We start from the raw sequence: 131,328 nt of genomic DNA, 5'->3' as shown, positions 1-131,328 counted from the left end.
TCCTGCAATGGGAAGGAACATAACAGTAAGGCCTTCAAGTCCATTGTCATCTGGACAGTAGTTATTAGCAGAGTCCTGTCACAGTGTGTGCTGGGAACCTTGTTTTTCAGCGTATAATGTTCCTGGAAAAGCAGCGGACAGTACAAAGAAGCTCAGAAAAGCTGGCTAGGAAAAGTTACAAGGGGCCTTCACGATAACTGATCAAAAGGCCAGATTTGAGGCCATAAAGGCAATGCAAAAATCAGGAGAGTACAAGTTTGTCCATAATTAGCAATGATGGGATCTAAATTAGTTATGACCATTTGGGATCACAGAAGCAGAAGGCCTGTAGTGCTCTCCCTGAACCCAAGCTTGGTGCTTTGCTTGCCCTTTCAAGCACCAACCAAAAAGACATCACACAAGACTATCTGTGTGTAAGTCCATGGTCGTTGCTATAAAGCTGAATTCCACACTACCTGCTGTGGGCTCAGCCACGCGCCTTCGACGTTTTGAATCACTTTTGGAAGCTGGAGGCCTGCGACAGTTGGCTGCCATTTTGATGTCTTCCCTCTTCATTTTGACATTCTGCCCCAGGGTTTGGAGACAGTGAGCACCATCTGGTGCCATTTCTGACCAAGAGGAAACCAGCTTGCCTTTTCCCTGTCCTCTTGCTAGCAGCAGCATCTCTGCGGGTACAAAACACAAGCAAGGGCCCCTCCTGGCCGGCTCTAGCAGGAGGGGGAGTGTTTGCTACCTGGGTTCATCCCCCTTTCCAGAGGTTCACCGTTCTCCACAGCGCGAGCCGCGTGCAGACTGTGATGCCTTGAGGATGCAGCCCGCGCGTATAAAGTGGAGATGTAAGAAGGTAGCGCAGCGGCACTGCCTTGGTCTGCAGGCAGCTAGCGAGGGCAGCCGTGCCCGGCCTGTCGAAGGCTGCGGTGGGAAGGGAGCGAGAAGGTGCGAGAGCAGAACTGCCCCGTCCCCTATGCCCTCGGAGGGCTCTGTAGTTCTCTACTTCAGACACTAAGGGGGGCCCCTCGCAAGCACTGGCGGCTGCAGCTTGCCTTGGCTCTTGGGTTAAAAATTAGAGAGAGGCTAAAAAAAGATACACAAGTGAAAGTCATCTACCATTTTTCATGGTTTTCGGTTCTGATGAGCTCTGTAGTCAACAGCTGCGTGAAATAACTTTCGTGGCTCCTCTGCTTTCCTGACTGCCTCCTCGCCAGGTGCTGGGGCTCAGCAAAAGCAGCAAGGAGCATGACTCCATGCTGGTGTCTCAAGTGCCTGGCTTTGGGGTAGGCACCAAGCATTTTAGGACAACTTTATATGGTGTATGCTCGTGCAGTCTGTGTTGCAGAAGGGCCCAAAGCCAACTGAAGGTCCTGAGCCCTGCAATGCTGTGACATGCTTTGCAACACAAAGCTGGATCTGTCTGGAGGTGTCTCCCATGGTGGTGAAAGCACCTGTGGGCTTTTCTAAAATGGTCTCTGGCTTGTGGCATCTGTTGGTGAAAGCTCCGGTGCTTCCCACCCTTCCTCTGGGCCTTCTGCAGTGTGAAGATATCAACAGGACTTGTTTAATTTATAGCTGCTCAACTATTCTGATTAACAAGAGGCGCCCAGAAGGACAGCAACTGCTCTATGGGTATTTTCAGGCAGCACACGGCTTTTCCTCCAAAGGATGCAGAGAACGGCTGGCCCAGGAACACGCAAACCAATATTGCAACCAAATGTCCCTTACCTACATGTAGGTCCTTTGAGCCATCCAGCCGCTGAATCCTTGTGGATTTAGCAGAGTCACTCCTGTGTTTTGCACAGTGTGACCTGTAAGGCCATGTCCTGCCAGGCTGCAATAGAGCCTCACAACAGGACAAGCTTCCCTGTCGTTGGCAATATTCACTTGCTACCAGTGAGTTACCTGCAGCATAACTGCAACATCAGCCTCCCACACATTCTGTATCTGTTCAGGCTGGAGTCCTCCAGGCGCTCTCTATCGCGCCCTACTCTGCAAGGCAGACGTGCCTTTCATCTGCCTGCAGGTGTGTGTGCACTGGGAGCGCTGGGCCAGCGCGCCCGCCATGCCCTCATCCCGCGTCCCGCTGCCTTGCCTTGCCTTCGTGACCGAGGGCCTGGCAACTGCGCTCTCTTTTAGGCAGTGTTTTCCAGCCCAGTGAAGCCTAACACAATTATAAAATTACTGTAGGGATCGTGCCATTCCTTGAATTGCCTGGAGGAAAATCCAAACAGTGAGCAGATGACTGGTTCCTTTGGTATCAAGTGGAGCGTGGAGCCATTTGGGGAAGCAGCCGCTCAAAAGACTCTTCCCGCAGAAGCAGCTCGTTGCCTGGTGTGGGTGAAGCCACACAGTCCCCAGCCCCAAAAGCCCTTGGCCCCTCTCGCATCAGGCATGGTTCACTGCTAGGAAGCTTCACTGGTCCCTGCCTAAGCCCAAGGTGCTGACAGGGCTGCGCATTAACAGTGCGCCAGCCGAAATGTGCTAGCGGCGCTTCTGACGTGCTGGACCTGGCGCTCTGCTATGAAACAGTGCTATGGAGCTGCAATAAAACGTGATTTGATAAACCATTCACATCCCTTTGGGGCTTGCTGGAGCCAGGAGCGCCATGTTTTGTACGCTGCGTCCCGTAAAACCAGCACGGCCCAGACAAGGTCTCTGCATCCCAGGGAGCATCATGGTGGAGTGGGAGGCCCAGCCGAAGTGGTGCTGGGAGGAGACACTCCGCGCGACAGCAGCAAGGACAACTCAGCCTTTCAGAAATGCAGGAAACTCTTCTGCAGATACATATGGCAAGTTTCTCGGTTTGGAAACAGAGCCAAAAGGGCTGAACTGTTATGGAGAAATGCTCACCAGGAAGGGGCCTGCTTGCTGTTACAGGCCGAAGAACAGGCAAGGCGAGGGAGAAGCAGCACTCGGTGTGAGCTGCTGCTTGGGCTCCAGTCCCCAAGAATGAGAGCGGAGAGGAGAAACCCTGGCAGGACTCAGCCCATCTTCCCTCCCTCTCAGTCCTCAAGAGCCTGAGGGCTCCTTGAAGCGCTTGCAGGGGACCAAGGCTGGGCGAGCGCTGCTTTGGCTGCGCACCACAGGGACCTCATGGAGAGCCTGGCCTGGGCCTAGAGAGGCGGTGGCCATGAGGCTACACAGACATTGTTGCGCATGGGGCATGGCGACACGTGGTGCCCACTGATGGCCTGGGCCAGGTTATGGGGCTGCTTGAACTCGGACTTTAGCAAAGCTTGAAGATACGTGAGCACTCCTATGCACCAGACATACAACACAAGAGGGAGGGATTTTGCCTTCTGTGGATATTTTGTCACTTTTTATGGTGTCTTTATGAAGTAATGATTAACTCCTATTCCTCAACCAGTGTTTTCACTGCAAAGTTACGGTGACTCTGTTTTTTCCAGAAGAAGCCAGCAGACTTCCAACTCATGACCAGTTTGTGAAGCTTTAGCTTTGCCTCTTCAGCTTTTGAACGGCCAGGGCATCCTGCAGGATCTCACCCCACAAATGGTTTCTGGCTCTGACACATGGGGCAATCAACTTTAACCAGGAGGCTTAGTCTCCAGGAAGAAATTTTAATGTCCCCTGTCAGGCGAGCTGAACTGATGGCAGCCACAGTGGGAATTGTTTCCTATCAAGCCTCAGCGCAGACAAGGCCTCATTGTCTGCCCTTGACAGGGAAAATGTCCAGTTTCACAAACTTTGCTGAGCAAGGAAGAAAATAATTATATTGTAGATCGACTTACAAGGGGCACATTCATATTTGAAAGAAAAGTTGATTTTCATAGGGTGGAGAAGCGAGGCACAACTGCCAAAGGGGAAAGCCAACAGCTTCGGTGACCTACTAAAGCTGCCTCCAGTCAGGAGTTATTCCTGGCTGCTGGTGGCTCCCAAGATGCTGGAGCCTTGGCTCCGGCTGGGACACATGCATTGCAAATGGACAGTGTGCAGAAACCCGAAGTGCTTCTCGCACCCGGAGCCGCTCCGGGCAGCGGGTGCCCTGCGGACGTGAAGCGGCGCTGGCAGCGGAGCCTTGGCCAAGCCCTTCACGCTCGTGATCCCGCGCTGGCCGTGGGCTACACAGCGCTGCTTGTAGTGTGGGCGAAATCGCTCCCCAGAAGCGCTGCTTGTTAGAATTTGCCTGTTTTCAGCTCCCAGTTACCGCGGCCTTATTTATAATGTTCGAGCAAAGCGTTGACAACATTTTGCTTCATGTGTTTTTACTTAGAAGAATGACAGGGTGAATATTTAGGGAATATGTTTTACAGCACTGGGCTGGCTGTGATAAGCCACATGCAGTTGGTCCTGGCTGCTCACTGGCTGCCTGTCCCCCGGAGCTGGGAATATTAGCAGAAGCCATTTTGGTCGTCTCCCCAAGGTGGGAGATGTAATTATCTTCTTTTTTGCAAGATTGCATGTAATTTCCACCCCCTATCTTAAAGAAATTAAAACAGAAGCAGAAATGAGTAGTGTGACGAATGGGTAACCTATTAATTTTTTTCATCATCTTGAAAGCAAAGCTCAGGCAAGTCTGGTTTTATAGTCCACTTCAATAAATCTGGCTGGTTTTCGTGAACATTTTCCTCAGGAAGTTGTTCACCCTGCAAGAAGCCGGGGCAACCAGCATAAACCCGACTGGATTGTCACAGCAATTTCTGTAGTTGCTAAATGGTAGGCAGTCATGGGATCACAGGAAAATTCAGACTGGAAGGGACTGTAGGGATCTAGTTCAGCCTCCTGCCCCCAGCGGTGTTAGCTGTGAGATTGGACCTGGGTGTTCAGGGCTTCATCCAGGCTCCAGAGATGGAGACTGCACAACCACTCTGGGCATCTTTTCAAGGCTGTTACATCCAACCTTCTAGCCTTTCTGGGAGAATAACCTTATTCCCTGTCATTCTGGGAATAATAATTTAGGCTTCCTATGCTTTTGACATTTATTCAATGTGCTCTCCATTTGTCATAAGCACTTTGTGTCTATCCTTAAGAGGAATTTCCCCTCCATTTCTATTTCTTTCTCTGTCTGCAGGGTTGCTATGCCTTGCTTCATTGCTCAGGGACATACTAGTCACTCTGCTATGTTGAATTTTCTTCTTTCTGCTGAGATTTTTAAACCATGCTCATCACCAAGACATCTCAAGAATATCTCCAGTGAGCTTAGGATCTGGCTACACTTTCCCGTTTCCCTCTCCTTTGCTAGATGACTAATTGGCTGTGTTTTCTTGTGTTTGATATTTGTTTTGTGCCCACATTGTCCCTGCTTCAGGAAAGCCCCCCTAGTCAGAACAATCTCAGCGTGTAAGTCGTGGGAACAAGCACATACACATGAGTTAAAATGTGTGGTTGAGTTCTCCTCAGACAGACTTGTAAGCGTGCCCGTGTTGCCATTAATCCTAGCCCTCCCTAGCTGTCATGATCTATATAAGGTGTGCGGTCCTAAAGCAAGGAGAGAGCATGTGTGTTGGTGTGTGCCCTTGTCCTGAAGGGCACTGACTTGCCAGCTCTCTTTTGACAGGATTGTGGCACAAGTTTTGTGTTTCACTCTCCCCTCGCTTGTATCATATTTATATAGCATGTCCTGAAGGCAACTGCTATCCAAAGTTTGTCCCGTTTGATTGAACTATAGCTGCCATGGGTAACGGAATAGCTCAAGTTTCATTCTGCATAGTGAATTTTGCAGGTCAATGTTTGTGACAGAGGGAGGGACGAATGTGGGTCTCAAAGTCCCTGTCAAGGAGTCAGAGGTTGAAGTGACTGTGATTTTCAAAGGAGCTTGTGGTAATTTGCTGCTCTGTTTCACAAGGAAATGCAATCAATGGAGGTACAGTGAGCAGCTGTGAAAACTGATGTGGAAGGGTGGAATTCATAGCGTGCAATATAGCTCTTCAACATCACTCATCATCAAAGGGACTCTTCTTTTTGCTTGCTTGCTCACAGTTTTGCTGTGGTTATTTAATTTTGTTGATGCTTGGTAGCAATGAGACGTGTGTGGAGGTCAGTCGGCTGTGCGGCACAGTGACGCTGTAAGGTCTGCCTTGCTGTCATCTTCTCGGGGCAAACCCCAGCGCTTGCTGAGCTCTGCTCTGCACCATCAACTTGCTGGGGATCACCAAAGCCAGACTAACTCTAGCCAGGACACTGCCTAGTTTGGGCTTGCAGAAGATATTTGTGCTTTGTTGTTCTCCGTAATTACTGCTCCTTGGAAATGCTAAGCATGGGAAATGAAACAAACAGGCTTATTTAGGTCAATTACAAAAGCATGAGCTAATTGCGAACGAAGTGGTAAAGCATGAGCAGACGGGGCTCAGAGGAGAGCAATGTCATCAGTGACCTACATATGTCAGGGAGAGCGGGGGGTGGCTGGAGAGCAGCGGGGAGAGGGTGAGAGAATTCGCTCGCCTCCCTCCTTCAGGCCCTGCATGCGAAGGACCAGCCATGTCATCCACACGGATCTGGCCTAAATGCACAACACCACCCGTCGAGACATCGACCTCAAGGTCTCGTCCCCACGCAACGCCTCGTGCCTCAGCAAGCTGCAAGTCCTCTCCTTGGGCCTCAGGGCAGACCTGGAAAACAGCAGGATTTCCTTTTCCATGCAGGACAGCTCTGGAGGGAAAAGCGTAGTTTATATGATCCGCTTATCCTGCCCAGAGGAGGACAGGTGAGGGACAGTCAGTCTCTTGGACATGTGCAGGAAAACGTATCTTGTGATGCCATACTGTTCTATAACCATAAGGAGCTTCCCTAACCCGACCTGCCCTGCCCTCTTCCAGGAAACTGATGCTTGGCTGCCCTTGGAGCAGGGAGGCAGTGGCTGTCACCGGCTGCTCGTCTTGTGCACTTTTAGGATGCCTGTGAAACGTCCGAGCTAACAACGCTCTAAAAACGTCAAACTTAGAGCTCCACTCGTGGGCCTTTCAGCCTGTCAAACACTTTGCTGTTGTGCGTGAATCCAGACAGACCTGTAAGCCCAATTCCCAGGGTTGCCCTGCAACCATCCTCCTGGGGTTAAATCACCTGGCCCAGATACTTTTTCTACCACATGTTTTACCTCACGGCAAGCTCTAAGGCGCACCTTGCTCCATCCCGGATATCCACACGCCTCGGGCACCATGTGAGTCAGAGCAGGTGCCTGGTCTGTGCAGACGTGGGCGGGAGGGAGGCATCGGGGGCTGCTTCACCTCCTACGACAGCACAGTGAGAACTTAGGCCGATTTGGATTTTTTTTTTCTTCAGTTTAGGGCACATTCTTCTAATTCATAAGAAAATAAATCAGTGTAGCAGTGCTTGGAAATTCCATTGGGTAAAAACATCTATGTGCTGAATGTCTTATTACTCCAATTATTCATCCTTGGTGTTACAAGCCTTTTCCAAGCAGCATCCTCTGGACTTTCTGTACTACTGATTTTGTTCTTACGCCCCTCGGTCTCTCTGTATCAGCCCGATTTCCTGGCAGTCAGCTCAGTGGCATTCATGCATGTATATTTTTTCTGTTTTTAATGCTAAGCTGGGATCTGCAATATAAGCATTTCTCTCTGGATACATTATGAAACCATGACTTTTCCATGGCAACACGAAGAAAAAAAGATCCTGTTTAACTGCTGTCTGGGATTTAAACATTTCAAGATAGGTACCTGGAGTCTGATAGAGAGGGCCATGAGTGGATTGGAAATAACTTCTAGAAAGGTATTTTGCTTATCCCTTGTAGCTGTGGCAATAAAGGAGAGAGCAGAAAGCGATGTGAGACAACACAGCAACAAAAACAGATACTGCAGGCTGCGGTTCATGGCCTGCCATGTTGTACATTGGGCTCAGGAACCTTCCAAATGTCCTGCACAGGATCCCCCATGCATTTCACCAGGCCAAACTCAGAGCTAGATGAGAGATGAATAACTAAGTTGCAGTCATTTTCATAGTTCGAGAAAAAAATATATATACTAATCTGTTGCTGTTTTTCTTCTCTTGCTCTCTTCTATTTTTTTCTTCTGTTTTTTTTCTTTATCTTCTATATTTATACTGACTAGACCAAAGCTGTTTACCTTTCCTCCTCCCTGTGAGCGCCTGCTGTTTGCTCTTCTAATGAAAGGCTTTACAATTCTGCTGAACCAACATCCTGAGAGGACACAACCAGCAGTGCCGTGGTCCTTGGGGGGTGGAAGGGTCGACACCTCTCACAAAAGAAGAGAGAATTTTTTTCCTCCTGGGGGCTTCAAAGTCTGTGGGAAAAACACGTTCTTGTCTGGTCCCGTGGCCTTCCCTAAACCAGCCTGAAAACTGCTTCGGAAAGTGGCAACGAGGGTGTGAAGCAAAACGTCCCGTCTCCCCGTGTTTCGCAGACACACCAGCAGGCTCAGCCCATGCAGACACCAGATCTGCACGAGGGTGATGCTGGTCCTGGACTCCTGGTTGGAGCTGCCCTGAGTTACATGAGAGCAGGTCACGCTTCGGGGTGTCTACAGCTGGAGCAGGAAACCCTCTCGCGTATGTTTCTCTGACTAAGCCATTAAAAATAATATTTTAAAAAAGAGGCTAATCAAGCTGATCAGGCAGCTGAGGGTCCAGGCTGCCGGGCTAGCAGCTCCGGCGAGGGGACTCGAGCGCCCTGGGGGCATCGGCAGGGCCGGGTGGAGAGTCATTGCCCGCTCCCTGCCTGTCTCCTCAGGGCAAGGAGAGGTTTGTGTGGAAGAGGAACAAGCACAAGAAAACATTTTAATGCAGCCCTGAGAGGAGTCACGTAGAGCGTCTGGGCTGTGGTGCTGTGTTTCCCTTCACATGCTCTTTCATTTAATCAAGATTTTTTTTTTCAGTAGGAAAAACTTTCTGATTAAATTCTCTCACAAAATGTTTCTCTCGGTTTGAGCCTTACGGTAGGCTTTTGGGTTTGCTTGCAGGATGCTATTTCTTAGAAAAAAAAACAGAATTTCTGCAACAGAGGGAACCATTTGTGCATACTTAATTACCTAATGCTTAAAAAATAGGGCATTTCATTTACAAGGCATCTGTTCTCTCTCATTATTTATGGCACCCCTCAGAAGATTAATTTTAAAACACTTCGTTCCAGAGTAAATATCAAAAAACCCACAACCCTATGTGATTTATTCACAGCAGATTGTCTTTTCAGGAAAGCGAGAATTCATGACTTCTGGAGTTATCATTAACTGATCCCAGTCTAAGTGCTGGTCTTCAGAGACAGGCCCTACATAAATATACTTTAAAAGACAAGCCCTGTCCTGTAGTAAAGGGAATATAAAATAATAATAACAAAAAAAGGCGCGCAGTAGCCGGAAGATGGCTGAGCACCGGGAGGAAGAGCTGTGGCTGCTGAGGGGAGTGAGCACCATGACCATAAAAACACACACGCGCCGTCAGCGGCGAGACGTGTCACATCGCGCAGGAAGCGGCCGAGGAGTGGCCAGCAGGTTCCTGGCCTGATTGCCCTTGCGGGATGGCTATGAGCGGCACCGCGCGGCCCTGCTTCGCCCGGGCTCGGGCTCCAGCAGCCGAGGAGCCAGGGCGCAGGCTCCGCGCCGACCTATCGCTCCTTCCGTACGGCGCGGGAATCGGAAAGCCGGGCCCTTCCGATGATGGAGTGGGTGCGAAACCAGACCTGCGCTGCAGTGCCTGGGGGAGGCTGGTCGTTCCTGCTGCTTCTCCTTTAGTATTAACAAGATCGAAGTAGAAATTAGCAAGTATTTGTCTGTACAGTAATAAAACTGTGGAAGATTTCTTTCAAAATCATTGGCAAGTTTCTTCTCTTTCAGATGGACTGATGAAACTGTATGAAATTTCATGGTCTTTTATATAATAATTGGAAAAGCTGCATATTTTAGTCGATACCAGGAATGTCAGGCCCCTCTGCCAGCTGCTTTTCACCGAACTTAAAAGCCCCTGATGGGCCAGAGGACGTCCGTCCCTTCAGCCAGCTCACAGCCAGGGAAGAAACCAGATCACAAATCCCATTATGCCGTGATCAGCTTTCAAAGGGAAGGACAACGCTAACCATGGGTAAACAGATCCTCCCAACCTCGGCTGTCCCTTGTTTTCAAAGACATCCCTCAATGTTTGCACACTTCTCCCGAGTGTGATGACTCTGATCTTTTAGTGTCAAACAGCAGAAGTTCACGTCCCACCAAACAGGACATTTTTCCCCCATGGGGTGTCATGTTCCCAGCCCTGCATCAGCTGGCACCTGAATATGACTCCATGTCCAATGCCATTTACTAGGATTTATCCCAGTCTGGATAAAACTAAGTACACATGTAGATTTTCATAGTGGAAGGATTTTATCTTTTATATGCAGCTCTGATTTTAGCCTTTGTGAACCTCTCCTCTTCCTTTGCAACAGGGTGCTGCTGTTTAGCCATCTGAAGAGGCATGGGAAGCAGGAAGGGACACATTCACACTCACATCTCATTCATGAATCCTCTTTTTTATGCATCCCCCTGCTCGCATACCACATCTGGGGCTGGAAGCTAAGGTATTCATATTCCTACCTCCCACAGACTTCAATTATGTTTTATTTTAAGAAGCACTGCCAAGCCATGCAATTTTATTGTCAGTCTCTCAGAGTTTGGAGCATTTCTCCAGGCCTTGGTTCCTGGAACATTGCGACTTCTTGATGCATGGCCGCAAGGGCAGGTTCCTGCACCTCCCGCGCGTATCCGAACCGAGATCTTCATGAAACCCTGAACTTATCTCCCACCGGTCCCCGTGGCATCACCGGAGCTTGCGGCACCTGGAGATGGGCAAGTCCTGCTCCCCCGCACGGCCCCGGCACTGCGAGCACCCTGCCCTGGGCTGCGTGCGGGGGCACGGAGGGGGCCGCCGGCCCGTGCCCGTTTGCTGGGGGATCCTGGCGGGCAACGCGGGGCCATGAGCGGGGGCCGGTGACCCCGGGGGCGGCCGAGGGCGCCGAGGGCCCGCGGCGCCTTCCCGCCGCTAGGGGCGCGCGCCGCCCGCGCTGCCTCCCCCGCGCCGCCGCGTGAGCCGCGCGGGCCGCCGTAGCCCGGCCGGGCGGCCAGCGGGCCCAGGGCGGCCGGACGCGGGGGCGGCGGCGCCGAGCGGGGCCGGGCGCTGCCCGCGGGGCTCCCGGGGCCGGGCGGGCCGCGCGCCGACACCGGGCGCTGCGCAACGGCCGCCGCGCAACGGCCGCCGGCGCCGCGCGAGGCAGCGGCCGCCCCGCCCCGCCGGGGGCGGCCCGCTCCGCCCCGCCGCGCTCCGCCCCGCCGCGGAGGCCGCCTGCATGGGCAGCGCTGCGGGCTCGGCGCCCGCGGCCCCGCCGCAACGCGCCGCCGCGCAGGTAGGGCCGCCGCGCGGGGCCGGGAGCGCCGCTGGTCGGGCGGCTGCGCGGTTGGTCGGGGCGAGCTCGGCCCGCTGGGCTGCGGGGCTGCTGCCGCCCGCCCCCGCGGAGCCCCGTCCCCGAGCGCGGCTGAGCGCGGGGGCTCCGCGCTGCCCCGCGGCTCCCGCCGCCCCGGCGCAGCGCCCTGCGGCCCGGGCGCTGTGCTGCGAGGCTGCCCGCCTCCCTGTCCGGCATGAAAACCGGCGTGGGCGGAGAACACCGCAGTTGCAGAGCTGTAAATGCTTCTTAATTGGTACTAAAATAACGACTTTTTTTTTTTTTTTTTTTTGTGTGTGTGTGAAAGCTTGTGAGAATAAGCGGTGCTGCGCCGGTCCCTATCGCTAACCCCCGCGCTTGACATTCCTTGCGGAGAATGAGCCTGAAATCTACAGCCAATCTCCCATTGACCCACGGCTGTGTCTTTCAGTTTAGATTACTGCTGATTTGACCACCTGGAATCTGCCCAAGGAAACTCTGCCGGCCTCCGTGAGTAGCTTTGTGGTGCAGCCCGTGTGGAGGGAGGCCCCGCGAGGATTGCCAAGAGATGTGAACAAGCTCGAGTGAGGCTGAGTACGTTGGCACCTGGGCTCCTTCTTCAGGGACGGTTTGTGTCGCGCGTAAAACCTTTTTGGACCTGGAGATGGTGTCGGTTGAAGGGTCTACGATAACAAGTCGGATCAAAAACCTGCTTCGCTCCCCTTCCATCAAGCTGAGAAGAAGCAAGCCTGGGAACAAGCGTGAGGACATAGGCAACAAGGTGGGTGCTATGTGCTGCTGGCTTTAAGGTTATTGCCTAAGGTTTCATCAGGACTAAAAATACTGCTTTAGAGGACCTGGTTTACTGTCACGTCCTGCAGAGCAACTGATACTGTAGCCATAGCCTGTCTTTCAACTGGTATCTTAGCTGTGCTGCCAATTCCTGCTAAAGCCTAGGTCTCCTTTTCGAGAGGTGCTATGTTTGCTTGTGTTGTGTGTGACTGAAGCTACTTAGTGTCAAGTTATTACACAGGCAAGCTTTGGGGGAGAATAATGAACTGTTTCATCAGTTTTCCACCTTCTGGTGTATGCAGCTTTTCGGGTTGACTGGCAGCAGTAACATAATGCTGCCTCTTCCTCCATATTTCCAACCGCTGACCTGTGTTATGGGCAACTAACAGTGCACAAATGCCTGCTCTTCCACATAAACGGTCGCTGTCAGCCCTTACAAAGGAATATTCTGTGAGCCTACAGGGAAGGGTAGGATGATCTGAAGCATGGGAAGTGCAGACGTGTTTCTGCAGTGTCTGTTCAGATGGGGTCTGTGTTCCAGCATCCTGACTGAGCTCTTCTCAGTGTGCCTTCTATGGGTGCCTAAAGTACCGCTTCTCCTGGGATTATCTTGCCTGGGATATAATTGCTTCTACCTCTGTAATTCATCACCCTTGGTATCCCAGAGAATTCCTGGCAGTCAGTCATTCCCTGGGAATTGACTGATGTCATGAGGTGAGGAGGATGACTTAAGCTCCTCTGCGAGGAGAGCAGAAGCTGGCGACATGGCCTTGTGCTTGCAGCGGGAGCCTTTGACTCAGGGAGCTCCTTCTCTCTATCTCTGATTCACTTGTAAGCTTGGGCAGATCACTCAGCCTTTACATTTTTTCTATTTCTCCATAAATAGTAAGGTTAAGCCTTTCCCCTCATGAGGACTGACTAGTAAATGAGAAAATGCTTGTAATTCATGAATGCTAAATGCATTTGTTTGTCTAAAAACAGTAGTTTTTCTGCAGTGTAGCTGCTGGAGTGAAGACAGTGTGCTAAACTGCAGGGAAAATAAATGACGCTTTCTTTAAATGGTCTGTCCTTGGTGTGAAATTCTGCTCTCAAGGCTCTGGTTTAGGTGGGAGGTTCCCAGAGATAGCTGCTTAATACCAAGGAGCACAATTTTAATTTCTCTCTTCTCTCTTGCCAAGCAAGAGAAAAACCTGCTCAGCTTCCTCAGAGCGTGTAGAGGAGAGTTCTTAGTGCTTGTCTGTGACCTCAGTGTAAGCGTGTGCTGCCTTCAGTGTGACCTGCTTTGTGCTTCAGTGAAACGTGCTTTGTGTTTGTTACTGAGGAGTTTTTGATCGGTGTTGCAGAGAGACCTTTGTTAAAACAGCCAAAAGCTACCTGTGCCAAAGGGTAGAAGGGGTATTAAGTTCTGACTCTGGAAAGTGGAGCTGAGCGCTGCCCACTCCTCTTCAGACCTGAGATCTCCTGGTATAGCCCCCACACTCTGTGGTAACTGTTTCGATAATTTTTTTTTCCTCCTTATATGTGTCTTTTGGAAAAGCTCCACTGTATCCCCGTGGCATCTCCCAGTGTGCAGTCAGGGCTCTCTGGTCCCCTAGGGACATTGTTCATTCTACACAATCAAATTAGCATTTTTGTATCTTATTAGAAAGAGCAGTTAACTGGCAAGAGGCAAGGAAAGAGCAGTGTGATGTAGTAAGGCTGACTTTTAGGGTCCTTTCCCTGATAGCTTTTTTTTCTGAGGATGGTGCTGCTGGAAGCAATTTGCCCTCATGGGATCCCATGTGTTGGGTGCTAGGGGTGGTTTCCCAAAGCAGACTGCTCTCCGAGTCTTCCTTGACTGCTCACGCGCACTGTCCTACTGAAGCAGGCCCCAAGGCAAATAGGAGCAGCCCTCCTGCTACAGGTTCCGCAGCAGAACTTCCCTGCTTGATATCTGTGGAAATACTCCCTCTGCTATATGTGTGCTCCTCTACCTCCGAAGGTAAAGCAGTTCCATGCTTCTAAAATACCAGGAAACAGATCTTCTCTCTTTGCTAATTGATGTGAGTGTAAATCCCTGGGGACTGAAATGAAGCCTAATATACACGCGTCCTGAAGGATTTTTGCTGACCTGCTGTAGGTAAGAAGGGATTTTTCTGATCATCTTCAATGATGTCTCTTGGACTGCCTGAGAATTGCCGGCTCAGAGGTGTATGAGACTCTTGCCTCATTGATCAGGCAGCCTTGGAGGTATGGAAGGGCCCGCAGACTCTATATCCTTGGCCACTCTGCTGAATACTGCTTGGCTACCTTGGATGGAGCAGCCGTGTTGCTCTAGATACGAGCCTGAAAGGTGAGACCGTGTGCTGTATGTGCAGCTGTAGGTGAAGTGGGAGCCCTCTACACCTCTGCGGTTTGCAACGAGCAGCTCCGTTTAAGATGCACGAGAACCTGCGGTTTCACGGGCTGTGGCGTGTTTTCCTCTGCCAGTGGAAAGCATTCCTGCTTCTTCCTAAACATCCCTGGGGCCGTGAGAGCCCTGTGAGGCTGCCACAGCGGGCAGAGGCCGAGCCTGGGGCAGGCTGTCACGCTGTGGGGACTTCGTGAGGCAGCCCTGCGGTGCCGGGCTGCAGTGCGCAGCGGTGGGAGGCCGGCTCCGCTGGGGCCTGTTTGCGCTGTGCTCCGCGGTGTGGGGGAGTGTGGGCATGTGCAGGTGGTTTGCATGAGGGTGAGCAGGACTTGCACTGTGTTGCGTGGGAACCGTACAAGAGAAAACTTGTTTTGTGTCTCAATTTTTATTAGCCCTTATTCTTTGCCTATAACTAATGCATGATTCCACTCTGCTGCCCCAAGAAGATGTCTACAGGAGTAAGACTAAGAAACCAGTAACTAATTTTGGATATTAAAAAACATACATGGGAGAAAGAACAGGAGGTCTTTAAGCTAAGCTTATTGACAAATTGGAGGTAATGTTTGGTTTTGTTGCTGCTTTTTAAACAAAATTCAAATAAACTTTTGTTTTGTTAGAGTCTTGACTTTTGTTGTTGTTGGGTGACTAGCTCTGTGTTCAGGCTTTTCCCATGTTTTGTCTGATGTATTAATCCATCTTTTTCCTTTTTCCTTTTTTTTTTTTTTTTTTAAATTTAACCAATGCAGACCTAGAACACAGTGATTTAACTCCAGGCATGTTGATTTTGGGGATTGTAATATGTCAAAGTGGAGGCTGAAAGCTAAAATTTCCCCAGACAAGCTGGTTTCCCTGAGCTCGATTTCTAGATGATTACAGGGCCTGCCAGAAACGCAGCTGTGCACCTGGTCACTCCAGGCTCATGCTCCAAAGGGTTAAAAGCTGGGAACCAAATGAGCCTGCATTGATTGCCCTGTGCCAGGGGCAGTGGCAGGGCAGTGGGGAAAGTCATGGTTAGAAACATGTCACTTTACAGGGAGGCAGCTGGGGCAGCCCTGCTGCCGCCTGCTTGTGGGGCTGACCTGCAGGGTGGCTCCACAGAGCTGCCTGCCCTCAGAGTGATGGTACCTGAGCAGGATGGTTCCTACCGGGGTTGCTGGTGCTGCTCTAGCTCAGCCCCTGGGCCTGTTCAGGGGCTTTTTAAAAGAAGCAGCTGTGCCTGTGATGGGGGGAGGGCCATCAATCAAACCAGATTATGAATGTCAGTGTAGAAACAAATTGCTACAAAATTGTATGCAGGCTTTACCATACAAGCGTAAGCCAAAAAGTCAAAGAAAAACATTTGGAATTTGCTGCTTGTTTAGTTGATCTGCCTTTTTTTTTTTTCCCCTGAGCCAGAAATATTTCAAGTTGCCAGTTTAGTTCGGTGGTTTGACTAAAACCTGACATTCCCCAGCAGGAATGCATGTAGCACAGGGAGTCCTATGTTGCGGTCTCATCAAATGTCTTGCAAGTGGTGCAGCTGGGTGCTTGCTCCAGCTCCATGATGCTGGGCTGGGCTTGGGTGGCTTTGCAAAAGCTTCCTTGAGAGGAGCTGTTTGGAAAATGAGCTCTGACTAAACTGCTTCTAGAAGGACAAGGTTTCCTTGTGAGGAGCTATGTGTTCTCACCGCCAGCCTGTGGGTTCCCATCCGCCTGATGGCAGCTGCCCAGCTCTGGAGCAGAAACACGGATGTGCCCCTGTGTCCTGCCTGCAAGCACATGTGCACATAGGCACAGATTTGTGAGGGCAGATGATCTGTGGAAGCTCGAGACCCATCGTGCCTTCCCATGCCCTTGCATTCCCAACACGGTTCTTCAGCTCCTCGGTCCCACATCAGCATTAGCTGCAGGACTCGGCTAGGACTGTGAAATGGCCCAGGCATGGAGTATGTGGGCTAATGTTCTGGCTGCCTGCAGCACAGAGGCCTTTCTGTTTAAAAATACTGTAGCTTCCAACATGAACCAGTTTAAACTGCTCCTGGTCTGCACTGAACTAACTGAGAATTGTTGAACCTGAATGGGAATAGAGCCAAAAAATACATGAGTTTAATTCACTGTTATCAATGCTTCAAAAATCATCACCTCTTAATAAAATAGTTTAAGGTGCAGCTCAGGCTTGTTGCAGAGCAGGGTTTTTTCAAACCCTGCAGGGAAGCGTTGCAAGTCTGCTGTGGGGGGCAGCCTGGAAGTGTAGGTGATGCAGAGGGGATCCTGTGTGATGCTGACACAAGCTCTTTTGGCAGAATTTGGACAGGCCTTTCAGAAAATGGATATGTTTGGGAGCTGTTCTGCGTGATGTTGCCCCTCTCCGCTCCTCTAGAGTTTGAGCAGTGCTCGGCCTGCTGGCTGTGGGACCAGCACAGCCACAGCAGCCTGTGGCCTGGCTGAGAGGAGCCCCTAGTGCAGCCCCGGCCTGCCCTGCGTGCCCGTGCTGCTTTCAGGCTGCTGCCTGGGGACGTGGCCTGGCTGCAGGTGCTAGCCAGGCATCTCCTGCCCCTCCGTATCGCTGAGCCTCGGCACCGGTTGATTCAGCAGCTTAGGGCTGCTGGCCAGAGGCGCAAGGGATTTCATGTCTGTCTATGGCCAGGCTTATAACACTGCCTCCCAGTGCAGAGGACAAAGGCTGATCAGTGTTATTTCTGCTTCTCTGTGGATGGCGAGAACTGGATTTCAATGACATGTCTGTACCTGGGGATAGAGCCAGTGGAACAACTGAGCCTGGCATAGCTCTGGGGCTGGTCATTTCCTTCCAGGCTGCTCTGGTCTCTTCCACTTCATCCTTAAATAGGTGGTGCTCACAACTGAACCCTTGTTTCTTAACAGTTTCATGTACGTATTCCCCTCCCTCCATTCTTCCCTCTGTGCAAGTTATGTCTTGTCTTGAAATTCTGGGTCATTTGGGCTTGGTTGCCTGGCCTGAGTTGGAGGCCAATGTGGGCATTAGGTGGGACTTATAGTCACAAGGATTTATAGTCATCAAACTGAAGTCTTTCTGCTGGTGGACTGAGGTCCAGTTGCTTCTGGTTCCTGAAGCAGGGTGGATATAAAGGCTTGTTTGTTTTTATAGCCTGCAGTTGTGTCCATGAAGCATCATGACCTATGTTGCCAATCTTGAGACAAGACTTCAGGGACAATAAGATGGGTCAAGACCATTCCAAGGTGCTGCCAGGGATGACCCCTTTGCTGCCTGCTGGTCAGAGCTGTTCTTTGCCTGGTGCAGTGGGTGCTCGTGAGGAAACCAGCACCGGCCCTGCTTGGTGGCGGTGCCATCTGCTTCACGGGCTATGCACTTGGCACTAGGTGCCCTCCATCACCTGATGGGTTTCTGGAGGCCAGAACTGCTGAAATTGTGATTGAGGCCCAGGCCAGTTTTGGACTTTTGTTTATCAAGGGTCTGCAGATGCCTGTGGAGTGACTTGTGTTTTTGACTTGCTCTCCCCCCATATCTGGTGAAAAACAGAAGTGCTTTTCCTCTGTTTCCCAGTGAGAAGGTCAGGGCTGTGCTGGCCAGGCAAAGCGGAGCAGGCAGTTTTTTCTTCCTGTTGATCAAGACTTGAGGAGGAGTCGGCCGTTTGTCTCTGTGAGAATGAAGGCAAATACCCTGTGCTAGCTAGTGCTTGGCTTTTTAAAATACAGTTTGTTGTCTTCACGTTTGGGGCAGGGAGTGGCTCTTACATGGTGCTCAGACATGGTGCTTGGTAGAACGGAGCCCTGATATTAGTGCGGAGAGATCCTGGCTGAGCTCTGAATAATTAACTACCACCACGCTCAGTTTCAGCCGTTTCAGGCTTCTGTTTGTTGCCGCTCTCCCTACCTTTGTGCAACTGGAAGTTTCCGAGAGCTCCCGTACACGCACGGCAGAGCTGCAGCGCCTTTTCCACTCTGGACTGCGTTTCCAGGTGTGGGCTCTTCCCTGCTCCTGAAACCCTGCGGGCTCTGCTGAGGTGACTACAGCAATTCAGAAACCTCCCAATATTTCCTGTCGCTGTGGTGCTACTTACTCGTGCCCTGAGCATCTGTATCTTGTGCAAGGAAAACCTAAGTGAGGCCTGGGGCTGCTGTAACCAGCAGTGGAGCTGAGCCGTGTGATCCGTCTTCAAAAGCATTAGTGCAAAGGTGCATTGCTCTTAGTGTTTGTAGATGCAGTGCTTCCTACCTGTGCTTCAATGAGCTATGGACTGGCATATGATAAGAGTTCACCCATCCCAAAGGAGCTTTAGGCTGAAAAGAGGAGGGTGTTTTTCTTATATGGACTATAGCTCCAAAGTGCCCCAGGAAATCGGAGGCAGAACTAGAAACTGAATCTGAATCTTCCAAGGCATAGTCTTAGGCATAGCTGTGCGGCCAAGCCCAGCAGATTGCGAGGGATGTTCTTCACTTCTCCCACCTGAGAGCTGCATCTTCATTTAGGATTGTTGTTGTTGTGAACGCAGACTTGGCTCTGTTGTCACTAGTAATTGCAGTAGCTCTGATGGTGATGACTTTCCAGCAGGCTCAGGCAGATTAGGCACCATATGAATTAGAGCTGTGGAAAGCCCAGTAAGCCTTGTAATTTCCTAATGTCCCAGGAGAGCAGCGAACTGTTATTAGTTACTGTGAGGAAACTCTGATTGCAAGTAGTGCTACAGAAAAGTCTATGAATTGCCGGTATATTTAGTGTTTCGAAGCCAGTAACAGTAAAAGCCAGTTCTACTTGTTCTCCCAAATACAGTATTAAAATTCACAGTTGGTCAAGAAGGCCAATATGACAGCTAATGAACAGCTAATGTTGTATTTCTTACCTGAATTTGAAAAATGAAATTTCTCATTACTGGTGCAAATCTTACAGTGTGTTTTTTATTTTTTTTTAATTTTTGTATCTCTTAAGTATTTTGCATAATTATGTTGAAACGTCCCCAATCATGGAGCCAGAAAGACTTTCCTCTGGAAGAGAGAAGACTGTGGTGAGACGTATGGGTTGTACCATGTTGGAGAGTCAGGCATTGACAAATGCCTAGAGCAGCTGGTGTTTCAAGTGGCAGTGCTGAAGTGCTGCCTTTCTAAGTCTCCTGTGCTCTGCAGCTCTAGCCCCTGAGCCCTTCAAAAGCTTTGAACTTGGTGACTCACCTTTCAGTAGAGCATAAGGGGCGCTTGTGTCTGAAGCCGTGCTTGCACTAGGGATGCTTTATTTAGCACAGGAAAAAAAAAAAAAAAAGGCTACAGTGATCAAAATGGCACCGTTGCTCAGCCTGAGGCTATTCTCCCAAGAAGCTCGAGCTGGCAGGCTCTGCTGGGGTTGCAGAAACAAGAGTGAGGGTGAAAGGAGTGTGTCTGACCTGCGCTGTGTTTGCTGACTGGTTTTTGTGCTCAGTGTCAGGTTTACTCAGCCCTTGGCTGTGCTCCGTTTCTGCAGCCTTTGTGTCCTGGACCAGGAGGGGGCAGGGAACGTGTTGGGATGTTCCTAGTATGGGCACAAGTGTGAGAGGTTGCTGGCCAAGGCCTTGCCTGTACAGGGGAAAAATTGCAAGTTGAGCTTCTATGACAAACTGTCCTAATGTTGACGCAGCGTCAGAAGAGTCTGCTGAATGATCCTGTCCCTCAAAGAACCTGGCTGTGCCAGGAAGGGACTCACTCCTGCCGACTGAGCTGCATGAGTGCTGCTGTCTTGGCCACAGCGGCCTTGTCACAGGTGAGAGCGATGGCTTTCCCACTCCTAACCAGCGTGTCTGCGCTGCGGAGACGTGGAACGGTAGGTGAACCTCGTGAACAGAGGTGTATTTTGAAACACGATTAATGGCTGTGGATCCACTGTCTCTGCCTCTTTCCCCCTCCACGTGCAGCAGGTGGATACTTACCCCCTTAGCATAGCACAGCGCAGCGCCTGGGCTCAGAGCAGCTGCATAAGCTCCTCGTGCCTGGCTCACGGCCCAGCTCTGGGCTCCCTGCAGTGGTCCCAAGAGCCAGGCTGTCATCGGAGTGTCGTCCTCTTGAACAGCTGAGCCCAAAGGTGCGGTTGATGGGGGACAGGAATGGAGAAGTTTGGGGTTTGCCTCATCCCGGCCCTCGTGTTGGCTCATGGCTTCGCTGGGGCTGCCAGGGGGGTGTGACCCCGTGGCCTCCTTGTGAGCCTGGGCTGGGGCGCGGGGACAAGGTGACGTGCAGTGCTGCTACTCAAGTGTCTTGGTGGGTCCTTCTGTGGGTGTGCGCTGTGCACTGTGCGTGCTTCTGAAGTCCCGAGCTGCCTTGGAGCCGGGAGGGGGGGCTGCCCCTACTCCTGGTGCTGGCGGGAGGGTCTCCCTCCTGGTGACCTGTGCTCTGCCCCACATCCCGTCCCGTTAACCCTCGCGCCGCCTTCCGGGCCCTTTGCTCCCCGGACACGAGGCTCTAACTGCCGAGGGCGGGGAGCAACAGGTAGGGCCGAGTGAAGGGCTTAGAAGCCAAATCCATTACAAAACATCAGAGTGGGCGACTTCCCCGGCTGCGAGGGGCCGTCGCCCCTGGGAGGCAGGAGAAGGGCTGCCTGCAGCATGGGGACATCCCTGTGGAAGAGAGATGTGCCTGGGGCCCGGCCTCCCGCTCCCCAGCGCGTTCCAGTGTAGATACCTTTGCTCAGAGCCCTGGAAAGGAAAGCCCTGCAGGCGGCTGCCAAGCAGGACGCAGCGTCATGGAGGACGTTTAACTGCCGGGGCCTGGTTGGGTGATGCGATAAGTGTTTCTATTTTTCTGCGGGTGTGTTTAATAACTTAATAGGAAGAACATACTCTGTTCTAGCTGAGTGTGTGTTACTTTTCTTAGTGTGCTTGTTAGTACAGTAAATTACAGCCTTCCGCCCTGCCAGCTTACAGTGTGACCCTGGTGTTGTGTAACATCTGTAACTGCACCAGCCTCTGTGCTGCTTTCTTACTGCGATGATGACCCTGGAGGGCTTAAGCCAGAGCTGGATGGCAGTGGAGCAAGTCTGGCACCGTTCTGGCAAGTACTTAAGCATGAACTTAATTTCATGTGAGGTAGTATCAGCATGAGTAGCTCATTTCGCTCAGCGACTGTACAGATAACTGCCTCTGTGGTCACTTGCAGGATCAGCCTATGTAGGATTCATTTCAAGCACATAACTTTGTGTGTGTGTGTGTCTATCGTCTCTATTTTTATATTGTACATTACATATATACACAAATTACATATATAAAAACACCTACACACACATGTATTTCTATATGTAAAAATAACACTTCCTCTTCCTTCCCCAGCTGGAGTCCTGCTGGCACTGACCTGACATGTTTGGGAAGGGCAATTTCATCCCTGGAGTAATAAACAGGTTTGTGGCAAGGATAGAGATAGGTTATCTGCACCCCTGCATGAGAGAGGTGCTCCACCCCCTGGGGAGGCCCTACATGTCGATCCTTGGCTTTTCCGCATCACATAAAGATGGAGTGTCTTTTTAGATACTTCTAAAGGGTTGATTATGCTTTGATCCTCATTAGTCTAATACAAGAGGATTCATGGGAGAGGAAAAAAAATTCCCAACACCTTATTTTTTTTCCGTGAAGTACTTGCTGTCACAGGGAAAACATGGTGTAAAAGTTGTTTCGCTATATGCTGGGAAGACTGGCAGACAGTCTTTGCCACATGAAAGAGGGATGGCCGTGTCCTGGTGAAAGCCGCGCTCGGTGCCACCTGCGGAGTGTGCCTGGTAGATGAACTGTCCTCTCTCAGAAGCGAGAGTCCAGGAGACATTGTGTCCCTTGTGGGCTGCTGCCCGGCACGTGGCTGTGCTGGGCTGCGTTGGGTCGTGGTAGGATCCAGCACTGGGATTTGCATCCTGCTGGTGTGCGGTGGGCATGTCCCTCAGCAACACGTCTTTGGGATCTCTGTGCCCAGCTCCAGGTGAGGTGGATCTGAGATGCGGGTCAGTGGCCCCACACTTGGCTGCTTGTTGCTTTTCAGCACATGGGCCTATGGGTGATGTAGCAACATCAGCCTCATCAAAGCTGATGTTTTTGTACGACCAGGATTTGCAGAGAGCTGTGCAGAGCTGGCTATCTTCTATCTGTCTGGCTTTTAAGTTCATAAGGTTCCTTTAAATTGCAAGTGGCTACTGGCAGGCACTCTGTATTGCATGCCTGCCCTTATGCTGTCACGCACTCTGGCCACATCTACTTGGCAGTTGGACATTGTATTTTGATATGACAAGAACTGGCTGTTAATTTACAGCTATAAATCTGTTGGGGCCAAAGTGAAAGTCTGTCAGTACTGTGCAGGTGACAAGTGCCTTGCTTATTTTTTTGGTGCCTGAATTTTTCTACTTTAGTTTTATTTTGCTAACACAGCTTGTATTTCTGCAAGGGTAGAATCTGTGGTAGTCAGAATGGAACAGCAGAGTAATAGCATTTATGGGACATTCTTTCCAACTGCTATGGTCTAAACATATGTACACCAGCATTGAGTTACTTCTGCCTGGAAATAAGCCATAGAGCTATATATATAATATACATTTGAACTGTTGCAGTAGTGTTGTTGGTATAAATAGGAGGAAGAGGTAGCACCAGGGCTTCCCTTCCTTACAGCTGGCTCAAGAGGACTTCCCTGTGCTCCAGCTTCAGTGGCAAAAAAAAAAAAAAAAAAAAAAAAAGATGGGGAAAGTGCCTGAAGGCAACACAATAAAATGTCATGCGAATGGACTTCAAGGAGGAGGATAGAGTCAGGGACTTGAGTCTGGAGCATTTCTTCTGGTCTTTTCTCCCTGTGCTGGAAGCTTTGTCAAAAGTCTTTCAGGGCTTGTTCTGTAGTGACCTGATCCCCTAGGGCCTTGGGGTTTCTTCTGCAAAGTATCTTGGGTCCTGATGACTCCAAAACTACTGCTGAATTTTCTTGAATCCTTTGAGAGATGTTTCCCTGCTCTGGCTCATTAGAGAAATAGTGCGGGTCCAGGGAAAGCTTCTGTTTGCCTTGGTCATGGTGCTGTGACCCGGAGGAGGCAGTATTTTGAAGAGACCGTGTTGTGTGCTGGTGCATCGTAGAGCTCCCTGCCCAGTCAGCTTGGCTGCTGCAGCAGATTGTGCCAATTTCTGTGGTCTTGTCTGTCATGGATAGATTTTTATCTCACCAAGCAAAACGTGGGAAGTGACCTCTATAAAGATAGCAGAAAGTGCCAATAAGCCCTGAATGGCCAGTTTTAGTCTTTGCTTCTGACTGGTGCTAATTCCCTCTTTAAACTGGACGAGCTTGCTCATCTCTGGATAATTTGTAAATGGATACTCCCAGGATGTGAGTGCGTGTAACTGCCTTATTGCAGGTATGAAACAGGTGAAGGTTTCAGCATATATGAAGGACGGGGTTTGCAAGTATAAGTAATGTCTTTTCTTAAACTAACTGATGGAGTAGAAGGAAAGAAGCAAGATTGCTGACATACGGGTACACTTTCAGAGTTCAGTGGTCTGTGAACAATTCTTCCTGAATAATGCGTTCTGCAGTGTTGCAATATTAAAAAGAAAAATCAGAACCGTTGGTCGCATTCCTGTAGCTCTACCAGACCATCAGCTATGCTTCATCCAGCACCTCTTCTCCGGCCGGTGACGGGAATTCCCACCTGGCTTCGCACAGGGATGCGCGGCCGCTGTGGAGCAGTGCGAGCAAAGCTTGTGTGTGGCTGCTGCGTGCACCGCAGCAAGGAGCGGAGCCGCCTTGTAGGCAACTTCTTACTGCAGAACATGGAAAAAAAATGCAATTTGAGTAGGGTTTGCATAGGTGGCATGGCTCAGTGCTAAGGGCGGGCGGTAAGTGGGGATGGCCCAGCTCCTAGCATTGCTTTGCTGCCCGGTCTTACTGCTTGTCCTGCAAGTGTGTGCTGCTTCTCATTTTCCTATATGTAAGCTGAAAAATCATGCCTAGGGCCAGTAGCTCAGGTATTTCTGAACTACCTCTTCTTCAAAATTGTTTCTGAGAAAGACAGGTTCTGATAAGTGAATGTATCCAAAACCATCAACTGGAAAACCATTAGTTAGAAATATTGCTTTATTAATTCTTTGCTAAGAGCAGAGTTAAAATCTTTGCTGAGAACTAAACATAAAAATAGAAATACCTTGTGAAGTGTAAAAAAAAACAAACAAAAAACAACTGTGTGTGTTGTCTGCACTTTTGGGGCTTCCTGAAGTCCTAAAATAGGGCTGAAAAGATGTCATAGTAGTTGTGATACTTTTTTTTTTTCTTTAACTGTGGCAGAGGCTACGTGGTAACAAAAACAAAGGAGTCTTTAAGCCTGTGAATAAAAATTGCTTCCTGTGTGTGTCGTTTAACTGATAATTCTACCAGTTCTCCATGCTCCTGAGCCTCAGTAGGGCCAAGGATACCTACTTTTCCAGTGTCATTTCCGTTGTTTCAAGGCTTTCAGTCACTTTGGTGGCAGCCACCTCAGTTTTCCTTTTTTTAAGTCACCTCAAACTCTTAAAATGAGTCATCTTGTGTAGGCTGTGGTGCCTTGCAGATTTTCTTTTATTCAGGAAAAGAAAAGATGCCTGGGAAAAAAATCCCGGGAAGAATTGATTTAAGGCAAACTATGAGGAAAAGGCCAAGTGGAATAAGTAAATGATTTAATGGGTTTGTTCGACATTGCTTGTGGATATCTCCCTAATCTTTTCTCTGCGGTTTATTGCCTGGTGGTATTTTCCTCTGTGCGCACGTGTGTCTGTGAGAACGGGAGAGTCCCCGGGCGTTTCTTGCTGCCGAGCTGGGACGCGATGTCGCTGCTGAGGTGCTTCCCAGCTGCACCCCAGAGGGAACACATTCCTGAGGCGACGATGGACGTGGGGGCTTGTGCTGCTCTTGAAGCTCGTTGAACCTTTGGCCTATGTTCATTGGCATCTTTCCTCCTGGAGGTTGCCGTCTCCTTTCTGGCTGACAAAAGAAATCTCTTGGGTGCTGAGTGTGTATGGTGATCGACAGATGTGAGGAGCTCTTTAATTCTTGGATGCATAAAGGGCAGATGATGATAAAGGCTCTTCTGTAAGGAGCTTATTGCTCAGGGCGGAGGGCAGGCTACGCAGGAGGGGATTGGGAGAGCTTGGCGGGCCGGGCTGCGCGGAGGTGGCGGGGGGGCCTAGGCGGCTCCTTCTGCGTATCCTGCTTGATTTTTATTTGTTAATATTTTTTGACCACAGCCATAGCCTTTTACCTCTGTGTTTCTGAGTTTTGCCATGCAGTCCCCTCTATCTGTTGAGATCACCAGTTGTATGCGAGAGCATGTTGCTGCTTGCTGTGTGCACAGGAGAGGAGGCCTTCGTGCTCCTCAGGACTTCCTGGAATTACTGTGGGACAAATAATAAATACTGACCATCCCGGCAGCCTTTCTGGAAGGGCTGGACCGCTAATCTCTTTGCCCCCTTCTGTAGGGGTGACGTCTGTGTGGTAAATGCTGTGTACTCTGTCCTTGATCTTGCATTTATTCCAACTTGAGCATCTTTAAGCTGCTGATTAATTGCTTTTTACATAATTTAAATCAGCTTACAGCAAAACCATTTTCTGCTCCCCCAAGGAAGGGGATACTTGCTTCTCCCCATAGAATCCCAGCAGATTCTGCCAGGATCCCAGTTTGGAGAGGTGCATGCGTGGAGGACGAGACTGGAGTTTTTGGGGCTTGTGAGAGATGAACCCTCTGACCACCCACAGAGGGAGCAGGTATCTCCACTGCCCAAGGCATTTGGCTTTTACGTACAAACAATCTGTTAAAATCTTTGCCAGGGGCTTAAATACGATACTTGGAGCCATCCCCTTCTTCGACAGACCCGTGAGGTTGCGTTGGGGGTGGAGGAGGGATAGAGACAAGACCTACAGGGGCAACTTAGCACATGGCATGTGGTAACTTTTAGATACAACTGCAGTATAAAATGATGATGAATAAAAACAAATTGATTTGGCATAGGGTGTTAATACATGAGTAAGGAAATTGCAGATGATTTGCACTTGTCTTCTCAGCCAAGTACTTATTAAAACCCCTTTCTTCACCCTTTTCTTCACCCTGTGTAGAGCTGGTTTCTGTGTTCCTGCTTTGTTGTTTGTTCTCAAGGTGCCCCCTCGAGTCCCTCCAGAGAGTGCCTTGGACAGGTAATACTTCTGTCTGTGCCGAAAATAAACCACCAGAACTGGGGAAGGCATCCTTGTCTTTCTTCTGTAAAAGGCTGAGATGCAACTCCTCTGGTTTCCCTCTGCAGGGTTAACTAGGGAAGGCTCTCTGAGCCCTCTGTTGCAGCGTATCTTCCCTGTGTCCATGTTTAGTTTGAATGTATGGGTTGTTTATAGAGTTCAGTGTGAGGTGATTTAGGATGGAGCCGCTCACCCTGGTGGTATCAGTAGTGGTAACACTGCACTGAGGCCTGTGTGTTTAATCTCTCGGGAGTCAGGAGTTATGCAAAGTTGCCACAGTTTCCTTGGAGCGGGTGCCGTGACTTTAGCTCTTGGCGTTTGAGTTTAGGAGTGGGTCCAGCTCGGGGCTCGGGCTTTGGCAGGGCCGTGCTGGGAGGGACGAATCCTGCCAGCGCCTGCCTGTGTCCCTCTTTGGCTCTCTTCCCTCGTCGTGTCTCGCTTCTCCGGAGTGCTAAGGCCCATGCAAAACGGAGGGGGAAAATGAGCCTGGAGAGAGCTTTCCTATCTGGGAAGCGATGATTAACGGTGATAAACAGTGACCCTCGCGCTTAGAGAACCGTTTGTTCCTGCTCGTTTTCAAACCTTATATGAGTAACTGAAACGCTGCCCCAGGGAATTGTATTTACTTTTTTTTTTTTTTTTTTTCCCTCCAACTTCTTCCTCTCACCAAAGCATATTCCTTGCCTCTCTTCAGGCCCTGCGCGGGCGTTTGCAGGAGGCCGACACGCAGCAGCGTGAGCTGCCCACTGCCAGAAAGCCAGAAGTTGCTTCCTTTGATCTCCATTGCCGGGACAGATTGATGGGGCAGCATTGCAAGCCCTTACTTGTACCTAATCCTCTTATGGATAATTCTGGGTGCTGGGGGGAAGGTTCAATGGGTTCCTCTGGAGCAAGAATCGCAGGACAAATGTCTATGTGGGAGGGCAAAGGCATCCCTTACCTAAAGTCTGATATCCAGCGTGCTGTCTTTTTTTTTTTTTTTTTTTTTTTTAAAGTAAAGGCGTGTGCGCAAATTGGAGAAATCTGTTCCTTGTAAAGAAGTGATGCTGCACAAGTCTTGGTCCCAAGAACTCCAGGAATGGCTTCTTTGAAGCCTGCCCACACAGGATGCATCTTTTCCCTGTTGTTTCCCATAGGGTTTGCCTGCCTGTGGAGCTGGTCTGATTGACTCCATGTGCAGATGCTCAGTCTGGAATAAATCAGGCTTGACTCTTTATGTGCCAGCAAACCTGTAGCCTGTTTGATGTTACTTAATGTTTTTTTTTTCTCCCCTCTGTCTCCCTTCTTGATACCTCTGAAGGCCCTGGGATCCCCAGAAATTGCGAGTTAGGGGCTGCAGGGTGAGGGTGGCAGCTGAGTGGGGACTGGAGGAGAGGCTGCTGCTGGTGGTGTCTCCAGCCAGGGTTGATAAGGTTACATGAGCCTTTCCTCATCCCTGCAGGATTGTGGAAGAAATAGGACCTTGATGTGGGCATGGGGGTGGGGAAGGGAAGATTGCAGGACTGGGCTGGTGTTAAGCGGAGAAACAGAAGGTAATGATTTAATGGTAGCTAGCTCACACTGCAAAAGCTGGTAGAAAATTAACCCCCTCTATATCCCCTTCTGCAGGGCACAGAACAACTGCCGATGCACGTTGCTGTCTGTTTCGAGCTCGCTCCTTGTGGTCTCTGGTGAAGGTGCTGTTAATAGTCATCCACCCACTCCCCAGGGCTGCAAGTGTGTTTATGGCCTTCGTGGGCCTGCCCCACTCCAGGTGCATGGAAAAAGGAAGAGTGCAGATTCAGCACGTAGCCCCAGACAGCTGGGGAGCTGGGTCAGGAATTTGGGCCCGACAGCTGGAGCTGGCCTGGGAGCAGCAGCGCAGGGGGAGGCCGGGAGGGGAGCGCGGGGAGGCGGCACGTGCGGAGAAGCGGCCTGCGGAGCCCCAGCTTCCTCGTGTGCCCCTTCTCCCACCTGCCTGTGTTCCGTGCCCTGGATGGTTTCTGGTGAGCGTGCGCGCACACCCCCACACAGCCTTGCAGCTCGTGCTGAAGCTTCCCTGGCGTTTCCATGAGGATCCGCCCCGTCCTGCCTTGGTGTTTCTGCAGGGCGCAGGGCCTGACGCCTCACCCAGCTGATTCCCAGCCTTGAGGCAAGTCAGTACCTACCCTCGCCGCCCCCGTGCCGAGGTGTCAGTCATCACTTAGGTTGCACAAGATCTTTGTGGTTATTCTGCTATCAAGCTCGCCTGAAAATGGCAGTTGCTTGTTGTGGAAGATGTTCTGGTTACTTTTTTTTCTGAACTGAGGGCTTGCTCTGTTGGTCAGACATTGCTCTGAATCCTTTCACCCTTTGTGTGCTTCTCCAATCCGTGTGATAGATTGCATGAAAGCGTCTTGGGCTTGGAGTTGCTCCTAGAGGGTCAGTTAGGCAATTTCTGTGAGCTGCAGCAGCTATGGTGACCGGGCCTTGTTGCAGGGTCTGCGAAGGCAGAGATGCCCCGAACTGGTTGTGTGCTGGAGCGTGTTCCTGCGCAGGTGGAAAGCCTTCGGTCTCCAGGCTTGTCCAGACTGTTGCTAGTGCTGGATGCCAAGGGACAGAAAAGTCAGGCTGGATATGAGGAAGAAGACAGAAAAGAAAAACTTCATTTATTTTATTTTTTTAAGAATGTGTGCATATTCTGTATGTGGAGACAGACCAAAAGGAGGGGAGGCTTTGGGTAAGTGAGGGACAGAAACCAACTGTGGAGCTGAGTGGTTTTGCTGTTTGAGCGCTCTGTAAGCGCAGCGTTGCCTGCAGTTAATTCCATCCACACGTCTTCAGGCTCTTCTCCCCTCCCTGACCAAAACCAAAACCCTCAACGTCCAAAAAAACAAACAGGCAGCATAACCTGGGCCAAAGCCAGACCTTTGCATGTGAAGCTCAAGTGCCTAGTGAGTATTTCACAGCTGTGTTACAAACCCCCCGAAATAAAGGCTGTGCAGGGAAAGGCTGACAGTGTCTGAAGCAGAGCAGGGCGCTGTAATTAGCGCTCTGCACTTCGCGTGCCAAGCGAAGCCCGGCGAAGCTAAATATGTGAAGCGAAACTTGGAGCCTTTGTTTTTTTGCAGCAGTAACAGGAGATCAGACAGCGTGTTCAGACAGTAGATTAGAGGCCGCAAGGTATGTGCTGGTCCCTGGGGGTTAAACGTGCTTTTTCTGCAGCGGGGCTCCCAGCGGCAGGAGAGATGTACAAGCAGGGCCAGCTGTGAAATTTGGCACTTTGTATCAGATTTCACTTATGTAAGAAATAGCTGTCTAATTCTTAAATGCTGACACTGACAATGTACAGCTACAGAGCGTGCTCGTGCGCTGCGCCTCTGAGTACGTGGCTCGGGCTTCACTGCGTTGGAGCACACAGAGTAGCGCTGCACATCCTGGGAGCGGCATATGGGGAAACCGGCATGGAAATGGCATTGCTCTTGTGAACCCTGGGCTGGGTTTTGGAGCTGTGTGTCAGTGTATGGCCAGCACTGGAGCATATTGGGGTCTCAGGTCTAGCCCTAAAAGCACTTTTTTCTGAGGCAGAAGCACAGATGGTTACATAGCTGTGCCTCAGACAAGATGGTAGCTGTTGGTTTGACTACTGTGGTGGGCTCGGGAGGCCTTTCCACAGGGTTTCTTATGCCTGTGGGATTTCTGTAGCTGTTGCTTTCTCAGGAACGTGTGTCCCTGCACATACCTTGTTCATGTGCCCACATGCAGGCAGCAGGCGGGTGAGGCCAGGCACGTTATACAGTGGATGATAGACACACACTGATAGATATCTCGTCTTTCCTTACTGACTTGATGGTGTCAGTTAATTAAATGGATTCAGATGGTAACCATGTTATACTCTGGCCCATGAGAGGGCTTTTAAAATACCTCTTGTTTCCACATGGGCATTGACTGGAGTAGCCCTTCTGGAGTGGGGGCAGAGCTGCAGTACTACAAGGCCTCCTTCTGAGGATGCTGCTGTTCATAAATAAATGCTCACATAGCAAGAGCAAAAAGCAAAGCAAATGCTAACAAAACATGGAAAGGGAAGGGAGGGAGTTGAAATCAACCTGATGATTCAAGAACAGGATTTCTTCTTCTGCAGGAGAGCAGGGAGAGTACAACCGGGGATCAATTTCGAAGCACAAAGCAGCCAGAGCTGTTAACCATGACTTTGTTGAGTGGGGTGAGCTTTGGCCTCCTGTCTGTGGATGATCAAAAAGGTGGATAAGTGTAAGGAATTAATAGGAAAAAGAATGGAGAGCAAAGTAGAAAACAATATTGTTTTGCTGTATATGTAATTGTGACACCCAGATCTTGAAAGCAATATGTAGCCCTGGTATTTCTTCTTGTTCCTCTCAAAAAGGATAGAGCAGACACAGAAAGAGGTTCACCAAATGGCATCAAGGCTGATGCAAGATAAGAAATACTGATACTGTCCTTCCTGACTGTTCCTCTCCACTTAGGACTGTGGATGGAAACAAGATCCTGAGCTAGATCGTGGTACCTGCTCCAGGTTGGCTGGTCTCACGGAGCCCGGAGTGGCCGTGGCTGCTCGCTGCGGCCTGTTTGCCTTGGTGCAGCCTCGTGCCTCTTGCTGCCGGTGTTTGGACATTCACACTGGCAGCCCTGAGCACTGCTGTCGCTTGGCTCTCCTGGGAGGTGGTTGTGCGCACCAGAGTTCACGTATCCCTTCGGGTGCTTTGGTACTGCATTTCTGTGCTTAAATCGGTTGTATTTGTAGAGGATGTTGAGCTTTGGGGCTGAGAAGAGAACACGGGTAGAGTTGGAGGGATTTGGGGGCCCTCCTGCTCGTTTCTAAAGAAGCGCTGCCTATACGTACAAGACCCTGGTGATGCCCCGTCCCTGTTGTGCGGCTCCCCAATGCAGACAGGTCCAAGGGATGTGAATGAGGGGCAAGAGGAGAGTGTTTGCAGGCAGGTGAAGAGCAGGATGAGGGCATTGAGATGATCCCTAGAAGATTTCTGTGTTTCCTTTTCTTAGCATGTGGAAACAATTGCTTGTGGTTCATCTTTCAGCCGTCCCTAAATAGCAGAGAACTTGAACAAGCAAAAAGCTGCCCCTGGGAGCTGGGAGCAGCTGGTCACACGTCTTGCTGCTTGAAATGGCACACGGAGTTGGCAGGGGGCTCTTCAGGGCGGCCTTTCGGCAAGGATTAGCTGTTCTCGGGCGGCAGGGCAGAGGGCCCGCGCGGCGCGCAGGTGCGGGCCGCGGCAGTGCCGGGAGGGCAGCGCGGCGCCCACCGGCCGCGCAGGCCCGAGGGGCCGCCTGGCGCGCGCCCGGAGCCAGGGAGGCTGCAGAGCTGCCCTTGGGAACTAAGGGGCCTTTTTCCAGAAAGTTAATTATTGTCTCTGGGCACAGGTGTCTGTTTTGGCAGCACTGCATCTAGCAATGCTGGCAGGATGACTCTGGTGCTTGCTGTCTTTTTCTAATGATCTCTGGAGGATACTGGTAGTATAGCAATAGGACATAAAGATGGGGTTACTCATTGTGTGCTGACCACCACAGGAAAGAGGTAGACCCTCTGCATTCTGGTATCAGCATGAATACAGTCTTTTGGCAGAGAGGTGGCTGGCAGTGCCCTCACCAGTGAGCTGGTGCTCCTGTTCAGTTTTCTTCCCTCTTAAAAGCTACTCAATGAGGGGACCTTTCCATAAGGCCAAGGAGAAGATGAGTTTAGGAGGCACAGCAGGACTGATCTAGTTGCCAGTGGAAGAGGCCATTTTTATTTTCCCTGGCTCCTTGCTTCCTGTGCCTTCCCTGGCTATTCCCCAGGCTTGTAAGCAGAAAACAAAAGTCACCAAATGGTTTTCTGCCTGCTTGGCTTTGTGAGGGGGGGGCAGCTGCCAGCACGATGCTGGTGTGCGGGAAGCAGAAGCAATATTCCCAGGATGGGAAGGAGCCGTCCCTTTGGGAGGAGGTGGCTGCTGGTCGCTGGCTGCACGCTGAGGGCCAGGGGGGATGTCCTTGCTGGGGGAATTCCCATCTGCTGCGCAAGCAGCTGGCTGAATTGCCACCAAGCACTCTCAGGTGCATGGCCACGGCCAGGCAGGGCCTTTCAGGACAGTTAGAGTTGCGGGCAGCCCGGGCTCAGGCCTGGGCTGGGCAGGCTGAGCACGGCGTCACTGAACGTGTTTGCTGCCAGGATCGAGTAATTGGTGTCTTATCTAGATGGGAGCACCTGAGTGGCACGTGTGTCTCCTGCTTTCTCCTGCACTGTGGGGAGCATCGTTTCTGTAGGACTTGAACCTCCCTTAGTTTGGTTTGGGAACTGTGTTCTGCAGTTTAAGCTCTGCAGTGCAAGCACTGGGTTCTCTTTTATCCATGTGTATGGGTATAAATGTGTTCTGAAACTTTGGATCAAACATGGAAAAGTAGATAGCCTCCTAGTCTCCCCTGTTACTGCCACTGTCTGCGTGTTGTGGCTGTTTGTTTTTAGGAATATTGAGTTGAAACAAAGCTATTTCCTTGCTTTGCTGGTAGATTTGTAGATGCATTTTAATAGCATGTTCTTACAGTAAAGGAAAATCCAGGGGAAGTTTTGTAAAACCCATGTTTCTGGAGAGGTACTCATTTTGCAAGGGAAGGGGACAATTTTGTGTTCTCTCTCATGGTCTCAAAACATCTGGTCACTTTACTGCAAGAGAAAAGAAGAATGGGGGCTGAGCTGCTCAGAGACTGGGGTGTAAAAGATTTTACTTTCCGTGCTGGTGATTTTAAGCCAGTCGGGGCTGGCAGTGGAAGCTCGGCTGGGTGCCCGGCCATGAGCTGGTGGCGCCCGAGCCCCGTTCTGCCCGTCGGGCTGCACCGGCTCTGTGCAGTGTCGCCTCTGTCGTCTTCTCTAGTAACCTGTGTGCTGAGCCCGGGGAGACCTCCTTTTTTTCACCCTATGGTTGGTTTCTTCAGGCCTGGCATAAACCGCGCAGTCCAGGTCACCATGTGCCATTTTGATATAAATATGAGATGTTGGTCTTCAGGGTAGCTATTAACAATAATAGTAATTACTACAATAGTAACTACTTGTGCCATGTCCATGTTGTCAGGCCTTAACTAAGTATAACTTAGATGATAATTAAACCCAGAAGATTGTGATCCAGTAAAATCCATGAATTTGGCAGGAACGCCAGTACTGAAGAGGAATGAATGTATAAAATATACAGTAAATAAAATCAAGCTGTGGAAAGAGTAAAGAGAATAAATTTGTGTCAGGCAGAACAACAACAGGGCTGAGAACAGAGTTTTTGGAGGTTGAGTCCTGCCATGTCATGGACTGGATTTGGTGCAGGGTAATTCCACAGCAACCTCTTGCTCTGGGGAAATTGCCGAATTCTCTTGCTTTATCTGCCTGACAGTGCTCCCCAAAATGTCCCCTTCTCTTGCCATCCCCGCGTCAGCTTTTCCCAGCTTCTTGCAGGCCTGGCTGTGAATTTCTTTATCTGCCAAACAGCATTTCACAACTGTGCTTATTTTCTTTCCTGGAATATGTGAGGTCCTTGCTCAGGGGGAGGAAGCAAGGATATTTTGGGTTCCCATCTCTTTAATGGGCCACTGGTATGTGGGCTTGTGAACCCAGTTAGGTGACTGCTTCCTGTCTTGGCATCCCTGGGGAGGGTTGCACTCATCTGCTGGATGTGGCTCCCAATTCAAGAACTCCAGAGGAAAAACTGGCTAGTCAGTTTCTAGGAGTGAGGGACAGAGACCAGACTGGACCATCTACCACAGGAGGGAAAAGGTAGAGAACAGGTCAACCTGGAAAAGACTTCCAGGGAAGCACTGTGGAGAAAATGATGTGCTGCTCTTGCCGGGAGAATGGGAATTGCAGGGCAGGGAACATATACCTCAGCTTCTCACTCGGTACTAGTTGTTCCCTGTGATGCTCTCCCTTTGCAGTGCTTGACAGTTCTCACAGATGAAGTAGTCAGGTGAGCGCTGCCTCTTTTGCTCTACCTCAGCAGGGTGGTAACAACGGTCAGCGTCGCTGGGGTTACTGGCTGCTTGTAGGTGATTTCTGAGACCTGGGTCTTCGTGGAGTCATCAGCATCTGTGTGTGGGCCCATCTGAATGGCGCTTGTCTCTCATGATACTTGCTGTTTTCTTTTTAGGTGACCTTGGAAAAAGTGTTGGGGATAACCGTGTCAGGAGGCAGAGGATTAGCCTGCGACCCCAGGACCGGCCTTGTTGCTTATCCAGCAGGGTAAGTCACTAATTGCAAAGCTTAAGATAAACCAAGACTGATGCATCAACATAAAGATTCAGAGTGTTTTCAATATGGCCTGTGATAGGGAGACTGTTAACCTTTCCTTAGTCCCTCAGCACGGGAGAACAATGAAGCTCAGTAATGTTAGCTTAATTGGCATGGAGGAGAGGTTGCCTTTTGCCTGTCAAGTTTTAATCAAATCCCTCTTAGCTCTCTCCTCTCTTGGTCTAAGCTAGGTGTTAAATACATTCTGGCCTTTTTAACGGGCTAATGACACTTACGGATTCTGTATTTTTTGCTGAAATAAGAGATGGGGTTGGTAAAGCTGGCTAGAATTTTTTTGCCTTTCCCTAGTTCTAAAAAAATAGGTAACATCAGCACTTTAATCTGAGATCTGTGAGTAGAAATGCACTTTGCATAGCAGCTACGAACAGATCATTATGATTGAAGTCTGTGCCAAAAAACAAACAGGGTAGAGATGCAGTCTCAGCTGGGTAAGATCCATCTGATCAAAGAAGCCTCAAGGTTGTGATCACTACAGGCTGCCTTGGCTGCTCTGTTGCCTTCTGCCCAGTTCATGCCCTGTTCTGTGAGGAACCCCAGGGAGCAAGGTTTTTGTGCTTCATTAGCACTCGTTTGCTATGGTGTGGAGCCATGCAGCCTTTGGAGCTGAGTCAACCCTAAAGGAAAAGAACTTTCATAGGGACCTCAGAGCACCCTGAAGGACAACGCTGCTGAGCAGACCTCAGTGTGTCTGCCTTCTTACAGGGTTTCTGCAGTGTGCTGGGATGGACTTGTCCAGCTGAGCCTTACAGGGCTGTTCTCTCCTTTTGTTACTGTTTTTTAAGGTTTTTTTTTTTTTTTTTTAGTGTTAAATTGAAGACAGTTTGATATCTATGTCTGTACTTGGCCACATCCTTTATACTTGAACCCTTTGAAGGCCGGCTCATACATTTCCATGTGTGCTGTCTTTTCCTCTGCATCTCTTCTGGCAGTATATTTGCTCTTGAAGAGGGCAAGGAGAGAAAGAAGAAAGCAAGAGCAATAAGCTGAGGTGCTTGGGGCTCTTGAACAACTAAAGATAAAATAGCCTAATTAATAGCAATCTCATCTGATGAGCCTGTATGCACCAAACATCAATGTAATCAAGCAAGAGGACACCTGGGCATCCTTTGGGGGTAATTACAAGGTTATGTAGGTCCTTAGGGCTGCACAGAGGATTTCTTGTTCTTACTTGTTGGTAGCATCACAGCGTCTGCCTAGGAGACCTATGGAATATGCCAGGTGTGTGTTCAACAACTTAATGTTTCATCTGACTTACTGCTTTCGTGCCACAGTTAGTCTGCTTTATGATGGTGATAGGGTTTGTTCATGTGATTTGTTGCAGTCAGGTCAATCTTTTTGTGCCTGTTTGACCTAATATTTGTTAAGGAGTCAGAGCAGGGGACTGGTGCTGATCTTATTAAACTGCAAGTTCATTTGTTTTATTGTTTGTTTCTTTTTTTTTTTTTTTTTTTTTTTTTTGCCTTTCTCCCCTCTGTTCTTTTCAGTGAATTTCTCATCTGTGTGATTTGCAAGAATAGTGGTATTACTGTTTCCTTGGCTTTATTGCTTTTAATTATTATTTTTGTTCCTGTTTGTTTCAATTTACTGTACACTGACATCTCTCAAATGAGACTGATGTAGGAAGCGGAGCCTGGCACACGCACGCTTGGTTCGTGACCTGTGCATGCAACTTGGTCGTCTACCGGTGGCTTCCAGGTGCTCCAGGGAGCGTTAGAAGCTCAAGGGCTCTTCAAGCAGAATCTTCTTCTGGCTTCTGGTTTGCTTAAATTATTATTACTGTCTTTTAATACCATTGCTTTTCTGGGTTTTCTTTTTTGTGGTGTCCCTGAGTCTCCTGAAAGAAGCTGTTCTCAGTGCAACCCTCCCTGACAAGAGAAACAAACCTGAAGTTCCTTAAGTTGGTGTCTGTCAGGGTGGTGTATCATGCAGAGCATAGCAAAGCAGGCTTTGTGGGGAAAGCGGAGAGAGGCTTTTTTTTGCTTCTTGTGGCAGACCTGATGCTCCGTCCTCTAATTTGTTTCCCCTTGTTTTTCCCTGCCTCTCTTTCCTCTTGGTTTATTCTTTTTTTTTTTCTTTTCTCTTTCTTTCTTTTTTTTTTTCTTCTTCTTTTTTTTTTCCTTCCAGTAGCTGGTTGAGGTTCTGTCTCCTAGAAACAAGAAGGAAAACAAAGCTAAGAAAATCCTCTAAGGTTACTGATGGCTAGCATTAAAAAAAAAAATGTTTTAAGGGGGAAGAAGAAATATGCCTATCCGCTTAGATTCCAGACCAGCTGCTCTGGTGGCCTGAGTCAGCTCATTTTGTGTGTGCGTGTGCGCGTGCGGCGGTGGCTTTCTTTTGTTTTGTTTTTTGTTTTAAGCCTGTAGGCCTGTGTGAGCGACAGTCTTAGGTTGTTTCTCTTTCCTGCTCTCCCCTTCGGCTCGCAGCTGGTCCTGGTAGTTGGCCGAGAAGCTCCCCTGCTTGTGAGGTGCCTTCCCGCTTCGGGGAACAGCCGGCCCTTTTGCCCTCTGTGGGAGAAGTCGTCAATGCTTTGTACCCTTCAACAGGCAGTGTGTTTTAAACGCTGTTCTGTTACGTTCTGACCGGCTTAAGCCCCTCTCCAGCTCTGCTCATCAATCCCCAGCTAATCTGAGGGAAGTCGGGAATTTTTCACATTAGTGGCCCTTGCATGGAAATTGATATTCAGTACCTACCATTAGTGTGTGTGTGTAACGAGTTGACTGGTCCTAAGCAGCATATTCTTCCCCCACCTCACCCCCGTCTTTTTCCCTGCTCTCTCCATCATAGCTTTCTACACATAGCAACTTCTGCATGAGACCAATGTGGGTGAATCTTCCCAGGCACAGTGAAAGGAGTTTCCTCAAGGGTTTTCCTCAGAATTGGCAGTAGCCATCACAGCCACAGCCCTCGGCTCGCTCCGTGCGCAGGCAGTGCTTCTGCTGGGCAAATGATGTGGAAACCTCCATATTCTGTACCATTTCGGAACAAATTGCCTGTGTTGCAGAGGGGTTGAATAAACAGAGCCATGTGATCAAACTTAAGATAAAAGAAATATTGAGTCTTTTCTCCTACTGCATTTTTGCCAGAAGATCTTGTCTAAGCTAAACCTGTTCTTGCTTCAGCTTTATCACCTTGAGCCTATCTGGGATAGGACTGTTTAGTATTTAGAAGTGAGCGTTGGTACTTTGTGCTTAAAACTGGAAAACTGCACAGCTGCCTGGGTGGAACTGTGTTTTACCAGCCGTGTGCTCCGCCGGCGGGACCCCGGCGCAGCTCCGGAGCAGCGAGCTGCCCACGTCGCCTCGTCTCCTTCCCTCTCCTTCCCGCGGCTGATCCGCAGTCCTGCACGAGCCTCCTGAACTGAGTCAGCCCTCTGAGTCACAGCCTCCACTTAGTGGCTCCCCTCCACTAATCCAGGGGAGGAAGTGTCGGGTCCCGCAGCAGGAGCCGTGACAGCAGCCTGCGTCACAGCGGAGGGATGTAGCGAGGAGCGCGGCAGGAAATGAGTGAGTGGAGTTTAATCCAGCCAGGAGTCTGCTCAGCACGTGTGGAGCTGTCGCGCATAATTGAGTGGTAAATCCTGCTGGAAGCTGGAAGACTGAGGGTTTTTTTCTTCCAGAAGTGATTATTGGTTTGCTCCCAAATACCTCTTTAGAGTTCCAATAGTCAGACTGTAAGGCTAAGCAGTTTCCAGCTATCCACATGTGGAATCTCTGGGAGTGTTTTAATCGGAATTTTCTATCATTATATAATTTATTATGTTGCGTCAACTTAACAGCTTAAAATGACTTCCCTTTACCTTAAGCTGCATATAACTCACAATGGAAGAATAATATCATTAAGGATTAGTGTTGCATAACTTTGCCAGGCGTAACAGGCATGACAACAGAAAAGGCTTGCCTTTTTTTTTTTTTCTTCTGTTTAAAGGGAAGGGTCTGGATGCTAGGATATTGGCCTGAATTGTAGTAGAGATGGATTCAGTTGATGACTGCTGGCAGCGTAGGAAAATTCACCCTATTTTGTTCTGAACTTGAATCTGGCGCTGTAGAGTTCTGACCATAATGGTCAGGTTAGAAGTGGTTGCTCAGTGGGTGATAAAATCCTCATTTGCAAGGCAACAGATTTTTGTGCCTACCTTTCTTTGTAGCATTTTTAACTAATTAATCTCTTTTCTTAGACACCACAGTGGTTGCCTTTAGAAAGCTGTATGTCTATAGAAGAAATACACTTGTTCACAAGCCCTGTGTGTCCCCTGGTCCATGTGCAGTTTGTGCAAAGTTCTACTGCTCTGGGTAGACACAGGCGTTTTCACTCATCTTGCCCTAGTGTAAAGGGTAAAGGCACTGGGCCCAGTCCCAGCTGCAGCCTGAGTGGGTGTGAGGACACTGCTGCTGAGGTGCCAGTAGAGAGATCTTCTTCTGCTGGTGCTGGCTCCTTCAGTTTTCCTTTGCTCAGACTTATGAGGGAGAATTTCTGAGCCTTCTTTGTACGTTCATTTCTAAAGGCGAATCACGTGGCCCTGTAAAGACCATAGAAGCCTATCATAAAATGAAGAGTTTTCATCTCCTGTTTGAAGTAAATTTCAGCATCTCGGGGCCCAGCAGAGACAGTTGCTTTCTCCCTTTAAAAATGGGACCATCTCCTTTCAAGGGCTTGACCTCTTTCCCCTCCCCTGCCTCCCAGGAATCTGGAGTGCTGTTAATGCATTCCTTGTGTGAGAAGACTGCTCATACATGCCATGTGGGGACATTTTCCAGCTGGCACAACTGTGGTGGACCCAGAGAGGAAGATAAGAAAGTCCCCTTCATTTAGGTTGTGAAATACAATTTGCCTTAGAGCTATGACTGTAGCTGGGGCTGGGCCGGGCCATTATAGCAAAGCAAAACAAGAAAGTGAGAAAGTGAACAACATGAAGTTGCAAGGTCTTAAAAGTGGCCAAAAATGCTGAAAAGTGTCCAAACTCTTCCCTCCCTTTTCTTCCCCCAGGGTAGCAGATCTCTCGGAATGAAGTAGGGATGCTTTGTTTTTCTCTTAGGTCTCCCTGTATTAATTACTGGCTGGAGGGAAAGGAGCATTTCCACACAGTGAAGCACGACAACCTCAAGTGCAAAATATTTACTTTAGCTCTCTGCTTTTGTTAGTGTAGATGCGTTAGGAAGGGTGGGCTGAGGAAGGCTAATGCAGTCCAGCCTTTTGGCAGCTGAGCCCTCTTTGCACATGGGGATGGAGATCCCTGTGCAGCAGCACTTTATCATCAGCCCAGAGAATTAGTGACTTTGATATATAAAATTGCAGAGGCGAATTTAAGGGGACTGTGGCCTTTGCCTTCCCCTACTGCTGGGGCCTGTGAGATTCGCAGGGGCAGTCGCACAGTCCTGGTATCTAGGGCAACTCAGTCTGGTCCTGAATCCCCATCACTGCACACATAGGCCAGGGCCAGAATTTCTACATTGATGTTTTTGCTTGATTCACATTTCTGTGCTTCCAGAGACTCTTCCAAATTGAGGCCAGGTGTCAGCAATAAAGTGGCACCTAAAAGGTAGGGTTGTTTGCTGAGCTGTTGTAAATTGATCCAGTTGAGCTATTATCTCGTTTGATTTGGCAGAAGAGATAGAGATGCAGAAGCAAGCAATAGGAGTAACCACCTAGAGATGCTGGCATCGCTCCATGGGTTTAAGACTGTAGCAGAATGGAGTCAAGTCTGTCAAATTGGCTTTGGGGAAGGGGCCTTTTGATGTCACATCTAATTAGTTTAAAATCCTTCCCTGGGATAAGCAACCGAGCATGTAACATTTGGTAGAATTTTGTTAAGTAATGTGATAGTCATGAAGCAGGTCTGTGGCAACAGAAAAGGAAGAGAAGTAAAACAGCACTTCAAAAGAACAATTCAGGTTTTATAGTTTTAATTAGATTGGAGGAAAGGTTATGGCTTGATCTTGAAGGAGACTCTGTTAAGTCTCTGTCCAGAGCACTGTGCGCTCTGCAGCTGGGGCTGGCTGGAGGAAATGTTTAATACCAGCTTCACCAGCAGTGGAGCAGGCTGAAACTCTTGGGGTGGAGAGCAGCAGTCTTGTGGGACAGACTTGGCTTCAGACCTGTGTGGCTTTGTGCTTTACACTGGGTGATGCAGAACCAGTTGGGGCAGTGCTGCTGCCTGGGGTTGCAGTTCCCTGCCCGCTTTGTGCTCCCGCCGCAAGGCTGCCGGGCAGTAATCCGGTCTCTGAGTTATACAGGTGGATCCGTGTGGCCTGCACGGAGAAGCAGCTGTCGGAGCCTCAGGACAGATACAAATGAAACAAACGAAATACAGCACCTAGCCCCACAGTTTTTAGTTCCCCACAGGTGCCGGCCTGCCCCTCTGCTGCCCGTCTGCAGCTGACGGGTGGCATGAGCCCTTCCTCCCAACGTGCTCATGCTGCCCGCTGGCTGCGCCCCCAGCTTACCTGGCTTCAGCCTGCATTTCTCTCCAGATACTATTTGTATGCTTTTATATATATATATATATATATATATATTTTAATATCCTTCCTCCTTTCTGTTGGGAATGTGGAAAGGGCAGCTCAGTGTCTAGCTGAGCTCAGCATATGAGCTCAGGGTGTCACTATAGAAACCTCCAATCCATGTTTCCTCTGGGAGAGTTTCTGGCAGGAGGGACCGCCAGTGGACGGGCAGCGCCCGCACTCCTAGGCCCAGGGAGTGAATCAGAACCAAGTCTCCTGATCCCCGGTGGTAGTGGGTGCTGCCGTCTAAAGAGAGTTAAATAAATCCAGTCAGATCCCTCCGAAACCCTAACAAAAACAACCAACCAGCAGTAACCATGCACCTGTTTAGGTTGCCAGAAGGTTTTTGACATTTAGAGTGAATTGAGAATTTTTCAAGTGAATGGTCCAGTTGTAATGAAGCACCTTGGGGAATTTTTCACTAATTCATTTACCAAGAATCCTCTGGCGAGAGGGAGAAGGAGTGAATGAGCGTGAACAACTCCCGGCACCCAGAGAAGCTGCTTGAGAGCAGCTCAGCTCTCCTGGCATGTGAGCAGCCTTGCTTTGAGTTAACCAGAAGACTGGATTCAGTTTAGACGGGAACTGTTAATTCTTTATTTGGTGCTCTCCAGCCACAAAATTAGAGGGTGGAGGCAGCTAGAAGGTGTTTTGTATTTCCGGAGATGATGAGAGCTTCTTTGAAGGACAGGAGGGTATTTTCCTTCATGCTTTCAGCCAGTGGTGTATGAAGCATGTGTGCATCACAGAATGGTTAAGGTTGGAAGGGACCTCTAGAGATCATCTAATCCAAGGTTTCCTTCAGGAACCTTCTGAGAGGGTCTGTGATGGGCAATGGGCAATGCGTTAAACAGGACTTGGGAGAATCGGGAATTCTTTTTTTGTTTGTTTGGACTGTTTTTGGTCTTCCACGGAGTTGGGTGGTGGGGCAATTCTTTGCTCTTCTCCAGCTTGCACCCCCTTCTAAAAATAAGGGAAATAGTCTTAGCTGAGCCCTGAGGAAAGTTTATGTTAGAATGCGTGTTCTTGTCGCTGCCAAAAACGTCAGCGCTGAAGAAAGCAAGAGGAGGGGAATGGGAACGCTCTTATCTTTGCAGGACTGCAGGGAAAATTCCTGTGACAAGGAAAAGCCCTTAGCTGCCCTTGGGGCCCTCCTGGGCCCAATCCCAAGGGCTGGGGGCAAGGGTGGCCTTGTGGAGGGTTCCTCTTAAGTGGCGTAGTTATGCAGAACAACTATAGAACTCTTGCTACTTTCATCTTGATATTAGCGTAAATATTCCACTTCCCTCAATGCAAGTGTTGTCTTGTCAGAATAGCTGTAACACTGCTGTCCTTTCAGTGACCCTACTGGTCATGCCTGACATTAACCTGTCTGTTAACTAAAATGCTGCTGTTCTGCCTCTCACCTTACCCAGCTGCATTTTATTATAAACGGGGAGGCTGGCTGAAAGTAATCCTGTGGAGATGGACAGTTTGCTTCTCAGGCTTTGCCTTGATTAGCCAGTGTGTGGACACGTCATGTAAAGTAAGAAAGAGCCTGGCCTGAGAAAGGAGGGGGATGGAGAGGGCGGGAGGCCTCACGCCTGCAGGTAGCGACCTGCCTGGTCCCCACATGGCCTCCCAGCAACGGGCGCCGTGTGCTGCAACATGGCCCATTCCCGAGCCAAGTCCCGGCCTTGCATAAGAGCTGGGGGGAGGACCGCGGAATAACCGAGTCTGGGACGAAACCGAGATACCGGTGGCCCCAGCTGGGCTCCACCCCGGCCAAGAATCTGCAAACAAGGCCCGTGTCTCCTGGCAACCTTTACACAAATTGTGGAGTTTAGCTTGAAAGAAGCGCATACGGTCTGAAGTGTGTGTCACTGCACAGGTGTGAACAACACAGCCCTTCACCTCTTCCTGGGGGATCTAGCACTTTAGATGGCCTTGGGTTTCGCTTGCTGTCAGAAGGGAAGTTAAAGGTGAGGGAGAACCTGTTACACCGCTCCTTAGCCCTCCTGTTTGTTTTGGTTCCTGGAAGCGTGTGCAACCAGGCACAGGAGCCGCAGGAGCCGTGTCCCGCTACGCGTGTAGCCGTGCGCTGGCCGGCCCTGCGCAAGGGGCTGCATCCTCGGCTTCAACCTGGCCACGTTCTCTGTCATGAGAGCAAGTTGTTAGAAAGTAAAACCTTGGGTTTTATGATGATTGCTTCTCCTTCCAGGAAAATTGTCTTTCCAGGTCTTGTGACAGCTGATGCTCATTAGCTGTGCTGAAGAGAAATCTGTGTTCTTTTAATCCTCTATTTTAGGATAAGGCAATGGCAAAGCAGAGGTGTACGTCCCCCTTCCATTGCAGTCATAGCTGTCACAAGCCTCCTAAAGAGATAACATGGTTGAAATTGAATTTTGCTGGGAATAAGCCTGAGCTGTTCCTGCTTTGAGAAGTGCTGGAGCTTGGACCGAGAGCCAGAACGAGCCCCAAAGGCTTGATCCTTGGAGCCATCGGCGACGTTGCCTGGGTGGTGGCATTGACAGCAAGTGCTGGGAGAGGCAGGTGAGCCCCGAGCCGAGGTTGGGAACCCCAGGATCCGGAGCAGGCCAGGCTGGCTGCGGCTCGTGACTGCTGTGCTGTTCCCGGCCGTCTCCTGCCTTGGGCAGCCTCTGGCTAAACCAGCTGTCTCTTTGGAGCGGCGAGTCTTCAACCCTGTGCGCACAAAGCAGCGGGTTCGCTGGGCCTGCGCCCTGCAGGAGCCCTGCTCGCCGCTGCGTTCGGCGGGAAGCGCTGCCCCAGTGTGGGGCTGCCGGGAGCCCAGCGGGGTCCTGCGTGCCCACGGGGGCTGCCGCAGCGCGTCACCCGCGTGAGGTGAGCGTCTCCCCGCGCGGCGCGGCGTGGAGGGGCTGCCACCCCCTCGGCTGCCACCCCTGTCAGCTGCTCTCCAAAGCGCAATGAGATGAGAAAAGGGAGCGCGCTGCATTGTGTTGCTTTTGGTATTGCTCTTTTGATTAATGCACCTTTAATATTGACCGTGTTGATTGCCAGTGGAAGTGCAGTTAAAGCCCTTAGGCACCTGCCATGAGCTGTCCTGTTCTTCAGCCCTGGATGATTAGTTTGAGGAATAAATCTTTCTCTCTGGTGTCTGTGAATTGCTAAGGCCCAACGAGGGAGTTGGCTGCGCTTGCTGTTGGAAACGCAGAGGTGTTGGCCAATTGCTTGTAAGTGGGGTATGTTTTCCTCTGGGACTGAATTTCAAAGGAAGAAGCTGCTTCAGCTTACAGGGCTCTGCAGCACGATAGGATCAGCCCTTGCTGGGAGCCACTGCAGACCTGGAGCCAGATGTTCCTGTGCAAGCACAGCTGGGCCTGTGCGTCCTTCCAGAGAGCTGCCTGCTCTCTGCAGGGCTCCCGGCCTTTCTCAGGCTGGAGAGCTGAACTGCATCAGCACTGGATGGCAGAAAAAGCTTGTTTACGGGCAAAGCTGAAGCACACCTTATGTATGTGTGTATGTATAAGTGTATATAAATATGTGTGTATATGTCGATGTAAAAGGAATTTATTGTTAGTATAATTGAACACTTAACACACTAATTCAAAATTCATTATTAATCTTGAACTCATTATTCCTGAAAAAGAAAGAATAATAATGCTTTAGAAAACATCTATACAGAAGAAAGTCTCAATAATAGTACTAATGCAACTAAAACGGTGATGCAGACAAATTTTTTCATTTCTGTTCCTTCTCCCTGGTGTTACACTTACCCTTCCATTGCTCTTCTGAGTCTTAAAGTCAACAGTTTTGGACTGATAGACATGGTGAGAGCATAAAACCTCAGCCTCTGGGAGTCCTTCGTGGAAAGGAGTGTGATGTTGGTGTTGATTTCTCCTTCCTTGCTATAGGATTCACTTGGGATCACTCCTAAAAGTTTGCTAATATCCTTTTACATCTTACTCTTTCTTCACTTGTTTGCAGCTCTGTTACATGCAAATTCACAGTGCCATTTCTGCATGTTAGATACATTTTTTTTTGTTGTTGTTCTATTTTTTATCCCTAAAACCAACTTTGTCCAGCTCCAAGCCTGTGTTTCTTCAGTTGACCACTGAGCTATTCATGGCTATAGGGTCTTCTGTGCCCCCTTTCCTATGCTTCCATACCTGCACTCATTTATGTTGCAACTTTTCAAGGCCTCTGCTGTCATACCTGGTCTGTATTTCTGCATGTAACACGTCATGTTTGTAAACACCTCATTCTGTGTAGATTTTACTGCTGTTGTTGCTGTCTAAACTATGCTTGTACCACACAAAGATAAAAGAGAAACAGATAAGGCATAAAGACCCAGTTAGAGAAACTGCTGTCACAGCTAAATCAAGTAAAACAAAGCTCCAGGCAGGTCAAGAAGAGTTTAGACAGAACAAGTCTGATAAGCCTCAGCCCAGAGACCTTGCAGACTGTGCACAAGCTTATGGGCTGTATTAACACTGTCATAATACAGTATTAAAGAGCTAAATCACTACAACTTCTTGCCCTTCATCTCGGTTTTGCTGATTATTCACTTGCTGCTTTGTGCACTGGAAGACAGACGTGGGGCTGGCAGCCAGACGCTGCCCGCAGAGGGACCGGCCGGCTGCGCGCGGAGCACCGGAGCGCAGCGGGAGGGTGGAGCGGCCCGGGAGCGGGAGATCCCGGAGCAGTTGTCTTGGCCGGTCTGTAAAGCCCGAGACTTGTTCTTTTCTACTCGTTACGTGTCTGTGACAGCTGTAACTTTGGGAGAAGTCCTCAGCATGTGGAGGCAAGTCCTTTCTGAGGAATTTGCCAGCACACAATATGCTCCAGTTGCGTAGTATTCATTCTGGAGAAAGCTGTATTCACCTCCTTGATGCATATCCTAGCTATTTGTTCTTGGTAGCATCTGGGATTAGCAAGGTTCTGCTCAGGGATGCCTTTTCTATTGCTTTGCTGTTGCTCCTGCCTAACTGTTGAACAGTTTCTTCTTGTGAGCTGTCCAAGTAGACCTTTTACTCCTTCAGCTTTCCTGTCTTGCTTGCCTGTTGCTCTAGCTCCCAGGGCTGCTCTGTGGTCAGTGGGCATTTGCCAGTTGTGCAGAAATAAAACACTGTTGCTTCTGGTCTTGATGATTTAAAACTTGCTGTAAGTTGTTTATCTGACATTCCCTGCCCCTAGGGAAGTGTTTTTTCTGAGGGAAGGAGGAAAGTGAGCAGTAGTGGGCTGTGTGCATGTGGTTTTTCATCAGTGCCTTATGCTCTTTGGGACCCGTCAGACCTGCAGGCTGATGCGCAAAGCTTTGTGTGCTCATGTAGCTCGCGCTTCGCTCGTGTAGCTCATGCTTTGGATGCTTTGGCCGCTCCATCTAGCTGTGTTGCGGCTTGGAGGAACAGGTGAGGTGTTGTCCAAGACAGAATAGCCAGTCTCCAGGCCCATTAGGGCATGGCTTTATCTAAGCTTATAAGCAACGTGTCTTGCCCGTAAGTTGTGCAGTTCTTTTTTTTTTTCCCTCGTTCTTCCTTTCCTGACTTTGCAGTGTGGTGGGAATGAAGAGATTTAGAAGGTGGAGCTCCTGCTGAATCACTAGTGACTGAGCAGCCATAAGCCATTTCAATTATTTGAAATTGTTTTAATCTTCCTTGCGTTCGTAATGATTCCCAGCTGGTAAGCTGATCTAAATTTGATGTCTTTTCTTCAAAGCCCTTTCCTCACCTCTCTTTTCTGCAGACACGTTTCTTGATTCATGGTCTTTCGCAATTGCCATCCTGGCGTAGCTGCGGGCCTCCCGAGAAGGTGCCTCCTCACCGTGGTGCCCCGTGAGAAGCCACCCCTTTCCCTAGGGCTGCTGCTGTGTGTCCCTGGCTCCAGCATGGCTGCTGTGGGTTGCATGCGACTTACCCAGCAGGAGACGTGACCTGGATTTCTTCTTGTCCCTGAACCCACTTTCTGTGAATTGCAGAACCTGAATTTGTTTACCTGAATCATCTTCCTGCACTTGTTTGTCCAGGGTTGCTGGTTTTGACTGCCCTGTCCCTCTAGAAAAAGACCTTGAAATGACCTAGCTTGGCGTTTTCCTGTGCCCAGCAGTATGAGTGTGATGGAGCCTAGGGGACCAGGAAATGCTGAAGTAAGATCTGCTTAGAAATAATTATGCCTGACATTATGGGCAGGCTGTACCCTCTCTGTGATACAAGGCAGTCAGATTCAGTCCTCCGAGTTTTTCCTTTGTGAACAGGAGTTTTAGCTGAAGCTTCAGTAATGTCTATTTATGTGCTAGAGTAGAATCCTGGATTGATATGCACTCACCATCTCTGCTGCATGTTAGAGTTTTTTTCATCCCTTTATGTCTTGGGGATTTTTATGCCTCATTTTGAAGTATTTTGGGTGCCTTTCAAATCTGTGGATCTGTCCTCTGCCATGTGCAGCTCAAGGTCAGATACATGGCTGGTTGCTCTTAAAGCAATAACCTGGTAAATAGAAAGGGGCACTGCTTGAAAGCTGCCAGTGGTAGCTCCGGATGGTAAGGAGAAGAGCTGCCTGGTTGTCTGGGTGTCATTAGATCATATAGGCTTTACAAGGCCATATATCTGGGGACAGAGCAGTTCTCTTGCATGGTTTGTTCTTCTGCCTCAGTGTGGATGGATGAAGGAAAATGAGCCAGTCACTGGTGTTACCCTACCCCAAATGGGAAGAGTGATCAGAGTGATCAGTCTTGTCCTGCAAAACAAATGGCACTGGACAGAGACTGAGAAGAGAGAGGCTTGTTCTAGGTTCCTTCATCTTGTGTTTCCTCATACCAACCTTATCTGGCCCATCAGTAACGATGTGTATGGATTTAGGAGAGACTGAAGTGGTAGGGGAGCAGAGGTGCCCTTTGTCCTTGTGAGGATTATCCCTGCAAATCCTGCTTGTCATGTCTGCCTTGCTTTCCTCTAGACTAGATTTACTGTGTTGCTTCCCCTCTTCTTGAATATTGGGACAACCAGCTTTCCCACTGTCACTGCCTATGGAAGAACTGCAGTAAGAAATGCCCGGAGATAGCGATGAGGAAAGGGGAAGAAACAGGGGTTATTGCTGCCCAAATCCTTGAGAGGTGGTGGTTGGAGGTTGGGAAGGAGAGCAAGAACTTCTGGCTGGGGACTATGAGAAGAGGCACTGTCTTAAAAATGCATTAAAACCTGCCACTGCCTGCTTGGTAGGGGATCCACGTTTTGCATGTAGATGCATGCACTCACAGGCCCTATGAGGAGCCTGTCCCCAAGCTGCCTTCAGCTCTGCCCGCTGTGCACCATGAGTGCCAGATTAAACCATGTAAATCCAAAACATTTGAGTAAAAGCATTCCTTCCTCCTACTCCCCAAATGATCAAGAGCAGAGGCAAATGAGCAATTTTAAACCTGCTGTTTGTTACTCTTGGCAAGGAGGAGTTTTTCCCATCCCTGCCCTTGTCACCTGGTCTGGGTAGCAGAGCTGTGTCTTAACACAGATGGCTTCGGGTGTTGCTCCACAGGATTCCCCTGTGATCTCCCCTTTTGTCTAAGGGATTATGAAGAAGGGGAGCCTGAAGGCATCCAGCTCTAGATTTCTACCCACAGGTATAAGCGTGTAAGACTCTAGCAGGCGTGGGAGCTAGCTGATTAAAACTCAAATATGGATGAGTGTAGCATGATGCTGGAATATGGGGCAAATAACAGGAGTCTTTTCTCCCACCATCTTACGAAATCTCAAAGACACATTTCAGGAGGCTGGGAAGGTAGTCTGGGAAACTATCTCTAAAATGTGGCCAGTTTTTCCCCAGGCCTGTACTATTAACCACTATTGGAGGCAAGGTACTGGGTTACAGCTGGTGTGGCTGTTCTTGTGTGCTTTGGGGCAGAGTCTGTACCATGGTGTGTCCTACAGATTTGGGGAGCCAAAAAAAACCCTTTTAAACAGAATAAATTCCGCTGAAAATCAGACCACAACATACTACTGTTCAACAACCTTAAATTCCTCAAATATTAGCCTAGTGACACTCAAAATACTTGGGGCATCCAATTATTTGAAATTTGAATTATTTAACCACTTTTTATAGTGGGTTTCTTATTCAGCAGCCATGGCCTTTTATGTTAGCCTGTGTGGGCTTCTGGAGAGTGAATTTAACTGCGTCTCTGAGACTTCCACTCTTCCAGGTCATGGAGCAGTGAGCTCCAAAGGCTGCCGTGCTCAGGCAGTGACACCTAAGTCTTAACCTCTCAACAGATAACGCCTTTCTTCCCAAAATGCATTTAATAGAACTTGCATGGAAATGCCTCTTCAGTTACATATTCAGTCTGCACATCTTGTCCCACAGTGTATAGACACTGTTAGCCCACGGTGTCTATAAAAGTTCATGTTAATTTTCTATTTCACACTGATCAGGCCTCTCTTGGCAGTGCAAAAAAGGGTGTATTCTTATCTGCCTCTCTTTTTTTTCTTCTCTCTCTTTTTCTCTCTCTAAGTATGCATTTAATGCATAGGAAGCTATTGCACTCTTGCTTGAATAGCTTTGGGTCTTGGGCAGAGAGCAGAGTATGAATTGAGAAATGACCCAGTATGGGAGGGATGGCACTGTTTGCTCTTTTCACTTATTCTTGCAGCAGCATGAAAAGAGGATATTGTAGCAAAAAGGAAACTTGTTTCCATTTATGAATGGAGTTTTCTTTCCTCCATGCAGCATCCTCTTTATCACCTAGACTAGGCGCGCTTACGTGATCAGGAAGGACTTGACTCGTGGACTCCAGTCCGCGTGTCCCACGAGATATGGCCAGGCTGAGTTATGGATAACTTGGGAGAAGGTTGCCATCACTGCCTTGAGTTTTCTCAAGCCCCTGGCGAGGCGCTGGCCACCAGATCAAGGAAGGAGGAAAACTGGTGCTGGCAGAAATCTGCTTTCTGTTAGCTCTCTGAGAAGGAGTGAGGGAGCAGGCGGGTGGGGAGGAAGCAGTGGAGACTGCAGGGCCGTTGGGAAACGGGAGGAGGATGACAGGAAGGGACAGTACCTTGCAGAGACACTAGGTCTTGGGGGAGAGCAGGAGTGGAGCTGGGAGGAGGAAAGGCAGGGCAAGGGGTGGCCAGGGGCTTGCAGTGACCTCATGCTGCTGACCTGGAGAGTCAGATCGTTCGTGTGAATGAGAGATAGATGTCTGATTCCTCTTCATTCCTGCTCCTATATTTAGCTTAGGGAAATTGCTGCATTTGTATGTTTTGTTTCTCTTTCCTTTTGCTGGAGGGAGTGGAAACTCTTGCAAATCCCCCTTGAAGGAATACCAGCTTTCTATCTGCATATGTGCATGTATAAGATAGGGCTGTGCCTGCTTAGACGTTTGGCAAACTCTCAAAGGAACCTTTTGCTGCATCCTTCTTGGCTGTCTCAAAAGGGCTTCCTGACGAAGAATGTTCAGGTCATCTGCAAGACCATCTGACAGTGCTGAGAACCGATTCTGTCCTTTGTAGGTGTTTCCCTAAGGGTACCTGACTGCCTCACAAGAAAGACGGGCCCTGGGAGAGGGCCCAGAGCCAAATGCCAAGTTGTTTTTAAAGGCTGCTTGTATGGGCAAGGTGCACTTGAAGGTTGGGGATGACATCACAGACCTAGAAATAAGACTTCAAAATATGTCTGCAGTTGCCAATGGCCTCTGCAGGAACCAGTGTGCAAAGAAACTGGACACCTGATCTCCACTGGCTAGGACAGGGCTTGTACAGCAGTAATCCGCACAGCAGTGAATGGTTTCTATAAATGTCTTGGAAATCAATAGAATCATGGAGCAGAACATGTGGTCTTTAAGCTCTGTCCATAGCTGCAGAGAAGACACAGGTTTGTGCCAAAGCAAGGTTGCTAACAGTGCTCACCTTGTGAAGAGCCAGTGAGCAGCAGGCTCAGTGCTTCTCTGTGCGGGTCCTGCGCAAAGCTCTTCTGGAGCTAGTGCTGGTATTCGTGGTGCCTACAACATGTATAAATGGTAGTTAGAAATGAGAAGATCAGTGCTGTCTTTTTGTGTTCCTTCCGCCTCTTTGCCTATAAAATCATAGCCTTATGAAGAAGCAGACACACTGGTGGATGGATAGAGGGGTGTGTGTTTTGCATGTAACTGATTTTCTGTGGTAAATATTTTATTATTTTAATAGTGTAATATTAAAGCCAATGTAAAAAGAAATGAATAGATGCTTTGAATGTCCTGAGAGCTTGGTAGCTTCACTTGCCTTGCAGGGGAAACTGCGTCAGTTTCTGCTCTAAAGTGACTTGCTGGCTCTGGGAGGTTTGGGGCTGCTGCAGAGCTGAGCTGCAAGTGCCTGAGCAGGCGTCAAGGCTGCCTCAAATACTTGGAGTACTCCAAGCGCTTGGCTTGAGTGCTGGCAATAGCTAGTCGCTGCCCTTCAAAGAGATCTGCTCTCTAGGATGAAGTGTGCTAGACACCTTTCCAAGTATTTTGAGTGTGAGCCAGCTTCAAAGTCAGGTGTTCCCGAGTCCAAGAACAGTAGCTGAGTCCTGCTGTAAGATTTATGTCATGTGTCCTGCTGAATAAGGTATCCTGAAGTTGACTGAAGTTGACTGAAGCTTTCCTTGCTCTTATGTAGGGTGGCAGGAAGGTGGTTGTATAAAATCAGCACAGGACAACATAGCAGTGAAGTAGCTTTTTGAGGGTACCACATAAGTGGAAGGTTAAAAGCTGTGAAGGGCTAAATCAGTTTATCCATTCAGGCTACAGAAGACCAGAACCAGTAAGCAAGTTTAGTTTACAACTCAACATAACTACATGCAATCTTGTTTAGCTATGTCTATGAGATAAAATTACTTTTCCATGACATAAGTCAATGTTTGCTGACTAGTAAGGAGATACTTCTCACCCTTCAGTGCCCCAACTATAGAGTTGTTTAGCTATGGGTTGTAAACTCAGTAGCTCAAATATAAGGGTGTCTTAGTACAGAGTTAAAATATCTTTATTTGACTGGTAGCCTGACATTAAACCTGTGTGACTCTTGGAGGATTTACTGATTCCCCTTGGTGTGTGAGCTGGTGGTTCTTACATTTGCTGTGGGGTTTTTGACTTGCTGAGAGATGAGAAGTGGGCAAGGAGGCCTGCAGAAAGGCAGCCCTGTCAGGAAATGGCCATTTGCAAGAGGGCTTTTGAGCCCTCGTGATTATAAGTGGTTAGAGGCTCAGCTGCATAAGTTAATAAAGGCAAAGCCCTGGGACCTGTACTATTCTAGGAAATGGTGTGTTTATTTGCTTGCTTGGTTTGAAGACTGTGGTTTGGTTTTTGCCCGTCTTTCCTGTATTTTTAGATTTTGTTCACTTCTATAGTGTCCTGTTTTTGTGCAGAGTTCCTTGTAATTAAAACAAAGGGGCTCAACTTTCCTGTGCAGCTTTTAAGTTTTCCAAGGGATTTTTTTAAAATCTTTCCTATTCTTTTTAATATTTTCTGAAACTTATTTTCAGCAACTCTTCCCTGCCATAACCCAGCAGGATTTGGGTCCGTGCGACCCTACCCAACTTCACATAGTGTGGTTTTTGTCTTGCTTTTCTGATTAGCTAGAGATATCAGATTTCCACATCTGCTCTCTTCCTATTTCACGTCTCATGATTGCGAGGCTTAACCTTCCTTGCCTCATCACCAGATCACAAAGCACCTACTGCTTCTATACACCTATAGAAAGCAACAGCCATAGGTTTGACTTGAACCTTTCCGGATTGGTTGCCCATCATGAAGAGCCCAGCGGATTGATACCAGTTTGACCAACCTGCTTATTTACACTTTTAGCCACAAGATTACATCTCCAGTCATGCTTTAATGCCCGAGAAAGCCAGGGCTGTTCTTGAGGAGCACCACAGAGGGAAGGTAGTGTGGTGAGGGGGCCACATCTTGCGTGCAGTTGGTGCTTTGGAGGCTTTAGTAGTTCTTGGAGCCTGCTTTGAGGTAGTGATGTTAATGGAGGGTGACAGCTTTGGCCAAGGACCCTGGCTCTTGCTATGCCAGGCCTCCTGTGTGCTCTTTTCTTGTTCAAAATTGGCCCTGTTCCTGGCAAGGTAGTCCTATGGAGCTGGTGACAGGCCGACGGCCTGGGCCTGGGAGGGAGCTGCCAGCCCTGTGGGGATGTTGTGGCCGCGTCAAACCCGAGCTGCACCTGCGACCTGACCAGGCCGGCGAGGGGCCCGTGCGGGCGCCGCCTTCGCAGCACTGAGGCGGCGGTCATGTTGCAACGCCACCGGTGAAGTGTCCTTCACTCTCTCCCAATTGCTCACTCTCCTGCTTCTCATGGAGGCAAATGTTTTGCTTAATGGGAGGTTGCTGCTTTTGCAGTTCATCTTGCTGAGAGATTTGTGCAGAGCCCCGAGCAAGTTGTTTATTCGGATCACCGTCTCTTGGGCCAGCAAGTTCTGACATCATGTTTCTCACCAGCTAACCCCTTGTGCTACGTGCAGCAGCTTTCTGTCCCGTCTTGAATTACAGACAAGGCACAGAAAATTAGCTCTTTTTTCCTGAGAGCTTTTTCGGAAGATGCCCTTTCCATTGCTCCTGACTTCCTCACCTGTGGAACATGCTGCTTTGGTTCCCAGAACATGGGGTCATTTTCATGGCAGGGGACAGGGAACTTAATCTACTGGGACCCATTACACAGGCTTTCATAATTAACCTTTCTGTCCAGCTTGAGCAAGGAGAGACTTGGAGCTCGTACGTGCCAAAGGAAATTATTTATGGTATTATACTCCTCAATGTGAGAGATGCTTGGGATTTTTTCTCCTCTGAGCTGCTCCTTTCCTTTGCAGTCTCCAGCTAACCACAGCTCAGAGCGTGAGGTTAGGGGATTGAACAGCCCTTTGGGACTGCTTGTGCTTCTGCTCTGCCAACAAGCATGGCTCCATTTCTTTTCTTTATGTCCATGGCTGTTATGTCAACATTTTTTTTTCTTTTTTCCTCCATCTAGGTGTGTTGTGGTGCTGTTCAACCCCAGGAAAAATAAGCAACACCATATTCTAAACAGCTCCAGGTGAGTAAAGTTTCAAGCTTGTTCTCTGTGGGAGGTGACTTTCAAGGCTTTTATGGCTTGAGCGAAGTGTAAGAGCTGCTGAGAAAACTGTTGCTCCCAGATGAATTCCTGCAGCGAGCGCTGCCTTGGGCAGAGTCCGCCTGCTGGTTTGCTTGTAACTCCTCCTAATGTGAACGGCTGTTGCCAACTAGGCAACACTTCAAAATATTGTGACCACATGAGGAAGTTTTAAAAAGCACTACATGGAGGAGAACTTACTAGAATCCCATGGTATCCGCATATGATTCCCCCCAGGAATTCCGCCAGGATTGGTGTGTCCCTTCAACTGGAATAAAGGCACAGATATGAAGATGAACCTTACCTTTTGGAGCTTTCCTGGAGCTGTAGGCATCCTGCTAGAGATTGGGGCAGCAGGGAATCTCCATGACAAGTGTTAGACTTGTGGTAAAGAGAAGCTGTTGGCAGGCTATCGGGTGTAATCTGAGCTTTCTTTTTTTTTCCCCCCCCCCCTAGTCTGTCTTCTCTAGTCATGACATATTGAAATGAAATTGCTTGCTGGAAACATTTTGTTGCCATTCTTTCTGTTTTAGGAAAACGATCACAGCCCTTGCTTTCTCTCCAGATGGAAAATACCTGGTTACAGGAGAGGTAAGTGTGAGAGGAAAGAGAGTACACCTTACTCAAATGTTGACAACTTGGGTCCTGTAACATTCTTTCTGCTTTCTGATAGGACTGTGACCACTGAAATTTAAACAGAGCAAGCCTCTGAGCTGCCTTTTTCCAGGGAAATCTATTTTAGCTCTCCATCTCTGTGTGAACCTTCTGAGAAATGGGCGACCTTGGGTGTTCCTGTTAAGGGTGCGCTGATGTGCTGTTCCCTCTAGTCAGCTTGCGAGGAGGCAGCAGTCTCCTGGAGTGGCCTCTGAGAGCAAAAAATAAGTCAAAAATACAAAATACTGCTCTACTGTAGCATGAATGGAGAGAACTTGGATGGTCCTTATTCTTGGATTGAGTTTAGGATTGTCCCTTTAGGATTTTGGGAAGTAACTGAAGCCAATAACAGTGTTGTGGAAAAAGTGAAAAGCACATGTGGAATGGAGCCGTAGGAACAGTGACAAAAGATGCTGGTGCCTGTGGTTTGGCCTTGTGCGCTCGGTTGTTGGCGACAGTCGCTTCCTCCCTTCAAACACGCTCGAAGGGGAGAATAGGGATGACTGCTCTGCGTGCCTGTTCCGCATTAGAAGCGCAAAACACGGGCCCTGTGTCATGCGTTTGGAGTCACTTGATGTTAAAACCCACTCAAGTGTTGGCTGTCCCCCCCTCATTTGGGCTCGGTTCGCTCTTTGCGTTACTCACGGTAACCTAGGGGCAGCCTGGGTGCTCGGTGGGCCCTGCGCGAGCACGTGGGACACGGCTCCCTCGTGAGCCTCAGCGGAGCGGAGCACATGGCAGCCCTGCCCGAGAGCTGCCCGGGGGCTGCCCGCTCCACGTGGCCCGGCTTCGGCTGCTGCAATGGCAGCTGTCCTGTCCGTGGGTGATTCCCTACGCTGAATCCCTCTTGGAATGATAGGATTTGGGGATGGAGGTTACTTCGGCACAACAAAAGTAAGGGCAAATTTGCCATCAGAGCATTAGAGACCTTTTTGTTATTCCTTTTTGTTAATGAAAAGATGAGATTTTTACTGATGATTTTTACTGTTTTTAATCCCTTTTTATGCTAGAGAATTCTTAATGTATCGAACATTATTATGTGCATCACACAAATATAAATATGTATATATTTTATTTAATTGTAAAATAATTAGATATCTCTTTTTCCTCAGTGTTCTGTTCTGAGGATGTTGGTGGTTGAGGATTTTATTTTTTCTTTGCTTGTTTATTTTTTAAATCTCTACTTCTTTTCATGTGAGGCAGGAAAAATGAAAATATTGTAGTTAATTTATTATTATTATTGTATTTTTCATACCAACAGGCTATGCGTTTCAGTTTGAACCCGTTTTCATGTAAATGGAAGCTTTGATTAAAAACAGTCTTTCCAGTGAAAGGCTTTATACGTGAAGGCGTTTTTGCCGTGCTGCAGAACGTGTCTCTGCTGGCCCTGCTCTCCAGCCACTTCTCTTTTTGGGTACCCTCCCAAATGCGCGAAATCTGAATTATTAATTTGTCCCGCAGTGCCCCCTGCTGGGGTCAGCCGTCTCCTCGTCATCCTCCCTGTGCCCTGTGGGAGGGCCCCGTAGGGAAATGGGGCCGCGTTCAGTTCCTGACCATCACCCTGGCCTCGGGCTGGTTCTGCATGCTGATACATTAGTTTTCAGTGCGCCTGCATCCTCAGGAGAGAGCCTGCAGAGGTGGTTCCTTGGCCTGCCATATATATTAAATATCTCTTAAATATTTTAAATGCAGAAGAAAATGGAATTTTTTTTGCTCCCCATGGAAGCGTAAATTCCTCATGCATGGGACTTGTGCGGAGCTTGCTGTTGGTGAGCATCTATTGTGGTGCTGAATGCGAATCAGTTTGTCAGTGCCTTGTGGTGCACACTAAGAGTCTGGGAAATACATGTATTTTGAAGTAGAGCAATTATTTTGAAGAGCAACATTTTTGACTCACTGTAACATCTTGACAGCAGCCTTGAGACATGAGCTCTGCCATGTAAGAACAACTGCAACAAATACAGTAAAATGTGACCTCGGCGCGTTTCCAGGCCACAAGAAGTTGCTTGGCAGAGCTGCTTGGGAGACAACTGAACATTCCCAATTCTGCCTTTCCAGAGCTTTGATTTCTCTTTCTTGTGATCAGAATTGCCTCTCCCACGCAGTCAAATGACTGAATTAACCCTGACCAGAAAAGGCACCATTCTGCCTTGTTGCCATGGATATGTTATTTTGCAGGGTACCTTTGTGACAGGCTTCTATATGAATTCCTCAATAAGCTCTTGAGTAGGATTCTCCTGTCAGGTGCAATCCTGGCCAGCACTTCAGCTTGCCTTGTACTTATGAGTTTATTTTGAATAAATAACAAAAAATTAAAGAAGAATAAAATTGTCTAGAAGAAGGTGCTATGCTTGCATTTCCAGGGACTATTACCGCCTGTTTTTCTGGAAAAGTGTAGAACCACTGTCTGTTCCTTCCCTGTCTCTGTGAGGCTCCTTTACCCACCTTTGTTCAGGCAGTGCATTCCTGCACTTACCTTTGTAGTGTAAGTGGTGCTGTTGGCCTCCCCGAGGCCTTCCGGAGATGCTGTGCTCTGATTGACATAAACAGTCATATCGTGTTTGGGGGAGGCTTGACTGAGCTGGTTCAAGATCTCCAGTGTCCGTGTTGTGTAAGGAGCAGAGGGTGTCTGCAGAGGGTCTTTGGGTTCACTAAGTCTGAATATATGTTGTCACATAATGCTTTTCGTGAGCAGGCTGCGAGTTCCCATCGCAAACTCAGGGATATGCAGGAAAAGTATTGTTCCAGTCTTGGACCCTTTTGGGGGGAATGTAAGAGGGACTGAAGGAGAGGAGGGTGTTTGAAGAGTCACAGGAGGTGAGCTCTAACCCTATATGGTGATCCCAACATCTGTGTATCGTCTCCCAAGCTCCCATCCTTTTACATGCCTGAGTCCATCAGAACCAACCTCAGGAGTTACGTTTCCTGTTCTCTGCCCGTCCCTGTCCCTGCAGAGTGGCCACATGCCCGCCGTTCGCGTGTGGGATGTGGCCGAGCGGACACAGGTGGCAGAGCTGCAGGAACACAAGTATGGCGTGGCCTGCGTCGCCTTCTCCCCCAGCTCCAAGTACATCGTTTCGGTGGGCTACCAGCATGACATGATTGTCAACGTGTGGTCGTGGAAGGTAAGTGCCCCAAGAAGCTGACTGGACCATGGGGTCGCTAAATATGATGATTTTATCATTTCAATTCTGTCCTGCTTTCTGCTTCTTTCTTTTTTCTTTTTTTTTTTTTTTCCCTTCTTCTCCACTCTTTTGACATTCATTGGCACAGACAAGTTTAGATGTGGGAAAGAGCTATGGTCCCCTAGGGATGATCTAAATCACTTTGAAGGGTTATTCTCTGTATTTGGAGACATACGACATCTTGCTGCCTAGTCAGAAAAGCCTGGACTTCCAAAACCTTGTCAAGGACTTGTGCGTTTTTAGAGGCTTGTTTAAAAAATAATTCATGGGGTTGAAGGAGGAGAGTCCCACCGGGCAGGGATTCCTCTTGTGGTCTAGGAGTGCTCTTGAGTTCTGTTTTGTGTCAAGATTTGTGATACTCCGGACGAAAGGGAACATACACAGAGCACAGTGGCCGTGCTGTCTATGGAAAATAAAGCCTATGTTTTTTCATCTAGAAAACATGTAAATATAGGCTGTTTGTGTAAAAAAACAAACAGACAAAAAACAAAAACCCATGTTGCAAGGCTCACGTTACAGAAGGCTCCGAACTGATGTATGAGATAGAGCTAAGCATTTGTGCTTTTTCTGATTTGGGTCAGCTCCTGCTACCTCTTCAGACACTTTAAGACTCTCTAAAAGAGAGAGAAATTTTATATGACTACAGATACAGGTGTTAAATGTTGTACTGTGCAGCTTGTGAGCCTGTGCTCATGCAGTGTGTTAACAGCTTCATCATACTTTGAGCTGTACCTTAAACCCTCCCTGTTAGTCCTCTCCTGCATAAGCAAAAGTTGCTTGCTATTTTTTGTATAGCTGCGTTACGAACCGATAAAACAAAGACGCCTGTATTGATGCAAAAAAGGGTGCGCGTTCAGCCTCCTGGTTCTTTCTAGCCACACAAATCCCAGTAGTGACTTGGAGGGGAACATAATGTATGGGACTGAGTACAGGCAGCTCTGTTGTACCTTGCTCGTGCAAGTCTTTTGTTTACTGTAATCCTGATCATACTTTTTTGCATGAGAGCTTGTAAGGTAAGAACTGTGCCACCCTTCTGTACTGAAGAACGCTTCTCTAAATATGTGTTCCAGATTCTGTCAGGAGGTAAAATGTGCATTTTGCAAACTGGATACTAAAACTACAGATAATTGACTTGACAAAAGTCATAGAAAACTGAGGAAAAAAAATGAAGCCAGATCTCCCGAAGTACTTCCCTGCACCTTTTGCTGCCGTCTGTCTTTCAACCACTTGGCTGCTGCTTCAGTTTCCCTGTTCTTTCCAGTCTGGGGGACTTGCTCAGTTGTTTGATGGTGATGAAAAAGCAAAGCCCTGTTGTTGGTGGGGGTCCCTTGCTCCCATAAGGGAAAGACCCCAGTGTTGTAAAAACATCCCCAGTAGTTACTGTCAGTCACATACTACAAGTTTGAAAACTCACCAAAGATAGAGAGGAAGGTTTTTTAGTTTGCACTTCCACTGATCCCTGGAGAACAGGAGAGGGGGAAAACTGAGTGCCTGTTATCTAGCCATTCTCTTCAGAGAGCATCCGTTCTCCTTTTCTGTCTTTGCCATCTTCTTCCCCCGATTGCACTCTTTGACTATTTGAGGTGTACAGAGAAATATAGCAGACTTTGTTTTCTCCTTTTTGATGTAAGGCAGAAATGGTCTTCTTTTGTCTCCTCTGTCTTTCCATAAGGCTTTATTTCTCGGAGAGAAGACAATAATTATGGTGGAATTGTTAGTGTTTTGCCTGTGGAAAATACCTGTCCCTATCTCGAATGCCTTGCAATCATTGCTGCCTGGAGGCTAGGAGAGTCTGTGCTGGTGCTGGCATGCGTGTGCCTTCCCTGTTTAGAAAGGGAAATGCATTTGCTTGGAGTTCCCTGTGGCTGCAAAAGCAAGAGATCAAGGCTCAGCATGCACATCCGTGCAGGTGGGGGTGACTGCTGGCCCGTCCTCCGCCTTGGCAGTGAGGAGGCAGGATGTGCGCGAGGGTGAATTCTGCACTGCCACGTCGGTGCTCCTGGCTCGCGCTGGGGTGAGCGGGAGGTAGTTTGGGTCTCCTTTTTCCATTGCTGCAGCTTTAGTATTGGTATATGCATGTAGCTGAATTGAACTTCCTCTGCTTCTGAGCAAAGCAATTAAGCCATGTAAACAATTATGATTCCAGAAAAACATCGTGGTGGCAGCCAACAAAGTCTCAAGTAAAGTGACAGCTGTGTCATTCTCAGAGGACTGCAGTTACTTTGTCACTGCTGGAAATCGGCATATCAAGTTCTGGTACCTAGATGACAGCAAAACCTCCAAGGTGAGAGAAGCTGCCAAGCTGTGGGCAGACACTTCCATCTTACAGCAATGTGGATTTTGCTTTGGGAACTGGAAGCCCCTTTCTTCTTTCCTCCTGGGATTCAAGGCTGGCTCTCAATCTCCAGCACTTAATTGCATGGTGCAACAGTATCAAAAGCTTGTCTTATATCCTGGGGAGGGGGTGTGATTCCTGGAGTTGCACAACAGCATGTTGTTTCTTTAGTAGTTATATATACCAAACAACACAAAAGAAAAACAGAACAAGAAGTTGTAGTCATTGCACTCCTTGCAGCACAGAGATTGGGAAAACTGTTTAATGTGGGTGTGAGCATCTGAAGAGGCTGTGGTGGTTGTTCTGAAGCATCAGTCAAAGGCTTTAACCCTTTAGTTAGTGGCTTCTGCCAATGGGCATCCAATATGTATTCAACACATGCTCATTTGTCTGGGTGTTGCTCCTTCATGCCTGGACCCACCCTCTATTGGCATTTGATGCAAGTCACAGATTGTCCATGGAAGGATTCCACTTCCTGTGGCTGATCTGCTCTCTCTGGGTCATACATTTGGAAAGTAAATTTTGGTACCATAAGGTAGAGTTTTGTTCCACTGACTTGTTAATACTGACGGTCCCAACACACTCTGCAACCTGTGGGTCTGCGGCAATAAAACATCACGCCTCCCCTCTTCGTACTCCTCAGCCCTCTGGGTTTGAGGAACTTCTGCCCTGAGGGCTTGGTGTTTGGGCAGATGTCTGTCTGGAGTGCTTGCGTTCTCTTCCTAACATTGTGTTTTTGTTGGTAGGTGAATGCCACAGTCCCCTTGCTAGGTCGCTCAGGTTTGCTTGGGGAGCTGAGGAACAACTTCTTCGCAGATGTGGCATGTGGAAGGGGCAAGAAGGCTGACAGCACCTTCTGTATCACATCCTCAGGCCTGTTGTGTGAATTCAACGAGAAAAGACTGCTGGACAAGTGGGTGGAGTTGAGGGTGAGTTGTGTGTTCTGCTGTCCTCTGATGTTAGTGCCTGCTGAAGCAGCAGGAGCAACAATAAGTGAACTGAGAGAGCACAAGCCAGCCACCAGCAGTGCAAGTTATTGATTTGGAGGATAATTTGGGTTTCTGCCACTTTATGATTTACGCTGGTTGGGAGGCTAGGCATGAATGCTATTGCCTCTTTGCAAAGGGATTTTATTAATCCCTGAAGCTTTTCCATTCTCAAGCTTTCCTGTTATAGCTACTGCCCTGCTGGCAAAGCAGTGTCCTGATGTAGCTTTGGTAACCTCTGTGTTGTCCCTCCTGGTTGGCCTGGACAACTAGGAGGATTCTGATCTCTTTCCTCTCTGCAGTGTCATGCTTGGCTTGTGCATCTCAAATGCAACTTCCCAATTTAGTAGTGGGTTTGGCTATTGAAAAATACCAGCCTGGCCTGTAGTTAAGACTTCAGCAGGGCTTTTTCCTTTCAATTGAATGCAAGATATTCACCTGAAAGTATCCAGAGTGTTGAAACCAAGGCAAAATATCTCCATACTTCCTTTCAAATGAAATGCCTCTTCTTTTCTTTCCTTTCTTCTCTAAAATCTGCCTTTCACTCTTGCTCAGAATACAGACAGCTTCACAGTAAGTCCAACAAGTTTTGCATTGAACTCATCCACTTGTCCCCACGCTCCATTTTCTACCATTTTTTGCCATTTGTACAAATCCCCATGGGAGTGATGGGGAAAATCATTTTTTCCTTTCTTGTTCCGTTGTGACAAGTAATGTATTGGTGTGATAGTACATGGTGCAGTGCTCCTTCCCTGCTAATGGTACTGAGTATCACAGAGGAGCAAAACTAATGTTCAGAGTGAGGCTCAGCTGGAGGAAATGTGCTGCTCTGCTGACCTCCCCTGGCAGGAGTGCCTTTATTTTGGGAGGGGAGGTGACCTGTGGAGCTCCTTCCCTAGCCACTGAAATCTGTGGTGGACCATGGCTGGAAAGCTCCTCAGAAAGGAAACTGAGACTTTTGAGTTTTTTTCCTTGCTCCAGGGGGCTAAACTTCACCTCACTTCAGCTCTTCTGACCATGATTCCTTTGTCTGTCAGTTTGCTCTTCTCTCTGCCGTGTGTTTGGTGACTTGTTGAAGTGAGTGCGTGTTGCTCACTAGCCTTCTTGTGTGCTGTGTCCTCCTCAGACCACTGTGGCAAACTGCATCTCAGTGAATCATGACTACATCTTCTGTGGCTGCGCTGATGGCACCGTGCGGATTTTCAACCCTCTGAATCTTCACTTTGTCACCACGCTGCCAAAGCCGCATTTCTTGGGAACGGATATCGCGAGTGTGACTGAAGCCAGGTATTGGGGAGGGGATGGAAGGTAGCAAAGGTGCCATCGTTCTAGTGAATTTCCCTGTCTATAGCAATGCAGTATTTTTCTTTTCCTCGTGTGTTTCAACCAGTTTTCTCTAAACTTTGGGGAGGAAACTTGAGGAAAAGTGCAGACAGCACCGTATAGACCTCCTCTGGAGGACTGGTGAAAGAGCTAGGAAAAGGAAATATTTCCCTCAATTTGCTGTTACCAGTTTTGATAGTGGTAAGTCAAACAATCATGTATTCTGGCCCTTTAAAAGTACTCTCTGCAGTGTCCATATCTGTCAGTCAAGCATAGATATTCATGTGACTCTTGAGCCTGCCTTTGTAGGGCTTATTATGATCTCAACAACATTTCTTTCTCTCTCTCTCTCTCTTTTTTTTTTTTCGTTTCAAAAGAAGATGGAAAACACAGGACTCATTATCCCTATGCATGCCAGAGCTTCTCTGTAGGATACCAGTCGCCCACAATGAACTGCCCACAACTGTATTAATGACTTGATGTTTTTGATAGGATATGGGCTGTTCTTTTCTATCCCTCACAGCTTTGCCCTTGCTGTTAGATTTGCCACAGAGAGCTGGCCTAAAAAGGGCCCTGCCCATCTGCAGTTGCCCATCTCATGAGCTATTCCATGCAGCACCAAGCGTGTGGGGGGAAGGCTGTCCCACAGGCATCAGCTAGAGTAAAGCATTCCTTTGTCCCTTGTGCTGGCATGCTCTTAACTTTTGAATGCTAGTGACTGCTCCTATTCTTCCCCTTGGTCCCATGCCAGAGCAGCTCCTGCGATTAACTGCAGTCCGTTACGCAGACCCAAAAGTTGGGTCCTTCTCCTTTGCTTTGAGATCACTGTTCGCTTTGGGTTTTGCCAGCTGCTTTGCAGTGGTGAATGATGGTGACCTCCAGGGTTGACCAGGTGCCCTCTTTAATCTTTCAGGGAAAGCCAGATGTCTCTCTGTGGTTGGGCCTTGCCTGTACAGCAAGGGGAATGATTTTCACCGTGGGGTGTTCAGGCCTCTTTTGGGACTTCTTGCTGCAATAGTTGCTCAACAGACAGGTCTTCCCAACCAACCTTCTCTCTCTACTTTTATGGCACAGTTCACCTGGCCATCCCCTTTTGCAGAATCTGAGCTTGACCTCTTTGCTCTGACTCTAGGAATTCACAAGTAACTTGGCTCTTGTTCTCTCTTTGCAGTCGGCTTTTCTCTGGTATGGCTGATGCCAAGTATCCAGACACGATAGCCCTCACCTTTGACCCCACCAACCAGTGGCTTTCCTGTGTATACAACGACCACAGCCTGTATGTGTGGGATGTCAGAGACCCAAAGAAAGTGGGCAAGGTTTACTCTGCTCTGTACCACTCTTCCTGCGTGTGGAACATTGAGGTAACGGCAGATGGGGAATGTTGTCTGCAGATGCAAGTATTTGATTATGGCTTGTGGCTGCAGAAATCATCTGAATAGCTGTCAAATTTAAATGCAAGAAGTTAATGCTGAGAGAGAGAGAGAGAGGGGGAGAGAAAGAGTCAACTCAGAATACTTCCAGTGGTGGTTATGGTGTTTGGACTGGGGTGGGGAGCAGTTCTTTGGCTGCATAGCAGTGGTTAACCAATTATTTGAGATGTAGTGTGTTACTGGAGGGGAAAAAAATCTCCTTATTACAAAGATGAGAGAAAAAGGAGCAGAACTGCGTGCATTGGCTTCTCTTACAAAATGCCCATGATTTTATTGTGACCTCTAAAAGTGTTGGAGGTCTGGTGAGCAAATGTTCTGAAGTCCAAGAAATGAAATAAGTGATAAGACTTCAACTGTAATTCCCATTAGCCTATTTACCAGGGCATCCTGCATTAGCCTCCCAAGTGGCTATTGCCACCCAGTCTGTCTGCCCAGCTAGCTTTCCTTCAGGAGAGAGGAAGAAAGGAGGCATAAGAACAGTGTCTTAACAGTGGTCAGAAGAAGGAGAACTGGAAAGAAAGGAAGATGACAAGAGCTGATTTTGAGCATTTTATTAATTATATCTCTCCTTTTTTTTTACCTGGATTATGAATTCTTAGTAGTGTTTGAAAGTCCTAGCAGTAGTGCAAGGCTGTTGTTGCATGGTCTTTGAGGTGTTCTTTTAAACTATTAAACACAAAGGATGCTGGCTTATTGCAGGCTTCTTAAAGGGATGTTTTACAGTCAGGGTAGCTCAGCCAGCCTTTGTTTGAAGCAAGAATGAAGCTTTGGTTTTCAAGCAGGCTTTCATCAGGAGAATTCGTGGCTGCCTCTGTCCATTAAAAAAACAGAGAACAGCTTTTTCATCTGGTCTTATTTTGAAGCTTGCTGACAGTGACTAGATTGCCAAGTGCAGGAGGATCTCGTTCAGCAGTTGATTTTACCTGACCTTAGGTGTATCCGGAGGTGAAGGACAACAACCAGTCATGCCTACCCCCTGGTTCCTTCATCACCTGTTCATCTGACAACACCATTCGCCTGTGGAATACGGAGAGCTCCAACATTCATGGCACAGCCCTGCACCGCAACATCCTCAGCAACGTAAGGTTTAAATCCAGCTGTGTAGGAATGAGGACTCTTGTACAGTCCAGTGATTGCCTCTCCATGTTAGCTTCCATTATCAGTTGTTTTGGAAGACTCAAGGGCCCTTTCTCAGCAACCTGCATGTGGTAGAAAAGAAGCTCCTGCTTTCCATGCCAGAGAGTTTTCAAAAGACATAGGCTGACTTGAGCATTCCCTGAAGTCTTCTAAGCTCCTGCTCTCTCTCCTTATGTTGTAATTGCTAGACCCAGAGCTTGTCTCTGTGAAGGAGAATCTGATAGCTTCCAGAACCAAGGAAAATCTCTTGCAAAGAATGATCACAATACACAGATGTACAACTTTCCCCTCATGATACTAAGAGGCTGAGTGCTTTGCTCCCAACCAAAACATGCCATCAGTTGCACAATCACTGTCAGCAAGGGTGTTCTTTTGTCGGGAGCCCAGTTTCTAAGGGGTTTGCTTCACTTTAACTAGTTTAATATCTCTCTCCATTTTGTCCAACCAGGACTTGATGAAAATCATCTATGTAGATGATAACACTCAGGTGCTCCTGGACACTGACTACAACTTAGGCGGCAGCGCGGACAAAGCTGACGCGCAGGTGATGGACACGAAGGTGGGGATACGCACGGTGTGCGTGAGCCCTGGCGGGGAGCACCTGGCCTCGGGGGACAGGATAGGTACTCTCAGGTAACCTCATGGGGCAGGATGAGGGCTGGGTGCATGTGAGACTCAGAGCTAGCTCTTGTTGGTTTGATTAATAATACTGCAATCTGCAATGATGTTCTGCCTTAGGATATATGAGTTGCAGTCTTTGAGGGAAATGCTGAAGGTGGAAGCCCATGACTCTGAGATCCTCTGTCTGGAGTACTCCAAACCTGACACAGGTACATGCTTTGGAGATTCTTTCCTTTTGCTTATGGTTGTGGTAGTAAACAACACAGAATGTGCAGCCATCATGTGTCAGGGCATTCCGAGTGTGAACTACTCCTGGATTTCAGAACAAAATTGTAGCTTTGGATTAGTGGAACCAGACTTTGAAATATACTTCTTTCTCATGCTCTTCCATGGCAGATCATATATGAAGACCCAGACTTGTTCTGTCTGTTGTTGTCATGAAATGCAGAGGCATTTCATTTTGTCCGTTCATGCAGTTAACTATGACTTAATGTTTTGTCAGTAAGATTTTGGGGAAGCTGTCTTAAAATGATGACTGGAAAAGCAATTTTTTTTTTCAGTAAAGGTGTCTTTACTGAAAACCCCTCTTTAATATTTTACAGGGTTAAAGCTGTTAGCCTCAGCCAGTCGGGATAGGCTGATTCATGTCCTGGATGCTGGAAAGGATTACAGCCTGCAGCAGACCCTGGATGAACATTCCTCTTCCATCACTGCTGTGAAGTTTGCAGGTAGGGAATTGTGGCCTCCTCAAAAGCTGGGTTTTCAGTGGTGCTGCTGTCCCATTGTAGCTGTGAACCAGTTTTAATTGCTTAAACACTGGGGTAGGCCAGGCTGAAGCTGGTACTGCTCTTTTGTAATCCTCTGTAGTTGCAGTCCTAACAGAAGGTGATATATGATGATACCTTCTTTTCCCTTTTGTTTTTTTACTCTCTTCTCCCTCCTTCTCCCATTTAAAAAAAAAAAAAAAAGAGAGAACAAAAAAAAAAGAAATCTCCTGGCTGAATTTCCCGGTATTTTTTCTAGAAAACTGTTTTCTTCAATGATTCACTCCCTTATTTGATATAACATGGTTACACCCAGGCCTTATCTCAGTGAGGAGAACCATGGAGCAATGTCGTCTTCAAAAATTATCTGTTTCAGTATTAACTGATCAGAAGTGCACTTAACACCACAGAACAGTGTTAGACTTCCCATTCCTCCTGATGGAATGCAGTGTTCCAGTGCTCAGAGATGCTGCTGCTGGTCAAAGACATCAGTGTGGTGTACTGCACTATTGCCAGGGAGCAGCAAGGGCTTGCTATTCCCCAAGGGGAGGGGAGCCATGATGTGGGGGTGACAGGAGGGAACACGCAGAAGTAGTGACTTGACTGCAGGAGGGCAGTCCCACAGTACCTGGGAAAGGTGGAGCAGATCAGGTCCAATCATAGTCACCAGGCAAAACTACAGTGATGAGAGCAGGTCCAAGGTCAAGCCAGGAAGACAAATGAGCAAATCAGGGTCAGAATCAGGTTCAGAGGCAGTAGCCATGATCAACATGGCAATCAGTGATCACCAGGCAAGTCTGTCCTGATAAGGCTGGTCTGAGTTCAAATCAGGTCAGCAGGGTACATGGTCAGACACAGGTATGGCTGCAGTCTTGCCACAGGCAGTAACTCAAGTGATGTCCAAGGACAAGAGCCTCAGCTAAAAGCGGCTCTGAAGTGAAAGGCAGGGACCCTGCTGAGGCTTCCTAGCTGTCTGGGGGAGCTTCCATTAAGGTTTCTTCCATCTTTTTCTCAAGGACCTCCAAGGCCAGTCAAGGTCTGGTAGCTCTATCTTATCAGTGAGCTGGCCTGGAATACAACTGGCTGAAGCCCTAGGGTGTAGGGGAACGCACTGCAGGCCCTGGCAGCTAAGGCCAGTGTACAAGGTGCGTGGGCTAAACGCAGTCCTGCTCTCAGCGGGTACAGGGACTCATGTGATACTGGATCATTTTTCATTACGTTGAATTTTATCAGATTTTGTTCTCTTGAAGGAGCAGATTGGTTACAAGAGTGCTTGAGGAAGATAGAGAGTCTGACCCTTCAGTAAGAAAGGACAGCAAAAAAACGTGTCATTGACTTAGAGGACTGTGAAGTGCCTGTAGTCTATTTTCAGCTCATATGTAGCCTGAAGCTGCTTCTTTTCCTGCCACATTGCTAAGAAGTGCTCCAGTATGAAGAGAACAGGAACATGAGCATAGCAATGGGGAGGAAGGCACAATTATATTCTCATCTTTGCATGAGGCCTCTGTATTAAGATCTCATGTGCTTTGAACATTAACAAGTGCTTTGAATGTTAACAAATTCTTGAGAAGGGGCTTCTTCTTTGCTGCAGCCTTGTAGTGTTGTAGGAGTTGAATCTTAGCTGGTCAGGACTGCAGTAAATCACCAACCATATAGGTCTAAACCTCCTTTAAATACCTCCTTTATCTTCCTATCTTTATTTATCTTTTGATGGACTCCTGTCTCTTTGTTCCAGCTAATGATGGGAAAGTGCGAATGATCAGCTGTGGGGCAGACAAAAGTATTTACTTCCGCACTGCGCAGAAGGTAATGTTATTACAGCTGTTGTGTACTTCTTCTGATCTCCTCTCTACAAAGGAGCCACTTTAAAGACCCATATCAGTCTCTTCTTGCGAGTTTGCTGTTATTTCATTCTTGCTATCTTCTGTTGTGGCTCAGTGCAAGAGATTGCGTTAGGAGAAGTTGTTTTGTGACTCATGCAGCTCCTTCCAGTCTGAACTCTCTTCTTACCAGGAGGCAATTTAAAGAACTGTTAGGATATCTGCTCCTCTTTCTCTGTGAGGACTCTTGTAAGGAGTGGTGGAAGAGATGACTGCATTGTGTTTCCAGGCCTGGTTGTTCTCAGCAGGCCTTTTTAGTGGGAAGTTTGTGCTTGCTGCCTGAAATGACTTGTCTCTATTTACAAGTTTTAAATAACGGTTTAGCTCCTTGACTTTGACACAGTTCTTACTCCATGCTTAGACAGGAGAAGGGGTTCAGTTTACCCGAACACATCACATTGTTAGGAAGACCACTCTGTATGACATGGATGTGGACCCCAGCTGGAAATATGCTGCTATTGGTTGCCAAGACCGTAACATCAGGTTAGTCCACTTGTCTCAAAAATATTGTTGCGGTCGTAACTGAATTGGCCAAGGCCTTCCCTCCCTCACATCATTGTTCTTCTAGGTTCTTCACTACAGCATTTCAGTCTGTTGTAAACTCTGAAATATAAACTGTTCTTTTTCCCTTACTGATGAGAATCTGTGGATATGCTTGAATGTTCATGTGACTCTGAGCTTTTTGCTGGGTTCCTCTGAACAGCAAAATCTTTGTCCCGGGGACAGCAGGTATACATGCCTTAACACATCATGGAGCTATGTGGCAAGAACTCCTGCCCAGTGGTAATTTTTGCCTTTAAAAGTTTGTCCTGTGAGATGCTGTGAGTTCCTGTGAAATAGCTGGGATCAGAGGAACCTAAAACTGAGCCAGATGCGACTGACTGTTGTTTGACGAGTGACACTACTCTGTGTTACATTTTTATCCATTTTTTCAATCTATATGTCTACCTGCATCTCCAAAGCTAAGAAGACTCTAGTACCACAGAAGAGTCTCTTAAAGTATGCTAGCTAGATGCTGAGAGTTTTGGACATAGTTCAATGTCACCTGGTTTTGTATCCTAATGTAAATAGAGAGTCTTGGTCTGTCCTTCAGTATGAAGGAGCCGCAGGTTGTGAACAAGAATTTCTGTCCCCCATCTGACTTCTCCTTCAATGCCATGGGTGCCAAATTTGTTCTTGGTTATCAGCCTGAGAATCAACCTTAACTTTTAATTCAGATAATCTGCTTGGTATTTTATCGTTCAGTCTTGGAACGCTGTATTACTTTCCAGTTTGATTGTTACACCACTTGAATGACTGGTGGCTGTCGTTCACAGACGTCACCGCTTCTCTTCCTGTAGCTTGGCCCTGTGCCCTATGTCTCATGTGCAGTGAGGCCTGGCATGAGGAGCAGAAAAGGATCCTGGTGATAAGAACCACAGAGCAGTGCATGGGCATAATGAGCGATGTTATCTTAAGTCCAGTGCATTGGTATAATAAGTGCTGTTATCTTATATCCTCCTAAGGGTTTTCAACATAAGTAGTGGGAAGCAGAAGAAGCTTTACAAGGGATCACAAGGTGAAGATGGCACTCTCATCAAAGTAAGCTGTTACAAATTCACTTTTTTTCTCCCTTTTCCTATTCCCAGGTCTGGTTTGGGGCTCAAATTTAAGGATAGATCCAGACTGTAACAATGTTTGAACTTTCCTTGTCAGTTACTTTGTGGTTTACTTGAACTCTGCTTCTTAATTAACATGCGTTAATTTTTAAGTAGATATTTTCAAATGGTCTCAGACACTGGGCTCAGAAAGCATGAGCTTTCCAGCTATACAAAGTTGACTTTTTTTTTTTTTTTTTTAAGTAAACTTAGCCAAGAGTTGCTCTTAGCTGGGGAATGCAAAACATTTAACTAAAAAAGAACTACAAATCTGAATGGAGAAACTCTTTGTCTTGCTTGGCCTATACTTTGTCCCTTATCTTGCTGCTTTCTATTTCCATCCTTACAGGCTGGTAATACATTTGGATTCTCTCAGACTAAAACATGAAATGAATGAATAAATGACAAAGCAGATGTTTAATTTCTCTCTGTCCCGTGTCTGAAGTGAGTCAAAGGTCCACACTTGTGATAGCAAATAGAACTGCATCAATATCCATGAAGAGAAAATCTAGCCCATTTACATGTTGCATCTCACAAAAGTCAAGGGTGTTTTTCTCGAATGCCTCTAAAATATAGAAGACTTCCTTGGCACCTGCTTTGCAGATCCTTAAGTGCTTCTGGGAAGCCAAAATGTAATTTATTCTTCATTTACTTAATATTCCAGAAGGGCTTCTTAATTATTTTCCTTAGGATTTATAAGCTAGAGTTGTCTATTGATCAGAGTTGGAAAAAATTGTGAAATCAGTGAAGTGTCAGAGGGGTTTCCCCAGAACAGTCGCACGTGAAGTGCTCCAAGAGTAAATGAAGTGAAGGAGGAACTGCCCAGGAAAGCCTGTGTTCTTCAGGCAGCCGTGGAACGCTGAGCAGACACTGCTTGGACACACTCGTTCTGTATTTCCTTGTCACCTGCCTGCTCAGTGTGTCCTGGCGTTGTGGTAGCGCAGCCACCTCTCCCACTGCTTCCCCTGGCAAACCAGGTGTGTTAAAGATGAACGATGAGGAGCAGCACCAGCATATTGGGATGTGGCATGGAAGAGTTGTGTTCCTCTCTTTAAAGGGGAGACACCAATTGACATGGCCAAAAAATGTTTCAGCTTTCCAAACAAGCATCTTTTATGTCATATTTGTTTTCACTGATGTTTTTTTCTAATTTTTAAAGTAAGTGTTTAGTTCAGCTGAGCAGGCCAGCAATATTATTGATGGGCTTAAATAACTGGGTAAGAAGAAGAGAAAAGCAAACCAATCACAGTGTTCAGTGTCACCTCTTTTTCTATACAAAAAGGTATAGAAAAATACCTTCTGCCCTGCATCTATATAATTTTTCATCCCCAACAGCTTTTTTAAGCCAAGGCAATGAAAATGAAAAACAAGTGCTGTATTTTATTGCTAATAATCTCAGGTGCTTGATTATATCTTTTAAGACCACGAACCATGTATTATTTCTTGGAGTTGGATTTTTGGTTTTTAATATAATTTATTGTTGTTTTTTCATAAGAAGCAAACACAAGGCATCTCTGTATCTTTTAATGTCACTTTATTCTTTTTAGGGCAGTTATGTTACAAAGGAATTACAGTTGTCTCTGGAATTTAAACTTTTGTGGAGTGTTGTTCTGAGATCATAACATACATCACAATTAGCAATTAGAACCCAAGCAATGATATATGAAGCAGAAGATAGAGCAACAAAGCAATATAACAAATTATCTTAACACCTTCCATCCTTTAAAACAAACGCTTTTGGCTCCTGGATGCTCTACAGAATAGAGGGATCTTTATATAAATAAAACATATCAGCAGCAAAGACTTTTTTTTTTCCTGCAATGTGGAATTCTTTGTTGGTTTCAGATCTCCAGGACAGAAGTCTTTTAATGTTTCACTTAACTCTCCTGGCTCTGATTTTTTTGAACCTAAGACAGAAAAAAAATGAGTTCCACTGAAAATAAGACCGCAATACTTAAAAGAAATGGGGAAGTGGTTTAAATCAGTTCAGACTGGTGATGGTGCTTTCATGGTCATGACACCATTTAATATAAGGACCTGTAGTCTCTGATAAGGTTGCAGGGAGTTTTAATAGTCTAATCGGCTTGGCAGCTTTCTGTTCTTGGATGCTGAATAGCCTAGATCAGAGTTTTGTGGAAGCACCTTGCATTGCTGCTGACTATTACTAGCCCCTGCTAGGAAGATGAGACCATTTCCCTGTGGTTCCCAGCTGCCTCTGTCTGGGTGGTGCAGGGACTGGCTGCAGCCTTCAGCCCTCTAGAACTGCTGGGATTCCTTCAAGCAAATGGGTCTTTAAGGTGGGAAGAGCAGACAACCTAAGCACTGCCAAGCAGAGGACATTCCCATTTTCCTCAGATAGATATGTTGAAACAGTGATGAAAAATATAAACTTCCAATATAAAATATTTTCCAAAATACTCTGCTCTCTGGACTGAGTGCCAAAGCAAGTTGAATTTCCTTTCTGTGGTGAATCTGCCACCATCCATTATGTTCAGACAATGTTTTATGCAGCTTGAAGGCACTTTCTCACTAGGTCTTTGTCCTTCTCTTGTCTCCTAAACAGGTGCAAACTGACCCGTCTGGTCTTTATATTGCAACCAGTTGTTCTGACAAGAACCTCTCCATCTTTGATTTCTATTCTGGCGAGTGTGTTGCTACCATGTATGGGCATTCAGGTAAGTCGTGTAAACTTCTGGAAATGGCTTTTTTTAATGGTGGCTAGATAGTAGTAGCATATAGTACTAGTCAAAGCTTTCTGAATATCCCTCTTGCTCTTCTCCAAATTTTTAAGCATTATGGCTATTTTTGGCTGACTTAGAGCTGGTTGAAGTTTCAATAACTTATTCCATGGCAATTTTTGCTTCTTTGTAGCATTCCTAATAGAAAATATTAAAAAAAAAAAAAAACACACATGTGGGCGGGTATGTACACATGCATGCACACACACATTATTTATATGCATATTTTTGTATATAATATCATTTTTATATATATGCTGCCTGCCAGACATTTTATTTTGTTTATACAGTTTTTCTAAGGGCCTATAAAGAGGTCTGTGCATGTTTTTTGTTGTGTGGGTTTTTTTTTTCTTTATATATATATTATATATATATATATATATATATATATATATTTAATGATGTATCCTCAGCCCCTACCCTGCAGGCACTATTCTGTGTTAGGTAAGAAGAGACTTCAGTTTTTCATTTTGCTCATTTTGCTGTGTGAAACCCTTTGTATGTTAAACTTGGATCCTGTCTTAGAAGGCTATGGTGAAAAGGGCATACTGACCCAGGAAATATGCTGACTTTGATCAGATTTGGAATAGCTGATATAAGCCTAGAAAGACTATTCGGCTATTGATCTATGCTGCTTATTAGAATAATTCAAAATTTTTTCTGCTCTTTGTTTCATACAGAGATTGTAACTGGGATGAAATTCAGTAATGACTGCAAACATCTGATCTCTGTTTCTGGTGACAGGTAAGAGGGATTTGCTTATCTGTGCTCCCTCATATTAGGTCAAAGGTTTCTCCAGGAGGAAGGTGGAACTTCTTTGGAGGGGGGTTTTGTAAAGTTCAAAGCAATCTCAGAACTTTCAGAATCCTAAATCTGAGCTGTTGGCAGAGGTTGCAGAGCTTTATCATCCTTTGATGAAGTAAGAAACTTATGTAAAGTGCATCCCTTTTGGTTTTCAGAGACAATTTCCTACTAATATTACTTAGGAAGCAGCTAGGAGGAGACCAGGATGTGGCCTGGTCCCTTGGCAGCACCCAGAGCTGGGAGCTGGGCAGTGTAATGCAGCTTGGGACATCTGTGAACAGTGGTGCCAAAACTTGGCCTTGCGGTGCTGCTGGGTGAGGTTTCCCAGGCAGCCTTCTGGGCTCTCTCTTTGCTCCTGTCCATATCATCCTCTTCTTTGCTCCTGTAAGCCAGTTGGGTGCTTGCCTGAGCCCTCAACAAGCTGATCCAGGTCACTAAATGAGCACCCTCCCCTCCGCTGTCTGACCTTTCTGCTGATGTACTGAGCTAAATCAGCTCCCCAAAAGCTTAAAAATGCCTGTGCCTTCCAGAAACACAGGCACGTGTGCCTTCCAGAAACACAGGCATGAGCTGCGCAGTGATCCTGGTGATTTTGTGCAAGGAGGCCTTGTTGTCTGTATTCATGAGGGAGGAGGAGTCATTTTCTTCACCAGGGGTGTAGAGGAGGTAGATGGGAAGTGAAGAAGGGATTCACTGAGAACTTAGTTGTAAGGAGAGGTAAAAGAACATCTTTCAAGGAAGAACAGAGAAAATAGTCTTGTTGCACACAGCAGCATGTGCAAAGAATAAAACTGAGAACTGAAAGAAAAATGAGAGGTGAAGAAAGCACAAGGACTGGGGGAACTGTTTGAGTAAAGTACTGCAAGGAGAAACAGCTGCCGCAGAAGGGGTAGGTGGGAGCATACTTGTGCCCTGCTTTGTGCTGAACACTCCTGTTTTGGTAAGTTCACACTGGTGCTGCTTATCTCTAGGTTTGATGGTTGTGGGCGTGGGATAAATGAACCGGCCAGGCTGCCTTTCTGAATTGAATTTCCTGCTTTTCAGTATTGTCTCAGCAGCAAATTGTAGCTGCTGCTGTGTTCAATAGAGCTGCTGTTGGAGGGGAAGCAGCTGACTGCCCTAGGTTACCATAGCTCCCAGAAGCAGAGCTGCAAAATTGTCTTTTGGCTAAAAGCTGGGGAGGAGGGTGACAACGTTCTCACTGTGGAGGGGAAGTCTCCATATCAGTGTGTGACTTCGGTAAGTGACAGTGACTTTCCTGAGATTCATTTGTGTAATTATACCCAGCTTGACAGGCAAGATGGATGAGGTAAAAAGTAGTAGTTATCAGTGAGGTTAAATTTCAAAGAAAAACTAAGTTCACTCAGATTCTGTCCAAGTTTCATGGAGGTAGTCTGAGTAGAGCCGTATTAGGAATACCTTGACCAACTAAAAAAATGGTGCAGCATAATCTCAATCATTATAATTCCACATCAAATCTATGGGAGAGGCATTCTGAGGGTCCTGCCCAAAGAAGGAGCTGCAGTAGAGGTTGCAGCTTAATCATTGCTAGAGGATGCAAAAGACATTGTGCAAAAGGCTCCATTTATCTTGCTCACTCTGGAGTGTCTTTGTATGGCATTTCCATCAGCAGCTGCTCAGGCAGAGAAATAAAGGTCTGGGCTGAGGCATGAGGCTGTGCAAAGACTTGTGCAGTCACTCTTGCCCACAGGAAGTCTTTGAAGGCAGGTTGACCTTTTTGTTGAGGGGCTTGTGATGAGATTGAGTTTCCATAAAGGAAGGCCTGCTTATGTCACTGCACCCTGCCACATTGGAGGGGCTCTTGTTTGCCTCTGCAAGGGCAGTTGATGATCACTCTGAACAGAACTAGACTTTACCTCGGCTTTACCTTCCCTCTTTCAGCTGCATCTTCATATGGCGTCTGAGCTCAGAGATGACCATCAACATGCGGCAGCGACTGTCTGACATGAGACAGAGGGGGAAGCAGGCAGAAAAGTCTCCTCCACACAAGACAGCTGGACTTATCAGGTGAGCATAGTGGGCTGAGAGGATCTTGCAGACTTTGTGGGGATTTAATATGAAAAGGATGAGCAATGGAATTGGACTGTAAAATTTCTGTTGCCTTCACTGCTAATGTCTTCCAAAAGTTTTCTTACTCTTCTGTTGGGTTTGCTCTAGCGTGTTGTGTTGTGTTTATTGTTGTTCTTTGATGTGTTTATGTCCTTTTTTTGAATGCCGAGGTCTAACCGTGATCCTCCAGACAGGCTCGCCCAGTGTTGCTTCACTCATCGCAATGTGTATGCAATGCCACTTGACTCCTAGTTTGTTCTAATGATGTGATCAGAAACTTTTAATAAGAAGCTTACATAGCAGTACTAAGAAATGGTGCAGAACAGTTTCGGCTAGGAAGGCCTTGATCCTTCATGAATCAAGTTCTCTGGGTATTGGCTGAAAATTTAAAGGGTACTTTCTGCAGTGGTGGTACTGAAATTCATCAGTGATCCATACGTTTGCCACGCCGATCGTAGTTCTGAACAAGTCTGAGCTTCTCCTTACAGTCATGCTGTTTCTTTGTTACATATTTGCAGGACAATTTAAAGAGGGTCACCTAAAATATTGAACTTTGATAAAAGTTCTTGTCAGTCAAATCATTTTTTTTCCCCCTCACTAAACAGGATATCTAAAAAAAAAAAAAACAAACAAACAAACAAAAAAACCCGCTACAGCCAGCAAACTGAATAGTTGTAAATTTATCTGGTGACCATTCCTTAAAAAAGTGGAACTTAAACACAGTCCCTGTTTTAAACTGAACAAGAGTGACAGGGGATTGTGGACTGCTAATGTAAAGTATTTGGCTCCTCTGCAGTTAGTAATTAATTGAAACTATTTTGGCTGTAAGCACTGAAGGAAAGGATCTGCCATCCTCACCAAGCTGATGGGGGAGCAAAGTAGAGGAAAAGAATTCGAAGGTGGTGGTGGTGGTGGTTGTTGTTTTTATGTTGTGTCCCACAATTTTCCTTCTCCAAATGGCTAGAAGTCGAGTTCTGGATATAAAAGTACCAAAGCAGGACGTCACGCGTGGGTTGTTAAAGTATCATAAGGACCTTCCCCTCCCGTTGGGCGCGAAGTATGTCAGAACAAGTCTGTCTGCATACTTTTATCTGGGGAAAATCTTGGTCTGCTCATGCTTGAAACGTCTGTTGTCTAATGGGCACTTTCAGTAGTGATGCTGGGGGAGTTTTTTTTTCTAGCCAAAACTCTGGAGCCGTCAAGCAATGTGCTTTAAATAGCAGGCTCCATGGATCCAGCAGCTGCAGCCTTGCCTTACTGAGGCACAACCCGTGACAGATAATCCCAGTTCTCTTCCGCGTTAGGTGAGACTAGTTTCCGTCACAGGCCCTTGCTGAAGGGCGGTGTTAGTGCCACGCCAACCCCAGCACTTTAATGAACTCGTTTGGTAGCCTGTTTGCAAGCCTGGAACCTCCTTGTCTGGTCAACTTTGCAAGCTCTTCCTCAAAGTTTTGATCGACCGCTGTGGTCATCGGATATCAGCAAAGACTTAGTGCCAGAGCGTTTTGGATTGGGACTGACTATGGAGGAAGAGCCAATGGGACCGGTCTTACTGAGGTGGGAGAAGAGAAAGGAACTTGAGTAAGAATGTTTTTTAGATGTCCTGTGCCTGTTCTGCTTGTGTTTCCAAGCTGCGGGTAGGTTGCAGAGGAGAGCGGGGTTGTGCCTTGAGGTGCAAGACTGCCTCAGAAGGACTCATGATACAGTATAAGAATATAATGCAAGAAAGTTCCCTACCTGGTGATGTGTCATTTTTAAATGTGATTGTATCTAGAATGGTGTAGTTAGAATGTGCTGGGGATAATGCATTCTGCTAGCTTCATAGTGTGGGGGTATCACAAGATAAATAATCAAAATAACGTTGAGGAACCACAGCACAGCTGATGAGGCCGTGGGGAGCTGAAATTTCCATGTGAGGACACTGCTGCCTCGGCGGCTGCGCGTGGCCGCAGGGACCAGCCCGGGTGCGCGACGCCAGGAGCGTGGGCAGCCCGCGAGTGCCGAGCTGCACCGCGGTGCCCGTTGTATCGCGGTGCCCGTTGTATCGCGGTGCCCGCTGCGCGGCCGCAGCAGCAGGAGCTGCTTGGGGACGCTGGGTGAGACTTGCTGAATGCCCCTCCGCAATCCACTCACCCCTTGCTCCTCCAGCTTCCGGAATCACTGAATTAGGGATATTAGGATGTACTTCTCTGCCCCTGTCCTTTAGCAGCTGCTCATGCACCCACTGTCCATGAATTAGTATAATTTCTTTTTGAACTTGCTAATATTCTTTGCTTCTGCAATCCCCTTTAGTGACAGGGTCGCTACCGAGTGGCTACTCAGTCACTGCTGTCTGCGGAAGGAAGCATTTTCCTTCTGTCTGTTTTAAACCACTTTCCTGCCGGTTTCATTTCAAACTCCCTGGTGCTCATGTTGCAAGCTCTGCTGAACAAGAGTTCTGCATCCAGCGTGTCCATAGCCCCCATGGCTTTATAAACCTCTGTCCTAACCTCTCCCCAACCCAACCTTTTCTCCTAACTGGAGTCCTGGTCCCTTTAGTTCTTCCTAGTGCTTCTAGAGAGGCTAAAGTCTCCTCACAGGACAATTTCTGACTCACTGCATGGGACACCAAATCCCTTGGAACTGATCTCACCTCCATGAGCCTATGTCCTTCCATGACAGACTTCAGATTTTGCCTCTCATTACACGAACTTAGCTTATCTGGTAAAGACGAGGAGCTTTGCTTGTTTGAGATGATAGAGGTTGTGCTCAGTTTGTCTTGCTGTTTGGTTTTGAGGTGTTTACTGTTTTCAGAAAAGGAATTGTGGAAAGACCTTTTAACATAGTTTTGATTTTGATCCAAGTATGCATTTTTTTTGCTCAGAAAACTTTGTCTCAAATTTTTGGAATGAAGCTTTAAAATTGATTTTACTGTGAAATGTTTACAGGGATTAAAGCCTTGTTTTAGCAGACTATTTATATAATTTTTAATTTTAAAATTACTTTTTGTGACTTACCTTTGAAGTTCTAGCATAAAAAGCAAAAGACAGAAATGTTATCCAAATTATATTGACTAAAACTAGTTTGTGTGCCAAAGAAATGCTGTGTGCCCTTTGATTTACTTGGGAAGAAGAGTTGCTTATCAGTTCTCAGGGAGGCTGTGGTCAGGCCAGGGAAACTACGCAGTTCCCAGGGCTCAGGATCGGGCTTTTGATGCCAGATCAAAACTGGTTCCTGATTCTGTGCTGAGCTACTGCAGTTTCATACCAGGGAAATTATAAGGTCAGCAGCGCTGCGATCTTTCTGCGAGGGAGAGCAGGGTAACTTTCTTTTTAACGCCGTGAGGCATTTATGGAGGAAAGAAATCTGCCAGCGTGCATCCCTCATCAGGTGTTGGATTTTGATAAGTAGCCCATAAAGCCGAGGATTTAGCATGAGGTCAGAGTGGCAGTGCTGATAACAAACCTCCTGAAAGGAATAGCTGCCATTCCTGTGTGTTTTGTTTGTTTGTTTGTTTTTAAGCGGGGAGTGGGGCAGGAGAGAAGCCTTGAATTCAAGATGTGCAAAAGAACAAGGTGGCCTCCTACCTGATGTTCATGGAGTTAGAACTAAATCAAGACGTGTAGTGCTTTTAAAGTAATATATATGTCCTAAGACTTTATAACTGAGGTCCGGCCATTGACCACATACTTGGAAATGAGGGGAGCTGAAGTGCTACCAGCTCTGCTGTTTCCACAGAACAAGGAACGTGTATAGGTTTGAAATGAGAGAGTTTCTTTGCAAGGGTAGAGGAGAAGAGCAAGGACAATTAAAATCCTTAATCCTGAGTAAGGCATATCGAGCAGGGGGTTGCGCTGTTCTTCCTTCTTCCCCAGGGTTATCCAGGCAAGTCAATACATGCTGTTCTGGAATAGCTACTTTGTGTAATGATGTGTTGGTTGTTGGGGTTTGGCTGAATGTGCTCTCGACAGAAATTCAGCTGAACCTTGCAGTCGTAACTTTTTCTTTTCAGAATGTTCTTATATGGGGCTTATTTGGAAGCAGCTCCCATGATGCAAACCTCCTCCTACCTTACTCTTGCTTCCATCTAAACATGAACAGGAATCGTGGAGTCTTGAGATCTGTGGAATGGAATGGCTTAGAAGAAAGACAAAGTATGTGGAGAAAGGCAAGGAAAGAAAGAATTGAAGTCTAAATTGAGGGGCTGACTTGGGCAAGTAAAATAAGTAGAACACTGAAGACCTTGCAAACTATGTCTCATTTTCTGGAATATCTCGGTTTCAGGTAAATGGGCCTAAGATGTTTTTGAAAAACCCATTCAGTTACAAAGTCACAGAAATAAATTTGAAAAGCATATCTGAGCTATAAAGTGGAGGATGTGGAAGAGGGCTGGAACATGACGTCTGGCTGGAACAATACAAGTCAACCCCATATTTTTACTGAACACATCTGACTATAATTTGCTTGGCACTTCCTGTGACGATGAAAGAAGCCAATTCAGTTTCCAAAATATGTTTTACATTCTGTTATTCAGCTCCTTTGAGCTCCTTTGATTTGGAACTATTTTTTTTTCTTCTCCTTTCTAATGTTGCCTCACCTGACAGTCAGAAACCATCTTCTTATTTGTAACATAAAACACATGGATAGCATTCCTCCCTTCTCCATTTACACTGCAAACAGCATGTACAGGAAGTTAACAGATGCATAACCTTGCCTTGCCACATCACCTAGCCAGTAGCAAGGTATCCAACCAGTTAAATGTTAATCCTAATAAACCAACCCTTCTACCTCAATAAACTCTATACCGGCAACTTTGAACACAAGCTGAAAGCCATTGTCAAAGTTGCTGATATATAAGGTGGTCAGTATTAATTTTGTGAGTATAAATACCTCATCGGATAGATGGTAGCAGAGCCACAAAGGTGCTGTAGAAGCTTTGATAATTTTCCCCTGCTCAGGCATGAGAGCCTGAGGATGACAAGTGGACATACCAGAAGACCTTAGGAAAGATGAAGAAACCAACAGATCTGAATACCAAAAGTAGATAAGAGCAACTAACGTGGATCTCTTTCAATTGAGGAATCTACTGACTGACCTATCAGTTTCACTCTTCTTTTTGCAGAACATCTCAAAACTCTTTTAAAAGCGCCTGTAATTACTGCTCAGCCACTCCTAATAAATACAAATTAAAGTTCTGCCATTGCATGGGAAGAGACCAGATTAAAGTGCCATAGCTACTACTTGCCATGTTCTAGTACTGCCTGCTTTATGTCAGCTGCAAGGAAACTTGGTCCTTGGCCAGGCTACCCTGTATTTGAGGACAAGCTATTTTTAATCTTGTGAATAATGCTTGGCACTCAACACCAGCCATGATATCCTGTAAAAGTAACTGATGGTGCATTTGGCACTCTAGCTCAAGGCCATGGAATGGGCACTACTCTGTTTGTTAGGGATTCTTCATTTGTTCAATTGTGTTTTATTTTGTTCAGCTTGTCCAAAGTGGTTTAGTTCATTTGGTTCTGTGGATGCAAGGGATGAGGAGAGGAGAGGGAAAAGGAAAAAAGAGAAGGAAAATAGAGTATGATGCTAAGTGTCCTTAATTGGTATTGGTGAGTTCTGTACTTGGAGTGCATCTGAGGTCTGCATGGGAATGCTTGTCTGAGGCACTTCATTAAAGATCTGTCCAAGGTATGTTTTACATTATTCCTTGGGCCTTAAGGCTGAACAAGACAACACAGCACTCGGGTGGTGAGTGGGCTGTGCATGCAGAGTCTGCTTGGTACAGTCTTTGATGTGAACCTGTCTCTTGCATGATGATGTGCTAAATATCTACTTGATGTAAAGCAGGAACTATCTTCGTGATGTTTTTGATGTGTAAAATAATTCCAGGGAGGAAATGTTTAAGGATGGGAAAAATACTTGCCTTCCAAATAGGTTTTACCATCCTTTTGAACTGGCAGGATCTCAACTGGAAGGTCAAGTTTCAGTTTCACCTGACTTGCTCTGGCTTCTTTACTTGTGATCTGAGTTCTGTCATCCATCCATCCATCCATCGGGGCATGAGACGGTTACTGTGGCAGGCTCTGCGCACGTCTGTGCAGGGTTTGTCTTGCTCTGTTTTCTCAGAGGTGGGTTTTGTTTTAGAGTGATGTGGCAGCCTGTCCTCTGCTCTGGATGGTGAGGGAAGGTGGCAGACTGGCTGGGCTATGGATTGAAATGGTGTGGAGTTCTTGAGACGGACCATAATACTCCTTCCACCTTTGCCTCCCAGGCACGAGTCCATCTCGGCCCTATCATCCGTGCCCGTGCTCTCATCAGACAGTGACAAGGATGGTGAAGATGATGGGAACGATGAAGACGAGTTACGTGGGCTGCAGTCTTTCCGTATTCAGTCGAACTGTAACGCTGAGAAAGACTCAGGTATAACTGGGAGAGGAGTGTGCACAGAGAAAAATGGCATGGATGTGAGGTGGGGCGTAGACAAGAAACGCTGGGCTAGGGATAATGAAATGCTGGTGGAAGGAGAAAAAACAAGGCAGACATAGATGAATTGACACCAACAGATAACGTGGAGGTGCCCATTCTGACATACACAGTGGCATAGGCTTTTGAATTCCCTATTCAGCTGTTCAGTTGCCAAGGTTCTTGCTAGTTCCAGTTGCCAGGGAAATTTTGAATTATTACCCTGGGTTTGGGTCTGCAGGCTGTTGGAAGTCTGAAGAGGCCAAGAGACCTCACCAAGGCTTCTAGGGATGCCTGATGAAACCTACAGTAGAGATTAATTACTGCTGTGAAATATTTTTATCATAGATTTTGCAGTGTGTTGGAGAAGGGATTTTCCCCTGAAACCTTTGTTGATCCACTGCACTACAGCAAGTGTTCTGCAGGGGATCTGGCAAGTCAGTAGAAACACTTCATAAAAACACTATCTCTCTAGTAACCTTTTGATAACAGGATTTGGTAGTTGGTCTGAGAGATCTTCAAAAGGCTGACTGCTGGTCAAGGATGCCAATTAGGTAATTTTTTTTTTTTTTTTCCTTTCAGATACGGACCTTAGCCTCTCAAGAAGCCTCTCCCACTGGGAAATGAGGAGGGTGAGTTGCTAGGCCTTCCAGCTGTATTTCTTGACATAAGGAACCTGGAAAAGAATTCCCCGTGGAGGTTAAAAATTCAGTTCTCACTGGGGGGAAGAGTGCAGCTGCAGTGGGAAACCCCTGAGAAGTGTCTATATGAAGAAGGATTTTGGGAATGGCAAAGTAGAGTGTAGTTAAGAGTCAGCTTCCAGGAAATCAGCACAAAAATATGATTGTGTGGAAAAGCTGCCTCATCTTCAGATCTGGAGTATGCGTAGCTGTGTAGGGTTTTGTTTCACTACCTGATGGAATGTACGATTTAAATCAGAAGTTAAGAGAAATGCACATCTTGAAAGATAATCAGGAAGAGATACTAGTCCAGATGAAAAACTGCCTATTTATCATTACCGTTGAGTGCAGCAGAATCTTGTCGTGTTGATTTATACCCCGTTAATATTGCTAGATTTGGGTCACGTGCACTTTCCTGTTGTTTCACGTGCATGCATTGACTAGCTGTATCTTGTCTGTGTTGCATAATATTAAATATACATTTGGGATCTTTATATCAGATGTTATACCTCAGCCTCCCGCCTTTCTGACCTGAATGACATGTAGGGCTGAAACTGATCATATACTTGGATCTGAGTGAGGTATTTAAATGTTCAGTTGCCTAAGAAGCCACAATAGAAGAGTATCATCTTTACCCTGATGCTGTTGGGACCAAGGCAGGGGTTTTAAGCTGACAGAAAGCTTTGGAGTTTTTAGCGAGATGGTTATATTTGTTTTGCCATGGGTCCTGTATTTTCTCTGCTGTCTTTGTATCAGGAGAACTCTGTCCCTAAGTGTGTCTGTCTTTCCATTTTCTTCAGGCGAAGGAGATAGCGGCGATCCAGCGCTCGGAGGCAGCAGTGAGCAAGATGCCCCGGCAGCGTGGGCGCTGGTCCCAGCCAACCAGCAACATCGAGATGACTGTGAAGTCCATGCTTGACTTACGTCAGCTGGAGTCTTTCTCTGTTTCCCGTTCCCCTAGTCGAGACTCATTGTCCCAAAACAGCAATGGGGATGACAGAGAGGAGCAGGCGGATCTCCTTGTGCACATCAACAAAGTAAGGGCAGCACTTCTTTGGGGGAATGAATATATTCCGGGTCCATCCTTCCTCTCTTTATTATTAACTGTGTTTATCACTATCTGACACCACTCTTTGTCTCTTAAAAATCTCTTAAATGGCACTGGAGAAACCTAGTTCAGCGCATCTCTTGTAGATAGTGCTCTTCAGTGTGTGAGACTGGCTCTTCTGCAGTCTTGTAGCAGAGGCTATATGGGAACAAGATCTCTTCCCCAAAATGGGAAAGATCGTGTGTTTTCTCATAGCTATTTGCTTGCTTATGGCTGCTACAAGCAGAGAAGCTGAGTTTCAGATGTGTGTGTCTTACTACATTTTATCTCAGTCTGATGGGGTGCAGTTTCTTGATTCCAGCAAGAGTCCAGCTGAATTGTGGCTCATATGAGGCCCTTAGCTGTGGGTCCTGCTAGAATGTTTTTATCTTTAGTCCTATCCATGCTACCTGTATCTGTGGGTTGCAGCAAGCTGTGAATTTTCCTACCTTGGAAGGCGGATGCCTGTTTTCCAGTAGAAGTCTTTTCTGGTGCATAACTTCACTGGGGTTATTCTGCTTTTTGTAACTGTGCCTGAGGAAAGGATGGTGTTCTCTGCATGCAGTAAGTCAGTAGTCTTGAATTTATAGCCCCCAAACTTCGCTGAAGTATGTATGGTCAGTCTGTAAAAGGTGACTAAAGAGCCTGCTGCAATGTGGCTTAAACTTGTGATATGGGGCAAAGAGTGAAGGAGGGGGAGAGTCTGTGACCTCACTGGAGACTTAGGGAATTGCAAGCGGGAAACAAAATAGAAACTTAGAGCAATAGACAGTCTTTCATTCAATAAGAATGAAAGACAGGACTGTTTTCTAATCACAGATTTTTGATTGTATCCCATACAGTAATACGTTTAGAGCACCTGCTGACTTGAAGGGGAAACACGGGTAATCTCTAGTCTTTTTCTATTTCTGTACTAGGTTGGAGGCTCAATAGCTCCTCAAGACAACCGGTCTTGTGCACGACCCCAAGTGATTCGGCTTGTGTCTTGTGAAGAGGGGATTTTCTCTCAGGAACTGGAACCTTGTGAGAGTGAGGAGTGTGTAATCTACCCTGAGCAAGATGAAATCCATCCCACAGACTCTAGCAGGTTAAAAATAAAAATAAGCCTCTGCTGTGCATGGCTCAGCTGTTTCTCCTTGTTTAGTTTGCCTGCAGCTTGTGTGGTAATTTAGATGAGTTGATTTATTGCCTGATTGATGCCAGGTTTAGTTAAGGAGTTTATGCCAGCCTGATGCTAAAGGAAGCTGAACTAAGAACACACCATTAACATAATCTTTCCTCATGCGAAAAGCCCATATCCTCAGGTTTCTTGTTGGATAAACAACTTGGGAGCAGTCTTTTTTTTTTTTTTTTTTCCTTCCTTCCTTATCTGGATTGAAATAAGCAAGGGAAAATTGGAAAGCTGGAAAACCTCTTGACAGGGAGGTTTATCTGCCTGTGAAGTACCTGTCTAATAGAAAAGACAAGACACAATTACTTGGGACAGTTTCAAATGCAGTTGGGCAAGAATTTAGCAAATATGGTAGGTAATTACCGTGTTCTAGAAAGAACATGTGTTGTGTGACTTAAAAGGTATTTAAAGGGATATTGCAGGAAGCAAAGAGAGCGTTCTCTTTCCTTTGCTGTTTCTTCTATTTTATATTTACCTCACTTTCCTTATTCAATGCTCCATGCTTTTTCCTTCCCTGAATTGCACTCCTGCTTCCCCCTCTAACCTGATTCCCTCTGTCTCTTGCTGCTCTAGTACAGAGAGTGGGCTGATGTCTTTAGCTGGGCTTTTATGCAGTAGTGAATACCATGATTTTGCAGTTGAAGCTGGGTTTCTCCCAGTTCCTCTTTGTTTACATTTTTAATTTTATTATGATAACATTTAGACAGAACAGACCATGTGCTGTTCCAACATGTCAGACAGAGAGGCTGTCTGGTGATGCTGGATGCAGACGTATCTCAGAGTATGCAGAGTTTGCAAGCTGCCAAGGGTGATTTCTACTCAGTTACATTGGTTAACTTCTTCATACTATGTAGCATGGAGTACATCTGAAACCAAATTATTTCAGAGAGTGGAAAGCTGAAATCCTCATGGATAACGCCCCCCCCCCGCCCAAAAAAAAAGTTTCTCTTGACAAAATCACGCTTGTAAAATCACAACAAGAATGAGGAACACAATCCTACAATACTGTATTTTGTATGGTGTTCTCTAGTCTTGTTTAATCCCAGAATTTTCTGTTTTGTAGCATTTTGAGATCTGGAGTGGCATAAGGAAGGAGGTCATAAATATAGAAAAAGTTACTAGATTAGCAGCTACGAGATTAGGGCTCAAATCTATGGCAAACTGGAGTTTGTATTAAGTACATATAGGCCCGTTTTTAGTCTCTTTTCATTAAGTAGATCACGATGTTTGTTCCCCCAGCTGTGCTGGAAATCAAGACAGGACTGTGCTGCCCAAGTACCTGCTAATCATGGAACACTGACAATGCCCAGAAAGTCAAGACAGTCTCTTTGAGATTTCACTGTCCAAGCTTAATGAAATGCAAAAATATACTGTATAGTGATGGCAGAAATCAATGTCTTTTTCTCTTAAAGCCTTGTCTTTGTAATAATTAAAGGTTTTACTAACACAGGTAAGGCCTTATTAAAGTCAGAATCTGTTCCTTTAAATGCAAAATGTAAGTATCTGTGCGAGTGTTGGATATTTGCTGTCTCTTGTAGTGAGTTCCAGGTAAAAGCGTTGCCCCATGGGAAGCTAAGTAGAGATTATCACAGCAATGGATGCCCAGACAAACACAGCCCTGACAGTGCCTGCTCTGTAGATTACAGCAGCAGTCGCCTGTCCAGCCCAGATCATCCAAATGAAGGTAAGATGCAAAGATGTATTAAAATCTATTTATATCTGATGTGGAGCGCTGCAGGAACTTGCTGAGGTTATTTTTTGCCAGGTTTATCATTTCCTATTCTGGTCTCTAATACTTGATCCTCTTTATGAGCTTAATTGAGGTCATACTTCTATGAAAACCTTTCCAGCATTAGCGTAAAGATTCAGGCACTTCAGTGAGTCCACCTTGGAAGGATGGGTTGGTTGAATTTCACTTTCCATTTACACCTTTAACTCTCTTCTGCCTTGCTAGCTTGGGTGGTAGCTCTCGTGTTCATTATTCCCGAGGCTGTGCTGTTTGTGGAATATAGTAGATTAGAGAAATGCACCTAATGCTGACTGACTTGTACTTTAACATCTCGGTTTAGTTTAGTCTCTTACTATCTGTCCAAACCCGACTGCTGTTACTGGGATGATGCCATTAGTGTGTTGTTTTTTGTCTCTTCACAGATTCTGAAAGCACTGAGCCCCTAAGTGTGGATGGCATCTCAGATCTGGAGGGAGAGGAGGGAGAAGAGGATGCAGGTACTGGCCTGCTGGAGGGAGAAATCCTCCAGATACCGGATCAGGAAAAATTCCTCAAGCAGCATTTTGGGAGCTTGGGCAGCACTGACGGACAAGGTACCGCCCTCTGCTCAGTGGGAGGGACTCCTTCTGTCAGATCACCCCAGATTTGTCTGCTTTAAAAACCACACACATCTGCAAGCCCTGGTAGACTTTTAAGGATATGAGTCTACATGGAGGGGAGAATGGGGAAACAGAGGTAGAGACACTGAAAAAATAGGCCTCTGATAACCCAAACAGATACATAGCCCAACTGATCTACAAAAACCCATCCACAGAGTGATGGAATCAAGTATCACCCTGAATCCTACAGAGCCACTCTCTTGTTCCAGCACTAGTTTTAACTCCTGTGCATGGGTACACACATGAACTGTGTGAGCGTGCCCCCCCACCACTGGGGACACGTAGTGGCCTCTAGTGGTGTACAAAGGCAGAGCAGATGTCACAAAAGAAAAGACTGAAATACTGAGAGGAAGGAGAGAATAAGAGGAGACATCAGAGTGGAAAAGGAGCTGGTTAGTCCTTATCGACCAGCTTGAGAACAAAGAGTATCTTTCTAGAGTTGATAATGGTGTGCAGGTAGAAATACCTCTGTGAGTTGTCCATTTTACTGTTTTCCTCTATTGGTTTGTTTTCTGCTGCATATCAGTGCCTTACGGTCCTACAGGCAGGACAGGACACAAAGGGAGGAGAAAAAGGAGGAGGGATGCCCTTAGGGAGACTGGCAAGATAAGGCAGAGAAATTATAATCAGAGTAGAACAAAAAAAGAAAAGGAGATTAAATAATTTATTCTCTGTTTTTTTAGCTCAAAAATCCTCTTTCATATGGGGAAGCATTTGATAGTACCTGTGATAACAAAATGTATTTGTCAGAACGTTTGGATCTTGATCTGTAACTAAATGACTCCCTTTCTCTTCTCCCTTTCACACAAATTTATAGGTGGCTCATGTAGAGCTCTGGAAAGAACTGAAAACCTCAGCATTTCCTCACGCTTTCTTTCCCAGTCCCCGGCTCTCAGGTATGGCTCTGTTTCTGTTTGTCTTGTTTTTACTAATGAGTGAATAGTCTTGTGCTAGGCACTGGGCCAAAATATGGCAGAAGGCTCTGACCTTAATGTACCCGGGCAGAGTGAGTTCTTAGTACAGGCTCCTGGCAGGTTGATTGTGGTCCCTTCCGATTTGGACATGCCATTCTGTATCACATTAGCTGCTCTGTTTCTTACTAAAGTAATGCTATTTTGTTCCTTTTCCTTTTCTAATAATAGGCTTAACTGCTCCATGATTAATGCCTTAATTGATTAACCTGGAAGAATTTACTTCATCTAATTTTATTTTCACTATTTATGGTCTGTTTATTCTTTTGCATTTCATTCAGCTTGGACAATGAAAGTAGGCTGGTTAACTTCTCCTTTGTTTTACAGTCCTTTCTTACTCAGCTTCACGTACTGGTGCCATGCCTCTGCAGGGTGCTCTGTCTGGTACAACACCTTATGGGAATATTATTCTTACCCAAAAAAAAGAAAAAGAAAAAGCCAATTTCACAACACCCACAAAAGGTTTCTCTAGAGAGTTTCCGTTGGCACTTAGAAAGTTGAAAATATGTCTGTTGAGTTTGTTTCATAAATGTCTAAAGCTCCCCTTCCATTCCCTTCAAATGCTAACTTGAAATCTGGGCTGAGATTGGTTTGATTTCAGTGTACAGACGTGAGCAGAGCTGGGTGCATCTTTTATGGCTTGCTAGCTGTGTCTAGATGCAGCACGTTCAGGAAGTTTTCCGTTGCCGCTGTGTTCATGTGCGGCTGTTGGTGCTGTCGAGAGCGCCCGTTAGCCCGGCCTGCAGCGCCTGCTTGGGAGGAAGGCCCGTGGGTGGCTCTTGCAAAAGCCTCCGGAGAGCTGCAGTGGTGGGAGGATGAAGTCATGGGCACTTGGGAGATGTGATAAAGGCAGTAGCTTAAACGCATGGAAACCTCTAGACTTTTAATCTGTTTGGCTGTCAAACCTGACAGATTGCCTCCTTTCTGAGGTAAGCCTGCTATGCTTGCCTGGAGTGCAGAGGAAGAGGAAATTAGTCTCTTCTCTTGAAGATACTGACAGTTTTGTTAGTAACTGTTCTTGCATAGTGTTACGGTCTCTGTTGAGGTACCTTAAAAAGAAGTTAAAAGATTTTGATGTTTTAAAAGTTGAGCTGAGAGGAAAGACTTGGCCCAACCTTACCCAGTCTTCCTTCCTCCTGGAACTTTTCCTTGTATCCTGCCTTCACCTTTTACGAAGTCCCTCTCTGAAGCAGTGACCTGGTGCTATTTGTGTTAATTGGCACTCATCCTGCAGCATAAGGTGGGATGCTTGAACACCTGAAGTGTAACAGCCTAGGACAATTTTGATGTAACAAATCCAAACAGGGAAGGAAAAGGCTATTTTTCTTGGAGAAACTGGCCTAATGTGTGTGCCTATTCATCTAAGGCAATCTACGTACTTATTTCAACTAGGATTTCTTCATTATGTTCTCTAGACGTTTGTCACTCTCCTCATCAAATCTGACACTGGATTCAAAGACCATTGAGCCTCAAGCCCAGACAAGTCGGATGACTCTGGACCTGTTGAAAAATGGCAACAGCCAACCTGGTGATGCTTTGGAGAACGGCCACCTCCTGGAGAGTGTGAATTCCCATCGGGCTGTTTATGCCCAGAAAAAACGCAAGTTGCCTTTAGAGACCAGCCGAGTTGGTATGGGTCCTGGACGAGCCATGGCATCCTTTCCAGAAGGCCCTGTGAATGCGGTGATGAGAAAGGCACAGTCAGTTCATGACCTCGTTCATGAGGGTAAGGACATGGGCTGGATGGAGATACAAACCTAAGATTAGAAATAGGAGCTTTGAACTTGAGCAGTGATTTAAATAAATCTTGCATCTTTTGCATTCTGAGCTACAGGCAGACAGTTTGTATATCTTCTAACTCTTACTCTGTTAAGGGAAAACATTTCTAACTTGTAATGCAGATGGATCTCCCAATTATCAGTCTTTGATACTCATCTGGCAGCAGTGGAAGGAGGGACATCAAGGGTGAAATGAACCATTTACCAAGTGCTCTCTTGTTATGAGCTGGTTGCTCCAGGCTGAAGCTGTGCAGAGTGGGGAGGGAAGAAGGGGCAAAGAGAAGGACACTAAGAGGGAGCTTGCTGTCTCTGTGCACTCTGTGTGAAACTCCACTTTTGAAACTGCCAACTCATGAACCTTCATCAAGCACTAGGTTTGTTTTTAGAAAATAAGCCACTTGCTGCAGCACCATGTGTATGTGAGTGGATTAAAGAGAACTGGCAGATTTTGCCTTCTTCTTCTGGTTTCTGTTAATGACAGTAGTTTCTGATATGATCTCACCTTAAATTTTGAGAATAAGCATCTCTGATCAGATAGGCAATAGTGTGTTAGCAGGATGAGGGATGGGAAGGACTAGGTGATGTTAACCTGAAGTAGTGGTTCTGTACATGTCTTCCAGTGGCTGAGCTGAGGCCCATAGGCTGGAGCAGCTCTGAGGCTTCCTGATTTTAGAATTCACTGCATGCTCTTGTCTATTTTTGGTATGTTTGTCTGTTTAATTTTCACAGATAAGGGTCCTGGAGTGATACCCTCTGCCAAGCAGCGTCCTCAGACTCTTACAGTGATTGAGAAAGATCCCAGACCTAACAATTGCAGGGTATTGTCAGCCAGTTTACTGAAGATGGATGGATCTGGTGCTCTGCTGGCCAAAGATGTCAGGGCTGCAAAACCAAAGTCCTACATGAACCCTACGACCAGCTTCCGGGCTAAGATGTCACGGAGTATATCTGTAGGGGAAAATCTGTATCTTGGTTGCTCTACTGAAATGTTGACTGAGGGGAGGACTAGCCCTCCAGTGGCAGAGAAGATGCAACTTAGTCCCCCAGCAGAGGCTGAGAAGAATAAGCTACCAGTGAAGGAAAAAGAAAATGTTCCAGTGAAGCCAACACTTCAGCCAGTTGTAAACTGCTCATCTCCCAAGTCCTTTCACAGCAAGCTGGCATCGTCAAATCGAGCACACCTGATCCTTGACATTCCTAAGCCATTACCTGATAGACCTACACTGGCCTCCTTCTCACCCACTACCAAATCCAAAACGCTGCTTGAGCCACAGTCTCCACTGTCACCTGCTGGAGCCTGTAAAAAGAAGCCTTTTCCTGAGGGCCGATCCTCCAAGAAGGAGAACCACACTGCTGGCTCTCTGGTTCCTGGTAAAGAGACTCCACTAGGACTTACTAAGGAGAGCCCAACGGAGAGTCCGGGCTCAAGGACAGATTGCCAGGATGAGCCAGGGGTCACTAACCCCAAACTGAGAGAGTTTTCAGAAGGCCGGCAGCAAAGGTCTCCCGAGAACGCATTGCCCAGGTGCAGGGAGAGAATCGCCGGCATTGCCTGCGTGCTAGACGACCAGCCTGGACTCTGCCCACTAGACCCCATCAGGCCGAGGTCTCCTACATCTCTAACTGCCTCGGCACAGGCCTCAGGTGTGCATGGATACCCATCTCTTATCTTCCCCCTTCTGTCTCCTGTCTTTGTGAACCGCCTCACGATCCCATCACATTTCTTTACGTCCAGCTTCTGGCCTGTCTCGTCCTGTCTGCACCTGTCTCGTTCCATAAGCCATCCCCTCAATGGTGAGACACTTTTTCAGCCTGGCATCTTTTTCTCAGTCTTTTAATTTCCCTTTCCTCTTGGTCTTATGTCTGAAGGTTCTTTTTAGCTGAATGTTTTGTATAGCTGAGCACCCTTGTGGTTGTCTTCATAAATCTCTATTGTTAGGGGCTCAAGCTTATTTCAGTCAACACTAACAGCTCCTGTGAGAATCCCCCTTAGTGTCCATTGGCTACATGCCTTTCTGCCCTCAAGATACCAGTGAAATGAAAGTGCAGGTCTGGTGTCTTGTCAGCTGGACCTAGCAAGCTGGGTATGTAATGCACAGACAGGCCTAGCCTTTGAGGTTAAGCATATAGAGCTTTGGATTCATACAAAACAATTTTAAAACTGTTGCTAGTTGAGAGAAAAGGTAGTATTTGGGGAACTATCTTACCTACTAAAAACAGCTACTGAGTCTGTTACAGACTCTAGTCTAAGGTATTTCAGTCAATTGGAAAATTTGCAGGTAACTTCAAATAGAAGCAAAAACCCTACCCTTCAAGGCTGCAGTCTCCACAGATTTTTGTGTGTGTGTCAAGTTGCAAGGAAATTCCCCTTCCTAAAATACTTGTCCGAGTCATACAATAGGAAGCTGGACCTTAACCGTTGCATTTGTGCCTTGTACATTCAAGGGAGTAAACAGTGCACAAGTTTATAAACAACTCTTTTGCTATGTTGATCTCACTGGTACCATTATTGACATATGAGTATGAGGAACCTCTTTATAATCTTCTGATCAATCATCTGTGGTACCAGGCTACTTTACCTATTCACTGCAACAGTAACCAAAATCATTGCAGAGATGCCCTTGATGCACTGTTGTTTTTCTTGTTGTGTTTCTAGGGGGATTAAAGGCCCTAAGGTTTGTGGTGCATTTTTTTATTATTATTAATTATTTGTATTTTTAACCTGCTCCTAACACACAGTACATCCTGGCATGGAGTTTGAGCAGCATCCTTTAGTGAGTTCTGTGCATGGGATGCCCAACCTTATGTTTTGATCAGCAGGCAACAGTTGGCCTTCAGCTTCTTGCAGGCCACACTCTCCAAATATTTAGTCATAAATGATAGAGAAGATGTTTAGATCCAAGCCTGCTATTCCTATGGTCAAATTACCTAGGCACCTATGGATCCCAGTATATGGGGGCTTAGATTAGAAGTGCACAGTTGGCAAAGACCTGTAGTCCTTTAACTCTATTCTGCTCTTGCCTTGTTCTATGAGCTTGGGACTCCACTTAATTTTTCTGCCTTTCCATTTTCTTGCTTATAGCACATGTGATGATAAGGAGTGTTTTGAGATCTACAGGTTTAGATTAAAAAAAAAAAAAAAAGGTTGTAGATGTGCTGAATAATGTTGCTGTGTTTAATACTCCCTGCTGGTTTTTGAGGAAGTCTGCTGTCTACATCCAGGAGGCTGAAAATTCCTTTGTCAACAGCATTTGTGTTATGTTTGTGACCTTTCTCCAGACTGATAGAGAGCATAAAAGAATGATCAGAAGACAAGTCCAGGAACAATCTCACAAGAAAGTGCTGTGCTTTAAAAAACAAAAACAAAAAATCCACAGAACCAGAAGGCAAGAGTCTTAGACAAGAGAGCTGAAGCCCCCTGCCCACACCCTGCAAAAGCTGGGTGATTCAGGATCGAAGAACACAGATGGAAGAACTGATTCATGTGTGTTTGTTCCTCTAGATGTATTTATATAATTAGCTTGACGCTAAGGTCCCTGCAGCCTGTCCAAATGTGACCTGCTTAGTAAGAAGCACAGAAATAACAGTGCTGATGTGAACAAGTTTTTATCTTTTTAGGTAACTGAAAGAACTTGAATAGCATTTCTGCAGGCCTTTGCAAATTGAAGATAACTGCAGATTATGTGTGTGTTTTTGTCTGTCTTCATTCATGATTTATGTCTAACTCATGAAACTGTTTTTTAAAGCCTTGGAAATAATGGCTCATGAGGGCTGAAGATGGTGGTTTTTGTTGTTTTGCTTTTATTTTGGTTTTCAAATAATTCTATATTGTTATTAGCAATGCAAATCCTGCTTTGCCCAGAAATACAAATTTGTTGTGATTGAGTTTGAGGGCACTCCTGGACCTCAGTACTCACTAGAGAACACTGTAATAAGTCAGCATAATCATTCATCTGCATAGCTGCTCTGCAGAAGGAGAGTATGTAGTGTTGAGTAGGGGTGGGAGCTAAATCAGGCTCCTCGGGTCAGTCCCTTTTGACTTTGGAATCCTTCATTCAAACTTATCTTTATTTAAAAATGAGAATGGTGCAGGTGATCTTAAGGTGATCCTCCACTTGTAGTAACATTGTGCAGTCTGACAGAAGTTGCTTTAACTTTGGAGAGGCTAAAGACTAGAAAAAATGTTTGAGACAAGAAGCATCTGGAGATAGTAGAAGGAAAGTTTCTGAGCTTGCCCATTTAATGATTGGCTCAAACCAATGAAAAGTATGATCTTATATATATATATGTGTGTGTGTGTGTATGTGTGTGTATACGTGAATATATTATTAACAAAGTATTGTTTTTCTTGTCTGTCTGGGAGTTGGCAGGTACTGGCGTGTGTCTGTGCCTTAGCTTGTGTTCTTACTTTTCTCCTCCTCTGCAGAGCGTTTCATCAGCGTGGAGCAGTGTGAGCATGTGGTCTCTGAGCTCCAGGACAGCGTGCGCAGAGCCGTGCACCTCTACCGCGCGGTGAGTGACCTCCGGCGCTGGCTCCCTTCGGGCAGGCTGAGCCAAACGTGCACCTTGCACACCCACGGGCTCCAGAGCCCAAGTGTTTTGTTGACGAGGTGTTGAGCGACAGAAGCTGCCTGGTTGCCTCCCTGATTGTAGCTAAGCTTCAATCTGGGAGACAGGAACTCCTGAAACGTTCGTTTTTTTCCAGTGGTTTGCTATGGTATTCTGAGCAAATCAATTAACTTTTCAGCCTTCTTAGTGTATGTGTAAACTGTAGATAACAGTATGCTCGTTCTCAAAGGAGTATTAAAGCATTAGTTAAGATTTATATAGCGCTTCAGACAGATGAAATATTGTAGCAGCTCTAAGTTTTATTATCCAATTCTGTTCTCAGTCCTTGATGCCTGGGAAGAGGATTAGCAAATGTCCAATACCATGGGAATGCAGCTGTAAGAGGGAAAAGGCAGTCATTTGCTAGTCCCCCTTACCGTTAAGTGCAGAGCAGTTTAATAACTAATGTTTTCTTTGCTTAAGCACTGCCCTGTGAAGTCTCCTGCAGGGAGTGTGGAACTCTGCAGGGAGTTGTTGCTGTTGGTCCCTCTGTGGCTCCCAGCTCAGTGCCTGTGTTTGCTCTGTGATCAGCTGCACCTGGCAGATGAGAAGGGCATTGGCCTGTGTGAGAGAGGGGAAACACAGCCCTTCTTTAGGCCTAACAAGGGGAGTGCTACCCCAAAATGGGAATCCCAGGTCTATCCTATTTGAGTGATGTCTTTAGTTGTTGTATGACCGGCTGCTTTGGATGCCTGCCCTGCTGTACTAAACTGGCAGCCTTCCTTGCATGTTGGAGAAGAAGGCACTTGAGTAGTCTGTAAATCTTGTTTATGGCTGAAATGTCTAACTTTGTGGTCTAAATACCAATATATTCTCTCCACTGTCCCGCCCTCTTTTCCTTCTTTGTTTTCAGGTGTTAAATGATATGGAGTCTTCTACTGACAAAGATAAGATAGCTGGTCTCTTGATAGAAACATTCTCCTTAGTGAAGAAAGAATTGGACTCCCTAAAGGATGAGGAAGAGCTTCCAAAGGCTAAGGAGGTTCTGGTGAAGCCACAAGATACCACTAGGCCACTGAATGAGGGATGCAGTGCCAATCTACCCAGTCCCAAGAGTTTGGGGGATGAGCAGACACTGGCTTTGCTGGAGCAGTACTCAGAGCTGTTGCTACAAGCTGTGGAACGACGCATGGACAAAAAACTCTAAAGGGGTGTTTTTCAGATGTTTGTGGATACACAGAAATAATCCCAAGAGGAGGACCACAGGAGGAGCTTCGGACAAATGGACCATCATGCTGGTCTAGTGGTGGTGGGGACCCCTTTATAAATTTGACTTCCTCAAGCCCATACAAGTGACATGCTCTAATTCTTAGCAGTGTGCTGGCCACAATTTTAATATTTTTTCCCATGTTCTACAACTTCCTGTCTCTATACAAAGTCTTGAAAGAGGAGTTTGGAGAAATTTCTTGGAAATTTCTTCATAGCCAGGATGTCAGGATGTTTGGCACTTAAAACAAAGGAATATCCAGTTTATCCAAGGAAATTCTGAACGGCTGCCTAAAAACAAGGGAGTCCAAGTGAAGCAAATCCTTTCCACAACAGGGTTTCATCAGAATCCAGAAGCAGACTTTTTATGTGTTTATTTATTAATTTATTTTTCTGACTGTTGCTCTGTCACATTTGTGGCTGTTTCCTTTGTTCTTTAACAAAAGGTAATCCCTTTGCTATATCCCAGCGAAAAACAATCTCTGTATTATAAACCCCCAAGAGGGAGACAGGCTGGAGTGTCTGTGCAATTACTGAACTGTTTTCTGCTTAAATCTTGTCTTGCTCCTCTTTCTTTTCCTGCCCAAGTCTGGTACCTGCAGTAATTCTACTGTTGTCATGACTACCCTGTTTGCTTTTCTCTTGCTTCAAGGACAGTCCCCACACAGTATTTTATCTGTGCTCACCTCACCAGGGGAGAATTCTGCAACCCTTGGACCAAGCTTTGAAGATTATTTAATAAGATCAGTATTGAAATTTTAGCCTGGAATTTGATATTATATTGATATACTGAATTTTTCTGCAGATGCTCTAAAAAAGGGATGTAGGTGAAAATATGAACATTCTTTTGAGCCATTTTTCATGATTAGGAATTGGCTGTTGACCTTAATATCACCCTGACTCTACTGGGAAATTGGGGGATGATGAAAGCAAATATTTACATCCTAAGAATGGTGGGATTCCATTACCTTTTGTAAAGCTATTTCAACTACCCACAGAAAATGGTCTTGCCACAGACCAAACAAGATATTTTGGGATGTGTTTACTACCTTTTTTCTCTCCCAGACTCTTTAATGAATTTCTTGACTGAGAAACAGAAAATCTTCCCCCCTTGTATTTTTGTGTGCAATACTCTTCTCACCTTGTGGGACTTATCCAACCTCGATGGCTTAAACTGTCTAGTGATGGTGATAAGCTAAGGGGGGTGGGGAGAAACAAAAAACAAAACCTCTTTAGCACCTTCCCCTTTATTCCCCCTCCTTTTTGCAGTGGGGATAGAAACACAGACTGCTTTATTTCTTCCTTCATCTCCATTCTTTCTTGTATTGGAAGCAGAGCAGTACAATTCCAGTTTATAGAAGAATGCAAGGAAGCTTGAAGCTTTTAGTAGGTAAGAGAGTACATTTATGTGTCCATGGAAGCCACTTAAACGTGGCAAGACTGCAACATGTTGTTCCACAGGTTAAAGGCTTAAAACAGTTTTATGTTACATTATTGTTCTTTGAAACCCTGTGGCACTCTGAAATTTAGTCTGCTGACTAACTTGGTTTTCCTGCCTTTCTGTGCCTGGAGCGCTGCAGTGCAGCCCGCTTTTCTGCTGGGCAGGCTGGTTCTGGATGACCTTTTTCCTCAGTGTACTCCAAGTCTCTGGGAATCTGCTGTTCTTGCTCTCCCACCAGAGGTTTGTTGGCTGGTCATAGTTGCTGGCTGCTCTAGGGCTTGGCAGCATGGGGAGCATTTCCAGAGCTTTCCAGCTACTTCCACCTCTTAATTTCAGCCTGGCTAATCTTATGTGTCAGATGTTCTTGCTAACATTTCCTTCCATGGGGCTGTACTGAAACTTCAAAAGTCCCATTTCAGCAGTGCACTGTGCAGAGTTAGGTGAGGTGCTGGCTTTCATGGGCAGTGTCTCTTGCAGAGAGTTTAGTGAAGGAGGACAAGCTGCAAAGCAGAGGAATTTTCTGGGAGTTTCCTTGAGTGGAAGGTATGCTGGAGGTGCTGCGAGTGGGATATATGGTGGTAGGTGTGATGAAGTTGGTCTGGGTCGAGCCTGCTTCTGAGGTGATTATTTTACTTCATCCACTTTCAGACTGTGAACATACGTCCCCAGTACACAGGAATCTTTTTGCTGTGCTGGGGCCATGAGACACTCAGGTAAAATAGCAGTCCCTTGAACCCAAGTATCTTTTTGTATTGAAGGTAATGGTTTGAGGGTCTTTTATATTACTTCCCCATGCAATTTTATTCCATTTTATTGCTTAAATTGTAAGATAGTGATAAAGGGGATCAGAGATAATACAAGAGAGCGAGTGGCCAGAATGAACAGATCATGTTGCAGTTCTCATCAAGGTGAAAAACAGCAAGCAGTGAAGTTTACATAGAGAGATATGAAATAAAGTGCCTTGGAAATAAGTCACATGAAGCAAATTTTTTTTTTTTTTAAATACTAATCAGGGGTTCTGCTTTGTGGAATAGATTTTGCCTGTGATCAAGGCTGCATAAGGGAAACAACTGAGGCTAGATTCTGATCAGAATGATGGTAAGAGAGGTGTCAAGCAAGTAGATTAGTTGGGGGGTGGTAGTGTAATTTGAAATAAATTAGAATAGTAGATGTAGGACATTCAGGAAAATAGATTAGAGGTAGAGATAATGTTGGCTTGAGAAACACGTTGGCCAGTATCTGTAAAAGATGCAGTACACAAAGGCTCCAGGAAAGTAAATTTAGGATAGAGTTGGTGATTGGTAATTGAAGAATGAGTTGAATAGTTGTTTTACAGATGTGTTTCTTGGCCTCTTGTTTCTCCACTTGCTGTCCTCTAAGCAGCTATTTCTTTAAAGGCAAAGTTGTGAACTCTTTGCCCAAGGCATATATGTTACAAATTGAGTAGTAGAAGATGGTAGTGACACAAGTTTGATGAGAGAGATGAGAATGCAACTGATTCTTCCCTGATGACTTCCTATTGCTGGCAATAGGAAATATTCTCAAAAAGAAAATCAGTTTCCAGCACTAAGGGGGCATAAGTATGTTATATTTGGTTGCCCCTGGTTGAGTATGTTTCACCACAAGCTGGCTGTTAGGTCAGATAGAAAAAGGCTGAATCGCAACTGCCTGGGAAGTAAAGCAGCTTGATGGGGGAGGTACATTTGAATCAGTTTCTTTTACTGGTGCCTGTGGTTGTTAGCATAGGTGCAACCAGGCAGATATTCTAACAAGTGATTAGTCTAACAAAGACTGAAAAGAGTTTGGACCTTTCTGTGCTCCTCTTTACATATGTACTGTCCCTCCTATCCAGCGGTCCTGGCTCAAACCAGAAGAGTTGTTTTTCATCTCAACTGTAAATAGTATCACCAGCCCGAGGGAACCATGGTTCATTCCCTGGCCTGCAAAGTGGCGTGGTAGGAAGCGCTGGAGCAGGGAAGGCAGCAGCCGCTGCCTGCCCTCGTCCTGCTGTGGGCAAATCTCTCTTTCCTCCCCATCCCTCAGCAGCGCCCAGCAGCGGGTGGGCACGTGCGGGAGTCCCCCTTTGCTCTGCAGCCCCTCTCAGATCGTCTCCTCTTTTCTATAGCATCTCCCAGGTCATGGTTGGGGCAGGCCTTATAGCTCTCGACCCCCTCACCCTCCCCTTGCATTTTGCTGGTTTCTTCACACCTCAGAGGAATCGGGACATTTCTCTAAAGGAGTAGAAAACATACAAACTTAATTTTTTTAAAGAAAGAATGTGTATATAACTATATATAAGAAGTCAAATACAGGTATTTAAGCACCATTGGTAAATTCATGCATGTATAAGGTCATTTCTCCCCCTTCCCCTCCTTGCATTGGATGTGTAGCATCCGAAATAGTAAATGACAAAAACCTCATTAAAATAATAATGAAGACAGGTGGTCTTGCAGCCCTGGCCTGCTCGCAAGCAGGTGGTTCCGTCTCCAGCCCAGCCCAGACTGCCCAGTACTTGGCAGTGTTGTACATAACACACAGGCTCGGCCGCGGTGTGCGTAGGGATGACCTGCTGTACCGCGTGCTTGGCGCAGCGCGCGGGGCGGCAACCCTAGGAATAAGCCATGTCCACCCTGCATGTCTTGTGTATGCCACAGGCGCCACCCCAAAGGTGATGCTCCTTGTTGTCTTCAACACTACTCTTTCCTTTCACCTGTTTAAAAAAAAAAAAAAATCCACATCCCTCCCCTTTTATTTATAAACGTGTCTTTTTATACTTTTGGCTTTAGGTAAAAACAACTCTTGAAAGCGTCTTTTTTAATTATTTGGAAAGATTACAAAGTTGTCTCTTGGGTGATTTTTTTTTTTTTTTTTTTTTTTTGCACTGTGAGGCTTCCCCGCGGGAGCTGTTTTTAACTCTGTTAATCCATTTGTACTCCGTGTCTTAAACTGTTTCAATAAAAAAAATGTGATTATTTGTTACAGAGCCGTCCCGGGGCTGGCGGGGAGAGGGCGGCCGCAGCGCTCCTGTTTCTCCCGGCTCCCCGCCCTCGGGCTGCGCGGCGGCGAGGGCGGAGGGAGGAGGCGGGCGGCGCCACGGCCGCGGCGCGGCCATGGCGGAGGGCGCGGCGCTGCGGGCCGTCAGGGGCTGCCTGGCCGCCTTCCCGGGGGAGGCCCGCGGTGAGCGCCGCGCACGGGGCGGTTGCGGGAGGCCCAACGGCCGCGGGGGAGAGGGGCGGGGAGGGGGCGGAAGGGGGGAGCCGTTGTCAGCCCGTAACGGTCGTGCGCAACCGGCTGCCGCGGGGCCGGGCTGCGCATGCGCCCTGCGGCGGCTGCTTTGGGTGCACGAGGGGAGGAACCCCCGTGGAACCAGCTTCTCTTCCCTTTTTTTTTTTTTTAAGGAAAATATATCCTGTGAAAACGACGTTTTGGGCTTACTTACACATGTGTATATGTATATATACACACATGTATATATATATATAAAACTGCAGTTTCACTTGAAAAAAATCCTCTTATGGCATATTTATTGCCTGATAAATACAGATTTTAATAATGGGTGATGGCTGCGATCTGTGGGCATTGCCTACCTTTGGTGGAAGTCATGGTTTGCGTTGTAAAAACAGACTCCTAGTGAGGAGTGCTTGTTCTAAGCACCAGGTGAGGCTGTTTCCGATCTATCTGGACAGAGTTGGGGTTCATGGAGTCCGTGCCCTATCTCGATGGGCCTCTGTCCCCTCTGGAGTTTTATCGGGAATGGGTGAGTCCGAACAAGCCTTGCATAATTCGGAACGCCATCTGTCACTGGCCGGCCCTGAAGAAGTGGACCTTAGAGTATCTCAGGTATGAATGAGCTTTTGAACCAGACAGTTGCTGAATTTAAGTTAACTTCACTAAAGGATCCCTTCTTAGGAACACTTGCACTTTTAAACTTACTTTCTTGTAGAGCTAAGGGCTGTCAGCACCCCATGTGTGTTTCCATCCCTATTGACCTTTTTTCCCATCCTTGATAATTTTGGTCACCAAGCTTTGGTTGGGTTGAGCAGCCCTGAGAGTATCAAGCCTTAGCATAATTCACAAAATAAAGTGGCAGAAGAGGAAAAAGTGTTTTTCTGCTTCCGTGGAGGAAAAAGAGACTTACTTTCTACAAGGTCACCTGTGTTAGACATGAAAGAGCCCAGACATATCACAGGGAACTTGAGCACAGGGAACAATCAGAGCAGAACATCAGGATTCTTATTAGACACTAGAAAATCTAGTGCAAGGCCAGGCTTCTTATTTCTGCTGTTTGTGAGACAAACTGTTTTTAAAGTAACCAGCATCCCGCACATAGGCTGATGGGAGGTCTGACAGTAAACCTTTGGTTTATTTTGCAGGGAGGTAGTAGGTCCCAAGGTGGTGAGCGTGGCAGTAACACCCAACGGTTATGCAGATGCAGTGTTTCAGAACCGTTTTGTCATGCCAGAAGAGCGTCAAATGCCGTTCATGGACTTTCTGGACATTGTGGAGAAGAAAGTGACATCTCCCAATGTATTTTACGTGCAGAAGCAGTGCTCAAACCTCACCGAGGAGTTCCCCGAACTTGTTTGTGATGTGGAGCCTGACATACCATGGATGAGTGAGGCACTTGGTAAACTTTCCATATTCCCATGTATTCAGTAAATGTTGTGTGTGGAACTTTAAAACTGTTATGCTGTGTACATGGCGAATGTTTGCTGCGTTTTGATTGCCACAGTTCAGTTTGGTTTGATCCTCTCAGACAGTAGAAGTGGTAAAACAGTTAAAAATAGAATAATCTTACTTTGGGGGTTTGGATTACTCCACAGTCAGGTATCTCACTTGTATTGGAACCACTGTACCCGAAATAATGTGGTGACTATTTCAGATTTCCTTTCTATCTTTCTATACAGTGACTTCTTTTTTTTTTTTTCTCTGATTTAGAGTTTTGTTTGGATGCATATTCATGCTAGAGCTGTCAAAGCTAGTGTAATCAAGGGGTGAAACAAAAGCTGCAACTTCCCCCATTATAAGCTTACAGGTATTTGTTCCTACTAGTGACTGCTACTCCATGTCAGTTTGTATTTATATTTTACTGAACGTATTTCCTTTGAATGTGAGTTTACTGTAATCTTACATTCTTTCTCCAACTACTGTAGTTTCCCTTTGAGCAAGTCCTAGGGATTCAGAATATGGGGAATAGAGGTTGTAACCATGGCTTTGGAGCTGGATATTACTACTGCCTCGCCGACTCTTAATGTATCACTCTTATGGCTTCCAGCATAGAAGGAGCTTGCAGTCCTCACAAAGGACAATTAGCCATGGAGCTGTCGTATTTATGGAAGAACTTAAAGGGTAGAAATAAAGCAAGTTGGCGGAAAGGTATCTGAAACACTTTTAAACCTGGCACTTCAAATTCTGTTTTTGTTGCAAACAAGTGTCTCTTCTCTAACCATACAGGGAAGAAGCCTGATGCTGTGAATTTCTGGCTTGGGGAAGCAGCCGCTGTGACATCTTGTATGTACTGCATGCCTCTGCTTTTCAGCACTAGTTTAGTAAAGTTCATTTTGAGTTGGTGGCTGAGGAGACCTGTGTGTTTGCTCTGCTTTGAGACACTGCTTTCCATTTCTCTGTTGTCCTTCTGCAGCCTCTCACTGCTATGTCTCTAGGTGCATCTGCTGCACACTGTGTCAAGCAAGGCATTGATCATTTCTGTCCTGTCAGTTTAAGAGGCTGGATTAAAACCAGATCAAGCCAAACTAGCATTCTGCACCAGAGGATTACTGTTGCTCATATAGCCTTCTTATACCAAGCATTAGACAACGTTAACAATTGAGGCGGTATCTGCTTTGCTTAGTCAACCTAGACCTTAGAGAATTTTTGTAAGAATATATCATATCTAGAAATACCACCTCCTCTCAGGCACCTGAACACTTTCTGCCAGTTGACTGAAAGTCTCTATCTTAGATGTATTACATTTTTGTAACATATCTTTCTGTGTTGCTGATAAAGTAATTTGGAGCTTGCTACCATGAACATGTTCACTACAACATTATGTTGTAGTTTGATATGAAGAAGTATGATATAAAGAAGGAAAAGATACTGATTCTTCTCCCTTTCTCCACTCTTTTCCCCCCCGCCCTCGCCTCAATCTTAGTACATAAAGATCACTATGAGAACTTGTACTGCGTTATATCTGGAGAGAAACATTTTCTGCTGCATCCACCAAGTGACCGCCCCTTTATCCCATATGGTGCGTAATTGACTCTGTATGTATTGGGAGGCTGAGAGCAGGAGACAGTGAAAGACAAGCATGGAGGAAGGAGGGCTAACATCCTGATCTTTATGCAGTCCAGTGTGAATGGAAATCTCTTCTCATTTATAGTGCATATAAATTGTAGTACAAAAGCATTCCACTGGAGTTAACATCCTCAGCTGTGTTTATAAATAAAAAAAATGCATTGACACTGGTGGAGACATGATGGATCTCAGTTTGAGACCTCTTTTTAAGTATGTGACTCATGGCAGTCTCTTCAGCTTTAGACAACTTAAACTATTTAAGTATATTGTCAGCATATAGTTGTAGCTTGTCATCTTTGATGTTTAACAGGTTTGGATTCAGTCTGTTAATTTTTTTTTCTCTAGGAAAAAAGCAGGGAAGTTGAAATACAAGCAGAACATTAATAAAATATTAAAGTTAGTAACAGAACCACTGAAAATTAGAGAAATGAAGAGAGATTCATGTAACAGCATTATTTCACCCATTTTCTGTTTTTACACGTTGCTTTCTGACAGGTACAGCAATAGTGCATTTTATTGCAAGTGTCTGTTAGAAGATCTACAGCTTACCTTTACTCCTAATGAAATGAGTCTTTTTTATTATTATTTCTTGACTTCTAAGCATTCAGATTGGCAGAATGAAGAATGCTGTATGAGACTAATGTATTTTTTCCTAGTCATAACAGTCCCTTCAGCTTTAGAATATTTAAATTATTTTAAGTACCTTGTTTATCTGGTAGTATGCTAGAGAGACTATAACGGAAAGGGCAGAATACAGGATTCTGGGTAAGAGAGGAGTGTATTTATGACTTCCAGAGGGAAAGGGACTGTTATCAGAACAAAATAGGATGAGGAGAAAATGGGATTTGAGAAAGTGGAGAGAGTAATTCCTATGAAGAAAGGAAGGCAGAAATCCAATCAAGAAGGCATTGTTCAGCATTCTGACAGACTTAAAATGAAATAGTAGGCAATAGGATAAAGACTGGGCTAAACAAAGAGAAGTAGGGTAAAGACAGCAGGCAGAAAATGATTTTGCCTTCATTTTTCTTTTCACTTGATAAGAATGTGATCAGCTCTGCCATTAGCTTCTGTGTGTGCTTTTCTGTTATTTAACTTTTTTTTTTCTGATTCTAGATCTCTACCAGCCAGCAATATACCGTGTCTCAGAAGAGGGCTCATTTGAAATTGTTGATGAGAAAACTACAGATAAGGCAAAAATTCTAAATGTAAAAAATATGACAGTAAAGAATGTTGCTAATTTATGTAGTAGAATTAATTTTGGGTGTTGCTGAGCATTCAGACTCAGCATTTTGGCAGGTACCTAGAAATTCTTCATTACTGAAAAAAAGAATGGATGCCCAGATACTAGCTTTCAGAAGAACTGTTTTCTTGACCATCTGAAACCGCTGATACCATAAACTGCCTCCTGTGCACATCAAACTTTAATAAGTCTGGTAGAGGTGTTTTAAATTAATCAATAATTGGAAATAGAGCAATTGATTTCATTAAGGCTGAAATAGATTCCTCTGTCTACACCTGTCTTCTGCCCCCCTCCTATTCAGGACTGAATTTTGCTTTACAGGTGTATTGCCCATGAGTTGAAATGTGGTGGCTGACATTTAGCACCTTTTCCCCTATGTTTTATTAAAGAGGACAAATTTTGACATCCTTGGCCCGTTCTCTGTTGGATTTGAAAAGGCTTTGTAGCTGTATATAATGTTTCGAGGGGCTAGAATACACGTTTCATAAGCTACTAAGTTTGTTATCAGTTGTTTTTCTGGAAACTTGCTGAAATTTGTTGCCACAGTCTTTGCCACATATGTACTCTTTTCCTATAGGTGCCTTGGATCCCCCTTGACCCTTTGAACCCAAATCTGGAAAGGTATCCAGACTATGCTCAGGCAAAACCTTTGCAGTGTACAGTGAAGGCTGGTGAGATGTTATACCTCCCTTCTCTCTGGTTCCACCATGTTCAGCAATCACATGGCTGTATAGCAGGTAAAACACACAGCATTTCCAGCTCTCTATTTGAATTGTGCTGACTGTGCAGTTAGCTCTTCCACTACAAAACAACTGGAACCAAAGGTCCTTTTTAAAAAATCTTCTACCTCCTTTCAGGGAGAGGGAACAGTTTCAGCAGATGTCATGGGGTTATCTCCTCACAGTGGTTTTTGTCTGTAACGCTTAGGATTGTCAACAAATGCTAGAGACATAGCAGAAGAGGAACTAGTTCACTCATCTGGAGAAAGATAACTAATCCAGTGATCATGATCCAGTTTTAGCATAGAGTGGAGCAGCTTGTCTGCCTAGCTGGCCAGCTGCAAAGTTGGCTGTCCACCTACCTTTCACAAAGAAACTGCATGTTGTCCCTGCCATTGTCGCACAGTAAAACAATTTTTTAGGCTGAAAAGGAATCCAAAGAAGGTAAGAGATTTAGACATTGAAACAGGCACAACACAGAAGCTACTCTGTTGTCAAGTGAGCTGAAATCTGCTCTGTCCAAGATACTTGCCTTGCTAGTAACCTCATGCTCGTGTCACTGTTCCACAGAATAAATATTTGTATGACTTATCATCATCTCTTTTCCTCTTTCCCCACCCCCCCCAGAAAAAGTTACAGAATTTCAAATAATTAAATGCCGCTCTTTTGGTGTGTGGGTATATGTAAAATACTCTCATTATGTCCTGTAAGTTTTACAAGGTATGAGGAAGGATTTTTTGCTGTTCTCTACCTGGAGTAATGGCCTCTGCCTATAGAAAATAAATGAAGTATGTTGAGCAACATCAGCATCAGTATTTGCGTAAGACTGCAGTTATTGCAGGTATTTACTTCAGTGTTTGCAATATGTGATAAAAAGACAAACCAGCAATAAATCAGTATTTCTGGTTGTTTTTCCCATTGCTGCTACATCAGTCCTTAGAGACAATCTAGAAGAAAACAGGATTGTTTCCAGTGACAAGCCCTCTAGCAACTTTATTTTCCTTTATCTTGTTGAAGTGCCAGAGAGTTATCTTGTGCATTGACCATTTTGTCTGTTAACTGCACTGCAGTCTGTTTACACTTGACAGTCAATCTTTAGGTCTAGTCCTGTGGATGTCTAACATAAATCCATCTCCAAGACCAGTTGGAGATGTACTGTACCACTTGGATATACTGTTTGATTTATTGTTTATAAGCAGCTATGACACCAAAACTAAAAGGAGAAGCAAATTTAAAGCTCTAGTTGATGACCACTGTGAAGTGGTAGTGAATTCTCTCTTCTTTATACACTGGGAGAAAGAGAGATTCATACTCTGTGTAATTAGTGTAAGTAAATCTTGGCCTAAATAGAAGTAGACATTTTTTATTCCTAAATATTTTCCAGCTTCAACTCCAGGGAACCCCAGAATAGAATTGGGAGGAAGAGAGGGTTTGTTGGGGTTAAGACTGAGCTGTATTGGCAGTACTGTTAAAGAAATCTCCTTTAATGTTTGCTTGCATTATACTTGGCTGTAGTCAAAGCTTTGCTTATTTCAGAGGTCAATCAGCAATAAGGAAAAGCCTGTGCTGACTGAGCTGTCTAATCCAGTCACGAATGTGTTCATAAATTCTTACCTTCTGTCTTTAGGAATGTTTTTCCTTTTTCTTGTCTCCTCAGTGAATTATTGGTATGACATGGAATATGACCTAAAGTACAGCTATTATCAACTTCTAGATTGTCTCACAAATGCCGTGAAAGTGTTATAGCAGAGGTGGGACACTCGGGCTTGTGATCTTCCTCTCTGATGTGGTACAATCATCAGCATCTGTGACTGGAGCAAAATGGGACTCAAGCTAGTAGAACTGAACATTAAGTTATCCACAACAAAGCCTGTCAAACAGACCACAGCTGTGTCTTTTCTGCTTTCAGAGTCCAGGTCAACTGCCCATTTTTTATGATTTGAAGGTAAAAGGTTCAATAATAGCATGTTTAGGTCTTCATATTTTGCTTGCTGCTGGTAGGCAAAGTAAAATTTGAAGGAAAGCAAGGGCTTTGGAAATCCCCATAGACACATATGACTGTTCCTTCAGATTGTTTTAGTGACAGATGAACAAGAAAGACTTGGCTTGGCCCACATCAGTCCAACGTGTACCGTTAGTTTAAGGCAAAAGTCCTTTCTGGTTGTAATTCATAAGTTCAGTGGCTGTCTGTGGTGTTTTGATGATGAACAACTTCTGCAATAAAATTCACTTGAAAAGCTTATTTCTGTGCTAATTTCTGACTGTTTTCACACAGTGTGGTCAGTGGAGAGGATAAGGGCATGTTAGGTCAATCCTGGCAGTTTTTCATGTTAAGCTGTGTATTTTTGTTACCAGCTTTTATTTCCTCACAGTTTTGTTGCTAAATGTGGCTGCATTCTCTTACGCATTCAGTGGTGATTTTGGAGTTGTGTTTCCAGGTCTGCAGTCAATCTGCACATCACTCATGGTCTTGTGGAAGAATTTGTGATTTTGCAGTTTGTCGGATGGCTGATCAGGAGAGTCCTGTGACATGAACTGCTGCCAAACACGTGGTCAGGCAAGTCCTGGGAACCAGGAGCCTGTTTCTGCAGCCTTAATCCACACTTGTGTGTTTCTGCTGAGGAGGATGAGAACATTCACATGACGGAGACTTACAGGGTAGGACTAGAATGCTATTAAGTGCACAGATACTGCAAAAATGCAGTACTGTTGTTTATGGTAACTGAAAGTTGTTTTTTATTATCAGATTTTTAAAGATTCTTAGAAACAACAGGGATACAACAGCGAAAAAAATTTACATGTATTCATCAGGAAAATGTGGTGGTCTTTTGATAGGATTGCTGATTTTGAAGAGAAACACAATCATTATTCTTTGACTTAAAGCCTGAGCATCATTTATTTTACCATGTGGCTCTTGTCCAAAAAATGCTGAAAACTTGAGAGAGATTAAAGATGCATGGTTTGTTTCATGGCTAGATTAAAATGTTGGAACTACTTCAGATTTGCAATTTATTTGTGTGCCTTGATGAAAGCCCCCAAATCCCATGACACTATAAATCAATACTACAATCAAATCTAAACTTTCCTGCAGCCTCAGGGGGAGATGTGAATGTTTCTATCTGTTGTTTGAAGTTCTTGGGTTTTAGCTTAGTCTCTGTATGACCATGAATAACATGGCATGTCATTTATTTGCAAGCTGATTGTGTTTTCGCGCTGCCTCCCGGGTGTGAAGCAACTGGAAGGACTTGGATCCTGAACTACGTCTCCCAGAAGCCTTTGCTTGGCTGAAGGAAACGGTCGCAGTGTTTCCTGACGGACTTTGGGCACAGACTTTAAGCCTCAGAAGTGACAAGCAGCTGGCATTCCCCTTCCACACTGCCAGTGTCTCGCCAAAAAACCCGAACCCCTTTCCCCCAGGGAAGAGCCCGAATGGCAGTGCAGGTGGCCATTCTGCCCTCTCCCCGGTGTCTCTTTGATGACCCCATCCAGATCTGTGTGGTGGGTCTCCTGCCGCAGCAGGCAGTCACGCTGCGAGCCCACTTGCTCGACGAGAGCGGGGAGCTCTTCCAAGCCCATGCTCGCTATCAGGCCAGCAGCAGCGGAGAGCTGGACCTCGCTCGCTCCCCGGCGCTGGGCGGCAGCTATTCCGGAGTGGAGCCCATGGGGCTGCTGTGGTCTCTGCAGTCTGAACAGCTCTATAAGCGCCTGGCAAAGAGGAATGTCCTGACCCCGTTCTGTGTGGACTTAGAAGTGTATGATGGCCACGGGGACATGAGCCGATTACTGGGAAAATGCACCAATGAGCGAAGGTTTTTAGGAGAGGGAGTGAAGAGGATTTCAGTCAGAGAAGGCCGTCTTAAAGCAACTCTCTTCCTCCCTCCTGGTGAGTTTGAATTCCTTGCTGGCTTTCCACATGTGCTTTGCATCAACTCTATATACAATGCAGCCCTTGGATGCTCTCAGTGATCCAGAGCAAGTCTTCAGTTAATTGTTCCTATGGGCTCTGTGTTGATCCTCCCAGCAAAGCAGGATAGGTGCAAGCTTTGCCTGGGGAGATGCAGTCCGTGTTGCAGAGGTAGTGCTGTGCAGCAAAGGCAGCAGCAGTGATACAAGGTGCCTCCTGTTCTCTGCAGCTGAGCAAGTGAGGGGACCTCTCATAAAGTGAGGACTCAATCATGGAACATAATAGAACTGCAGGAGGAGAACTGAGAAGCCCTGAAGCAGTTAGCTAGGTAAAACTGAAGTCTGCTTTGATATAGGTCAGTGCTGGTATTTGCGAATGTGTTTCTTAACTCGGAGTGTACCCTGTCCAGAGAACCTGTAGTACAGTTACTGAAGAGGTGAAACTCATGCAGCGATAACTGTTTGTTCATTTGTTCCAAGTGGTTTGAGACTGTCTAGTCCAGTTTAGGCTAAATTTGATGGTGGAATAAAGATCCCCAGAATAGGAATTTCCAATAGCAAGCTCTTAGGAGAGAGAAAAGGAATATCCAAATTAGGCAGCTAGGCAGCTTAGGGAGAGAGAGAGAGAGGCTGCAGGAGAACTTAGCTTTATCATTAGACATCAGAGAACGCACACGGCAGAGAGCATTTGGCAACTAAGTTTCATCATTCTGCTGCTCACAGAAATACTTGGGTGTTTTTGATGGTAGTCCATACAGTAAACTTGAACTGACATTGGCTTAGGTAGTAATCATGTCAATTAATGTCTGTGGTGAAAAGAAACTAATTGCAATGATTGTGTCCCCTCGGAATGGGAATCTACTTGAAAACTGTCCAAGAGTGATTTCTTGTCAATATTATCTACTATCCTGATGTGCGCTGACAGTGTTACTAAAATAACAGCTATAGAAAATGTTCTCTATGAGTATATACCTTTCATTGCAGGATCTGGTCCGTTCCCTGGGCTTATCGATTTGTACGGATCTGGAGGAGGTCTTGTTGAATACAGAGCAAGTCTTCTGGCTAGCAGAGGTTTTGTGACACTGGCTCTGGCTTACATGGCCTTTGAAGATCTCCCTGCTATGCCACAGGTTCTTGAACTGAGTTATTTTGAGGCAGCTGTAAATTTTTTGCAGAAGCAACAACAGGTAGGAGACAAACTATGATGCTTTTCCTATTAGGAACTGTCTTCCAGTTCCCTGGTTTGAAATGTTATATATGTCACTGAGTGCTGCTACGTTTCTGAGATGTGGAAGGACAGAGCACTTCTGAAATACAGCCTGGTATCAAGCAGTGGGGGCTAGGAGAGGGAAATGTGTATGTACCAACTCCAATTTTGTCATGAGTAGGATAGTTGTTTACACAGCTCCTTATAATAGTCCTTGGAGTCGCTGAGCAAACTTGTTTTTGTGTAAGATTTTACATCAAAGGAAACAAATGTTAACTTCCATTTTTTCCTGGAATATCAAAGGCTTTTGATACTGAATAAGTCTCAGGGACAGCACTAAAGTGTTTTAAGAGCAGGAGCTTCTACAGTTTTGGTCTTGGAGAGTATGTCATGTTTCAAAAGCTGAGGCTGTTTTTAAATAAGCATATGGGTTGAGAAGGACATTTATAGCAATTTTTCATACTATAAAGCAGTCAAGATAAATTAAATTTCAGTTAAACTTTGAATGGGATGTTACTTAGGTGTTTTTCATTTGACAAAGTTGGCTATTTTCTTAATTATTTTCTACTACATAGATGTGCAATAACTAGCCACTGTGAGACTAATGCTATTACAGGCCTTGCTCTTTGCCTTGTTCCTCAGAAAGCTCTGAAGCATCCAGAGCATCTTACAAGACAGATTACAACATGAATTTGGTATAGAGAACTTTCACCACAGATAAGTTGAATTAAACAGTTGGGTTTACTCAGGCCTAAGCATAAAGCATTTGTGTTTCAAGATAAAATAGAAAATAGCAGGTCAGATATAGGAGAGTATGAAAAAACAGTTGTGAGAAAGAAAATCAACACAAACCCATGAAAAAAGAGTGGTTTGCCAAAGCGGGGCAGAAGAAAGATGCTTGGAGGTTTTGAAGTCCAGAGCAATAAAAGATAGAGCACAGAGAGCAAGTCTTAGGATGAGACATGGAGGGAGCCAAGAGGCTTGGTCTGCAGAGCTCTTCAGGAAGAGAAGAGTGGCAGTCACAGGAGCGGGAACGTTCAGGAGCTGTAGAATTTATAGTCACTCTTGGGGAGATACAACAAAGGGATCAATGTGGGAAAGATGTAAGCTCAGCTGAGAGAGGGAAAGGGTGAAAAAGTTGGATGAGGAGTGAGGAAGTTAAACATTTTATCAGCCTAATAAATGAGTTGTTGATAATGGTTGTTTCATAACTGTGTTTCAGGTGAAAGATACTGGGATTGGCGTTTTGGGCTTGTCTAAGGGAGCTGATCTAGCCCTTTCCATGGCCACGTTTCTACCTGGCATCAAGGCAGCTGTCAGCGTTTCTGGAAGTGGTTTTAATTCTTTCGTTCCTCTGCGGGGTGATGGTTTTACTGTTCCTCCCCACCCTTATGATTTGGGAAGGATAAAGTATGAGTCTGGCCTGGCAGATTTTAGAGATATTCTAGATGATCACAGGGACCCAGAGACTTGGAGTTGTCGCATTCCCTTGGAGAAGTCCTTGGCTAAGTTCCTCTTCCTGTCAGGATTGGATGACGCGAACTGGAAAAGTGACCTCTATTGCCAGGATGCTGTTCAGCGCCTTCAGCAGCATGGACGGAAAGTGGAGTTTTACTCTTATTCCGGAGCAGGACACCTCTTGGAGCCACCGTACTTCCCGCTGTGTCAGGCCTCCATGCACAAAGTGCTTGGGTTGTTTGTGCGGTGGGGAGGGCAATGGAGAGAGCACGCCAAAGCCCAGGAAGATGCTTGGTGTAGGATTCAGGCCTTTTTCTGGCAGCACCTGATGGACTTGGAGCTTCCCAAGAGCAATCTGTAGTAGAAGAGTGTCAAAAATGCTGTCAGGATTAGTATTTCATTTCCCATTGTATTAGGGTCTGAGTCTTGGAAGCACATTGAAAGTTCCCTAGCCTACCTTCTTCTAAACCACATTATGGCATAGTTGTTTATTTCCATTCCACAAATAATTTCTCACTTTTTAGTTGAATTTTAGGTGTGTTCTGCCCCCAGTTGTGCTGTGGATTGGCACCATTTGATCTGCCTGAGTGCCATAGATATCTGAAAAATTAATGTCCTGTCCTGAAAACTGATTTTGTGCTGAGCTATCTTTGCTCAGAGAAGTGTCTTGTCCTCCACTTTAGGAGCTGGAAATACTCTCTTAGGGGGAGTTTTCTGTTGGATCGGCCAAGATTATACTGTTGGTTAAGCTAGATGTGACCAGTTGCTTCTTGGGACAATATATTGGTACGTTATCTCACCTTTTATTTGGGTATATCATTTTCTCACATCACTGGGCAACAGGGATGTTGCAATTCTGATCTAAATGAAGTAGAGACATTCTTCTGACTTACTCGGAAGTGCAGTTGATAACTTTTTTTTTTTTTTTTTTTGGTCATACCTCAAAAATGGAGAAGAGATGAAGGTTACACTGTTTGCATTTGTGGCTGTCTCCAGATAGGCTATATACCAGGCTGCAGTTTTCACTGTGCTGCTCAATAAATACAATGTGCATGGATGTGTGCAAAGTTCAGCTGAAATGCTCTGAATGGAGCCCTCAGCTGCCTTTATGTCTATAAATATACGGGCGACAACCTTGGGGTCACTTTACCTCTTGACAATAAGAAGAGTGATGCAGTTTGCCACTGACCAGGGCTCAGCACTGTGCCCTGCGCAGTGGTGAAGATGAAGGTGATAGTTGAAGCTCAGTTTGTCCCTGCTTTGGGAGGAAGAATAAAGCTGAAGGTTGAAGCAATGGCTCCTCAAAGCGAGCAGCTCGGGCAGTGCATCTGCCCTTCAGGAACGTCGCCTTTTCTGGAAGATGCTGGACGGGCTCTGCTGTGAGCCGGGAGAGAGGGGAGGTCTCTCTCTTGCTCAGCCGTACTGCTTCACCATCTGGAAATCCGCTCATCACTTCTTTCTGTTTCTCTTGGTTGGTCCAGGTGTGTCTATGTTGTGTACCAACCCTACCTGTTTCTGATGTTTAGTGAGTGAGTAGGACCTGGCAGAAGGTCAGTGTATAGGAGCAAGACAAATCAAACATATTTAAGGAATTTAATTTGTAATAAGGAAACTTTATTTTCCTATTTTAATAAAACACTCAAAAATGAGGGTAGTCTACCGTGATTTTTCTCATACTCGGGGCATACTGCACTGTGAGATTCCCTGTGAGATGTGTCCTTTTCTTTTTACTAAGCACAGTGAGGCTTATGTAGTACAGTGTGCTCTCCAGCCCGTGGGGTAATGTTAATGCCTTCTGAGAGGAGGAAGACCTTTCTCAGCCTTTAGTGGACAGTTGACAGACCTATTTTTTGTATTACAAAATTGTGAGCTGCTGAAAAAATATAACCTTTATCTGTAGGAAACTCTACCTTGAAGGGAAAAATATTTTCCATCAATAAATCAACAGCCACTCAATGATGCTTTCAATACACTCATTGCTACATTTAGCAATCGTATTCAGGGAGAACAGTGTTGAAACTAGAGCATGAGGGGAGCTGGCTGGCTCTATGGATGACAGTAGCACAAATGACTCTTTGTCATGTTGCTCTGGAAATAAAGATTCCCAAACCAGTTAAAAGCCCTTTATTTGTCACTTGGATGGCAGCCAGCAGGAAAGATGGAAAAGGCAGATTTAGTTGAATAAGCCTGTACCATATACAAACAAAGAAATATGTCAGCCTGCCCAGTTGCAAAGGGATTTTTCTTTAATCGGTTGTCTTTTTTAGATTAAACTCAAGTTTGAAATTTAGCTTCAGGAAGTAAAAAATGGAGGGAGACTATTACCATATAATGTGAAATGACCTCACTTCAACAAAATTTCTTGTACTTGAGCATGTGCTTCAGCATTTTGCTGAAGACTTTATATATGAGTTGTTTCTGCTACTGAAGACAAGCTACAGGCAAATGGGGCTAAGATCACTTTCTTTCTTTTTTTTTCCTAAGTTACTGGCAGTTTTACTAATTGCAGCTTCCAATGTCATGGTATTTTATATAGCTTCTCCAGGCAGAGTTTTACTAATTGCAGCTTCTATAATCATGGTAATTCATAGAGCTTCTCCAGGCTTATAGAGATACAGAAAGCTTTATTCAAGAAAAAAGATGAAAGTTATAATTTAATTAAGGTAATTGACTTTACACTGCAAAAAGAAAGTTATTACCAAGCATAACTGATAAAACTATAATGAAAACTGGATGGGAAAGCTGTTCGTATAATTTGCTTGTAATTGAAAAGTTATTCAGATAAAGTACAGCAGCAAAAGACTAGCTTGAGTCTTTCAGGAAGATCTCTGCTTGATGCCTGCATCAGTCATTCTTTTGTCTCGCACTTTGCAGTAAGCATCTGCTAAGAGAATGGAAAGAGCTCGTGATAAATTTCAAGAAACCGAGAAGTGATCTCCCAACATGAAAGCTCCTAAGAGCAAATATACTATAAGGGAATAATATACCCGACAATGCTCTTTTTGGTCAGGATGATTTTCCTATCTTACCTGAACTCAAGAAGCAAAAATGATTGTATATTTGTTGGCATATCCTTAACATTTTCCCTCTTTGTACTGTTTTAACATGTGGTGTCTCTATATCTGTATAGAGAGTACCTGAAGACAGGAGAACTGGTCAAAGTTGTGTGAAGAATGTGTAACCCTCAGTTTTATGTTAGTGTTCTCTGAAGTGGCTCAAAGACTGTTTGCAAACTGTGGCACTTTTGGATATAGGTTGTGAAAGATCCTTTCCTGCATCACAGTGAGTTTCTTTGCATAGTTCTAGTTTAATATTTACCTTCCAAAAACCCTGTTGAGAAAAGTTCTGGGTACTCCTAACCAGGGGTAACAGTATGAAATCATTTGTGCACTGCATGGAATAATGACTTCCGTATTTTTCAGATCTCTTAGGAAAAGCTTTCGAGGTTGACTTTCAAGGTCATGAGTTATTCCCCATACTTTACCATGTATATAATTAGGCTGTATGTAGCTGAGGAAAAAAGAAACCCCTGCAGTTCTTGCTCAGTGGCAACCTAAAGGTACCAGGTTCAGTCACACATTTCAATGTGAGTTAATACTGCTTCTGAAGCATTTTCGTGTGGGCACAGTATAATACTTGGAGGAAACTGCAGAATAAAAATAGTTACTGCATTTATTAGTGAAAAGTGGCCCATGGGTACAGGAGAGAGAGAACATCTTCAGTGACGTGCCTCTGTGAGCACTGCTCCCCTGCAGAGGTGGTGGGTGTTTGAGGCAACTGTGGGTGTTCACACATGCGCTCTGTGAACAGCAGCACCTTCTTCCCCAGGCCTGAGATGTCTCCTTCAAGGCCTCCTTTTTCAGGGAAAACGCGGGTCCGCTGGTGAACGGGATGAGCACCCTCATTGTGAATAACACAGAAAAAGCAGAGTTGCTGAATGTCTTCTTTGCTTTGGTGTTTACCAAGGGCAGACCTTTAGACTCCCAGGCCCTAGGGACAAGAGAAGAAGCCTGGAGAGAGGAAGACTTGCCCTGGGTAGAGGAAGATTGGGTCAGAGAGCACCTAAGGAAACTCAATACCCACAAATCCATGGGCCCTGATAGGATGCACTCCAGAGTGCTGCGGGAGCTGGCGGATGTCATAGCTAAGCCGCTCTGCATCATCTTTGAAAGATCCTGGAGAATGAGGGAGGTGCCGGAAGACTGGAAGAAAGCCAATGTCACACCAGTCTTCAAAAAAGGCAAGAAGGAGGACCCAGGCAACTACAGGCCAGTCAGCCTCACCTCCGTCCCCGGAAAAGTGATGGAACGGCTCATACTGCCCATTGTCTCCAGGCACGTGGAGGACAAGAAGGTGCTCAAGAGTAGCCAGCATGGATTCACCAAGGGGAAATCTTGCTTGACTAACCTGATAGCCTTCTATGATGGAACTGACCAGCTGAATAGATGAGGGGGAGCAGTGGATGTCGTCTGTCTTGATTTCACCAAGGCTTTTGACACTGTCCCTCACAATATCCTCCTGGGCAAGCTCCGGAAGTGTGGGATAGATGAGTGGACAGTGAGGTGGATTAGGAATTGGCTGGATAGCAGAGTTCAGAGGGTGGTGATCAGTGGTGCAGAGTCTAGTTGGAGGCCTGGAGCTAGCGGGGTCCCCCAGAGGTCAGTCCTTGGTCCAGTCCTGTTCAATTTATTCATCAATGACCTGGATGAAGGCACAGAGTGCTCCCTCAGCAAGTTTGCTGATGCTATGAAACTGGGAGGAGTAGCCGAAACCCCCAAGGGCTGCGCTGCCACCCAGAGGGACCTGGACAGACTGGACAACTGGGCGGTGAAAAACCTCATGCAATTCAACAAGGCCAAGTGCAAGGTCCTGCACCTGGGGAGGAATAACCCTAGACCCCAGTACAGGCTGGGGACTGACCTTCTGGAGAGCAGCTCTGTGGAGAAAGACCTGGGTTTGCAGGTCTTATGCATTAATTTAATTAATTAATTAATTTAATGCATTAAAGGCTGTTAATTTGGGCTTGCATCTTTTCAGTGACTTATTCCATTGAACAGCTGACATTTTGCAATTGGATTACAAAATTATGTCTGCATTAAAGTCACTTCAGTGCAAGGTGTGGTTTCATGCTGCACTTCCACGACCTAGGAGCGCCTTGCTGCCAAAAGGGACGGTCATGACTTTTTCCTGCTTGTTGATCTAGCTGAAGGCAAATACTGCAAATAAAACAAGAAGATTTAAAGTGCTCATCCAGATTAGGGAGAGAAACATGCACTGGGGAATAGGGAAAAGTAGGGGTGAAGGATACTTTGTGCATTTCAGAGTAAGCGTGGCCTTAACGCCAGAGCCAAGCTATTGGGTAGCTCTAGCAGAGAATTTAGTTAAGTTTGCCATAACCAGTCTGGCTGAGCAGCAGAATCTCATTTTCGTACGCTGTGGCTTCAGTGAGCCAGTTTTGAATGAAGGAGCCTGTGCCATCTGCTCCTCTTCCCTGGGCTCCGAAGGCCGCACGGGCTCAGGCGCTCACTGTAGAATTGCTGTTGATTTGAGTTCCCCCTGGGATTAGGAGGAGGATCGTGGCTCATTCAGGCTGGGTCAACACTTCTCCTGGGGTGTTTTTGTTTGTTTCTTTAAGTTTGGATGTTGTTTTCCTTCAGCGTGGTAACAGATCAAGGCTTCCTGCAGTACTGCACCAAGGAAGCCTGGAAATGGCTCTTGCTTCCTTGTTGTCCTTTTCAAGTTGTGTTTGCTGTTACCGAAAGGAACACATGGGATGCTGCTGCTGACTGTGCTTGGTTAAAGATAACATTTGCTGCAATAATCGGCTTGTTTAACCATATCAATGAGTAAGAGAGCTGGTAGGCCACAGAACAGCAAGGACTGGGTCCTGAGCCAGGTGTTAGCTAAATAGACAAACTGCTGTGACTGAGCAGGGCTAAAACAGCGGGAAAGCTCTTAGCTTGGCACTGCCAGAAGCCAGGTATCTGTCGAGTATTTTTGTTCACCAGCCTACTCAGCTGTCGGGATGGTCTCTGTAGTGCTGGACTTGTTAAAAGCGGACAGCCCCAGAAGCGTGAAGCAGCTGTGTTGTGGAGGTTGCTGTCCTGCACAACACCAGGGAAGCGCATGGGTGCTCAGCGCGATGTGTTCGGAGGCAGGTATGTCAGTGACGCAACTTAACCTGCCTTGGAATGAGATGAAAGGTCAGATCTTTCCATCTGGTAGCTCTGATCCTCTCTGCCCTGCTCTCTTACGCAGGTTAGGTTGATGTGACGTTGGTGATGGGTATGCTGATGAAGCTGCATTTGTTTGCTCACAAATTGTGGTTGCTGAGGCTAAAATTTCAAGGACCAAGCAGTGTCTTAAAGGTCACGCCTTGACACTGGGCAGAACTTGCAAATGACCATGTAAACTGGACTCTGCATTTTAGAGCCTATCCGTCATCAGTTGTCTGCCAGGTACTACCTACTGGGAGTGTGACATCTACTGTGATCATTTGTGCTGCTGACAGAATATTGCTAACACTATATTTAAATTCTCTTATAGATAAAGCAGCTATATTTGTCCTTTCCTTTCATAGGGTCAGCCTTGTTTCCAGTCACTCTTGCAAAGCATCTTTTTTTTTTTTATATCGAATACAGACCAGCGAAGAATACGCAGATCTGTCTGACAAGTGCTGCACAAATGAGCCCACTCCACGATCACCATCTAAATACATGATTAGAAGGAAAAAGATGCAAATGCAATATAAAACCATTGAACAAAATTATGCAAGAAGAATAAACCAAGTTTACTAAATGCCAAGACACTACTTCTGAAAGTCCTTGAACCACAAGCCATCGGAGTCTAGAGAACCATCACAGCAAACTCTCCCTGTTCTTCCACTGTTGCTTTAGCTTCAGGAATATTGTCATGGCAGTATTCCTATCATGGATCCTACAGGAGCTCTTTTTCTCAGTCTCAGTTAATTCAGAGGTGTGTTCATGATTCTTGTTAACAGTGAAAGGCCAATGTCTTTGACCTGTAGTCATTGATTTACTGCTCTTGACAATTATTTCCAATACTGCTGTTGTCAACATTTTATTATCATCCTAGTACACTACAGGTTTTGCAATTTCTTTAAGTACAATACCCAAAACCAAAGCCACAGCTCAGCTAACCAAAGCCAAACCAAAATTAAAATACAATAGAAAAAAAAGAGAAAAGAAAAGAAAGAAAGAGCAAGTTCAAGCAAAGTCATCAAATTTTAAATTTCTTTGCAAAAAACAAATCATGTGAGTCTGTGTATGGGGCCTGCGTGGCTGTATATGAAAGTGTATTGGAAAGTAGGGAAGGAATTCAGAATGAAAAGGAAAAATAGAATATTGAAAAAATCGTTGGTAATTACTTATATGTTTTTAGTAGAATGTAGGCACCCCATTAGAGTTCTGAAATCACTTTTTGCCAGCAAATATGTATATGCAGATGAAAAAAAGGTGGGCCAGGGGCCAACCAGAAGGTCATTTTCAATGTGTAGTGACAGTGTAGAGGGTACGGTGAGCAGTGTGTGATCCTGCTTGCCAGATGCCAATTGCTCAGCCACAAACTGATTTCATTTTTCTCTGGAGGTCAATGACACTATCTCTGACTACCAGAGGGCACAATACCTATTAAAAACAAGCCGCTGGAATATGTATTTTATAGTTTTCTAACTAAGTGGTTTTACAGTCAGTTGTTATTAGTACAGTTATTGTCTTGGAAAATTGCCAACTACTGCTTTTCTGAAGAGGTAATAACTGGTTTCCATCATAAAGCTCTAGTGAAAAGTTGTTGAAATCTCTTGGTTTGTTGCTTTGAGGTTGATGTAGAAACCAAGCTCTACTTACTTTACTTCTTTTTGATGCCACTCAGTTTTTCCAGTCCTTAGTCAGACGTGAAAACAACACATCTAACATGGTCCTTTGTTCTCTAGCTGCTGGAGAGTGGTGAGAAAAAGAAGTATTTCAAAAAATATTTTTTCTCCTACCATAAAAAAGATTAGTATTTAATTGGCTAACTCTTTTCTTTGTCTGTTTTTTTTTCTTTTCTTTTGGTTCTCCTAGAGAAAGGAGGTAAAATTCTCCTTGAAATAGCCATTAACCTAAAAGTTGGGGTTTGTTCTTCATGGGGATAGAGAAGGCAAAGACTCCTATTTCTGTTCTGCCTGTTTCGTTCTCCCACTTTCCAAGCTACTGGCTTGATCAACGGATTGTTGACTAATGTGGCATGGTGGTTAAGGGGGGTTTCAGAAGAAAAGAAAACTTGGTTTTTATTCCACATTAGAACAGTAAATTTTGAAATCCTGTTTTGTTTGTGGGATGATTTTTTTTTTTGTCAGTCATTATCTGATACCTCACATAAATCAAAGTTAGTCTTTGCTTATTTAGTTACCTTAGGGCCTTTCTATGCCCTTTCTGCATTTTCCTCTAATGGGGCCAGCACATTATCTCCAGAAGAACGTGCTGGACTCCCTCGGTCCAACACACCCGTCTAGCTGCTACTGCTGTGTATCGTGTCTGTGCTATTGAAGTTATTTCTGGGACATATATTTAAGTCAGAGTCCTCAGAAAAGATCTCTTCTACAATTAGCTCAACTTTACCCAGTTATGCCTAATTTTATTCCTTGGGATTACCTCTGTCCCTGTGCAAGTTAACCAATGTGCAAGCATTTTCTGCTGTCTCTTTGAGTTGGTGCTACTCAGACCAGACCTGTCTTCTCTCTCTCCTTCATTTTGCATCTGCTCAGTTTGCATTGTGGGTTTTTTTTTTCCCCTTTTTTGTTTGCGTCTTCCTGACTAGTCCTACCACAAACACCATGCACACATCAGTAATGGGAGGTACAGACAATATCAATCTACTCTGATTTACAAATTCAAGCAAAGTAGTTTTAATTGTTAAGAACATGGGGGAATCACTTGCTCCTTGTCCTTTGCATGTATAAGCCATCCCTTCTGGGCTATGAGGAGAGTACATTTTTTAGAATGCTAATTTATTATCCTTCTTCATTCCTTTCAGTTATCCACTTAAGGCTATTTGCCTTTCCAGTGCACCTACCTGCCTTCTTCAAGCAAAAGAGCATAATTTTGCATTATCAATGAACATCTGCTTAGACCTCGAAGGAATGCAATTTCCCGGACTCAGGAAAGAATCGAGTCCAGTCTCGTAAATCTTATGTATGCTCTGTGACGGTTCCAACTCTTAGACAAATTTGGCAAAAGAGTCATTTCATCTAGCACTCACAAAATGAAATACATTTCTTTTACGACCTCCTCACCAGCTGTTCAGGCTAAATCATTGTATCTATAATCATGGCTTGACTAATGCCTGTGCATGTCTCAGCTACTTTCTTGTTTTCTCTTTACAGCATGGTGCAAAATTCTCCTGATGAGATGCCATTCCCACAAGACAGACCCTTCTGCCACACATAACAAGTAGGGACTGATCTCTTAATGGTTCAAGGCAAGCACAGATTACAGATTTAAGGAGATTTTAGCTGGAAGGTGACTTAGTATAATGGAGTAGAAATGCAATTTATGTGGGAAGCAGATGAGTATCTTTCCCTTCTAAGGGCAGTATCTCCTAGCTGGGGACCTGAGTTCTCCACTGCAAGATTCCATGCCAGGTAAGGAAATCAGGAAAGCTTTTTCCTTTGCAATTTTTTTCTTCATGTATTTCTTGTTTTCACTGAAGAAATTTGAAAAATGAACACATCCTGTTAAAATCTTTTAAAAATTCTTTTCGTGCCTCTGAAAGTGGTGGCGTCAGCTCATGTATCTCCAAACAGATCCTCATTTTCTTCTTCTTTCTTTGTGTGTTTTTTTTTCCCTGGTGAGTTCTGCTTTCTCAAAGCCATTTATCATTCAGAAATGCTTCACTGAAACAGCAGATGTTTTGATGAGCTGTTTAGATCTGGCAGCACTCTGCTTGGCTGGCAGTTCTGTAGCACCTTCAGGCAGCTCTAACTTCTGCAGGCCAGGGACAGCACATACCTATGTCCACATGTGGACATAGCCATTTTGTGGTAGCAACCACAGAATCTCTGTGCTCTTCTACCATGCTCTTCTGTTCCAGGGCACCCTGAAGTCTGAGCTTTTTTAATTTTTCCCTCCTTTGTCCATAGTACCTGTTTTATTCTCCATTTTAGCATATTCTGCCTCTGTTAAGAGAATGTATACGACCAGATTATTGTGATGAAACAGGTTGACAGGAAAGACATTATCAGCTCTCAGGCTGGTAATGATCAGTCTAAGTTAGCTGGTTCTTAAACTGCAGAATGCTTGAATTATACTGCTATGGACTCATGTCTTCGAGTGCCTTAGCTGTCTGGATGGCTGCTGGCAACGCAAATCCATTTCTGGGAGCAGGCTATACCAGGGAAGGAAGGAGATGGTGGTAGACATTTTAAACTTGCTACATTTAGGTTGTGGAGAGAACATCTGAGAGAGATTTTAGAGTGGTGTTTGCTTCAGGAAAGAGGAGCTCACTCAGTGCTTATGGAAGCAGATGTTAAAACACTCCTTGGGAATTACAGGAGAAAAGGCAGGGCTAATGCAAGCTGTTATGGCAGAAATGGATTTTATCTGAAAAGAAAATATCTGCATGTCTGAAGCCAGCTTTTTGAAACAGGGAGATGCAAATGCTGCCACGTTAAGCGAAATAGGACTCTTACCTGCATCACTAACATGTGTTTGCATGTTCCCATATGTCAATTCAGTTCCATTGCCTGAGAGAGAGGATGTGTTCTTTCCAGCTATGCATGCCCCATGTACCCTTGGCTTACCACCTTGTACAAACCACATGAGCAATCAGTGAACGTTAGTCTGCATTCATAATGGGTATCTGACAACAGAGTATCTCCTGCTGTCATAAATGGGTTTTCTTACCCCTTCAGAGGAGACAGACCATCTCAGTGTCCGTGTGCACTGAAGACTTCTTGTTTCATTTCAACAGCTGGAGTCTTGAACATCATCACTAGTTTTTTTTTGACCATGAATCTACTAAAAGAGCAGATCTCACACTCTTGAAAAACTCCCAGTTTAAATCTGGGACTTTTTTCGTGTATAAATATGAGACTGGTGACAGAGTGATCAGCATCTTACAGAAATGAATGCCAAGTGAGTATAGAGATTCATTTTTCTTCTTTCCATATTGCAGAGTTCTGACTAGCAGACAGTCATTAATGGAGCAATATGGGGACCATATGGACACAGACTAAATCATTTCTTTGTGCAGAGATTAGGTGTAAGGGTTGTTCACAATTGAAATTCTATTCTAGCTGTAGGGCAAGGGCTGCTTTGGAGCTTCACTGGTACTTTGTCTTCATGTTGACCTTCTGCACAGGCACACACTTCATCCAAAACTAGCACAAAGTTTAAAAACTTTGGCAGCTGTGGAAGAAGATGTCTATAAAATAAACTCTAGCGAAAGGGAAAGATTAGGCAAATGAGTAGAAACATATTTATACTTGTATGTATAAAGGGGTATATCAAGTCCATGTTTGTGCTGTTGAAAGCAATGTTCGTCCCAGAGATTGCCATCTAGATTTGCTTTTAACTGTCTCACCCCAGCAGAGGAAAAATGATGGCTGGTTGATGCTCTGTATTTTGTTAGTATCAGTTGCTGCTTCCTGGAGAAGAAGGGAAAAGAATAGACTTCATTCTGTCACTTGGATACTGCCTATTAGTGACGAGCTTTGATATGAGAAAATTTAATTCATCTACTGTCTGTTTAAATAGTACACTGTGATTTTGCAGGGCAGATGTAATCGTTAAAATGAAATTCACTTTCAGCTTTAAAGAAGGGGTGAGAAGGAGGGTCTTCAGAGAGATGTGAAATTTAAGGTTCTATATGTACAATTAATGCAATGCAATGAGCTTTCTCAGAAAAACAGGTATCAAACAAAAATTATCTTCAGTTGCTAGCTGGACAACCTCATTCTGCTGTGCCATGTCCTTAAGAAAATACAATATAGTCTGGAAGCACTAATCAAAGTCTAAATGCAGAATGCTTTGGATCACTTTGGTATTTTTTTTTTCCCCAGTGATTTGGGTATAAAATGATGACTACAGTTTTGGTACTAGAAAGGAAGGGCTGAGGATTTGTCTCCAGGCAGACGTGCTGAGGAGACCTCTGTGCTATGCCTGCCTTCTATGGGCTTTCCCAAACATGTATCTTGGCTCAGAGAAGTTGCCTTGTTAGCTTAGAGCTATCAAGCCTTGCACGGGATCTGTCCCCAATCCTTTTTCACACAGGCATTTCAAATAACGAAGTATTTCAAGGTTTAGTTCTAGGTCTTTCACTGTTGAAATCTTCTGGGAGAAGACACTGATGGAAGCACCATCAGCGGAGGTCTAAGGAAGGAACGGGGGATGCTAGCAGAGGGGTCCCCGCTTGCGTTCTGATGTGGTTGCAGCCAGACTAAGCTTGTTTTCTGCTACTCCAAAACTCCGTGTAAGCAGTCACTGCAACTGCTGTATTGTTTCAAGAGATCGGCATAACCATTTTGACATACAGCTGTTACATTTCATTTGACCAGATGGAACAACCTCCTTTTAAATTCAGAATATAGCCAATCATAATGTATTTTTAAGCAAGAAAAATTGTACCATAAATATACAAGCATTGCACTCAGAAAGCTGGAAAGTTTTATCATTGGTTTGTAAAACTGTATAATCATTTATCATTATTCTCCTTCCCAGCTGTGAAAAATATGTCTTTTTTGGGGTATATACTGTAATATTCCATTGTTAGCTAAGTCTGTGTTTTGCTTTCCAATATGGATGATTCTGTTGGCAGCAGTGACAGCCTTTATTCCAAAAACCTCTCTCCTATAAATCCCGTTTTTCACTCCTTCTGCAGAGCTGCCTCCAGTCCCTACCCAGCCTTGTCCCACAATAGTGGGATGTCAGGATCCGTGAAAGATGGAGCCGTGAGTCACAGGTAAGAAAGTGAAGGAGGCAAAATACAGTTCTGAGCATGGAGAAGGGCCAAGCAGCTCATAGCATGAGCATTGCCTCTTTGCACCAGAGTGACATGTACTGCACTCCCAGTCCAGACAGCAAGGTCTTGCCGTCCTTGTAAAGAAGTAAAATTTATAGGTCACAAGATGGCAGCACAAGCTCACTGCGCAGGGTGACATTTAATTTAAATGATAATTTGAAGCATCAGGTCATTGTCAGTCCCATTAACCTTCCTCAACCTCCTGTTTCAAAAAATACTGAGACCTACGTCCAGGTTGCTGGGGCTCCATAGGCTCTAAACTCTTACATGTATTGGTATAAGCCTGTTCCTTCACTTTTCAGCCTCACCTATTTAATTCAAATTCAGTTGCATTGTAATGATGTAGAAGTAAGTTTTGCACTGGCTGTACAATATTTAGCTAACATGCTGGTGTTGTTTTTTTTTTATTTACTCAATGCAAAAAATGTAGTGTATGGAACTTCACAAAGCCTGAGCAACTGAGAGTTATGTTTTTTGACGTTTTCCCTTCCTATCTGCTCTTAATAGCAACATATTCTGGAGTTTACCTCAAACACATAGTTCTTATTGAACTTACATTTTTATAGTAGTACTGAGTGTGTATATTCTCTGTAAAGAGTTCATTTAATACATTATTATCTCTCTACTTGTGGGGTATACATGATCTATATTTTTTTTCATCTGTCTATTTGCCTGTCTCTCTGTGCCTCCCTCTCAGAGCTATTTGCCCATTCTCACCACCCTCCATGAGCAGTGCCTTTTGAATGTGCAGTGCTTAATTTGGAAAAACTAACTCTGCTAGGGAGTGATGATTCATCACATCAGTCACCATATTATATAATGCAGAGCGATAACAGCTTTAACAGAGAGTATTTCTAGCAGCAGCAGTATTCCCACTTGTGAAATTAAATGCTGCCCTCAGGAGTTACCATAAAAATAAATGGAGGTATCTGCATATAGTTGGAAGGCAAGCAAATCATGAGAGCAAGGCAAGAATTTTAAATTAATAGTAACCTCTTGCAGTGCTACTGCAGAAATAAAGCGTAACTAGCTCAGTGTTCTTTGGGGGAAAATGTATAGAATCATAGATGTTGTTATAGTCATCTGCATCTACTAAGCTGAACGTGATACTTTTGCACATGTGCAATCTGTGCTTATGGCTATTTGCCTGCTGAACTTACAGGGGCATATTAATTGGATACTTTTGCAAATATTAGAGTATCCTCTCAAATCTCAAATGGCCTTAGTTGTGTTTTTGTATACCTATTCAACTAGCTATGGTATTTTTCTATCCAGATATTTACATGCAGCAGTCCACATCATCTGAACATCCCTAACCAAGATTCAATAAAGCAAAGGAAGAACAAGAAAATTCTACACTGACCTTTCCCTTAGCGTGCAGCTGCCGGGCTCAGCAGTCGGCCACTTGGTGTCACTGTGTCTTAAGGCAACAAAACTTTTAGCCATAAAACCTTTGGGAGTTGTGTGTTTTCCAAGTGTGCTGCCTAAAGTTACCTAACGAAGTAGGTTAGCAAAAATGGTAAGATCACAGGTGCTTTGCTACAGGAATGTTTTAGGGCATTATTTTATACAAAATGTTTCCTGGCTCCTTGTATCTTCCTGCAATACATTAGAAAGTTTTTTAGCCCAGAGGCACTTGTTTTCCAGATGTTTGTATATGAGAGCATGCTTATAGGGAAAGTTTTATCTTAAAATGTGATGTGAGACAGGACCTAAAAGTTCAGTGGTGCTGGATTCTTCCTACAATTCAGTCACAGTCCTTCTTTTCTCCTTCTGTCTTCATATATCTGAATGCAGAAAATCCTTTTGAACATGCTGAGCAGAGGAAACGTGGCCTTTTGGAGCTCAGAGCAATGCGAACTGCAGCTCCTGGGATCCACAGAATGCTGTTTAAGCCCTGATAGTTTGGACGAATGCTTTTTACAACACACCTGCTCAAGAGAGCTGTGCCAAAAGCTGCTATGTTGGGCGCTTGAGGAGTTTCATAATGTACAGCTATAGCAACAACTGAGAGAAACAGTTGTGTACAGATTCAGTAGAAGCCTTAGCCAAGAAAATGATTTATGCCTTAAGGAGTATTGCAACACTGCAAAATCTCACGTAGCAATAAGTTTTGGTGTGTACTCTTTCCTGTGTAAAATGGTGAGCAAACCTAAGGTATCAGGCCTTATGTTAAGATCCTGATAGCCTGCAGAGGTCAGATTAGAATACGATTTCATAGATGATAAGATTAAGATTTCACTAACGAGATAAGTAACTGATTCTGGCAGTGATTTGCCACCCATGTGGAATACAGGGTGCTTGTTTTTTATTGCCAGGACATTAGCCAGTCGCAACAGTCCTCGTCAGTCAGCTGCTGAGCCTTGGGTTCACTTTATGCTCTGGCTAGCTGAGAATGACAGCACTGTTGTAAGCTGCGTATTTCTCAGGGGTAGTTTTGCCACTGATTTTACTGGGGCCAGGAGTTCATTTATATCCATTTTAAGCCTGGTTATCAACCATGGCCGTATCTTCAGTTTTAATGTGGTGTCAAGCCACATTTAGAGTGATTAGCTCTACAAAGCCTGGCTTTGAGAGTCATTTTGGTGCATTGGTATGAATCAAAGAAATGGCCATTGAAAAGATTCACGTATTTTACTTAGGAAAGGAAAAGTCTGACAAAAATGCCGTTTCAAGAAAATGCTGTTTTGGGTATTGGAGTCTTCTGAAGGGAAATATCTACACCAGTCTGGAAATAACTGTGTTAGTCTGGAATGTGGTGTGAGACTGAGTGCCGTGGATGGTCACAGATCCCAGGCTAGAGGAGAGCCGAGATGCCCTGGGATATGTGACTCTCTTGGATGGACAGTGACAGCACACGCTTTAGGGTTGGGAGGACCAGAAAACATACATCACTAATACAGTGTTTCTTCTTCTTACTGCAATGTGGTTAACAGCTTAGTGGTCTGTTCAATAATGTTTGCTTAGGAGCACTTATTTAAATATCATTTTAGCCAATGTTTTCTGTCTTTTCTCCCTCCCCATTTCTTCTATAATTTTCTTAAGCAAGCAAAACAATGCTTCATTGACTTCTGCACTGATGGTGGCCTCTAGGATGGGAGGTTCTGCAGAGGGTAGAACATAACAGTGCAAGAAGACCCTGAAGCTGCAAATAGCACTGAGCAGTAATTTGGGAAAGCCGATGAGGTCTGCTGTATGAGAAGGTGCAGGCAAACTTAAGTCAGGCCATGAGTCCTTGCTCTGCAAATCTTGGAAATTGCTGACCTTATTATCTATGCACAAAACTCTTCCTGGTAGTATGGGAGGGAGCCCTGTCAGAGCTATAATTATCCTAATGGCACTGATGGCATTATGGTGTATTAACTATAAACAGGAAAGGCTGAAACCCACTGACATAGATGAGATACAAATGAAAGCCTGGTTCCTCTATTATAAAAATGTGAGTAAGTAGAAGCTGGCTCAGGAAATCCCTCAAGTTTTGTCTCTAGGATCTCCCTTCAAAATGTTTGCTTGGGGAAGAAGGGTGTTAAGAAGGGGAAGGATATGTTTTTTGTCTTTGTGATCTTACGGACCCCAGTGCCTGGAATTATGGCTGCTTCTGGGATCTCTCTTGTGTGTTATTCTGTGCAGTGTAGTTTCTGAAGAGCTCCGTTACTCGATACTTGCTGAAGGTTTGGTATGTTTGAGTCTCAAGGGCATTTGTCTTCTAACAGCATTGAACTACAGAGTCTCTATTCCTTGAAATAATGAGAACAGCCCATCGCTTCATGTGAGCCTCTTCTATATAGCACACAGTCATCACTGCCTGTGGATATCAGCCAACCACAGACTCTTAAGGTGTGTCTGTGATGTAAAGGAAGGCTTGATGCATGGAAGAAAGAAATATTCTAGTGCTAAGAAGACCATGCATGATTATTTAGTGGGACCTATACTGCACATGCATTTTTGTCAGTAAATTCTGAATCAATCTCTAATTGAGCTACACCTAAAAGACAAACAACTAGTCTTGATTTAAATTTAGCTATCTTGTGGGAGGGAAGTGTGTTGAGGAGGCTGAGAAAAAAGTCAGGGGTCACAGTGTGAAAGGAAGGTGTAGGAGGGAAAATACAGGTTTCAACAAGCAGAAATAGAATCTATTTCAGAAATAGAATGTATTGTCATCTATGCTACTGTAGCACAGAGGAAGGTCAACAGAGAAATGAGCCCTATTTGGCTAAATGCAAAGTCCATGCTATAGAATATTCTATGAATAAAATGTGTTATGTTTGAGTTTTATAGGGGTCAGGGAGGGGGATTCTGGGTAAATGTTTTGTGAGTTTTCCTTCTTTTGTTGTTTAGTTGTGCTCCAGTTTGTCAAACACTTATGCATCCAAGGTGATACTTTAACTGTGATTTATCCTTTTAGTGTTAGACTGTTTTTGAGAGGAATATGTCCTCTTGAGAGGGTCAGGCTTTAGACTGAAAATGTCTATCTGAAAGCATAACATAAGTAAAGAGATAGTAGAAAAACTGATGTTGCCCAGTCACAAAAACTAGGAATTATCAGTAGCTGCAGATCTGGAAGATATCTGTGCATCTTGTTAGAACTTTGTGTTCTAATTTACAACAGACAACTTTGAAGTGTCAGAATTTTATGCTAGTCCAGCTCCCCCAGATAGTCTGACGTGATGAGGGACAGCGATGCATCACTCAGCAGTAGAAATCCAGATATGCTCTGTCATCTGTGTGTTTTATGTTAAATACTGTCCTGATAAAGACAGGCTGCAACATGGTGATGATTACACAGGTAAAGGGGAAGGAAGTGAAGCTAGGATAGTCATGACCAGGCTAGAATTAGGAAATCATATACATGTTTCTGACTGTAGCGACTGAAGTGGATTGCTAGGGGTTCATCCATGGTGTTCTTCTTTCAAAGAGTAAAGTACAAAAGGAGATGTTAATAGACAGCTCTACCCATCTGTTCATAATCAGGAAAGCATTGATTAGCTTTACAGAGCCTTTGTTTTCTGGTTTTGTAATGGACACCATAACTTACTCTGGTGAAGTCATTAGTAAGACTTTCTAGTGCATGGGTATATTGAATGAACATTAAACTGCTTTTCACAGACAGTCTCTGATGTCAAGTAAAACCATTAATTAACTCTCTGACTCCCAAGTTCTTCCCCGCAGACTTCAAGGTTGTTTTGCTGGAGACAAGTGAACAACAGCTAGCTGCTTTTATAATAATGTAATACAAACATTCATTTAACTTGATTCAGAGCCATGTAAGACTAGACAATGTTTTATGTGGAACAAAAAGCATCTTCAAGAATGCGTTCAGTGGATGAGACACATTTCTGAACCATGTCATTGCTTTTGAATATTTTGGTGCTCTCTGGACCATCTGTATAACGATGGCTGCATGATACAGATATTTTCTGGGAAATATACTAAATTTCTCAGTACATTCATAGCACCACTATACAATGTTTGGATTTAGAAATTAAAAAGTGTCCAAAAGTGATGTGCTCAAATGATAGTCGTTTAGAAGAAAAGCCTATAATATTCGGTAAAGATAGAATCGTGATAGTTATTCACTGAATTTCTACTTTGCTTTTCCCAGGTACCTGGTCAACTAGTTGCAGCTGCTTTCATTTCACTGTACAAATTGTTCACCTGAGATGAGCCAAACCTGATTGTTCACTGTACAAATTTGTTG

The 131,328-nt window shown here is 45.6% G+C and overlaps 3 protein-coding genes across 5 annotated transcripts; all 3 read left to right on the top strand.

The window, feature by feature from the left end:
• The first annotated feature begins 11,958 nt into the window (after nt 1-11,958).
• MAPKBP1 (mitogen-activated protein kinase binding protein 1) lies at nt 11,959-96,905 on the top strand. Of its 3 annotated transcripts, XM_088520473.1 has the most exons (31): nt 11,959-12,089; nt 34,760-34,851; nt 54,338-54,400; nt 54,991-55,048; nt 58,066-58,236; nt 60,443-60,580; nt 61,378-61,560; nt 62,173-62,190; nt 62,744-62,904; nt 64,112-64,301; nt 65,304-65,450; nt 65,956-66,140; nt 66,246-66,337; nt 66,731-66,856; nt 68,628-68,698; nt 69,134-69,255; nt 70,278-70,353; nt 72,973-73,084; nt 73,828-73,891; nt 75,854-75,979; nt 82,272-82,420; nt 83,045-83,094; nt 83,943-84,179; nt 85,147-85,316; nt 86,939-87,084; nt 87,552-87,722; nt 88,606-88,684; nt 90,175-90,485; nt 91,267-92,181; nt 94,964-95,049; nt 95,999-96,905. In XM_088520473.1, the coding sequence occupies exons 1-31, from the start codon at nt 11,973-11,975 to the stop codon at nt 96,290-96,292; spliced, it is 4,920 nt and encodes a 1,639-aa protein (XP_088376599.1). In that variant the 5' UTR covers nt 11,959-11,972; the 3' UTR covers nt 96,293-96,905. The 3 variants fall into 3 exon arrangements, with proteins under 3 accessions (XP_088376599.1, XP_088376601.1, XP_088376600.1); XM_088520475.1 differs by lacking the exon at nt 91,267-92,181; XM_088520474.1 differs by lacking the exons at nt 86,939-87,084; nt 87,552-87,722; nt 88,606-88,684.
• A 3,996-nt stretch (nt 96,906-100,901) lies between these two features.
• On the top strand, nt 100,902-108,028 carry JMJD7 (jumonji domain containing 7). Its single transcript, XM_088520485.1, has 8 exons — nt 100,902-100,969; nt 101,479-101,632; nt 102,166-102,419; nt 103,247-103,303; nt 103,944-104,039; nt 105,200-105,276; nt 105,904-106,063; nt 107,703-108,028. The coding sequence occupies exons 1-8, from the start codon at nt 100,903-100,905 to the stop codon at nt 107,789-107,791; spliced, it is 954 nt and encodes a 317-aa protein (XP_088376611.1). The 5' UTR covers nt 100,902; the 3' UTR covers nt 107,792-108,028.
• A 1,402-nt stretch (nt 108,029-109,430) lies between these two features.
• Nucleotides 109,431-113,089, top strand: LOC104576314 (acyl-coenzyme A thioesterase 1). The gene is made up of 3 exons (XM_010223690.2): nt 109,431-109,928; nt 110,933-111,135; nt 112,378-113,089. Exons 1-3 carry the CDS (start codon nt 109,475-109,477, stop codon nt 112,972-112,974), a joined length of 1,254 nt encoding a protein of 417 aa, XP_010221992.2. The 5' UTR covers nt 109,431-109,474; the 3' UTR covers nt 112,975-113,089.
• The last annotated feature ends 18,239 nt before the right edge of the window (nt 113,090-131,328 follow it).

This window comes from Tinamus guttatus, unplaced genomic scaffold (genome assembly GCF_059628265.1).
Source record: "Tinamus guttatus ecotype Peru unplaced genomic scaffold, ASM5962826v1 Tinamus_guttatus_pri_ptg000089l, whole genome shotgun sequence".
Lineage (NCBI taxonomy): Eukaryota > Metazoa > Chordata > Aves > Tinamiformes > Tinamidae > Tinamus > Tinamus guttatus.
Note: the sequence above shows the minus strand (reverse complement) of the source record. Positions and strands in the feature narration are given on the sequence as shown.

Coding starts and splice junctions, on each gene's coding strand:
- LOC104576314 (XM_010223690.2), top strand. CDS start 109,475: ATGGCAGTGCAGGTGGCCATTCTGCCCTCTCCCCGGTGTCTCTTTGAT. Junction 109,929..110,932: donor AACTCTCTTCCTCCCTCCTG/GTGAGTTTGAAT, acceptor CTTTCATTGCAG/GATCTGGTCCGTTCCCTGGG. Junction 111,136..112,377: donor TTTTGCAGAAGCAACAACAG/GTAGGAGACAAA, acceptor ACTGTGTTTCAG/GTGAAAGATACTGGGATTGG.
- MAPKBP1 (XM_088520473.1), top strand. CDS start 11,973: ATGGTGTCGGTTGAAGGGTCTACGATAACAAGTCGGATCAAAAACCTG. Junction 73,085..73,827: donor TACCATGTATGGGCATTCAG/GTAAGTCGTGTA, acceptor TGTTTCATACAG/AGATTGTAACTGGGATGAAA. Junction 82,421..83,044: donor TAACGCTGAGAAAGACTCAG/GTATAACTGGGA, acceptor TTTTCCTTTCAG/ATACGGACCTTAGCCTCTCA.
- JMJD7 (XM_088520485.1), top strand. CDS start 100,903: ATGGCGGAGGGCGCGGCGCTGCGGGCCGTCAGGGGCTGCCTGGCCGCC. Junction 100,970..101,478: donor CTTCCCGGGGGAGGCCCGCG/GTGAGCGCCGCG, acceptor CTATCTGGACAG/AGTTGGGGTTCATGGAGTCC. Junction 103,304..103,943: donor AGCAGCCGCTGTGACATCTT/GTATGTACTGCA, acceptor CCTCAATCTTAG/TACATAAAGATCACTATGAG.